General features: G+C 44.7%; 4 protein-coding genes across 5 annotated transcripts in view; 2 read left to right on the top strand and 2 right to left on the bottom strand.

Moving 5' to 3' along the window:
- Positions 1–2,551: 2,551 nt before the first annotated feature.
- SCARB2 (scavenger receptor class B member 2) lies at positions 2,552–37,438 on the bottom strand. Of its 2 annotated transcripts, XM_077814911.1 has the most exons (13): positions 37,227–37,438; positions 31,459–31,616; positions 27,050–27,197; positions 19,629–19,817; positions 19,023–19,114; positions 14,705–14,824; positions 13,323–13,501; positions 10,784–10,902; positions 8,399–8,472; positions 7,161–7,212; positions 6,036–6,194; positions 5,831–5,904; positions 2,552–3,283 (listed from the first exon to the last, which is right to left on the bottom strand). In XM_077814911.1, the coding sequence occupies exons 1-12, from the start codon at positions 37,341–37,343 to the stop codon at positions 5,875–5,877; spliced, it is 1,437 nt and encodes a 478-aa protein (XP_077671037.1). In that variant the 5' UTR covers positions 37,344–37,438; the 3' UTR covers positions 2,552–3,283; positions 5,831–5,874. The 2 variants fall into 2 exon arrangements, with proteins under 2 accessions (XP_077671037.1, XP_077671036.1); XM_077814910.1 differs by lacking the exon at positions 5,831–5,904.
- Positions 37,342–65,833, top strand: FAM47E (family with sequence similarity 47 member E). Its single transcript, XM_077814750.1, has 9 exons — positions 37,342–37,631; positions 47,326–47,695; positions 48,830–48,987; positions 50,355–50,417; positions 50,566–50,719; positions 55,692–55,871; positions 61,264–61,416; positions 62,694–62,771; positions 65,720–65,833. Exons 1-9 carry the CDS (start codon positions 37,342–37,344, stop codon positions 65,831–65,833), a joined length of 1,560 nt encoding a protein of 519 aa, XP_077670876.1.
- A 6,371-nt stretch (positions 65,834–72,204) lies between these two features.
- Positions 72,205–75,131, top strand: STBD1 (starch binding domain 1). Its single transcript, XM_077814350.1, has 2 exons — positions 72,205–72,472; positions 73,866–75,131. The coding sequence occupies exons 1-2, from the start codon at positions 72,205–72,207 to the stop codon at positions 74,726–74,728; spliced, it is 1,131 nt and encodes a 376-aa protein (XP_077670476.1). The 3' UTR covers positions 74,729–75,131.
- An 11,511-nt stretch (positions 75,132–86,642) lies between these two features.
- Positions 86,643–143,616, bottom strand: part of CCDC158 (coiled-coil domain containing 158) — a 58,709-nt gene continuing 1,735 nt past the window's right edge. Inside the window, exons 2-25 of the mRNA XM_077814351.1 lie at positions 142,816–142,946; positions 140,847–141,091; positions 140,397–140,506; positions 139,737–140,064; positions 138,035–138,111; positions 136,952–137,062; positions 135,209–135,323; positions 128,112–128,231; positions 124,843–125,040; positions 121,704–122,186; positions 119,093–119,282; positions 117,329–117,481; positions 116,746–116,858; positions 115,118–115,276; positions 112,623–112,715; positions 110,836–110,961; positions 102,988–103,151; positions 101,189–101,248; positions 96,980–97,039; positions 93,871–93,938; positions 92,735–92,941; positions 91,650–91,673; positions 88,055–88,156; positions 86,643–86,719 (exon numbers count right to left, since the gene is read on the bottom strand). Coding sequence (XP_077670477.1) covers positions 86,643–86,719; positions 88,055–88,156; positions 91,650–91,673; positions 92,735–92,941; positions 93,871–93,938; positions 96,980–97,039; positions 101,189–101,248; positions 102,988–103,151; positions 110,836–110,961; positions 112,623–112,715; positions 115,118–115,276; positions 116,746–116,858; positions 117,329–117,481; positions 119,093–119,282; positions 121,704–122,186; positions 124,843–125,040; positions 128,112–128,231; positions 135,209–135,323; positions 136,952–137,062; positions 138,035–138,111; positions 139,737–140,064; positions 140,397–140,506; positions 140,847–141,091; positions 142,816–142,946 — 3,514 coding nt within the window. The remainder of the gene's footprint in view (positions 86,720–88,054; positions 88,157–91,649; positions 91,674–92,734; positions 92,942–93,870; positions 93,939–96,979; positions 97,040–101,188; positions 101,249–102,987; positions 103,152–110,835; positions 110,962–112,622; positions 112,716–115,117; positions 115,277–116,745; positions 116,859–117,328; positions 117,482–119,092; positions 119,283–121,703; positions 122,187–124,842; positions 125,041–128,111; positions 128,232–135,208; positions 135,324–136,951; positions 137,063–138,034; positions 138,112–139,736; positions 140,065–140,396; positions 140,507–140,846; positions 141,092–142,815; positions 142,947–143,616) is intronic.

Consider the following 143,616-nt stretch of genomic DNA (forward strand, 5'->3'; position numbering starts at 1 on the left):
TGCTTGAATGGGGTTTTCGCTTTTAACTCTGTAGACATTTTTGCTCTTGCCTTACATAGAAATGCACACACCCTTCTCCAAACTGCTTAATATCTATGCGTCTATTTGTATCTAACATATGGGATTTTAAAATGTGTTTGGTGTTGACCTAAGCCTGCTCCCATTGACTTCAGTGGGAGCAGTGTTAGGCCATGGCTGAACGCTTTGGAACATTCTGCTCATAATACAGAACATACTATATTTTGTACATGTGAGTTAGAAGCTGAGAAGTTCCAGGAAGAATTAGATGTTCTGTAGACTAAAAGCCTGTGTCTATAAGGTACAACTGAATGATTTTGTTGGCATTTTGCCCACAATGCTCACCGCTAACTGACATGCATGTGTTTTAAAACCTGATGAAAGTCACTTTGCACGATATTTAACAGATTTCCAGCTGCACATTGGAAATTAGAAGGTGCTGCTAAACAGGTCAGCTGTACAGGAATGAATGTAACAGCAGGAGCATGCAAAAAAATAAAGTGGAAACGTTTATTAAAATAACCACCTTTCCTGTATATTAAACAGATAAGACCTTTTCCCTATGGTCTAGTGGAGATTTAAGAAATAAATGTTCCTTGGGGGGAAAATTCTTCAGGGCAAGGCAGAGAATGGAAACGTTGGAGCAATGAAGTAACAGAACCAAGCAGCAGCTTAATCTGCGGTACCATATATGCATAAACATCTAGACAGAGTAATTCAGACATTTGAAGAGTTCAGCTAAATAAATAAATGGAAAGGAATAATGAGCCAGATCCTGAATAGGTGTAAATTGACATAGCATCACTGACTGATGGCACTCCACTGATTTACATCAGCGAGGATCTGACCCAATAAGCAGAATGTAAACATTTTAAAAATTGATATGTTGGGATTAAATTCTCCCCAGTGCAGAGGATCCTGCATATCAGTTGAGACCTTGGGACAAAACCTGTTCCTGACTTCTCGGCTGAATCCACGAATACTTGGTCTGGACAGTGGCATGAGGATTGGTATTTTGCAGCAGGGCTTAAGCAGTGTGTAGTCCCTCTGCTGGTCCTCTGCGCTAGCATGAGTTTCACCCTGTGAGGCCTTGTCAAAATGACTTCCTCAGAAAATACCTGAGGCTTTGTAGATGATTTGTAGGTTACTACTGTTGTGCACAGATAACTTTTACACAAGGTGCTATATTTCAATGTGGATCATACAATGATCTGAACTGTACAACATAAAGACCGAGACAGAAAGGTGATGTGGAGTTCCTGATTTAGCATAATGTACTGCAATAAGCAAATGGTCCACAAACAGAACACAGGCTTTGCAGCTACTGACTCAGTTTCCCCAGCTAAGGAAGGCTGGCACTTAATCTGAGGGGGATGTAGCCTTTCACCAACAGCACTGGGCATTCTGTAGCTGCCCCCTTCCAAATACAAGAAAGAATTTAAAAGGGACCCTGGGCCAAAGCTATTGGGGTTTCCCTTAGCTGGCAGGTTTATTCCAGAGGTCAGCCAAGGAAAGAAATAAAGGGGTCCTGGGACTCAAAGAGTGGGGTGATGGGGAGGAGGTATCTACAACTGGAATCTACATATGTGGTAAAGGAAGATTATCCCCTCCCAAAGAACAACATTTGGGGTAAAGGTAAGGTGGAGTTCCAAACCCCCTTACCCACAAGGGTTTTCACATGGCATTACTTTCATCCTGGCAAATCAGAGGCTGGACAGTTTCCTCTCATGAGGTTAAATGGAGACATTACTGCAGAGCAAATCCCTTGAGATGAATGGCTGTAGTTGGCTAGTCTGAGTCTCTCACTCACTGGGAACATACTTGCAGATCACAACGGGTTGGGAGCTCCATTACGTACAAGAGCCCTTATCCTTATCCGCATGTGGTAGATGCCTGAATTTGGATGCTTATTTGGTTGGTTCTGGCTTGCATAAGAGGAGCCTGTCGGCTAAAGAAATCAGCCTGGTGCAATGCCAGTATCTCTAGCCTTCTGTAATTGGTACCAATCTATAGACCATAGCACAATGGGGCTCTGGTCCAGGACTAGGGCTCCTAGGTGCTACAGTAATACAGATAATAAATAATAATAGTGATAATAATGAACTTTTCTGACTGGGATACCCCAAAATGTTCTGGATTGCTGAACAATTGATAGGCTAACACCCTATGCATGAGTGTTCAGCCAGTCAAAAAAGTAGGTCTCAATTTTTCACTGACTATTCAATGGAAATGTTTGTGAGAATGCTCTTCCTCACTGAGGGAAAAAAGGTACCCTTATATTTTAAACTACCAGTATTTAAAAAAAAAAGTTTATGCTGCTTTCCTTAATGTTCCAAACATGCCTCAACACAGAAGGTCTGTAGATTTCCTAAACATTGAATGCAATTACAAATGCACTTGCAACGTCTGCCTTTACAGTGCTCCACACACTAGATATTTTGAGACACTGACACAGGAAAAAGGAGAATGCTCTATTGTACCTTCAGCTAACCAACCCTGTGTTTTCCAGTGTAAAAAATAATTAAAAGTTAAAAACTTGCCAGGCATTTTATTAATACCACACAATGGGATTTCAAACAATACTGGGCAGATCAAGGTGCTGTACGAAAATGTGCTATGAAGCACTTGGCTTCTTAACTGAAAACTAGATATGACTAAATAGGCCTCACTTACAATTTGGCTTAGATTCACAAAACAATTTGAGATAAAAGGCATGATGGGTAACTACTAAAACAATCCAGTCATACTCTGTTAATAAGAAGCCAAGTGTACTCTACACAAAAGACAAAATTAGACCCAGAGCAATATTTTCAAACATGCCTAAGTTCCATTTTCAAAAGGGACTTAGGAGCCCACATTATTATGGTCCTTTTACAAAGTTTACCCCACGTAATTCTAATACATGAATCAGGGTATTATACTCTCACTGATATAGTGGTTCTGAGCTTTTATGGCTTTCAACAGCACTGGGAATATTAAACACTAGTTAATAAAGCAGGATCTCAAGTCATTTTAATATCTGGCTTTAAAACTTACTTAGCAGCTGAGAAGAACAGTTTCCTCATTCATTAGCATTTTAGCTTTTTTTTATCCCTGTACTACAAATAATCATAATTAGCATGGTGGGTTTTCAGGCAGCGCTGAGTGCCAGGTAATATTCGGTATTAGATCAACTTGCATAGTTTATTCACCAAGCTCACATGGGAAGGGGGAAAAAAGAATATTAGGATGTCCTGATGAGCGGAGCCCTTTCCTCTTCAGTACTCTGAAATACAAAATGGCAAAGCAGAAAAGTTAACTGCAGTGTGTTAGACAATGTGGAGCTGGAGGACAGCAAATGTAAGACTGAGTTTCAAAGCACCAAAGAAGAGTGATCCTGGTTTTTATCACCCCCTAAGTCCAAATTCCATCCCTTGTGCCATATAGGAACAACTATTAAGGTAAAAAAGCACCACAGGGCAGATTGTGCGTGGTCTTTACATAGATATTCAAGCGGGATGATGCAAGAAGCCACCCCAATTTTGCTCACCCTATGTCAGGACCAGCACAACCGCAGCATAGGCTCTACTGTGAGCACATGGATTGTTCCTCATAGGGCTCCCATTGGGAAAGCTGCCCCAAAGGGGCTGGAGAGGAGAAAAGGGCATGCCCCCCTCTTCTCTGCATGGGCAAGTGTTGCTGACCAGCCAGGAAGAGGGGAGCGTGCTGCATCATCCTAGGGAATGTGCAGCAGGCACATGCTGTCTGCATTCCTTAGAGATGTTTAGGGGGTGACACAGGGATCAGTGTTAGGGCAGGGCTTATTTAACATCCTCCATGATGATGCTGGAAGGCGACGTGAACAGCATATTGACGAGATTACACTGGGAGGAGTTATCTGCGCCAGTGGGGACAGAGATAATTAAAAGGGACCTATGGAGGGGCAGGGTCAAAGGCAGGAAATCTTGGAAAAAATGCAAGATAATGCATCTTGGGAAAAATAATCACACTCAAAGGGATGGAGAATCCTGGGAAGCAGTAATGCTGGAGATTTATGGGCGACAGAGGGCAGGGTAATACGACTGCAAAATTAAAGGCCAATCTTGGGCTGTGTCTGCAAAAATATTGGGTCACAGAGCAGGGAGGTGAGAGCTCCTCTGCATGTTGCTGGAACCACCTCTGGAAGGTATGTGCTCACTTCTGGAATGTTAATGACAGACTGGAGGGAGTTCAGAGAGGAACAACAAAAATGATACGGGGCGGGAGAGACAGATTTAGAGGAAAGATTTAAAGAGTTAAATATATTGAGCTTTGCTAAATGACAATTGAGGAGTGAGGTCAGCAGTATGATAATAGTCTACAAATAGTTTAAGGCCATAAACACGAGGGAGGGAAAAGAACTGGTGCAATACAAGAGGGTATAACTTGGGCTGTATGATTTTCATGGCCATCACCGATTTCACTGTTTGCAGGAAAGAGCACAGTCTGTGAGAAACATGAAATTCAAACTTTCCACTGTTTTTTGTTCCTTCTCTGGTGCCAAGGAAAGTCTGAGAAACGTGGCTGTGACTGATCTTGTTGGGGTTGGGATGAGGCCTTGGCTGGAGCCCATAGGCCTGCTGCTAGCCTCTCAGGTGGAGCCTGCCAACCAGACAGGGAAGGGAAAAAGAAACTCAGGTGCTCAGGAGAAACAGGATCCGCCTCTCCCATAAAGGAACCAGGACCAGAGTCGTTAAAACATCCATTGCCAAAAGGCTGAGCAGGGTGCAAGAATGAAGCAAAAGTTTCCAAGTGGGAGCAGTCAACATTTGAGGAAAGTCTGTCAGGCTGTAGAAAGATGACACAGGTCTCTCTCTTGAGGTCTTGCCACGAAACAAACCATCACAAGGCTAACTAATAAGCATGCCCAGGTCCTCACAAACTGAGAAACAGCACACGCACAGTTTGGGTCTGAATTCAGGATGCAGGTTGCGTGTGCTTTTTCGTGCAGTTGCAAGAACCTGTTTAGAAAGCAAAATACACAAAAAGCAAGACTGTCCTAGAGCAACAGCAGCTAGAAGTGGAAAAAGCCTACTAGGGTACCCTGTCTCGGATCACAAAGATGTCCATAGTTTAGCATCCATACGGGACTGCTGAAGTAGGGTGAAGTTTTGGCTCACAATCTTTGACAGCATTGACAACCTTAATGCCAATTTTTTAATTTAACAGATCAGAATACCCATATGGAACACTATTATCTGTGTATGGTACTGTGGTTTTTTTTTTTTTAAAGTCATAATGTGCATTTATAGCATAAGTTTGTGCATTTGAGAAGGAATTTGGAGGAGTTGATCCACTTTGTATCGTCTTTGTATGAAGTATACTGACATGTGGAGATGCTCAGGTTGTAAGATTATAATTGCCATTGAAGGATTAAATATGGTAAGGTCAAAGTTAAGGTTGTGCATTATGGAGTGATTTTCAGTTCTCTGAGGGGGACAGTATTGTTGAATGGCTCAAGTGGCAAAGCTGGGATAAGAATCTGAATTCGTTTGTAGTTTCTGGGTGTCCAGAATTGGGCTGTTAGTTTAGATGTCGATTTGGCCTTCAGTTAGTTTGGGAAGAACACTGGGCCTTTGGGAAGAACCAGCCCAAAGTATTACAAGATAACCTGAAAATCAATTTAATACTTTTTCCTCAAAAGGCAACTGTCAAATTGAACAGGGCTCAAAATGTCAAATATGTGGGTTTTTTGGATCTTACCCTTCAGAGTTCACTAGACAGGCTTATTTTTACAACTAGTGTTTGTAGCTAGCAAAGGAATTAAGAACAAAAAATATTTATATTCACCCACCTTACCACGTATCAAACTGGCTGCATAGCTTTGCTTGGGTGCACTTACTCTGGGTCTATTAACACTTCTCTAACCTGGAAAGAGCATTTGCAACAAAAACAAGAAGCAAAAATGTTGTGGGAACCCAAAAGGTAAAAATCAATGAGAGGCAAATAAAACACAGATAAACACTGAGAAAGAAAGGTCAACTTCAGATGCTACTAACCTCTTCCTTTGTTCCAGGGGGCCTGCATACGAGCACAATGAAACAAATCCCCAAAATAATTCCTAATGCCATGATTATGAAGGGGATGCTGGTTACAACTGTGGCTTCAAACAGAACGCTCTTCAGTTTTTTGGCAGATGCTTCGTCAATCAGAACACTCTGGAGGAGCAGGGAGCATTGAGAAAGAGTAAAATGATACATTTCAATACCTCTCTCTTATTTAGAATAAGCATAAGAGGAAACAGCAGCATCCCCTCTGCCATGACGACTGTTTGATATGCCTTGCCATGGACTAGAACTGCTAGCTCTAGTTTAGAAGCTATAGGGATACACTGGTCTGCATTTTCAAAAGTGACTGATGATTTTGTGTGCACAACTGTGGGACACCTTAAAAAGGGCTGGATTTTCAGAGGGAAGGTGCTTTCTCTCGAGCACCCCCCAGAGGGAATGGTTCATGAATCACCAGCACACTCCCTGCGATAGCTAAGATGTTCCTTGGAGGTCTCCCATTCAAGTACTGACCTCACTTGACCTTACTCACAGTCTGATCCTGCAAACTGTTGTTGCCAGGTGGCATGCTTGCTGCCAGGAGTTGTCTCACTGAAGTCAATGGGACTCAAGACAGTAAGCACTACTCCCAGCTTTAACTATATGCAGGATTGGGCATTAATTTGTGAGACCTCAGGTTCAGAGCATGAAGGGACATGGCTGCAGGCCACAATGAAGATCCTCTGTGAGATAAAGCTCCTTCCTAGAGATAAAGGGGACTTTACAAAGACTATCACAAATCCAAGGAATTCAGGGACCCATCTTCAGTGAAGAAACCTCCCTGGAAGTCTGACAAACTAAAGGCCTGATCCATCAAACTTCTTCCCCCTCAGTCGCTCTTACGCCCATGAAAGATATCATTGAAGTCAATAGGAGTACCCACATGAAGGGGAGTTTGCAGGACTGGGACCTAGGACAAAGATCAACCAGAAATTTTATACAAAGAACTATTTCCTACCCCCCCTGCTAGTGTAAAATTAGGAGAAACATGACACATTCCCCACTTTTTTGCAGGCCCAGTGGTATCATCTTTCTAGACAGGCACACACTGCAATGGAGACCATTTACAATATTTACCTCATTTACATGCACCACAGGGAAAACCAATGTTCTGACACTGCCTGTTTCACTGTGTAAAAAAGACAGCAAAGCATTCAGATTCTGCAATGGTTTCAGCTTTCTCCAGACAGATTAGAACACAGCAATCAAGGGGGAAAACTTTCCCATGTGAAAACTCCAGACCCTTTTTATCTTTATTTAAACTTTTAACCTTCCCCTCCCCTATATTAGGATAAGAATAAAGATCTAGAAACTGGAATGTAGTCTTTGTTTTTAAAGCAATAAAATATACTGGGGTTTCCTGGGGAGTGACGGGGGGGGGGGCAATCCAGGAGAGGCTTATTAATAGCTGACCTCATGGAAAGTTTGTGCCAGGGAATGGCAACACCAACCGGAGTGGTTGTTGAAGGCTATATGTATTTGTGAAATATACATATGCTGTTATAAGAGACGCACACCAGCTAAAGTGATGCCTGGTATTAGAGTGGAGTTATGTTAATAGTGCCAGCAATACTGGGATAGAAGGTATTTCAATGAGAGATCTCAACCACTAGAAAGTACAGTACAGTAGAGATAAGGAAATGATATGTTAGGATCCAGTCCCCCAAAAGGGATCTGGGCAGATAAGATGCCACCTTTATATATTTTTCAAGTGCCTTGTACATACAGACTTGTGTGGGAACTTTGACGTGTCAAGTTGAAAGTGAATGGGAGTTCCTGTAAAGCTTTTAACTAGCTCCTGCCACCACTCGGACACCAATCTGGCCTCACCAGCTGGGACTGTGTTTGGCATTTGCTGTGGCAGAAATCACGGCTGTGTGTGGGTACACGTGCATTCCTGTGACAGTGTCTCTCTTATAACTAACATAAGGACAGTCAGCCAGATCCTCAGTCAGTGTGAATCTATTTTATTGACTTCACAGAAATCATGCCACCAATAAGTTTCGGTTCTGTCACATAGTGTGTTTTACATTTAGGCTTTCACAGTTTGAAAGGTATGTTCAGAAAACATAGCAGGGCCGTAGCTTGTGACAGCTCACACCTGAGTTTTCAGGTTGTTGAAATAACTACAAATTGCCACTGTGAATGTGAAACAAGAAGAAGGAACTACCCTGCCATTTTCTAGGTAAGCTTCTATTGGATTGAACTCTCTCTACAAATAATATTTCCTCCAAGGACTCTGCAGACAAAGTCACCTCAAATACAAAGTCAGGCAAGCAACCCTAAAATCCGCACTGCTAGAGGAGAATACTTACATAAATTCATCTAGTTTTCTGACAAGAACATTGATCTGCATTCTCTTGGCTGCTTGTACAACTATCCCAGTCAGCTGTGAAAGAAAGGGAAACTTTGAGTAAAAAAATTTGATTTTTTTAAAAAAAGTATGATTTCAGCCCAATTTTTACAGTGGGAAGGAGTAGTTAAGATGACAAAACACCACATCTACTAGTTAAGATGGAACTGGATGGGTTTCCTATCTCTTTACAGGAGAATTAGGTAGATGCATGCAAGGGGACTATTTTTATTTGTATCCATCCATCCAGATACTTAGATGACCCTCATTACTATAGAGCCTGAGAGTCTGTACTAATGGGGTCCCTAGAAGCTCCAACTGAGCTTGGGGCACCATTCTGTAAGGCACAGTACAAACACAGAGTTAAGAGACAGTCTCTGTCCCAATGTAAACAGATAAGAAAGGCAAAGGGTGGAAGGAAGGAAGTACTATTAGCCCCATTTTACAGATTGAGAACTGAACCACTGAAAGGTTAAATTGATAGGGCCAAAGTCACACAGGAAGTCTGTGGAGGAGCTGGGAATTGAACCCAGAGCCCTTGTGCCTTAACCATAAAACAAATTGCTACTAAAGCCCAAGATAGAGTGATGAATCTGGCTGCACTGCCACTGAGAAGATCCGTGCAAAATAGTCTTCTGCGAGTTGCAATAATAATAATCAACCAACAGCATCATAAATGCTGCAATGTCTGGCGTGTTGGAGGAAGGAGATTTTTTAAGTTTAGAAGTGGTAAAATTTAGCTTTAATTTATTTGGCGGGGCAGCGGTTAGTTCATATGACTGTCAATCCCACATTGAGAAAGAATTGTGTAAGAAGGGATTGGGCAATCAGGAACCCGCTTGCACCAAGAGTTTGGATTCCAAACAGCATGTGCACTAGTGCTCAGAAAGGAGCTGCCCTTGCTGAAGCAGAAGGAAATTGTACCTCCCTGCATCCTGAGTCAGATTACTGTTTCCCCCTATCATTATGTTGGTCATTCCATTATTCTTTCCCCTCGTTCTGTTTTTTTACTGTTCTGTTCTCCACTGTATGCCTTCACATTTTCACTTCCAGGCCACTGCGCTGTTGTGTGGATTTACAGAAGAGTAGATTTTTAAAGCCACGGATCAATAGGTACAGTAATAATACAAATGCTGTGCCAGATTTGGCGGTCAACTCCCAGCTACCTTGTGACTCCCCTGAGATGCAAAATAGCTGTAAACCCAGCTAACGGCTCTTTGTCCAAGGCCAGCAACTACTTGGGCTTATTGACATCCAGGGATGAATGCAGAGCCTCCATCTTGAACTTTTGGGGCAGTCTGAATGGATTTAGCCTCTTGAGGCTCAAGATTGGTCTCCAGTTTCCTGATTTTTTGGCCCTGAAGTAGACAGAAGATTTCACTTTCTCAGGGGAAACTGGGCGATGGCTTTGGTGAACGTGAGACAAAAGCTGGAGCCCGCGGACTGCTCGTCGCTCTATGAGCCAGGAAGTGAGAGGGAGGGGGTTTTCTTGGAATGCTATCAAGTGGCTATGATGGAAAACACCAGCTGCATGGAAACAATCTCCACCCTTCTTGAGAAAAAAGAAATCCCGTCCCACACAAAGGGAAAACTTCCTGTCAAAACCTGTCCTTGAGGAGGCTGCTTAGTGTGGGTGGGTTGATGGGAAAGCTTGAGATATCGCTAGCAGCAAACTGATCCTTTCTGGTACTGAGAGCTTGGAATTTGGAACAGACTGGTCCTGGGGCTTGGAGTGGGAAGTGCCTTTCTGAAGAGGTCTTGCTGGGGGGTGTCTCCCTGCCTTCCTTCTCTGGAGGAAGGTCAGTCTTGGGGTTCATCATATGAACCAGGCTACTGCTGAAGAGGTGGAGAGGGTTAGTGAACAGGGCTTAGAGAGGAGATTGCCGACCAGGGAAGAAGCCAGAATAAACACTGTGAAACCCTCTGGCCTGCCATTATCTAAGCCATCACATTCATGACATCACATATAAACTGGATGCCTAAGGGAATAAGGTTTAAGGACTCAAGATTTAAGGACTCAATTCTGAGTCAATGGGAGCTGGATCAGGCCTTAGCATCTTCCTTCCTTCCCTGCCTAGGGAGTGTATTCTACAAGCCCATATCTTTGGTGAAGTCTTGGCTTTACAAAAGCAACACTCTAAGTGCACAGATCAATACTGAGGCTCTTGTATTGTTTTTCTGCATAGAGCTTGGTTGTCTCTCTCCAGGGTCTGGTATCGTGTAATGCCCCCATTTCACTGTGGGGCAGATTGCTACCCGGAGGTGGCTGCCTTCATTTATTCACTTTATCTAGTGGAGGGAGAATCAGATTCCCTGCAAGTCATTTCAAAGGGAAGCACATACTTACAGGATTGATGTCCAGAAATGTTTCATGATCCTCCTTCCTGGGATGCATGCCCTGTATGTCCTTAATATACTGCTCATCTGCTTGGTAAAAATGTGGGGCTGATAAAAGGATGGGGACCCCTGGAATTTTAAAACAGCGAAGTCACTATTTTCTAAAGAGAACAATGCATCAGATCCCCACCCAGCCAGCCAATCAGTGTGGCCAGGAACAGAAATAAGATACTGCGCACACACCATGAAACAACTTTCAATACAACATCACCGCTAACAAAAATTCCCAGAATCCAGTAATAACTGAAGAAAACTGGTTTCTTCTGGGGCCCATTCACTTCACTGGAAGCACTTTACAGAAGGCAACATGGCCTGGTAGATAAGGCACTGAACTAGGACTCAGGAGACCTTGGTTCTATTTCTGGCCCTGCCAGCTGAGCTTGGGCAAATCACTTCATCTCTCCCTGCCCCAGTTCCCCATATATAAAATGGGGTTAATGTACAAGCTCCTTGTGAAGTGCTAAGAGATCCACTGATGCAAAGTGCTATGTAAGAACTGCGTATTGTTATTTATTAGTCTTATGGTCCAAACAAACGAACAGATTCCAACCTAGTTCTGGTGTATACTATCTAGGTTCTTACACTCTCATCACTTCAGCCATTAAGTGCCTTCCAGCAGGGCATTAAGCAATGTGACTAACATCTATCACATGTAGTTTGATTCTCTCCCAAGGGTTAGGCCCTCATCCAGCAAAGCACTTGGGCACACAGGTAGTCCCACTGAAGCCAAAAGAGTTACGCTGATTGACACTAGCTGAGGATTTAGCCCAGGGGTGGCCAACTTGTGGCTCTGGAGCTGCATGAGGCTCTTCAGAGGTTAATATGCGGCTCCTTGCATAGGCGCTGACTCTGGGGCTGGAGCTACAGGTGCTAACTTTCCAATGTGCTGTGGGGTGCTCACTGCTCAACCCCCTGCTCTGCCCCAGGTCCTGCCACCACTCCACCCCTTCCCCCGAGCCTGCCATGCCCTTGCTCCTCCCCCATTCCCACCAGAGCCTCCAGCGCACTGCAAAACAGCTGACCGTGGCAGGCGGGAGGTGCTGATTGGCGAGGCTGCCAATGGGCAGGAGGCGTGGGGGGGGAGGGGGTTAGTGGATGGGCGGCTGCTGGGGAACGTATTACGGTGGCTCCTTGGCAATGTACATTGGTAAATTCTGGCTCCTTCTCAGGCTCAGGTTGGCCACCCCGATCTAGCCCTTCGTGTCATCCATGCTGTGAGCACACTACACTTCTGAGGTGTTGCTCATGTTACAGTCTGGCCACTTAGGCACTTGTGTAACTTTATGTGAGCACTTTCATTGCACTGATTAAAAGCGATTCTACTAGGACTATTGTATTCCCAACACCGACAGGGTCTAAGGACTTTCTAAAGAGGTGTGATTACAAATGTCATGCCAACGAAGCACTGAGACAGCACAGAACACGACTTTCACACGCTGACTGGGGAAGTGACATTTACCAAAGTAGAACTTGCCCTAGGCCAGCCCACCCTGATTAGCAAGGAGGCATACCTGAGCAGGAAACACCTGGCCCTGCAGCAGGTGTTCTCAAGGAGAACAGAAGTGGCTGGGAGCAACTCGGCTCTAGCAGAGAAACTGAAGCTGGATGAGTGAGGCAACAAGCAAGGAACGGCCTGGGAGAATGAAGGGACTTGAAAACTATATTTTGAATGTGTTGTGAAGTTAATAATGCAGGAGCCCCTAACTGGGAGAAAGGTTGGGGCCTGGAAGCCAGAGCCTGAAAGGCTCAGCTCCAGCTAGGAAGGGCTGGGAGTAGCTTGCCAAAGCAGGGAAGACCCTGAACACCAGACGAGTTTGGGGCTGTGCCCAGTTTAATGGTGGAGGCAAGGCTCTTGTGTTCAGTTTTTGAAATGTAAGTTAATAAACCAGACCCTGAGGAAAGCTGTTGTTGGATTTGTAAAAGCCTCTTTTTGAGTTTACTGAGGAACTCAAAGGGGAGCCGGAGGTGAGGAGCTGCTGGCAGGGCTGCCTTGAGGCCATAAGGGGTCATCTGGGCAGAGGTGCTCCATCTTCATGGAGGGGAAATTCACCCAGTACAGCCAGCCAGCATGAGGCCTATGCACCAGGGTCAAGTGGTGTATAGGCCCCAGTAGTGAATTTTGCCTACTAAGAAGTGACTGTGTTGCGTAGAGCATGGCTGGCTGTGACTGCTTTTAACTTTACAGTCCCACTCCTAGGATGTGCTTCTGACTCCAGTCTTCATATGATGTAAAACTAGAGCTTGAGCAGATGACATCTTTCAGGAATGCTATTTAAGATCTGTTTTCTTCACTCCTGTAGCCTTTTAATAATAACGGGTGATACTGGGCTTGATTTGGCAAGATGCTGGACTCTCAGCTCCCCATGACTTCATGTAGAATTGAGAGTGCTCAGTACCCCACAGGATTGAGCCAATTGCCCCAACGTGGTTCAGTTAAACGTGAAAATGTGCTGCCCCAGAAGTATTTCCCACATTCCCTGGATACATACCTTGCTTGCAGATGCTGACGTTCAGGACCCCTGAGCCGTGGCAGTTTCCTGCTGGCACACAGAATCCCGCATTGTCCGGGTTCACTGACGTATTGGCAAAGACCTTTTCAGGGGGCACAAACCGATAGGCAGGGATTCCAGACACACTCACAAAGCTATCAAAAGTTATATACAGAGATCTGTGGGGAAGAAAAGCAAGAATCTGAATTTATAGACACAAGGACTTACTAGCCTATGCTATACAGCCTTCAAAGTGGCATCTGCATGTCCATTTGGATTTACAGTAAGCTATAGGCCTGCTCCAAAGCCCACTGAAATCAACAGAAGCCTTTCCACCAATGTCAATGAGCTCTGGATCAGGTCCTATATGCCTTCTTGTGGTGTTGCACGAAAAGGGTGAGCCTTTTAAAAAAAAAAAAAAATGGAGGTCTGGGGCACAGATGCCTGGCCTCAGAAGGGTTTCTCAAGTCCTCAGGATTATCTTTTCAGCCATAAGATTTTAGTGGTGCTGCTGCTGTTTAAGCCACAGATCTCACAACCACAAAAGTGACAATGAAAAGAATGGATGGGGGAGACAGTACCAGCAGGCCCCAAAGAGGGCAATTCTTGAACCCCCCAAAACATTGCCTGGATTCATCTAATGGGGGTTATTTTCCTGATTTAAAAAGAAAATGGCATGTCAATTTTGTTTTCAAATGGCAGAGAAACCTAGGAGGAAGGAGGATACTAGGTAGAATGACAAGAGAAAAAATCCCAGGCTCTTCCATATCCCATTACTTGTGTATATGTGCATGTGTCTCATGGTGGAAGTGATGTCATGGAATGATGCATTCTGGAATGTCTTTACTAAACTAGGAAGTGCGAGAGGATTTCACAGAGGGAAAGAAGTTTCAAATAAGGTCTGTTTAGCATGCTTGTGCTGTCTCCTCTCATCCTGCTGAGGGAGGGAATTCAGCAAATATTTCAGGATTTAACTCAAATTTTCATTTTACTTTTGTCACAAATAGTTCATTTTTAACCAGATGTGACTTGGTTTTTAGGGGTTAACTCACTCCTACTTGTTAGAGTGAATTAATAAAGGACAAAAAGAAAAGGAGTACTTGTGGCACCTTAGAGACTAACCAATTTATTTGAGCATAAGCTTTTGTGAGCTACAGCTCACTTCAGCTCACATAAATTGGTTAGTCTCTAAGGTGCCACAAGTACTCCTTTTCTTTTTGCGAATACAGACTAACGCAGCTGCTACTCTGAAACCTAATAAAGGACAAATGTACTTAAGGAATAGAGCTTGTAAAACATAACATTAGGGAAAAAGATTTGAAATCTCAGAAGGATCCAGTGTGAACAGTTTGATATGTTACGTTTGGAATTATTCTCCTTACCTGCAGAAATCAGAAGAAAAGACATAAATTGTTTCATCTGTACTTATCAATGGGTGGAAAGCACTTCCATCTGTCCCATTGATCATATTACATGACTCTGTAGTCCACCAGTTAAGTGACCTGCAGTAAAAGAAGCAGAGAGAGGGAACAAAAGAGCCAAAGAATTATTGAGCAATGGGGAGTTAATACCGCTTGGTTGGTGTGGGAAGGACCGTGACGGCCTGACTCTCATTCACACCGAAAGCATGTCTACACTGCAGTCAGAGGTTGACTGTAGCTGGGTAACGGTGCATGGCTATAGCACTGAAGACACGGTGGCACAGGCTTCAGCGCAGACTAGGAAAGTGAATACACACCCAGGTTTCTGGGTGGACTTGTACAACCCAGACTGGGGTCTACGCCATTGTGACTTCACTGCTATTTTTAGCTGTGCTAGCTAGATTAAAGCTAGTGCAACCTGTCTACCTAGTGTCTACCTGCGCTTTAATCAGACCTCTGATTGCAGTGCAGACCTACCCATAGCGCAATGGAAATAGCTCTGGCAGTGTACAGGGGGCTGAAAATGCACATAAATTACACTTACATCCCCTTTACATTGGGGCCGTAGTGTAACTGAGAATCTGGCTCCCAAGCAAGAAGTTGCTGGCAAACATTTTAATTAGCAGCACAGCGTTTTCGGTTATTCACTTTGGGCTTGTTTACGAGCCAGACCACATGTCAAGCAAGTGTGTTCGAACCCCCTTCTGCCTCTAGACAGGTGTTGGGATGGTGCCCAATTGGTATGGCCGTACTGAATGAATGGTGTGAGAACATGGCTTGACATGAGTGAACTTCAAAAGAGGATTCTGGGAGCAGAATCCTTCTCTTCGCATCAGGCAGATGCCAGAGGTGAAACTGACTGGCTCCATGCTGCGTGTAGGATCAATACTGATCTTTGGGTCAGCAAATATGTCCACTTGAAAGCAAACAACATGTGTGGAATGTCCTGAGTGAAGCACGGGCTGACCGGGGCATCTCGACCCTGTTGGAGGACATCACGCAGGGGGCTGAAGTGAATGGATTGATAAGGGAGTGAATGTGGGGTAATGTTCAGTTGGCACCACTCTGCAGTCTCCTCTGAAAGTAATAACCAGGTAGAAATTAGTAACCACACGCCCACTGGGCACGCTTTTAAGACATGTGACCCCTTTGAGGAAAGACTATAAAAATCAAGCAAATTAAATTACTGTTGGGGAATTCCTTAACTGACGCTTGAAGAAGCTGCTAGACCGAGTAGCCGAAACTCTGCTCCGTGGGCTCAAGTAGGACTGTGACCAGAGGGGTTTCCATGCAGCCGAGGCCTGGCCTTGAGGGAATCTGAGACAGACTAGAGGGCTGAGGAGACCAGACCTGGAGGGAAGAAGTCATCCATAGAATTGGTAACCACCCCCTCTGTTTGCCAAGCAGGAACTGTGTGAGACTAGCACAGGGTATGTTTGTGAAAGAGAGGCTCGCTAAGAGGAATGTATAGCTCTTATTGTATAGTTCTTTAATGTCTAACATAGGAGTTATGTACTTAAATGTAACCCTTTACCGCTTGTGTATGCAAGATAATTACTGTGGACCTTTTTAATTGGTATGACGGTAATCTGCTCCACTGGGAGCCATTAAAAATCCATTCAGGAGTTGTAGCCCCCTGGTGCCAACAACAGGCTCCCCAAACCTTGGGTCTGGATGCAGAGGAGTAGGCAAGGCTACTTGCTGGGAACAGTGGGGAATGGTCCAAGCCTTGCCTTAGAGGCTCCACCCCACTACTTGATACCCAGAGTAGCTGACCAACTGCAGGGTGTGGGGAGCTATCCCCAGGAGCAAGGAAGCAGGGGATGACTGTGACTCAGCGGAGACACAATGTCTCCTGGGTGGGGCAGTTTTATGCACCACCCCTTGCTAACTACTGTATCCAAAGTCACAATCTGGGTGACTGAGCAACAAAATAGCAGATGAAATTTAATGTTGATAAATGCAAAGTAACACATTGCAAAACATAATCTTAACTATACACATACAATGATGGGGTCTAAATTAGCTGCTACCACTCAAGAAAGATCTTGGAGTCACTGAGTGGATGATTTCAGAGAACTATCCACAATGTGCAGTGACAGTCAAAAAAGCGAACAGAATGTTGGGAATCTATCCCTTTCTTAATGATGAGCAAAAATATCATATTGCCTCTATATAAATCCATGGTACGCCCACACCTTGAATACCGTGTGCAGATGTGGTTGCTCCATCTCAAAAAAGGTATCTTGGAATTGGAAAAGGTTCAGAAAAGGGCAACAAAAAGGATTAGGGGTATAGAATGGCTTCTGTATGAGGAGAGATTAGTTAGACTGGGACTTTTCAACTTGGAAAAGAGGTGACTAAAGGGGGATATGATAGAGGTCTATAAAATCATGAGTGGTATAGAGAAAGTAAATAAGGAAGTGTTATTTACTTCTTCTCATAATACAAGAACAAGGGGCCATCAAATGAAATTAATAGGTAGCAGGTTTAAAAACAAACAAGAAAGTGTTTTTTCATGCAACACACTGTCAACCTCTGGAACTCTTTCCCAGAGGGTGTTGTGAAGGCCAGTACTATAATGGGTTCAAAAGGGAGCTAGATAGATTCATGGAGGATAGGTCCATCGATGGCTATTAGCCAGGATGATCAGGAATGGTGGCCCTAGCCTCTGTTTGCCAGAAGCTGGGATTGGGTGACAGGGCATGGATCACTTGATGATAACCTGTCTGTTCATCCCCTTTGGGGCACCTGCCATTGGCCGCTGTCAGAGGACAGGATACTGGGTTTGATGGACCTTTGGTCTGACTCAGTATGGCTGTCCTTAAATTCTTAATCTACCCCTTTGCGTGAAAGCCACCAGAAAACAGCAACTAACAAGAAAATTTAATAGAGGGAAACAGCAAATGGAAGCAGGATCCAAGTATGTTCACTCCAAATAAAGATAAATGTCATTTGTATTATAGAAATCTGCAAGAGTACACGGATGGATGTTGACTAGCAGGAAACACATGGAGCGAATCTTCAGCTTGAATGCATTAACGCAAGCTCCACCACCCTTAATATTTATTGTATACGTAATAAAATCAAAGGGAAAACTAAGTAGTAGCCTACAATACTGCTAAATGCTCAGTGAATATGATGTAGCAGTTAATTGGCAATAGTTTTAAAGTTCAGGCTGATTCTGTAAAATCAGTATGCAGAGAAATACGTCCGTTCCTATATGGAGTTTGTAGTTATAGTCTCCAGTTTTTCAGTAGGAGTTTTGACATCAAGCCAAAAGACCAAAAGGATCACAAACTAAACCCATGCATGCTAACCAAGTAAGAAAGCCCTTGGGGGGACCCCACCTGCAGTTGACCTGGCCTAGCTACATCACAGTCAAAACTATAGAGCCTTGTCTCCACTAGGATTTTACAACAACTGCACCAATGGACAAATTTTGCGCAGTGAAGACATAACCTAAGATGATTTGTTTAACTAACCCCTGCTACAATTCTAGTGACGATGAGGCAATTGCAGTTTTAACCTATGTACCTTGGCCAAATAACACTGGTTAAAACTACAACTTCTCCCTCTTTACTAGGACTGTAACATGAGCTAGCTGAACACAGGACAGCTTAACACATGTTTAAAAACTCACCTTTCTCCCAGGGAAGACAAATGCCCAGACAGAATGGACTTGGTCCAATTGTTAAACTCTCCTTTTGTGATAGAAACAGTCCTGTTTGCTGAGAAGTTACACTCACTAAAACTGAATCAGCTCCAACATCCACCCCTCCCACTTCTGGCTGCCCAGGGTGCGGGTTTGCTCATGCAGGCAGCTATTAAAATCCTGGGGATTCTCCTGAGCAACTGCAAGTTGTGGGAGTGTTTCTCTCTCTCCCTATCTATCCACCTAGATACTTATACTGCTTCCATCCCTGTAGCATCTGAAATGCCAGCAGTAATGACATGCCTCAAAGAGGGTGCAATATGTCTGTGTGGGGGGCATGGCCACAACCCAGCCTCATTTTGGCACTAGCTGGTGGCCTGTGGGCAATGGTGGAGGGAGTGGATGCGGCACCCATGTAAAGGTGTTTTGCTCCCTCAGCACATTCTGCCTGCCTCTGTCCTCTGCAGGCAAAGGTGAACTTGCTGTGGGATTTGTGGTGTGTAGAGAGCCTGCCACTAAACTGGCTTCTTTGTAAAAATGTCAGAAATGAAAGGCGCTGTCTCTGCTGACTGAAAGGTCTCAAAGGAAGGGAGACGTTTCACACCGTCCGGTTCGACAACTTACTCTTTTCCTCTCCACTCCACGATCTTCGAGAAGTTACGATAGTTCATTTTCCCACTGAGAACAACATATTCACCGTCATCCGTTCCATTCATCTAGAAACACAGAAGAGTTCAGCTGCACAGTGCGGGGTCAGTCACTCCCTAGGGCAGCTGGCTGATGCACTAGAACAGGGTAGAAGGTGTCTACTGTTGTGTCGCCCTGTTACCATGCGTTGGACTCTGCTGGGGGCTGCAAGCTAATTGTTGACAGAGAGGGACCATCAACCTAAGTATTCCAGATGATTTCAAGGAGAGAGAGAAGGGGTATCCAAGATATCTATGACCCAAGCCATAAAGAACTTTAGAGACTGAATCAACACCCTGAATTGCAACCAGAAACAAACTGGCAGCCAATTCAGTCTCTCTAGGGCCCAGATATTTATATTATGATATTTCCTGCAATGAAATGCTATTAAGTAAGTGGGCAGCCACATTCAGTCTCAGCTGAATTTTCCCAGTGGTTTTCAAGGCTAGTCCCACAAACAGTGCGTTATGGGGGAGTAAGGCACGAGCAACAGTGATACGGTCCACATCTGACTAAGGAAACTCTGCAATCTCGACAAGTTACCTTATTAAATAAGCCAAACTCTGAATCAATCTTAGGATGAAGCATATGAAGGGTTGACAAAAGTTTGTCTTTGTAGCCCCATAGTAATTCGTGGACAGTGTGTGTCATAAACAAGTTTTCTTGGAATAATATTAGGAGAATCTCTGTGGGTAGCCGTAGAGAAGTTGATTTGGTCCATTCCATTGCAGTCTGATTTGAGAGAGGAATCAAGAACAAGTTGATACAGTATTAAAATAAAATGTACTTATACACACATAAGCATCAGAACAGGGTACAGGCATGAAGCATATTTTCAACCTTATGACTTAATGATATCAGGTAATTTACTGGTCACTGGGATTCTTCTGATATGTTCGTATCAATATATGCTTTCATAGGCCCCAATTCAGCTAAACATTTAAACACTTGCTTAAATCCATTCCTATTCAGTAAAGCACTTAAGTTTCATTCCATTAAGTTAAGCATCTCCTTAAGAATGTACATCAAGTTAAACATGTGTCTAAGTGATTTGCTGAATCGAGATGGTCCTTAAGCCCAGTAATTTATTGGCCTGAGTGACTGAATTTTACGTTCCAAGATGTTGTGGCTCTGAGGCATTAAACCAAAGTACATGCAAAAATGTTTTGCTAAACAGAGGGGGTTTGCTGAAGCACAGAAGCCTATTACCCAGAGAAGAGTTTGAAATTTAGTTTAAAAAAAGATTTGGCTCAGAGTTGTGAAACCTAGTGCTGATTAAATTCTATAAAAGGTGGCCACTTCTCCAAAATGCATGGACTGGCTGCATCACCTACTCCGTGAAGACAGCATATGCTGAACGGAATGGAATTTATTTTTCCTGTAACCTGTGGTACATTGCACTTTCTACAGCTCAATAGAAGAAATTAAGTTAAACAGATAGGTGAAAAAAAGAGCAAAACTGACATAACAGATTGGTACAAATCAAATACTCACAGAACTGGAAGGGACCTCGAGAAGTCATCTAGTCCAGTCCCCTGCACTCGTGGCAGGGCTAATGATTACTTATGGCATCAAAATCATGCTATCAGCAACAGAATGGAAACCTGGTTGTTCCCAGTGAGTTTCTAGCCTGATTTCCCAGATAGGTGTGGGCAGGGATTCTTTTCAGGGAACAGTGTTAGTCAAACAGCGCAAGAAACTACTTCCCTAGGTAGTCCACAATAGGGTTTTTGTACTATTGTCCTCAGAAAAAGAAACCTTAGTTCATCCAGGTCAGAGAAACCATGCTTGCAAGAGCTGCATTTAAATGCACTAACAGGAACGACCCCTGTGTGGACCGGGCTAGAGTTCGGCTTGGCAGAATTTGATTTTTATTTTAATCATTTTGACAGGTAATGTCAGTGGTTATTTTCAAGCATTTTCTTCAATTTTTATCAATTTAAATTTTCACAGTTGTGGGAACTTGTGAGCATGATCAGACCATAACTACTGAACGACAGCAGGCACTGAGATTCTAAAAGTTAAAGCTTTACATCGCATGTCAAAATGTACATCATAAAGATCCTCAAATCAAACTCCAATACATTCTCACGCAGCGTTTCCCTTACTTTGCCTAGCTGTACATTTTGGTTATTATCGATGGAAATAGTTTTCGTTGGGGTAAGAGGGTGGCTTGCCCCACAATCTGGAGAGCATAGGGCTAAGCCAACCCTGATTATGGAATGAGTCCTACTGAGGGGAATAGGGGAATTCCCTATAAAGTAAAAGGGGAAGCCCGAAGAGCTGTCGCAATGTCAGTAGACACTGCAGGGGAAAAAAGGCTCCTGCAGGATCACGACACCAGGGAACTTGGAGAGTAAAGCCCAGTGTGCAGGAGGCTGGGGTGTGGCAGGGCTGTTGGGCGAGGGAGCCGGAAACCCAGACCCAAACAGAGTCAGGAAGTCAGAGCCCCAGTGAGGGAGAGCTAGGAGATCAGACTCGGACAGAAGAGCCCTGAGGGGTGAGAGAAAATACCAGAGCTAAGTATGGACTTTTTCTTAGTGTTGTTGGTATGCGCTTTAGTTTGGGACTCTGGGGTGTTGTAAACTAGTTCTGGTATTAAGCTACCACAGGCAGGGGTACTGTTAACCACAGAAACCCTTTAAGAACTCACAGAGGCTATGTCTAGATCAGGGGTGGGCAAACTACGGCCCGGGGGCTGCATCCAGTCCTCCAGACATTTTAATCCGGCCCTGGAGCTCCAGCCGGGGAGCGGAGTCGGGGTCTTGCTCCACTCCACACAGCTCCTGGAAGCAGCAGCATGTCCCCCCTCCGGCTCCTACCTGTAGGGGCACGCTGCCCCCGCCCCAAGCTCTGCCCCCACAGCTCCCATTGGCCGGGAACTGCAGCCAATGGGAGTTGTAGGGGAGACGCCTGCGGATAGGACAGCACGCAGAGCCACCTGGCTGAGCCTCTGCTGCTTGAGGTAAGCGCTGCCTGGATCCTGCACCCCTGACCCTCTCCCATGCCCCAACCCCCTGCCCCAGCCCTGATCCCCCTCTGAACCCTTCGGTCCCAGCCCGGAGCACCCTGAACTCCTCATTTCTGGCCCCACCCCAAAGCCCCCACCCCCAGCTGGAGCCCTCACCCCCTCCCACACACCAACTCCCAATTTTGTGAGCATTCATGGCCTGCCATACAATTTCCATACCCAGATGTGGCCCTCAGGGCCAAAAAGTTTGCCCACCCCTGGTCTAGACAGCCTGTGGAAGCGAGCCTCCCAGTGCTGTAACACAGCTAATTTTAGAGCATTAGGACATGCCCTTCTAATGCAAGTCCCTCGACCCAGGCGAAGAAGCTCTTTTCCACATACACAGAGAACCTGGAAGAGAAAAAAAAGCCAGAGGCGGGGAGCCTCCAGACACCCCTGGTCGGGAGGGGATGCTCAATAAGCAGCAGTCCTTTTAAGCTGGATTCTGTGAGTATGGTAAATTGACACTTTGCCAATAAAATACCTATCCTTCCTCCAAGCTTAGCTATAGTCTTTGCAGTATTACTTCTGGCAATCTATCATAGCTGATAGCATTAAGAAGAGGTAATGTTTAAAAGCACTCGTGGTAGCAAGGAGACACAGGGGAAACAACTGCATTGGTTGCAACCACAAATTAAATTAACTTTTTACAGAGCCTTCATTAGACCACAGTTATGTAGCCAGGCATACAAGAACCTACTTCTACCATGCTTGATACAGCTGCAAAACGAAATGAGTGCCCCACATGATCCAAGTCAATGAGATTACTGCAGTGGGTTTGCAGATCAGACTCAGACTGCAATGCTGAGTGTTAGAAATAGTAATAAACCTGTCGTTTTATTTCTCTTTGCAACTATTATTCAAAGTTATTAGAAGGTGGGTGAGGTAATATTTTTCTATTGGACCAACTTCTGTTGGTGAGAGAGGCAAGCTTTTGACCTTACACAGAGCACTTCTGGTTTGGCGCTGTGGACCGTAGGAAGCTTGCCTTTTTCACCAACAGAAATTGGTCCAATAAAAAAATATTACTTCACCCATCTTGTCTCTCTAATATCCTAGGACCAACACAGCTACAACACTGCACATTCAGTGTTATGAGAGACTATGTTTTTATGGCTAAAAATACTCCACAACAATGCAATTTCTACCTTTCCAAATCCAATTCTCATTCTTAGAGAGAAACTCCTCCCAAGCCCGAATTTTAAGATGTTTCACCACATGAGGAGCTGCACTCTTACTTGTGCAGTTGACAAATAACGTTGTGCCACTCACTAGCCAGTAGCTCAGATATTCAGTGCTGGCCATCAGATAGCCAGCTTCTAAACGAAAGGCTCTGGGCTGGTCAACGCTGAAAAGTTATGTCAAAAGTTATGAAAAAATCCACACCCCCAAGTGATGTAGTTAAGCCAGCCTAACCCACCGGGTAGACATCTCTAGGTTGATAGAAGAATTCTTCCGCCGACCTAGCTCCTGTCTCTCAGGGAGGTGGGTTAACTACAGCAATGGGAGAACCCTGCCTGTTGCTGTGATGAGTGTCTACACTGAAGCTCTGCAGCAGTATGTTTTACACTGATGTATCAGTGTCTTCAGATGATCATTGATAGGGCCCTACCAATTTCATGGCACTGAAAAATGCATCACGGACTGTGAAATAAGCCCTTCCCCATGAAATCCGATGTCCCCTTGTTCCGAGAAGCATCTCAGCAAAGGGGGCTCCTAGCTCTGGCTAGGCTGGGGAGGGACAGGACTATCCATCCCCTGTACAGATACTTGGTGGGGGTGGGGGAAAAAAAGAGACCAGATCCACCTCTGTCTGCTGCAGGATGCTCTGGGACTGGGCAGCAGCCTCAGAGGTTCCTGCAGCTGGAGGAGACTTGTGGAGCTGGGTCTGATCTTCCCTGCGTTGCTGGGAGTGCCCCAGCTGAGGAAGCACAGGACTTGTCCATCCCCTGCACAGCTGCTCGTGGGGAAGGGGGAAAAGGGAGATCAGACCTCTCCTCCAGCTCCGGGAACCTCCTGAGGCTGCAGGAAGTTCTGCGGTTGCTGCCTTCCGAATCCAGCTCGGAAGGCAGCACTGAAGTGAGGGTGGCAATCCCATGACCTCCCTACAAGTTTGCGACCCGCCCACAATCCCCTTTTGGGTCAGACCCCCATGGTTACAACACTGTGAAATTTCAGATTTAAACATCTGAAAACATGAAATTTACCAATTTTCAAATCCTATGGCTGTGAAATTGACCATAATGGACTGTGAATTTGGTAGGGCCCTAATCATTGAGCATCCAACTCCACCACAACAATACTGCTGCCTGAGCTTCTGCTGCTAGCAGTCACCCAAGTTCCCTGTATTGTGAATTAGTGTCCAATCTAATGAAGTTACATTCTGGCACATGAGCTGAAAGTCCAGCTGGAAGTGCAAATGAACTCACTTGAGGGTTGTTTGGTTTAAGCTTTTTGGAGAAATGATCAGCTTCCACATAAAATAATGTATTATTACATAAAAAAGGAGGAAACTTCAAAACCCTCAAATCTTATTTTTAACAATAAAAACTTATGTCAACCCGTCACCCATGTAATTTGCTTTTACCCAGCTTCTTAACCGCAAACTGAACAAAAAATAAAGTGATTGAGTTACCAGGGATTATTAGTAGTATGGTTTAGTCTAAAAGTGCTATTTTTAGATCACATGTCACTCTGTTCAATCTATCCCAGGTGGGTCAGGGAGAGGGCACCCTTTGTCTTAAGTAGCTGACATTGAAAAAAATGCTTGACTTTGCAAAACTACTATTGAGGTCAATAGGACTTTTTGCCCGAGTATGCACACTAGGACCGCACAAAATAGGGATTGGATAGCACACTCACACAGTATAAATTGTTTTAGAGAGAACCCCAAAGATCTGTGATGGCTGGTTTCAGCTAAGAGAAGCTAGCCATGACACTGTTTCATTAACAAATTTGTCATGCATTACATGTTCAGGTACCTATGCTGCAAGTGAGCACCCCCTTATGTGCACACTGAACAGTTCTAGGTGTGCAACACAGCCTCGTCTTCAGAACGTAGCCCACCAGGTTAAAGATTGAAACAAACCTTTGAATATGGCTCTGCAGAAAGCCAAAAGATGGAGCTGGTGCCTAATCAAGCTGGGAGCCACAACTTATTTGTTGTTTGCAGTGTTGTTGTACCCATGTTGGTCCCAGGATATTAGAGACAAGGTGGGTGAGGTAATATCTCTTATTGGACTGACTTTGGCTGATGAGAGACCACGCCTAAGCTAAAAAGCATGTCTACACTAGGAAATTAGGTCAGTATAATTACATAGCTCAGGGATGTGAAAAATCCACACCCCTGAGCAATGCACTTACACCGACCTAATCCTTGGTGTAGACAGCACTAGGTGTACAGAAGTTAATCCAGTAAAAAAGATATTACTTCACCCACCTTGTCTCTCTAATGTCCTGGGACTGACATGGTTACAACACTGCAAACAAATTATAAATTCAGGCTCTCTGCATATTCTGTCTCTAGAGGTTTGTTTCCATCTTTAACCTGGTGGGGTTTTCCAGGCTGCATAGCTCCCTACCTTACACTGTGATACCCCAGCAAGCCAGACTGTCTAAACAGGCCAGCACCTGCACTTAGCTTTCTCTCCAAGGGCTATGACCAGAGTATTGTAAGTTACCACACTGCTCCTTCTAAGCAAGCACATTTATTCTTAAGGTAAAAGTATTACAGACAAAACATTAAAACCATAAAAGAACCTACATGCATGCTAAAAAGCTTAGCAGAGGTCCTGATCCAACCTAGAGCTCTGGTCAAAACCTACACCTGGGTTTTCCCTGTGATTACAAGTTCATTTGTTTTAAATCCAGAACTACAACTGAGACTGGGCTGATCAGCCGCTTCTTTATACAGCTTGGGCCTTTGATCTTAGCCTTCCATAACAGGCAATCAGCAGACAATGACCCTCTGCTCAGGGCATAGCTTAAAAGGCTGTGGTTTTGCCTAACTGGAGCAGGGGATCTGCATTAACCTCTTCCTATGGATTCCCCAGGAAATCCACTTAACACTTATTGTCCCTAAAGTCCATACTTGTCTGGCACATTTTCAGTAATCTCTGGTATTCCCAGGTCTTGCATCTGCCACACCTCTTCCTCAGAGAGGCAACTTATACACAATCCCAGCCCACATTTATACATACACGTAATAAAATAAGGTCTTTCAAAGATATTACAGGAAATTGCCCTATCTGTCACAAAGACAAGAGACAATATTTTTGTAACACAACCTTTAGTCAAAAAACCATTAAAATATTAACCACTGTATCTGGCTTTTGCCTATTTCTTTAGTATAAGTCCTGCCTTTACGGGCATAGCCAAGAGCTGAAGAACAGAATCAGACAGTGGACCCGATTCTGCTACCCAGCACCTTGTGCAGTCAATTATGTCAGTGCAAAGGGGGTGTAAAACGCTACTACTGTGATCTGGGATCATTTTACACGTATTTGAACTGGTGGACATGACTACACAAAGTGTAGGGTGACGGAGAATCAGGCTCAGTTCATTTAAAAGTATCTGAGGAGTTCAAAGATCAAGTTTTCTTTTTTTTAAAATGGGGTAATGCATCCTTTAAAATGAGACAGAGCCTATGAAAGGACTGAGAGTGGTATGGTCCAGTGGTCTGACCACAGGGTTGGGATCCAGAAATGCCTGATTTCCAATCTCTGTTCTGACACGGTCTGCCTTGATGGCCTTTTAACCTCTCGGTTGCCAAGTCCCTGTCCGTTAATGGGGATAATTCTTACCTATCCCAAGAAGTTGTCATAAGAAGAAATGAGTTGGCAATTAACACGCTTTGAAGATGAGAAATACCATGCATATAAGTACAAGTTGTAGCCATATGTCAGTAGTAGCCACTTGTTAGTAGTATTCCAGCCACATATACAACAGAACTCACCACTGCAGGAATATTTACTGTCCTGATCAGATCAACTTCAGGGTCTCCAACAGACTTCTCTCGTTCAAATACATAGGTCTTTGGGTTCACAGAAGAGACTCTGGTGCCATTGTCCAAAATATGAACATTCACTCTTGGCCTGTACTCTCTGGGAGACAGAAAATTTGGGTCTTAAGGAAATTTGCAGTGGTAAAAAATAATATTTATTATGGCTACAGAACTCCTGCTTTAAGTGCATAAAGAGAAAGGGTGGGATTTTCATAAGCACTCAGCACCGGTCTCACTCTGCTCTCACTGAAGTTTGGATCCCTTTGGATCCAAAAGGGGCAGAGTTAGGTCAATGCTAAGCACTTTTTAAAATCCTGTTCACCCACCAATGTTCTTAATGCAGTCTAGTGAAGTTTACTTTGCTTTATAAATGACAATGGAAAAAGAAAGATTATAGCCCAAGACAACACAAAAGGATTTAAAGGCCCAATCTAAGGTTCTGCACATGAAATACGGATTGAAAACTATAGTTTTGCCTCTTCACTGTGGGAAGAATTCACTCCTCCTGTGCAGAAGGCCAGTGCAAGGTGTATGCCCCACTTAAGCCTCATCGCCCGGATCCAAAGCCAATTGACACCAACAGGGGAGTCTTTCCATTGATGTCAGTGCACTTTAGATCAGGTGCAATGGGTTTCTGTGAGACAAGACTGGAACAGGCCTTATGCTGCTCTCTGCACAGGGATGAATTTCACTCTAGGTTCTTGAATACGCCAGGTGAAACACCGGCCCCACTGAAGGCCACTGGATTTTTTCCAATGACTTCAGTGGGGCCAGGATTTCACCTCTATAATACTGTTTACCATCCCAAGCAGCAGATGTCCCAGGATTGCTCATAAACAAGCCTAACGCATAAGGGGTGGAATTCTGCCAGCTGATCTGATCAGAATTCCAGTTTTCAATGACTTTGACGTGTATGCCCCACCCTCGTACAAACTTTAACAGCCACCATTTCACAAATAATATATACTAAGTTCTGCAGAGCTGGCTCGCACAATTTCCAAATTAACTGTGCCTAGAACTGTTCCAAAACAAAAGCAAAAGAGACAGATATAAATGTCAGGTTATATGCTTTGCCAGCATTTCTTTATAGCTGTGTAAGAATATGGTTACATCTCACTAACTCCACACCAGCTCCTGAGTTACAAGGATCATATGCTGCCTTTTTCAAGGGTTGCTTCCTGAGCAAACATAATCAATGCTGTATTTCATACATTTCAACTCCCATGTTCTATGCCAACTGCACAAGAATCTTCAGAAAGATAAGGTGGGTGACGTCATTTTTTATTGGACCAACATCTGTTGCAGAGAGACCAGCTTTCAAGCTTAGAGCTCTTGTTCAGGTCAAGAAGAGCTCTGTATAAGCTTGTCTCTCTCACCAACAGAAGTTGGTCCAATAGAAGATATTACCTCACCCTTTGTCTCTCCAGTATCCTGGGAGCAATACAGGTACAAGAACAGTGCATACAAGAATCTTCAGAGCATTCTAATCCACACATATGAACAGACAGCTATATTTGAATTCAATTTTTTTTTTCCCCCCCAAGAAACTGGTTCAACCTCTAAGCTGTTCAGAGAGATGCTTATGTTCCATGGAAAATATTCCAGTTAGAAGCCAGCCATTCCCTCTGCCCCAAATGTTTATAAATGACAGATCCACCACATTTCAGCATCCTCACTACTGGGGAACATTTTGGGATGGCAACACTTCCCATTTGACTTCGTAACAGACTATCACGGAATAATCACCCCTGGAAGCCAGGAATTGAATTGGAGGGGAGAGGGCAAAAGCACTTGGAGAGGGCTCCCAATTTCTATGCCATAATCAGTCTGAGAAATCTCCCACTCCTAAAAGGCTTGGAGGAGAAAATAAAACTCACCCCTTAGGGTTCCAAGGGTTGAGTCTCAAAGATGAAAGAGGAAAATCTTCAATATGGCACAACCAGACAAAATTAAAGAGCGTTTCCGAGCTCAGCAAGTTTGGACAGAAGAGCAGGCTGTGCTTTACAATAAATTACTCTTTTGATCTCCATCCTGTAAAACCAGTAAATACGGCTTCAGGTGACTAGAGAGACATGCACTAATACGACTTTTGGCTCTAGCTATAGATCTGAATTTTGCAGCTTATGCCCATCTCTGCAATTACAACAGTCCTATTGACTGTCCCGGTGTTTACTGAGTTTACAGTCTGTGGATCAAAAACATGATTTGTTTAAAGCTACGTCATCTGTCCAGCATGCCGAGTTTATAAATAGCCCTTTAGTATTGTCCAATCTTGTTTACGTCAGTCACAACACTGTTCTCCCCCCCCCCCCCCCCCCAATTTCAGAGCATGTCCACTACCAAGCCAGCCTGCACTACCCCCCTCCCCCCAAAACACAAGCGCACGCTTCATTTTAAGCATGGTTTAAGCACTCATGTGTTTAAAGATAAGCATGCACTTCTGTGCTTTGCTGGCTTGTGGCCTGAGCAAGGAGCTTGATATTTCTCCTCCGTCCCAGTGGGCAGCAGTCTACAATGTCCCCTATGTAACACAGCTGGTGCTGTCAGCAACCCACAGCCCTGGAAATGTCAATCAATCTGTTGGAAAAACAGAACTTCTGCTTCCAGTGTTTCTGTATCAGACAGACTCTATCCTGCACAGACAAATCAAAATAGGGCAAACCAAACAAAAGAGAGAGAAAGTGAATATCAGACCTTTGAAACATGCAGCCCAGGCTTACTCACGTCACACACAAGTAACTGAGACCGAGCCTGCACCACCAAGCCTGCCTCCTGCACGCTGACTGCAAAATTACATGTCATGGGACAGCTCTTGCCAAGGGATCTACACACCAGCCATTCATGCTATGTTTCTCCACATTCATACACGTGATCCACCAGCCACAGCCCCATCCCTGATTCTCTGTCTTCCATTCCAACTGACTCTGGGGCAAGTGGGCCTTGGCAAAGACTGAATTCTCGCAGTACGCTTTCCCCACTCGGAAGGTTTCCACTCAGTTCTATCTGCTGGCTTTCTAACTTGTGCAGCCTCACAAATGTGTGTTGGGGAAGGGTATAGGGGGGAGGGGAAGAATCACTGCCTGAGAAGGATGACAGGAAGGAGGCACCCAGGGATGTGTCATGAGTACCATGAGGTGGGGGACTCTGCTTGTGTCAATTCACATAGGGGCCTACAAAAACTAGGAGCCCTGTTTATCTGTCTGACACACAGGAGAGCACCTCTGATTAGTTGTAAGTGCCACGCTCTGCCAGAACACTTCACACAGAGATGCTGCAGCAGTGGTTCCAAGCGGCATGGGTGTTGTAGGAGCAAAGCTTCCAATGCCATGGGATGGAGGCCAGAAAGAGTGGAGGGAGAATATGTGGAAGGAACCAGATTGGCCACTGTGACGAAATAAGGAGGGAGGAGAAGCAGAGACTACAGGAGGGGAAAGGAAGATGAGAGAATAGCAGGAGTGGCAGTGAGAGAACGAGGATGCTGAGGTGGGAAACGAGAAAGGCAGAGGGAGAGAAATAACATGGGTAGGAAAGGCGTGTGCATAGACCAATATGGCTGTGAAACATGAACAAACCAGGCTCTCCCTTCAATTCTCTAGCATCCCTTCAAACACTAGGGGCCTGATTCCCTTTCACCCAGTAGTCCCCAAACTGTGGGGCAGACGAACGTTAAGGGGAGTGCAGAGGGGCCTGGAACAGGGCAGGAACCCCACAGGGGGCAGGGAGGGAGCACCACGCAGCCCCACTCTGCTTCCAGCTCTGCGCTGGCCCTGACCCCGGCCTTGGCCTCAGCTCTTGACTTCTGGCCCCAGCGCGGTCCTGCTCCTGGCCCTGGCTCACAACCATGGTCCAGACCCGTTCCTGGCTGCGGCTCCCGACTGCGGATCCAGGGGGGCAGGGCGGGTTCCATTACGGGTAAGGGGGGTGCAATGGAAAAAGTTTGGGGACCACTGCTCTAGCCAGCGTGAAGACACATTCTATCTATCATAGGTACTTATATGACCCTCATCACCATAATACCTGAAAATCTCACTGCCTTGCACAGATTTTTTCCTCACAACACCCTGCTGAGAGGTAGGACAGTACTACCTCCATTTTACAAATGGAAACTGATGCACAAGGTAGATTATGTGACTTGTCCAGAATCACACACAGGAAATCTGGAACTGAGCGACGAACTGAACCCAGGTTTCCCAAGTCCCAGTCCAGTGCCTTAGACACTAAAAGATCCTTCCTCCCTTGAGTAAACTCTCCAGCACATAACATATCAACAGGGTTTTTTTGGCTAAAAAACCTGTCATGGTTGCCCCAACCAACCCTCCCAAGTTTTATTTTTGCAAATACAGTGAGTGATATAGACTTACCTGTAAGTGTATGGCCCTATTTCTTCCACAGAAGGGGTATCTCCATTGACCACTTCTAGAGGATTGGTCACGTTAAAAAAGTAGAACTGCATGTAGACTGGTGGAGGAGGGTCTTCCCAGAGGTCAAAGGCTTCTGTGCCATTCTTTAATACTGTTCCCTACACAACAAAAAAAAAGAAATCACATGGTTGCTGGGCATTCTGTGAAGATTCACTGTACGAAGAGAAGAAACGGACCCGTGAGTTGCCCTTGGACTGAGGCTGATGAGGCCCTGCAAATACTTCTCTATGGGCTTAACTTTAAGCACAAGTAGCCCCACTGAAATTAAATGTGTGCATTAGCCTTTGCAAGACGGGGCCTAGAGCTCCAGAAATTCTCATTCTATTTCCCTCAAATGTTTGTGTCTTAAATTCCCTGGCATGTAGACCTACCAGCCAGAGCACAATGAACTATGTCCATACCAGCCAATACTGGCTACTGAGGTACAGCAATGCCCTTACTCACAATGAATCATCATTTAGGCCTGGATCTTCAAAGGTATTCAAGCACCTATATAACTTTGAAGATCTGGGCCTTACTTCACAAGTGGTTTCTTCCAGTGTAGGATGCTACTAAACCAGAGTTAGGGTATCAGAATCTGTCCCTATAATTCTGGGTGAAATGCACCCCTCCACACTTCTAAACCCCTTAGGCATTTCTCAGCCCCTCTGAAAATCAAGGGCTTAGACTGTAAATTCCTTGTTGCATTAACTTCAGTAAGATCAGGATTGGGACCACTATGCTTAAGTAGGGCATAGAGTGTTGCACGGAGGTGAATGTAACTGTCTGTATACATATAAATACAACTTAGAATCTATATAAACTGCGGGAGGTTTATCTTTGACGGTCATCTTATAATAAGTCAGATGTAGTTATACGGTAGTGACGTGCTTTAAGCTTTATCCTGTTATAAATGACCAGATTTAACCTGACAGGATCCCACCAGTATGCACCCTGGGGTCCTGGGTTCTCTAATTCATACAAACCGGGAGCAGGAGGCGGGGGAGCAGGAACAGAAACAGCTAGCTGCATTGGGATTTTTCAAACCCTTTGTCTTTAGTTTTCTAACTTGGAACAATTTCTGAAGACTGCATTGCACTTGTAAAAATAGGGAAAAAGGATGAAGGGCCTGTAACAGGCTGGCAGTGTTTACATGGAACACCCCCCTCAAGAGATGTTGATCCTGCCAGGGAATGCTAAATTAAATGAGTTCTGCTGATTCACCCAGGCAAGTGGATTTCTAGCCTCTGAATATAGGGGAGGTGGGAGTGGACATGTAGAGATGGAGGATGTAGAGTCTGTGGCAAACAGCCCTGAGGCAGGCACCCGAGGAGTGCTCAAATTAGGAGAGAAGCTGAGCTTTGTGTTATTGTTAATTTCTTTGCTAATAAACCCAATTCCAGCAAAGGGGTGACATTTTGACTCTGCAGCATGTGAAATTTATTTTAGGTCAGACTGGCAAGAGCACTTAGTCTCAGGCTCCAATCCTGCAAGTTACTGGAGGTCCTCACATTTACGTGGACCAGGACTTAACAGCTGTTTTACCAAAATCCCTGGCTGGGCCTGGGTTCCTTTTCCACCCCCATTAAAGATTTTCCTAACTAAAAAGGAGAACACAAAATGCACACAAATCCATCTGCTATCAGCTCATCTTGCATTCTATAGAAGTTTATATAAGAATGTCCATAAATCCCTGTTATTGCAGAATCACTTAACTATTGTATCGGCAATTCATCTATAATTGCAGGCTCAAGGTCAGAATGCCACCTTTTTACATGTCCTCTAGTAACATGATATACAAGACTCATTCCCAAAGTGCTCATTTTGTTTTGAAAATGACATTACAACAATGATGCAGCCCTGCTATAAAAAGAGAAAATAAATCGATATTGGGGAAAATGGTTTCAGCTCCACTACAGTCAATTCAGGGATAAATCTGACCCACTAAGTTAAACTGTTTAAGAAAAAGCACAAAGAAAACCGTATCGTCAATGCTACATCACCAGGAGGCAGAAGAGGGGGAAATAATTTGCAACTAAATCGATCACATCTCCATTCGCTCCTTTTATTTTTCTGGAAAACATATCAAATATTGTAAACACACAAGCTCAAAAGCAGAAAGGCCTGGAGAACTGCCAATTCTTGGTTGGTGCTTATAGGGTCTTAATTTCATCAATACCATTTGTTTCTTGGACACATTCTGGATCTCCAGCCTCAGATTCTGTTTTCTTTCCACTTACATTTTGATTTTTGAGTGGTTAGATTGAGCTTAGGATGACCACAATATTTCTGAGTGGGAAAGTAAGCTGGCCCAGATCCTCCAAAGTATTTGGGCACCTAACTCCCACTGGTACCAATGGGAGTTAGGCAAACCCACTGGTACCAATGGGAGTTAGGCAAACCCACTGGTACCAATGGGAGTTAGGCAAACCCACTGGTACCAATGGGAGTTAGGCAAACCCACTGGTACCAATGGGAGTTAGGCAAACCCACTGGTATCTGGGACAAAGGGTTAAGGGCCTGTAACAGGCTGACGGTGTTTGCATGGAACACCCCTGTGCCCCTGCCCCCCACTGAGAGATTCCACTGCAGAGGAATGCTAAATTAAATGGGTTCTGCTGATTCACCAAAGCAAGTGGATTTCTATCATCTCTGGATATAGAGGAGGTGGGAGTGGACATCTAGAGATGAAGGATGTAGAGTCTGTGGCATACAGCCCTGAGACAGGATATCTGGCCCATTGGGTCAAATGAGTGACAATCATAACCATAGTAATACCCAGGAGTTACAGAGTCCTTTTCATAAAAGGATTTCAAGTCATCTATTCTGAATATGCCACATGTATTACGGAAACATTATTTTAGAAATGTTTTGGGAAGTTATTTTTTTAATTCCATGGGGACTCCCAGTATTTCTGACCTCTTGTTTCCTGTAGGTCCTGATGTCTTAGGCCCTGATCCTGCAACTCATTCCATGCAGGTGGACTCCCGTACCCATGCGAAGCCCCACTGATCCTTCCTTAGAATTCATGCTAGTGGATTAAATATTCATTGTTTCCCCATAGGCGCGCCAAAGATCCAAAGAACTTGTAACACCTGGGAATAGTTATGTTCCCCTCCTGCAAGGTTTCATTGTGATTTTTCAAGATGCCCACACTCCTGGATGGAGTACAACTGAACAGCAGAGTAAACTTCTTCAGCCACCCTGAGTAGGACTCCTTGACTCAAGTCTAGTTATATTTTTCCCCATCCTCTTGGGAATACTCACTTCTAAAGTAACATTTAAACTGGTCATTCAGTCTTCTACACCTGCATGTTATTATCTGCATTGACCATAGTGACCCACAGCTTCATCACCCCCAGTGATCCACAGCTTCGTCACCTACAGCAATTGTGACTATTCTAGGTCTGGACATTCCTCCTACTGCACAATTCAGACTGATGAGAGCTCATCATAGCATATCATCATACCTGGCTGCAATTCCAGTTTTGCTGTAAGGTCCTCAATGGATTAGGGTCTATCTGTCACAAAGACAGCTTCTCCCTCTGCAACCTACTTCAATGGCTGTGAGCAGATGGGGTTGTTGCAGCTGCCGGAGACCAGAATAAAACTCTTGAGAACTTGGAGCTAAGGGATTTTGGCACAGACTCTGAATAGTGCAACTTCCCCATCAGGGACGGGGGAAAGCCCAAATCTTGCCACATTTCAAATGCAATGCAAGATTAATCTGTTTGCACATGATGTCCTAAAATATCACTGACTACATCATATAGCCAGAAGCTTTTTCCCTAGTATGCAAAAAAGTATGAACAACCCCACTAAGTAAATAGCAGAGTCAATGGAGTGATAGCGAGGAAAATCTTTTGGGGCGTTTTTTCGGTTTGTGCATGTGGCACCTGGATCTGACCATGAGGGGTGCATTAGATAAGCATAGAGAGAGTACCTGACTCTGCATAGTAAGTACAAAGTAAAAAGCGATGAGCAGGAGAAGCACAGGGGAACCCAATCCATTAGTGAGAGCACCATTGAGCCAGTACCAATTTATTCTTACCTAATACAGGAGTAAGGCCAAAGAAGAGAGTGTAGCTAAGGGCTTCACCAGCATGTGGACAATCACAACTAAGCCCATGTCTGCCGCAGACACTCCCATTCTCCATCCCAAGCTCTGTTGTACCTCACACCCTTTGAGGTAAGAGGGAGAATACATGCAGTGGTGGTGCAACCAACTTCTACTTAGTACAAAGGAATACAGTCATAATTTTCAAAAGTTCCTACGTGACTTATATCCCTAATTCTCACTGAAAGTCAACGGGACTTAGGTGCACCCCCAGTCACTTAGGTGCTTTTGAAAATTTGAAACATTACCTGTGCCGAAGCTTACCCTCCACTCACAGTTTCACATCTCTTTGCGCTCCTTGCTGTGTGCTGCACAAGGACTAGCAGGATCAAGGCCAGATTTTCTCCTTCTTCCTCCCCACCATTAACCCTTTATGCTAGGAGACTATGGCCTGGTCTACACACAAAGTACCAACGCAGTGCTTGGCAGCCTGGTCTGAGCTTCAGAAGACCTGGTTTCTATTCCCTGCTCTGCCACTGCTGTATGGACATGGCCAAACCATTTCATCTTTCTGCACCTCAGTTTCCCCATCTGAAAAGTGGGGATGATGATACCCACCCTGCTTTGTGATCTAGAATTGAATAGCACTGTATTATAACCAAATATTATTAATGATTAGCATGAAGAGTTTGCACTTACTATTAGGGATGATGTCAGTAAATAATGATTCCTACTATAAACATTTTTTAAAAAGTAACCATTAATGCTAATCGAATTGACCCATCTTGACTCCAGGCTAGAAACTCTGGATAACAACCATTCAGAAACAAAGGGCTTAAAAAAGAAAAAAAAAAACTATGATAAATAACACCCAGGAATTAATTTTAAATGCTTTTTTAAAAAATTGATAGCCATGTGTTGTTATGAGGTTTAAAAAAATACTGAATATTTTTTAATGATTTACCAATATCCTAGCCTGACAACAAATAAAGCACTGATCCATACAGAAGTCAGGAAAAGCAGAGAGAAATTTATCAGCAAGCAAAAAGGCAGAATTATTCAAGATAAATGTCACCAGGACTATATAACATGAACTGTATAAGACAGCAGGTACTTAAAGCTTTATATGCTTTTCACCACTTACTTACTGCTGCTTTGGAGTGTGTCCCTTAATTACAGTTATGAAAGCTACTTGCAGCTGATGACATTTTACACGGTTTTAAAAATCACACAGCTCACATTTTTAGGCTTCCCCGGGGAGGGGGCTTATTAATACAGGATGTTTTCTGTTTTTGTTTCAAAGGCAGCCCTTGCAGTCTCAAAGGATTTATTGCTGCCTCTCAACAGGACATTTACAACCAGCCTGTGTTTTCAACGCATTTATTTCGAGCTTTCTCACGGCCGCTCAGGGGCAGCCTCTCGAGATCTCCTCCAGAGCCTGATTTCACGGCCCCCACCCCCGCTCCCCACCCTACCTGGCATCCAGCGACGCTTCGCCGAAGGTTACCCAGGCCCCCAGGGTAGCCATCAAGCTCCATTCCCGGCCTCTCCCCGCTATATTTAGAGCTAGGGGAAAAGGCCGCCGGCGTCTCGCCCAGCACGGTCTGTCACGGCAGCGCTTGCCACCAGGTCTCCCCCCTGCCCCGGCGGGCTCCGGGCGGGGGACTCTCACCTCTTTCACCCGCAGGTCCACCACCCTCTGGAGGACGTGGGCCACCAGCAAGGAGACGCTGGCGATGAGCAGGGTCATGGACAGGACCCCCACCGTGGAGAGGCAGCAGGTCCTCATGGCGGAGAGCGGAGGCCGGGCCGGGCTGGCGCACGCACACCGCCCGCTCGGCTGCCGGGGAGGAGACCGGGAGACGGTTGCGGCCGGGCCGCCCCGCTCCGCCTACGCGAGCGCGCGGGGGCGGGAGGGGGCGGTTGGTCGGCCGGGCAACCAGGCGCCGCCCCCCGCGGCGGCGGCTGCCCGGGGCGGGAGGGCGCTGCGCGGTTCGGCTTCCGTGGGCGAGGCCCGGCAGGTGGCGCGCCGGCTGCGAAGCGGGCCTGGGGCCGCGCTAACGCCGCCGGGCCCTGGGTCCAGCCCGCCCCGCCGCTGGGCCTCCCGCGCTGCCCGCCGCCGCGACCGCAGAGCCTGGCCGCGAGCAGCGATCCCCGGGGCGGGAAGCACGGGGGATGGGCGGGGGGGGGGGGGAGTGTCTGTCCTTTTATCCGGGCTCGCACTTCAGCGCGGGCGCCCGCATCGGACCCTGCCCTGGGGGGCGGAATGTGCAAAACCCCCTTCAGGGGCTTTTTAACGTTTCGTGCCCGGTTGGCGGGGGCGGGGGGCGGGGTCTTGCCTCTCCCGCGGGCCGCGGATGAAGTGGGTTGCTGATCCGGACCAGGCTGGCCATCCCTCTTTGTTTTTCTGCCGGTTGCGTTTACACAGCAATCCGCTCATTTCATCTGTGGCGGATTCATTTGTGGAGACTGGTTTTTCTAGTGCTGGGAGAGCCAGTTTGGCAGGGTGAGAGTCACAGCAACAGAACATGAGATACAGTCGAATGGAGAGAGATGAAAATGCCCTGGGATGACTCGGGGCCGGGGATTTCTCTGAAGATTCCTTTTCATTTGACTTACTTGGGACTGAGTGCTTATGACAATGTCAGTACAGTACCCACGCAGAGCACAGGTGGGGCGTGAAGAGAACTGTAAACTGCTTCCTCAGAGCTGGTCCATGCTACCAAGTTAGGTGGGCTTAACTACCTCACTAAGGGCTGTGAAAAATGTCACCCCCTACGTGATGGAATTAAGCTGATCTAAGCTCTGGTCTAGGCACCTCTTGACAGAAGAATTCTTTCCTCAACCTAGCTACTGCCTCTTGGAGAGGTGGATTTACTACAACAGAAGAACCCCTTCTGATGCTGTAGGAGGTGTCTACATTACAGCTTTGCCACTAGCATTTCTAGTGTAGACATATCCTCCGACTTGACTTGGTTGTTTGTTTGATTGTAGGCCATCTGCACAAGTGTGCCCTTGGGTCATGGAGATTCTGGTTCAGATGAGCATTGTTTGAAGCTCTTTGCTTCAGAGAAATGCTAGGCAGCAAGGTAGTCATTGTGACTTTGGAGCTAAAATTTGAGAAGATTGGCGAAGGCAGCCAATTGATCTAAACCTTTTATCATACAGTATTGCAGAGACCTCTTCATCAGAAGTTCTGAATTAAGTTGCTGGTGAATAAACCACTGTGATGTAACCCTGCACTGATACTGCGCTGCATAAGAAGACCAAGGTGCCTACACTGCTAAAAGTCACTTTATCCAGTACCCTTTCCTGAGCACACAGGCCATGGGAAAATCCTTGGTTATTTGTTATACCAGAAAGGCAAAACCAACAGTCTGTGTCCTGGACTAAGCAGGCCTAGGCAGGGCAATGAGCTGCCCATACATCTTTCAAGGGTAACAAAACCTGCACCCATTATTTGTCTGATCTATCAGGGGGGTAAAATCTAGCAAAAGGGACATGGAATTTATGGTTAGTGCTTGCAGTAAAAGCTTCCATTGGCAGGGATCCTATTGCACATGGAATTTTGCTAGAGCATAAATTAGCTGTACAATATATACAGACATTTAAAAGTTTCACCAGTGAACAAGAGGAACAACAACTATACCCCAGATGGAAGAGCAGAAGGGGAAAAAAGCCCATTGTCATAGGATCAACACACACACAAATTGCCTCGGTCTTGAATTAGCCTTCATATGCCATTATTTTGTAGAGAGCAGATTCTGCCATAATTCAGTGAAAATCAGCTTGCACTAATATAGTTGAACTGTTCATGAAAAATAAACCGATCAATGCACTATTGAGAGATTTCTCCTTTTAAGGCCCTCAGCTGGGGAGTGTTGCTCTAGCATCCCTCAGTAATCGCCTCCAGGGCACTGCTTGCAGAGGGCAAGGAGCTCTGTGAAAGCAAAGGCTCCCTGCCCTCAGCAGTGCCTGCTGATCTAGCTGCTTCCTATTATGGCCCTGTGATTTCCAAGGGGAAGCTGAGCCCTGTAAATGAAGAAGACTCCTGTCCTGTAGCAGGAAACAATGGTGCTAGCCGCTCTAGTTTTCCAACCACAAGATGCAAAAATCACAAGTCAAGCCTCCAAAATAAATCATGAGATTTAAAAAATAAGTTTTGTTTTGTTTTGTTTGCCTTCTGGGTTTTGAGCCTTTGGGGTTCACATTTCAAGCTTTTCTCTACACCCATGAGGGTTTTTCTTTTAAATTACTAACGTTGCACCCTCCTTCATTGCAGCAGATGTTGGAATATTTTTGTGGCATGCATTTTTCTGCTTGTTAAAAGATTCTAAACCCCATTCAACATGTATGGGGAAATTGGAACAACCAAGTTATAATTAATGTGGTTTACCCCCTGAAGTAAAAAAGTGTAAGACTTTGCAGGCAACCTTGTTTAATTTGGTGAAAGGTTATTAGGTTTCAGTTTTGAGGGGGTAATTTAATTCTGTTTTCTTATAAAGGCTCCAAAACGAAACCAACAGAATAAATCACTGGAAGATCTTTTTGAAGGCCAGCTCAGGTATAACAAGGAAAGGAAACTCTCCTGAGTTCAACAACTGGAATTACAAATTCTCCCGTATACCATATATTGTATTATCTCTTGGGGAATCTTCAAGAACAGATGCCTCTTTAGAGATTGCATTAAATGCAGTTTTAATGGCCTTTGAAGCAATACAGCAGAAGTTTGTTTCCAAACTAGAAACCTTTGTTTTTCGAAGGGCTGTTTTTCCTCACACTTAAACTGGTTTCACATCAGAATAATTCCATTGTTTTAGGGGGAGTTACTCTGGATTCACAGAAGTGTATGGGCTTGTCTACATGGCCTGTTAGTGCAGAGCAAGCCAGGATGTGAATCTACAGTGCACTGGTTTGCAGCATGCTAACTGGCTTCCCTAAAAGTTCTATAGTGCACTTTGACATACTCCCGTTTCAAACAGCAGGGAACTTTTAGTGAGTGGAAGTAGGGTCTACATGGCCAGTTAGTGTGTGGCAAGCTAGTGTAATGTGGATTCATATTCTGGCTTCCTGCACACTAACTCATTGTATAGACAAGCCTTGGGTGAGAAGAGAATCAGTCCCTAGTCTCTAAATCAAAGACAAAATTGGAAAAAAAAAATCTGAACCTTGTAGCTATATGCAGTGTTCTTCTGTGAAATCTGATGGTCATAGTGGTGACGCTTTTTGTATTAATACAATTAAAGATAATGCTATTTTATCTGAACATTAGAAACAATGAGAATCAATAGAAAGGCAGGAACACTGAGGCAGTCAGAGTTCAGGAGGGTAACAGCACATTTGAAATGGAAAATGAGATTTGACTGAATCACTTAAGACTAAATTTAATTTATTATTGCAAAGAAATAAAACTCCCTTGAAGCTAATGAAACTATTCAGATGTATAAAGTTGGACACATGCTTGAGTATTTGTGGGATCAAGCCTTGAAAGGCTTTTTTGTGGAATCTTGTTTGTGCTAGTATATTTCTCATTCATAAAGATCTACTCGTAGATGAAAGCTTATGCTCAAATAAATTTGTAAGTCTCTAAGGTGCCACAAGTACTCCTTTTCTTTTTGCGAATACAGACTAACACGGCTGCTACTCTGAAACCTGCCATAGAGAGTATACCTGTACAATTTGGCCATACAGATTTTCTAGATTCTTTATATGAAGTCTTTGTCTGGTGAAAGTTATTTCACCTTTAAAAATAAATATGAAGCGGCTCACTGTTGATTATATTTTTAAAGTACATACTTGACAAAATTTCTACACTTGAAGTACAGTGTGGGAAGACAGTGGGTGCAATGCTAGATTGATGTGTCATAATATGTTGTAATCACAGAACAAGCAGAGACTGATCTTTCAGCATGACACTGCCAGTGGGAAAAGGCACGATGGCCCTGATTCAGCAAAGCATTTAAATACATGCGTAACCTTAACAATCCTCAAAGCTTTCTTCTCCCTCCTCTCCCACTTCTCCCCTTCCCTGCCCCACCCTTCCCCCCCCAATCCTGGCCTTCTCGCCCACTTCCTTCAATATCCTCTCTCCCTTCCTTTGTCTTTCTGTTTAGCTAAGTTTAGCTAACACCTCCCAGCAAAATACCACCCCAAAAATAAAAAAAAAATCTGGCGCTAACATGATGTTTGCAAACCATTCCTCTATTCTCTCTGCTTGTATTGTACATCCCTTGTCAGTTTGGTCTATTTAGATGGTAAGATCTATGGAGGCAGGGACTGTCTATTACTCTGTGTTTGTACGGTGCCAAGCACAATGGGGATTGGTGCCTAGGTGCTACCAAAATAAACGTAATAAATAATAACAATCTCATCCCTCCTCAGCAAAACACTTTGCTGCACTGGGGCCTCACTGAGTAACTAATGGTGGTGACCACGTCACTCTCTCAGGCAAAATGGGCCAATATCCAAGAGCAGACGGGACCTTCTATGCATGAATCTCACTCCCTATGCAAAAAAAGGTGCTTTGCCACCTCTATGGCAGTGTCCTCTGCATTGTAGCCTGTGGTGGGCTCTCTGCAGGGTTGGGATCGGAATGAGAGAGGGGACTGGGGAGACTTAAGGTGCGGAGAAGGACAGGTGTGGACGCACATCGTCCTCCACTTCAGTCCCATTGAGATTTCCCAGAAAAGGCCAGATAGCAAGCCAGCGGGAGTCCATGGTACTGTGGCTCTGATGTCTCCATGCTGCTAGGGAGGAGGGACACAGAACCAGTGGGTAGGCATGGAGCCTCCACACAGAGGCCTATCCTCCTGCGCAACCTCTGTGATCCACACAGGTTTCTGAGGCTCCTCCAAGTTTGGAGGAGCTTGTGGCTTATCATCTGAAAGGCAATCCTCAGGCCCACAAGTGGAAGCATTTGGGCGGGGGTGTCCATTAGCTCAAAGTGTTTTCCACATTCTGAAGCAGTCCAAGAACCCCTGTGTATGCTAAGCTAAACCAGGGATGGAATACTCCCCTCAGATGCACAGGGAAGATCTTTGAGAAGCAAGCAACAGAAATTATAACTTACCTAAGCTAGAGATGCGGCTCCTCTGAATTAGCCCCAGCAAATCATCAAAAGGGCGTGTGTCAAGCAGGGAATCTAGTAAAGTAGTAAATCACCCAGCAAGTCAGTGGCAGAGCCAGAAGAGAAGCCAGGAATCCTGACTCCCAGGACTCTGCTCTAATCGTAAAACAATCCCTTTCCATTGTAAATGTTTGATGTATGTTTTAACAAATGAAGGATAGATTTGGAAAATTGGTCCCGTTGGTGGTCTGTGTCACAGTTCAGGACCAGCTGTACCTCTAGCCTCCTCGGCTTGTTGTTCAAGGGCAACCCCTCTGGGATTTAGGCCTCTATATTCTCATCTGTGGGCCTTCATATCCCGGGAGTGGAATTTAGCAGTATCCCACTCTCAGAGCTGGGAACCAGGATACAGATCCCTGTGATTCCCCAGCAGGCTCGACTTGGTCGGAGCCCTGCAATTCTTCCCTTCGGAAGCTGTGGCCAGTATGTGAATACAGTGACATAAAACGGCCTTTGCAAAACCAAGTATTGTTTACTCTCAGTGGTGGGCATCAAAGCACAACAAAAAAATTTTTTTTAACACAACAAATAGTCTGCATGCGTCTGTCTTATCTAAAGTATAGGTAGGACTAGCTTCTCCAGACACCCCGCCTCTGGGGACTGGGGTTCAGTGTGTTTCCCAGTAGTCCCTGTGTCTCTCTCCCTTGTATCCCAGGGGCTCAGTGACCATTTTTATCCATTCCCAAGCTCTTTGTTTTAGTTTTCTACCTGGATTCCTCCCTCCTATGTACCAAACAAGAGCTGTTGAACTCAAAGGGATTGACACCTGTATTATTCTTTTCAGTATTGGTGAATGATGCTGTCTGAGCTTATGGTCTCCCTTCCTCTATACGTGCAAGACAACTCCTGTTAAAATGAACCCCTTTGTAATCATCTAGCAAACTGCACAACTACAATCAAAACCTCAGACGGAACATGTAATAGTCATAAAATATTACAGCATCTTCCGAGTCCTTCACAGGCCAGTCTCCCAATGACTTAACAAATCCACCATCGCAAAGTGCTCTAACTGGCTTCCTTGCTGGAAGTCTCAAGTCCCGTGGCCAAGGTCTGAATGGGCCACAGAGAATACAAACATACAGACCTATGAACTATCCTCCCAGTCCAAGAGGTGGCATCTCCAGATAAAGGTCAAGGCATATTGGTGCAACTCTGTGGGGATGTTTTCAGGAGTGTTATTCCGGCACCTTTCATGAGTATGAAATGTATTCCAAATCATTAGTAAACTTGAATATATAAAATGAGTATAAGTTAAAAAAAAGTCAACATTTGTCTGATCCTGCAAACACTGATATTTTATACCATCTTTGTACAAGTATTTGCACTGGTATTTTATACCTTCTTTGCACAAGTATCAATGACTACACAAGTCTGGAAGGTTAAACAGCTTCTAGGAAGCAAGTTTCACTTTAATATTTTTATTCTCATTTATTATCCACATACACTACAAATTAGCAGCTGGCATATAGGAAAGGAACTCACTGTAATACTACAGAATAGTAGATAAACCAACTATTCTTGAAAGAATTAAAGTTAACATGCATGTGAATAGATGCTAAGCTGTATTCTACATATGGAATAACAGTTCCCCTCTTGGCTGAGCTACAAGTTATGGAGGCATCAGTAGTAGCGAGGCCGTAGTTAAGGCTGAGTTATGGTTTGCATTTAGAACAGGGCTAAAATTGCTCTGTTTCATATCCTAATGACTGAATTTAACCTCCACGTTTCACACAATAACTTTTCAAGGGACAATGGAATTTTCTATGTATCTTTTTGGTGAAATCTTTACTAACTTATGCAGGGGAAACATTTAACAATTCTCTCTTGTGAAATTTGCTACACACACACACATTCTAACAACTGGGACATAGGTCACATTAGAAACTTTAAAATTAAACACAGAGCATTTCCATTGCTCATCACATCTAACTGAGTGATGCCAAGATTAGCCAACACAGCCACGTACATCCACCAGCTACTTCCGTTTTCATTTGCTGCCTCCCTGACTCACCAACTGCCTCTGTACATAGTTCAGTGAGCCTGGGCAGTGGGTTGGGCAGCGTGGGATATGAGGGTTCAGCAGGAATGCAGAAAAAGCAGATGGATTTAGCAGGGATGGATGGAGACTGGGGGAAAGCGATGTTGTGTGTGCATGTGTGTGCAAGCGACTTGGGGGAGAGCGTGGAAGGTGGAGTGGTAGGGGGAAGATCTCATTGTCTCCGAACCAACTCATCAGCCCTTGAATCATTCCCTTGGTGCTGCCGCTTCAGCTCCCCAGTGTACCCGGCAGTGCTGTAGGAAGCTGACTGTCTCTGTACCAAGACATCGGTGCATCAAAGACTCTTCAGAGCAGTGCCACCCCAAATGCAGGCGCACCAAGATATGAAAAGCTTCACCAACTTAAACCAGTTTAATGTTGCTCGACTGCACATCCCCCCCACTGGAGACAACAAGCAAGGAAATAAACAGTGAAGCCGCTCAATACCCTAGCTACACTCCATTCATCAGGTCCCATTCTCAACTTGATTTCCCTGTGGGGGTAGTTTCTACTCTTGAGAGGGCACCTGTGTAAGAACCCAGGCAGACAGAACCACCTCAGCCCATGGCTCTTCACCCTCAACCTGAACAACCACAGCGTGGGCTTAACTCTCCCCGTGTTTCCTGGTTACGTGGCTGAGCTACTTCTGTGGTTACGTCAGGGCGGGTGTGGCATTCGGCAGTGACACTGTGTGTAGTGGGTGCCCAAGGGGGAGTGAGGATGCTGGCCCTGTGGGTGCAGTGTGTGAGGGGGAGTGAACAGGCCTGACTGAGCACCACCCATTGGAGGTGCTGTGCCCAGGTGGGAGGCAGGCCGTGAAGACACAAGAAGTGGCAGGCCCTGTGGCCACACTGCTCTTGGGGGAGGGCCAGGCCTGGCAGCCACGGTGTGGAGAGGAAGCCTGGCCAACAGTTGTGGTGCACTGGATAGACGTGATGGGGGTGGGTAAGAGAGAGAGAGTGTGGGGGGCAGATACACTAGGAGAGGGGTCAATCAAAGCCTATGTGACCGTTACTCTGCTCAACAGCCTCTCCCGCTCTTGCATGAACACCATGGCCACCATCTCCTAGCAACCAGTGTTCTCAGCCTGGGTGGTTGGAGCCGGTGCTTGGAACAAAGACAGCCCTAATGTTCTGCCTTGTGGCGGGGAGCAGGAGAGGAGCACCTTGTCCCTCCAACGGTCCGCAGCAGCAGCAGCTGCCTCCTACCTGCAGGGATGGGCTCAGCCCGGTGGTGAGTGGGGTTGGTGGGGAGGCTGTACGTCATTGGCTATTTGTGCCCATCCTTCTGGCAAATTCACATTGGGTGTGTAGCGTGCAGCCCACCTTCCAGAAGCTCACCCTCATGGCCCCAGGCAGACAGCAGAGTGCACCATCCTGATTTGAGTGCATAACAAACAACGGGGCTGACATGTCAAACCCTGGGCCGCGTGCTGTTAGCAACACTCATCCCATTCCCTCTTGCTTGGTAAAGGGTCTTGTCCATGTGGCATGCCGTGTTTTCAGCACAGGACTGAAATAATCCTCTGCCTACTCTTACGTCATTACAGAGGGGCCATGGTAGGATCATGCATGGAATATGCAAGACTGTCCTCAACTAGGCATGAGCCTTGCATGAGTCTTGCACTTTTGTTGGAATGGGCTTATTCAATACGTAAATCTGCTTTTAAATTTATACATAGGGAAGAGTTTTTCTCTTTTCTTTAAAATATTTTGTGACCACTTAAGAAGGCAGGGGTTGAGCACATCTAACCAGCTATTAACATATATGAAGTGCATGAGTTTCAGTCACTATGTATGTAATGAGTGACTTTTGTGGTAGGAAACGTACCAGACTGAGAGACCTATAGGATTGACATGCTCTTTGGATCCATATATCAGCCATAATAACCTAGGCAGTGGCAATGGAAGTCTCCTTGGTTGTTCAGTGTTTGGCCTCTCTGATGAAAATGCCCATACGGATGCCAAATTAATGTCCATTGAGATGTGGACACTTGGGTCGAAACCAGTAACTCAAATCCCACAGGCCACTCAAAATATGGGGAGGACATGAGATCACTGCATTCTTTGGCCTGTTTTTTTTTTTATCAATGCTAAAACAATTACACATGTGCTTGTTGTTTAATGATACAACATGAACCAAATTCACAGCTGGCCTAAGTGGCTGTGGCTCCAGGGACTTTAGTGGAATCACACCCATTCATACCCACGGTGACTTTGGTTCAAAGTCTTCATTTTTTTGAAATCAGAGGTTTTAATGAATGAATATTTGGGCTTGATTTTCGGAGCTGTTGAACAGCTGCAGCTCTCCTGGTCTTCAGCTGGAGTCCTGGCTGCCCATCGTCTCTGAAAATCAGGCCAACTTTATTGACAATGCCAGGTCTGCATTTTAGGACAGACCATTTGAACACAAGCACCTGGCTCTGATCTGGGATTATAAAGAGACTGCACCACCCCGTGTATTTTGCAGAGTTTCAGTCTGGCAAGGGAATGGAATGGAAGGGTGAGTTCATATTTGAGCTGGACAGGTGGTGGCAGAGATATTACTGTGCTTTGTTAAAACTCATCCCCCTGACTTTAAGCACTGACCAGCAGCATTTGGTCTCAGGTACAAGGAGAAATTGCCTTCTAAGAGCTTTCGAGAGCACAGCAACAAAGCGAGGTTCTCAGATTCTCTTAACAGCCAGCGCTGGAGATTCTTGAAAAGTGGCCTGGATGATTTCAGAAGTGGTGTCCCTGCTCCATCTGACAACATCATCATTCGTGGCACAAAGGGGCTTTTACCTATTGTTCTACCTAATAATGCATCTGATGCTTCCCGCCGGGCCCAGCAGAAGGTGGGGAAAACGTTTACAAGACAGTCCAGGCTCAGTCCTTTGCAGAAAGCCAGGCAGGATCACATTGCACAGACAGAACACTGCCTAAACCAACACCCCCTTGCACTCTACCCTCATCTGGAAGAAAGCATCCCTCCAGAGGTAAAGACCCCAGGGTTGCTGCTGTTCTTCCTCAAGACTGCGCATCCTTTTAGCATGTTTTAAATATAAAAGTAATCCAAAACCCAGCTTTTCTCACTGCGTGTTTTAAAACCATACTATTTCCTACAGATTGAACGTCTACTAAAGCTGACTTGTCATGGGAAGGTGACTCTAAAGACAGGCAGAGATTTGAACTGATAGCAGTCACTGGCAGGCTTCTGAGACACCCTGCTAATATTCTGAGATTTGTCACACTATTTGTGTTCAGTCAGTGAGCCTGCTCCCACTCACCCATCAACATGGGCCACTATACAAAAATGGGCTCATTTAATAATCATTTAATTCCATATCTGGTAGATTATACAGCGATCAGTTGGTTTACATCGCTGTATCACGGAGCACACCTCCAGATATAACTGGCTGTTCCAGGGCAATGAATGGATTATCTCTCTATTGTATTAAAATTGAAAGATACCCTGGAGTCTTGGCCAAAGTGTGGGTCCTGACCTGATCTGGACCCTGGCCTGACTCTAGAATAATTATTTCTCCCCCAGAATACTTCCTCTGCTGTGGGGTCCCTCCCAACCTCTCTTCTGTTGGGAAACAACAGGGCCTAGTCAGTGCACACCTGCGCTTATGATTTGGGGCAGGTGGGTTGACACTGAAGGACTCCGTGCAAGCAAGCTGGGGGCAGGGAGTAAAAGTGGGTGGGAAGCATTAGGCTTTCCACTCTCAGGTGGAATAGGGGAAGGTTATGATGGTCTTTTGGAGAGAGAGGGGCCAGCAGCAGGGAGATGGCAGGCCTTGTACTGGGGGCCACAGCGAACTCAGGGTGAATATATTATTCCTCAGTGGTACAGTGCAGAATGCTGAGGAGGATCACACTGCTCAAAGGTTAAGAAGCAGTAAGACAATGAAGGTGATTGTATTCATTGTGCCATGAGAGCCCTTTGAATTTGGGGATAGATAAGGAGTCTTGGCTCCGTTGGTGGTGAGATCAGGTCACAGAATGGTTCATCACATGCTGATGGGGGAGCTAAGGTAGGGTGCATGATCTGTAATGGGGTCTCCTATGCAGTCTCCATGGGTGTGAGGTGTTTTTGGACATGTGCTCTGTTCTTGTTTGGCTCTCAGCTTTTCGAAGAGGTTGTGGCCATCCTGGACCCGGAGTTGTGCTTGCATAGTAAAGCTGGATACAAGGATCGTGACCAGGCAAGCCATACCCCTCAGCAAGAGCTGTTTCAGCTGGAGGATGGGAAAAGTAAAGAAATAAGCCCCAGGCCATCAGCACTGTGAGTACTGGACAGGACAGAGCAAGCAGCACCCAGGGTTGCCTGAATCCACCTTCTGCTGCTGGGCCTGGGTTCAGTTCAGTCTCTCTCCTCTGAAATGAAATGTATTGAAAGAGAGGAGCTGAATGTTTCTGCGGGTGGATGTTTTCCATATCCCACCCCAGTTCAGCTTTTAGTACCGTTATACAAGGCACTGGTGAGACCTCACCTGGAATACTGTGTGCAGTTCTGGTCTCCCATGTTTAAGAAGGATGAATTCAAACTGGAACAGGTACAGAGAAGGGCTACTAGGATGATCCGAGGAATGGAAAACTTGTCTTATGAAAGGAGACTCAAGGAGCTTGGCTTGTTTAGCCTAACTAAAAGAAGGTTGAGGGGAGATATGATTGCTCTCTATAAATATATCAGAGGTATAAATACCGGAGAGGGAGAGGAATTATTTAAGCTCAGTACCAATGTGGACACAAGAACAAATGGATATAAACTGGCCACCAGGAAATTTAGACTAGAAATTAGACGAAGGTTTCTAACCATCAGAGGAGTGAAGTTCTGGAACAGCCTTCCAAGGGAAGCAGGGGGGCAAAAGATCTATCTGGCTTTAAGATTAAACTCGATAAGTTTATGGAGGAGATGGTATGATGGGATAACATGGTTTTGGTAATTAAATATTCATGGTAAATAGGCCCAATGGCCTGTGATGGGATATTAGATGGGGTGGGATCTGAGTTACCCAGGAAAGAATTTTCTGTAGTATCTGGCTGATGAATCTTGCCCATATGCTCAGGGTTTAGCTGATCGCCATATTTGGGGTCGGGAAGGAATTTTCCTCCAGGGCAGATTGGAAGAGGCCTGGAGGTTTTTCACCTTCCTCTGTTGCATGGGGCATGGGTCACTTGCTGGAGGATTCTCTGCTCCTTGGAGTCTTTAAACCACGATTTGAGGACTTCAATAGCACAGGCATTAAGTGAGAGGTTTTTTGCAGGAGTGGTGGGTGAAATTCTGTGGCCTGCGTTGTGCAGGAGGTCAGACTAGATGATCATAATGGTCCCTTCTGACCTAAATATCTATGAATCTAGAAGGCCTTGGGGACACCCTTTCTAGTAACTGGGCTCTGGCTAAACGGGAGAGCCAGCTCAGTCGATATTGAAGTCTTCTGTCTGGTTCCTCTGATTAGACACACCCAGGAGGCTTCCCAGGGCTGGCTGGCTTAGATGGGCTTCAGCACATAAGCCTTTATGGGCCTGATCCAAAGCCATTGACGCTCATGGAAAGATTCCCGTAGACTCCAGTGGGCTTTGTCTCAGAACCTAGCCGCTGGTCTCCCTGCAGACCGTAAAGATCTGCACATAAATCTTTGTGTGCTGTAGGCCTGGTGAGGACAGCCAGCTCTATTATAAGGGGACTCTGCAGAAGAAGCAGCAGCAAGGAAAGTATGAAGGAAGTATGAATTGCAAGCTGGAAGCAGCAGGCACAGAGATAATTATTCAAACCCTACTGATCTGAAACCGCAGGAATGCATTTGTGCTGATGAGAGGCACTTACAGACTGCTCATGACTGTATCATATCCATCTCTTCAGCCTCAAGCAGTCTAAAAGCAAGAGTCCATACTCATTGTTTTCCAAGAAAGAGGTAGCAGCAAGGGAAAAGGCAGCCAGACGGAGCTACATTCCTCCCCTGGATGAGAATGTAAAGCGAGTGACTAAGGAGTTTTGTGACTGGGTTGCTTCTTGGGTAAGTTGAAAACCAAAACCCTCCTATCTCAGCAGTCCAGTAATGACTTGGGCCAACGTTTTCCGACTTGGGTACCCGAAGGGCATCTACATCCTAAGTGCGTCCCTCAGCTAACATGCCCTGAGCACTACCGCTTCCACAGACGGCAATGGGAGATAGGGATGCTCAGCACCTCTTGAAAGATATAGGCCACTTATGCCCAATGTCTATTGGCATTCACTGGGAGTTTGGAGCCTCCCTCCCTTCGTCACTTTTGAAAATCCCAGCCTAAATATGGCTGTAGGTGCCTAACCTGAGGCACCCAAGTCTGACAATGTTAACCCTTACAATTCTGCTTGTACAGAAGTTTAATTACAGTAGCCCAAATGCAAAGCAAACCGCAAATCAGTTCATTCTGTAAACTTGCCAAGTCCATCGGCTTACTCAAGCATTTGCCTGAGAGAGGTGTGGAGGGGGAGTTATTGGTTAGATTTAACTGCTTCATTTTGGAGTCAGAGCCAATTTTTTTGATTGACAGTGACTCAGCAATTCAGGCATTGATTTTAGTGAACACAGAATGATGGACGCAGTTTAAAAATGTGCAAATAAGTAGTGGCACATTCCCTTTCTCTAGGAGCCAAATTCTAACTTGAGTGATACTGCAGCACCACAAATGTCAGTGGGATTAGGTGGGCTAAAGACAGGGCAGAGTTTGGGGAGTGCATCGGACATGTATTGTACATGCCATGCCTGGGATTTTAAATAGCACTCTGCATTGGCCTAACTCGGCTTCCACTGAAGTCAATGGTAAAGATTCCATTGACTGCCACGGGAACAGAGTTAGGACAATGGTGAGTGCTTTTGAAAATCCCATCCCAAGTGCTTTCAGTCCTGGGGGTACTTGGTTATGCTTTCACTGAAGTCAGAGGACAAAGTCCCATGGACTTCAATGGGAGCAAGAGCAGGCCCCTGGATCCTGAATATTTACATAGCAGTGCTCAGACATACTCTTATAGTGTGCCACTTAGTACAGAGAGGTCTTGGATAACCAGGGATTTCACAGCATCTTCTCACTGTGGCTATCTATATCTGTGGATCTAAGTCAGACTATAGTCTCCAGACCAGACCAGTGCCTGCTTTATCTCAAGAGTCCATCTTCTGTCAAAGACCAAACTCTCTCCTTTGAGTCTGACATATGTCATGGGAATTGAAGGCTTTAAGTAGAGTCATTTGCTAGCCTAGTTTATGTTATCGTTTGCTCAGTCATTCAAATAGCTCAATAGAAATACATTTGTTTTGCAGAAAACAATGTCAGTGGTGTTTCTCTGGATTCACGCTCGTAGCTTTAATATGTACAAATAGTAAAATACCAGCTTCAATCCCTGACTGCACTGAGCGAGACAAAGGTGGCTCAAAGCTCTCCTGATCCTGGGGCTGGCGGCCTCTGGCTCAAAAATAGAGCAGGCTAAGAGTTGTTCGAATATGGGCCAGTTTGAAATGGCTCCTGAGAAGCCATTTGCTGGGGAGGATTGGCGGGAGCACAGCATGTTACAGTCCTGCCCCTCCTACCCTTGACACAACCCTCTACACCAGGCAGGAGGCTGGGAATTCCCAGGTGCCAGGTAAAGGTATCTGTCTGTTTTATGATGGCCGAGGGACCGAAGATCTGACCCACTGTGTCAACAAATCCTTAGAAAATCATGTATGTCAATAGCCTTGTGAAGGGTCTCAGCACAGAGACCGCAAAGGGAAATACAGTTACCTTATGAGGCCCACTGGACCTACTGTAAGATAACAAACTATCTGGTGGGGTGTGTCTTCCCTTCAATTCCAAATGCTGATTATGTTTAAAGGCCCTCATGGTGAGTCTGAAAAAGGAATTCCCTAGAAATGAGACTGTAAGGACTGAATTCCCACTGCATTGCAGCAGCCATTAGCTAAAAATACCTTTGCTTTTCTGCAATGGAGCTCATGTCTACCTGCTTATATAATGAGGCTCTGTTTGCAAAATAACCCTTGACTCCTATCACCGGAGGTTAGCAAAGCTTGAGAAGGGGACAAAAGGCCACCGTGTTGGCACCTGCTGCACTGGAAACACAGCAAAATCTCGATGTGAGCAGTGCTGGAGGAAGACACGGCCACTGGAGACAGATGGACCCTTTGTTTTCGGGCTGCTAAGTGGTGGATTATAAACAAGGGAGGGTAAAATACAAGGTTGCAAGGAGTGGGCCCTGTTCCCCAGTCCTGCCTCATGGAAAGCACTGAGCTACTGAGTGCCCACAGATCCTGTTATTATTATTTACTTGTATTATTGTAGCGCTAAGGAGCTCCAGTCATGGACTAGGCCAAACACAGATTTCACTGGGAGCTGTGAGTGCTCAATGCCTCTGAAAATCAGGTCATGGGTGTTTTGTCATTGACTTCAAAGGGAGCAGGAGCAGGCCCAAAGCCTGGAGCAGAACATGCCCCTGAAATGTGTGCATGAAGGGCTGTCCGTACCCAGATTCATCCTGCTCTGCTTGAAAGGGGGGCAGAGGAGTGGGATAAGCCATCTCTTCAGCACTGTTCCCACCCTCCTTATGGGATCCTCAAAGGGCTCCCCATGGGGTTATGAGTGGGTCCTCATGGGGACACATTTGGGAGTTTGAGCTGGGAGTGGGGCTAGGGAAGCTGGTTTGTGATTACAGCAGTGCAGATTACTAGGAAGAGGTAATGCAGCTCCATCTTGTATTACTGTTAACAGAGAGCCCCTCTTTGCTGGAGGACCCCTTTAAGGAGGATCGTTGGGGCAGCTGTGTCCAGGGGAGGTCTTGGGAGTATAGACCCATTTGGGGCTCCAGGAACCCCTGAGATCTCGAGTCAGCCCTGGCCTCCTGTGGATCTTGGGATCTGCTGAGTGCTGGGTGCAGATCCATCCCTGTGTCCTGTGGAGCCCAGCCCAGTCATGGAATCATCAGTCTTACTAGGTGCCCCATTAGTGCCACATCTGAACAGGAATTAGGATTTCCTCATGATGCCCCTGTGATTTTGGGAGCCTCCCCAAGGGGATCATAGCCAAGTTTTCCCTCCCTGAGGCCTATGTGCGCAGGTCTTTCCATGGAATGGGAAGCTCTGGCCCCCCCACGCACCTGCATTTCCCAGTGATTTCAACTCAGCACTTCCAAGGATTTAGCCCAGTATGGAAACCAGATGTTCCAGTAGCTGTTCAGAAGGACAGATGTCCAGGATCCCTGTAACCGTGCGGCTGCTTATCCCAGCAACGGTATCTTCAGTTATCCGTATTGGCTCTTTGCTCCAGCTCCTCTAAGAAGCAGCGTAAGAGTGTGATAAAGCGATGCAGTCACTTTCCTAGAACACTGAGCTATTGTTTCTTGTGACAGAGACTCTCACATGATCTGATGTTTTCTGTGTTCATTGTGGCCAAGTGCTATTGCTTTAAAATTGGGACTGAAATGGACAGGATAGTATTAGGGAGCAGGATTGGGAAATGCTATATGAGAAATGTGGGCTGCATTGCCATTCTACCTCTGTCCTCACCCCTGACATTGGAGTGTGCCAAGGAGTGCTCAGAGGCTAGCCATTCTCTGCCTTCCCCACTGTGCCCGGTCCCCGGACTTTAAGAGAACGCCACGGTAGGTGCTAGACCTGTCAATCTCAGGGGACTGTATGCCTAGCACCGCCCTCGTATCCCCCTCAGAGCACAAATGGCCTTCAGTGACCTGTTTAAAAATAAAAACCAGACCGGGAGTTACAGAATCTCTGACCCCTGTGCTGCACTGTGTCATGCGCTCATGTCTTGTTTTACTTTATAGCTAATCTGACTGGGCGGGAAAAGACTTTATGCTTTTTCTGATCAGAGCAGCACATGGTAAAGGGACCTTTGAAATGGTTCTTCTTAGTTCCTCTTTGCTTCCCTGGTGTAGGAATTCAAGAAGTATGTCAAAGAGGGGCATGGTGACTTAGCATCAGCAAGAAGTTGTGTACCAAGGTGTGTGGTGCAAGACTTGGTTTCAGTCTCTGTAAGCCCCTGCTCTTCTAGTCTAATGTGGATCTGTCTCCAGGAAACAGCATTAGTTCTTGGGGGGAAAAAATCACTTTCTGCCTCTTTGCTGGCTGTTTAGGAATCTAGGCTGTGATTTTCACAAGCACGTAAGGGAGTTTGGCACCCAGATCACACGGAATGGCAGTGGGAGTTGGGCACCTCTAAGGAGACCTGGTTCTTAGTCACCTGCTCCCTCATCAAATGACCCGCCTGCTCTGAAATAAACCAGTCATAGGTGAGGCTGACCCCAGACTCCCTTTAAGTCAGTGGTTTTCAGCACGTAGATGTACCCCTGGGGGTACTTGGAGGTCTTCCAGGGGGTACATCAGCTCATCTAGCTATTTGCCTAGCTTTACAACAGGCTCCATAAAAAGCACTAGCGATGTCAGTACAAACTAAAATTTCATACAGACAATGACTTGCTTATACTGCTCTGTATACCATACACTGAAATGTAAGTACAAGATTCATATTCGAATTGATTTACTTTATAATTGTATGAAATGAGAAAGTCAGCCATTTTTCAGTGACAGTGTGCTGTGACACTTTTGCATTTTGATGTCTGATTTTGTAAGCAAGTCGTTTTTAAGTAAAGTGAAGCTTGGGGGTACCCAAGACACATCAGCCTCCTGAAAGGGGCACAGAGGTCTGGAAAGGTTGAGGGCCACTGCCTTAAAGGGCCAGCTCACAACATGTAACAGGATTCAACCCTACTGAGCAGGGCAGATTTGTAATGATCTGCATAAATAAATAACAGCGGTTGGTAACCACTGTCCTGGGCTAGGCTGGAACTGGTGCTGGGAAATGGTGCCTATCCCCAATCTGGTGAACATCTAGCTCTCTACCAGTATGTTGTAAATATTCCCCCCACCCCGCAAGTGTGGTGTGTTTGACAATGTCAGAAACTGCCTCCTGCTACCTCCTAACGGTGCACTTGGCTTATTATTGCAGGGAGGAGAAAATTATAACATCAGTGAAGATACCATCATGAGGCTGTTTGATACCGGTTATGAAACCAAGCCCACACCGGCTATGCCTGTCGAAGTTGTGGAGATAAACAATGTGCCACCAGAGCTGAGAAAGCGTCTGGGGGTTTCATCCTCCCTGAAAGCTGTAAAGAGTCTTCCTAAGGTAAGCAGGCCAGGGAAAACTAAACAGGCTGCACCTGCAGCTCCTATTAACTTCCATGGGAGTTCAAGATGCTCAGCACCTCTCAGGATCTGGCCCTATATTTTGTACTGTGTTACGTTATCTTAGTCTTAGCGGTTTATACTGCCACCCATTACCATAGTATCTGAGCGCCTTCCACATAAAATCAATGGCAAAGTCCATAATTCTATACTCTGTCTATTATCAGCAATAAAATCTGTGTAACAATATATTACTTCTAGTATGTATTAGCTAGTATTTCATTCCACTTCTCTGCTATATGCTATCACAGTTGGGACTGCATTCTACTGCATGCAAAACTACCATTGTCCTCAGTGGAACAAAACTGGGTTTGGGACCACTCTCATTATGTCTCTAAAACAAGTGGCAAGAGATGACCCATAAAATGATATTTGCTGTTGTGCCTAGGAAGAGAAATATCTGAGTCAGCAGAAACTGCAGGGCACATAGATTAGATTTGATCGCTCTTATTTTGAGCTGTTTCTACTGGGCTTCAACAGGGAATTATCACTGTCATAATAAATTACTTTTATCTTGCAAAAAGAAAAGGAGTACTTGTGGCACCTTAGAGACTAACCAATTTATTTGAGCATGAGCTTTCGTGAGCTACAGCTCACTTCATCAGCTCACGAAAGCTCATGCTCAAATAAATTGGTTAGTCTCTAAGGTGCCACAAGTACTCCTTTTCTTTTTGCGAATACAGACTAACACGGCTGTTACTCTGAATTTTATCTTGCAGTGTCTCATATTCCTCCTTTCAAGCCTCCTAGGTCCCCAGTCATTGAAAGGAAGCCCACTAGCCCTGTGGAAGGGCATGGCTTGAGCTTTACTTACCCCTTCATCAGAGTCACCTTGAGAAACAACTCAGCTCTCCAGCGGTTGCCTCCCAGCTTTTAAGGGCAGAAAACGTAAAGAATATATAGCCCCCAGGAGATAATTCCAAGAGCTTGTGCTGATCACAGCGCTCTGACACTAGTGCCAGATTTGCAAGTTTTGTTTCCATGTGTTCCTCTCCTTTTCCTTGGGTCATCATTAGAAATTCTCTCCTTGGACCAGAATTGGGGTCAGAGGGAAGGGAGACTACTGATCCTCAAAAGCCCATTTTGCAAAAACCAAAGGAAATATTCTCTCCACTATATACCGGGTGGGGAGCTTTTTATTCAGAATAATGCTCTTGAAATGCCACCTGCTGGCCATTCTGTAATATTGCATACAACGAAGGATGACATCTGTACTCACATTCATAATCCTTGAAAACAGTTTGATTTTTAAAGTAGTACAATAAGGAAATATGTTAATTCTGCAAGGTGATGCTTTGTCAGCCTACTATAGTGTGTATAAGGGTGTCCCCATCCTGCCCTTGCTATGTCATTAAATGGGCAGCAGGTCCTGGTATGAAAAGGTTGCAAACCACAGCTTTAATCAGGTTTCAGAGTAACAGCCATGTTAGTCTGTATTCGCAAAAAGAAAAGGAGTACTTGTGGCACCTTAGAGACTAACCAATTTATTTGAGCATGAGCTTTCGTGAGCTACAGCTCACTTCATCGGATGCATACCGTGGAAACTGCAGCAGACTTTATATATACACAGAGAATATGAAACAATACCTCCTCCCACCCCACTGTCCTGCTGGTAATAGCTTATCTAAAGTGATCATCAGGTTAGGCCATTTCCAGCACAAATCCAGGTTTTCTCACCCTCCACCCCCCCACACAAATTCACTCTCCTGCTGGTGATAGCCCATCCAAAGTGACAACTCTTTACACAATGTGCATGATAATCAAGTTGGGCCATTTCCTGCACAAATCCAGGTTCTCTCACTCCCTCACCCCCCTCCAAAAACCCACCCCCATACACACACAAACTCACTCTCCTGCTGGTAATAGCTCATCCAAACTGACCACTCTCCAAGTTTAAATCCAAGTTAAACCAGAACATCCGGGGGGGGGGGTAGGAAAAAACAAGAGGAAATAGGCTACCTTGCATAATGACTTAGCCACTCCCAGTCTCTATTTAAGCCTAAATTAATAGTATCCAATTTGCAAATGAATTCCAATTCAGCGGTTTCTCGCTGGAGTCTGGATTTGAAGTTTTTTTGTTTTAAGATAGCGACCTTCATGTCTGTGATTGCGTGACCAGAGAGATTGAAGTGTTCTCCGACTGGTTTATGAATGTTATAATTCTTGACATCTGATTTGTGTCCATTTATTCTTTTACGTAGAGACTGTCCAGTTTGACCAATGTACATGGCAGAGGGGCATTGCTGGCACATGATGGCATATATCACATTGGTAGATGTGCAGGTGAATGAGCCTCTGATAGTGTGGCTGATGTTATTAGGCCCTGTGATGGTGTCCCCTGAATAGATATGTGGGCACAATTGGCAACGGGCTTTGTTGCAAGGATAAGTTCCTGGGTTAGTGGTTCTGTTGTGTGGTATGTGGTTGTTGGTGAGTATTTGCTTCAGGTTGCGGGGCTGTCTGTAGGCAAGGACTGGCCTGTCTCCCAAGATTTGTGAGAGTGTTGGGTCATCCTTTAGGATAGGTTGTAGATCCTTAATAATGCGTTGGAGGGGTTTTAGTTGGGGGCTGAAGGTGACGGCTAGTGGCGTTCTGTTATTTTCTTTGTTAGGCCTGTCCTGTAGTAGGTAACTTCTGGGAACTCTTCTGGCTCTATCAATCTGTTTCTTTACTTCTGCAGGTGGGTATTGTAGTTGTAAGAAAGCTTGACAGAGATCTTGTAGGTGTTTGTCTCTGTCTGAGGGGTTGGAGCAAATGCGGTTGTATCGCAGAGCTTGGCTGTAGACGATGGATCGTGTGGTGTGGTCAGGGTGAAAGCTGGAGGCATGCAGGTAGGAATAGCGGTCAGTAGGTTTCCGGTATAGGGTGGTGTTTATGTGACCATTGTTTATTAGCACTGTAGTGTCCAGGAAGTGGATCTCTTGTGTGGACTGGACCAGGCTGAGGTTGGTGGTGGGATGGAAATTGTTGAAATCATGGTGGAATTCCTCAAGGGCTTCTTTTCCATGGGTCCAGATGATGAAGATGTCATCAATATAGCGCAAGTAGAGTAGGGGCTTTAGGGGACGAGAGCTGAGGAAGCGTTGTTCTAAATCAGCCATAAAAATGTTGGCATACTGTGGGGCCATGCGGGTACCCATAGCAGTGCCGCTGATTTGAAGGTATACATTGTCCCCAAATGTGAAATAGTTATGGGTAAGGACAAAGTCACAAAGTTCAGCCACCAGGTTAGCCGTGACATTATCGGGGATAGTGTTCCTGACGGCTTGTAGTCCATCTTTGTGTGGAATGTTGGTGTAGAGGGCTTCTACATCCATAGTGGCCAGGATGGTATTATCAGGAAGATCACTGATGGATTGTAGTTTCCTCAGGAAGTCAGTGTTGTCTCGAAGGTAGCTGGGAGTGCTGGTAGCGTAGGGCCTGAGGAGGGAGTCTACATAGCCAGACAATCCTGCTGTCAGGGTGCCAATGCCTGAGATGATGGGGCGCCCAGGATTTCCAGGTTTATGGATCTTGGGTAGTAGATAGAATATCCCAGGTCGGGGTTCCAGGGGTGTGTCTGTGCGGATTTGATCTTGTGCTTTTTCAGGAAGTTTCTTGAGCAAATGCTGTAGTTGCTTTTGGTAACTCTCAGTGGGATCATAGGGTAATGGCTTGTAGAAACTCGTGTTGGAGAGCTGCCGAGCAGCCTCTTGTTCATATTCCGACCTATTCATGATGACAACAGCACCTCCTTTGTCAGCCTTTTTGATTATGATGTCAGAGTTGTTTCTGAGGCTGTGGATGGCATTGTGTTCTGCATGGCTGAGGTTATGGGGCAAGTGATGCTGCTTTTCCACAATTTCAGCCCGTGCACGTCGGCGGAAGCACTCTATGTAGAAGTCCAGTCTGCTGTTTCGACCTTCAGGAGGAGTCCACCTAGAATCCTTCTTTCTGTAGTGTTGGTAGGGAGACCTCTGTGGATTAGTATGTTGTTCAAAGGTATTTTGGAAATATTCCTTGAGTCGGAGACGTCGAAAATAGGATTCTAGGTCACCACAGAACTGTATCATGTTCGTGGGGGTGGAGGGGCAGAAGGAGAGGCCCCGAGATAGAACAGCTGCTTCTGCTGGGAGAGTGAGTTTGTGTGTGTATGGGGGTGGGTTTTTGGAGGGGGGTGAGGGAGTGAGAGAACCTGGATTTGTGCAGGAAATGGCCCAACTTGATTATCATGCACATTGTGTAAAGAGTTGTCACTTTGGATGGGCTATCACCAGCAGGAGAGTGAATTTGTGTGGGGGGGTGGAGGGTGAGAAAACCTGGATTTGTGCTGGAAATGGCCTAACCTGATGCTCACTTTAGATAAGCTATTACCAGCAGGACAGTGGGGTGGGAGGAGGTATTGTTTCATATTCTCTGTGTATATATAAAGTCTGCTGCAGTTTCCACGGTATGCATCCGATGAAGTGAGCTGTAGCTCACGAAAGCTCATGCTCAAATAAATTGGTTAGTCTCTAAGGTGCCACAAGTACTCCTTTTCTCTTAGCTTTAATCAGTGGTCAGACAACCACAGGGCGCAGACAATGTTAATTCCCAATGGCTCTATCAGGATCTGAGTGCAAGTTTTTTGCACAGGCTGACTAGTGTTTGAGATAAAGAGTTTTGCTGTTAGGCTTTGGGGTATTTCGTGTTACTCCATTTTTGGCTGCACCTTTGGGCAGCCCTTCTGCTCAGTGTAGATGAGTACAGGAGAGTGAATGGAAGAGGATAACTTTTTTCCTTGCTAATTCATTTCAGCTGAAGCCTCTCCCACAGCTCTGTGCTCTTCTTCCTTTCCACTCTATTCCCCCACCTAGATTTTGCCCCTCTGTTTCACTTTCTATTTTATTAGTGAGGAGTATTTCCAAGGGAAACTAACAGCTTCTAGTTAAACCCAAATTCCTGTCTATTTCCTTGTCTATGAGAAAGAACAACTCACTAGTATAGAGATGTAAGTAGGAGAATGTGGAGACAATGATTTCTACTATCTGAAGTCTAATGAATAGTAGAAGAATCAATGGTGATGAAAATTAGTCCTTTTTATTATACTGCTATTGCTAGGGGTAGCTAGTGAAACACCTCACACTTATGTAGCATTAATAGGACTTACACCTGCTATAGGCACCAGAAAGAGACACAATTGACTCCATCTTGCACTCACCACTATGGTATCTAAGCATCTGATCATATCCATTGACCAGGGCGGACATTCCCTCTAGTAGAGGGCAGTAGTTCGCATACACATTGTGGGAGGTGAGTCAGACCTACCAACATGATTAGAGGATGTTCCTAATTATTATGAATTTATTGTGCAGGGTCTCTACCAGCCCAAATGGGAGAAGATCAGGTATGGAGCCTGGTACCTGGACCCAAAAATGTGGATAAAACAAAAAGTAAATGAGCCTTTAGAGGATCCAAAAGAAGCAGCTGATACCATTCAGAATTTAAGGAAGCGGTTTAGTGAAAAGGTACTGTAAGCATCTCTGGGATCTTTGTGGTGAAATTCTCATTGTAGTTTAAGGCCACGGAGCATACGTTGTTGCTGGAACATGCCTGCACACCATCTGCTATCTGACTCAGTTACAGTGGGAGGGGAATGGTTCATATTACCCACCCTACTGACTTTAATTATTGTTACTGATTATTTGTATTCTGTGACAGTTGGAGACCCCAGTCGTGGATCACGGCCTCACGGCTCGGCACCTTAGAAGCGCAACAAAAAGACAGTTGTACGAACGTCCTAACTCCCATGACCTTTTACAGCTCATCCCAGGTGGTGGCACAAAAGCGCCTTGTCTAGGGGCTGAGTTCAAAAGAAGACCTAAAAGCCAGTCACAATATTTACTTCAAAGGGTTTGAGTTTCGTGTCCATTTAACGCTGATGAAAAATAGTTTTCTCTCTGCTTCCATGCATCTCAAGACCAGATTAACCGCCTTTCAAATTTGGCAGTAAAAATTCACTCCCAGTCTGAGACTAAGCATGCACAATTCCAGCTCAGAAGGAATTATTGTTGGTCATGGTCTCGACCCCTGTAAACAAAGGATCAGGTTCATCACTGTTGTAAGAAGGCCCAAGTCTGTGGCCTTGTTGACACTAGAGAATCGTATAGTTGCAGGATCTGGCTGTAAGACTTATCCACCTGTAGTCTTAACTATCCCAGGAAGACCATACATGTTAACCTACTGTCTGGTCAAATTCCATCTACCAGCTCTAACCCAGCAGTCTGAAAAGGTTTAAGTATCTGGCAGGGGCAGGAGAGCTTGTGGGGGGAAAGCCCAAGGAACAACAGAGTTCAGAAGAAAGCTTTGTCTTTTTGTTATTATTTCAGTTAACAATAAATGTAGGAGTAATTTTGGGCCGTGTCTCATGTGTGTATGTTGTGATAAGAGCTGGGTGGGAATTCCAGCTGGTTACAACAGCTTTACAAAATAATCCCTAGTAATTAGTGACTTGCTACAACACTCACTGAAAAATGACATACTGTCTCATCGCAATTCAGTGCTTATGAAACACCTGGATTGCCATAAAAATAGCAAATCAGAAATTATCTCTTGAATGAACTACAATGCATGAGATTAATTAGATATGGAATTTACCATATTTGTGAGACTTTCACAGAAATAACTTTCCTTGTCCCTTTCTTGCTTTGTTCACTATTGTATGAATGAGGGCATGAAAAAAACAAATAAATCTGTGAGATTTATTCTTGAGCGTTCCCTTAATTTGGATTGGAAATTCTCCTAGGAGACAGAGGTCATGCAGCTCCATGGAACACACGCTTTTAAGGAATTCCTCGAAAGGAAAGGCTACAGGAAGCCTGAGGTAAGTCAGTGAGAGTGTAACAAGTCCGTTGATGTGATCAGTAGCAACGACAGACCAGGATGCCTCTGGCCCTATGCACTCTGGGAAAAGAGATGTGCTTAAGGCAGCTTGGTTTAAGCATCATTGTTTCTGGCACAGTGTAACTGACCAGGGTCGACAAGGATGGGCAGTCTTAGAACCCTGTGAGAACCATGTTATAAAACCATGCTGTACACAACCTAGCGAGGAGCCCATGGGCCAATCTGCACTACAGTCCTTGCCATGTCAGGTTACCATGCTACAGCTGTTACTGAACTGTGCTCTTAGCCCTGGGGCCAAATTCAGACCTGATTATGGCAAGGGATGGAAGTTCACCAAAGCCAAACACCAGCCCTGCTGGGCCTGAATTTGGCCTCAAAGCTGTAAAATAGCTTCGGGTAGGCCAGTTCTTGTTCAAAGCAACTCACACTGGTCAGGGAAACGAGGCTTGAACCCTGCTGGCAACGACGGCATTGAAACATGGTAGCAGCTAGCACAGTTTGGACAGGGCTGGTGAAGGTTGCACAAGCCACCTCAGCAGGACGTGCAGCAAGATATTGTTTCGTCATGGCCACGAAACTCAACCCAACAAGGAGCCCTCCTCTTAGGCCATTCATTCAGAGCTCAACACGGAAGGCCAGTCTTTAGAATGCCCCTTGGCTCATTGCATCTAATGCTGCACCCATCGCTTGCCAGGGTGATCACATGTCATGCAGCCTATTCTAGGTCTTTTGACCTATTAAGAAGGAACCATTCTCTTTTCCACTTAACCCTTTGGCTGCAGCATCCTCCACAGTTTCCACACTGTGGCTGAAAACAGAATCATTCCTAAATGCTGGATTTCCACTGGAGGACATCGGTTCACAGGGATGGGCCTGGTACATGGGTGAGGCAGTACTGGAAGTGTTTTGCTCAGTAGAAACTGGTGACGTCAGGCAGTCAGTAGGCAAAGATGGCACATCCCCTTTACAGGTGTCTGGGACTCTCCAGGACACGTTGGGATTTTGGATGTCATCTGGTGCCAGGGACTCATTTTGACCATATTGTACACATTTATATATGTTAGGTTAGGTCTGGCCCCTGGGCCAAACAGTGTGACAGGCTGGGACTGAATATCTCCAAATCAGTCACCTTCAAAGAAAAATGGAGAGATGGAGACAAAAAGAAGTGCGTGACAGACCAGACAGGAAGAAGCAAAGCTAGAAAAGTTGCAGGTGGAGATGGAAAGAAGGCTGCAGAACAGAGATGGTCCCTCCCCTATATCTGTCAATAAAAACCCTTCTTATCACCTACACAAATAAATGATATTCACAGCGTCCTGGATTCAGATGGTTTGGCTTGCACATTTTTGCCCCCACCGCAATTCTGGGCAGTGTTCCTCTGGTCTCCCCTCTCTGTGTTGTGCTCCTCTTCTTGGCCTTACCATCTGTTCACTCATCCTCTTTCTGCTCACCTTCCCATTCTGAGTCAGCTCCTTTCTTCCCGGGTCTCGTCTCCCCTAGCCTAGGCTCCCTGCTTCCAGATGAGTTTCTCTTCACCCTCAGTCTGAAGTCAGTCTCCCTATTCCCCCTTCATCCTCTAAACCCAAGGCAGAGTTTCCCTTTCACCCCTTCCTGCACCACAGTAGGTTCCATTAGCTACCTCATGCAGAAAATCCACGTCTTCATGCCCCCTCATCCCAATCAGCCCCAGAGTCCCTCCCTACACCCAATCAGCTAGAACTGGGTGTTGTGCTTCTTGTTCCCGGTGGACTGGGGAAGTGAAGTCTGCTGTGATGCCCCAGGAGGCTTTGTGGTGCTGGCAGCCAGCAGTGAGAAGGGGGAGATGGGAAGAGGGAGATGCGAGCAGCTAGGTGTGGGGATGGGAAGACAGCACAAAGTGACAGGAGAAGGTGGGCTGAAGTTAGGGCAGTAAGGTGGCAGGTGGGGTTCTCATTAGACTCAGCAGATCAGGCATGGCTGCACTGCCACACTGCTTTGTGGGTTCAGCAGGAGGAGAGCCAGATTATGTTGACTAAGTCACCAAGAGCAAGGCCGGAGAAAGGGAAAAGCAAGAGGAGAAAGGGGACCACAAACACCAGAGAAAACAGCATGATTCCTGAGAAATCAGACTGTGACCTGGTGGTGGGTCCTTTTCTCCTTAATTCTTGTGCTCTTTCACCTCTCCCTTTGCTCTCAGTGGTTGTGTCTCATTGAACCAAAACAGGGCAAACAACATGGTGTCCTTTGCCTGCCCTGGACCAGCAGCCATTGGCTTTGTTCAATCTGCCAGGTAAGTAAGGCAGCATTTCAGCAGTTAAGCCATGCTGTCTCCTCCTCCCACAGCTCCTACCCCTCCCCAAAGATGCAATGACCTCTGAGGAAACTCTGTGTGTGTGTGTGTGTGTGTTTTGCTAGGACACTGTCATGGACAGAGAGATCTGAGGCACTGACTCCCTGTAAAAAGCAGCAGGAAGTAAGGCTGGATCTGGGCCAAAGGCTATTGGACCTGCATATTCTCAGCCCAGTGCCCAATGGTCCACATCACAGAAGCCACCCCCACAGCTGCACTAATTGGCTTCCCCATTCAGGGGATCTCAGTGGAGAGAGCAAAGAGTGGATGAGCTATGGGAACTGAGCTGCGCTCTCACCTATCAAGATGCTCTGGCTCGGTCAGGATGGGGTTGGTGCATGACTGCATAGGAAGCTTCCATCACCATTGCCCATGTGTTACCTATGGAGACAAAGAAGTTTGCTAGCCCCAGAGACTGCATTCATGCACCTTCCAACAGTTCTGTGTCTCATGCCATTAAAAAAAAAGTTCTGTATTAAAGCACTAAGCACACTGGTATCTTGATCCTCTGTGACTTGTTCTTTTATATCTTATAGTCAGTAGCTGGCCATTTAAATGCGTTCCTAATAACTGTGCTTTATGGCTATGTTTTCTTTTAGTTTCTTCTGCAGATGCTGGCTGCGAAGGATGGCAAAGGAGCAAAAGAGGAGACGTGGAAGGGCCTTAAAGAGACACAAGAAGCCCAGGGCAGGTTTTCCCTCCACACTCGTTAATTAATGCAGAGCTCTGACTTTGTTAACTCATATTTCTTTCCACTAAATAAACTGTTCTGAAGGCTCCCGTGATGGTCATTTCTAAGCCGTGTTGATCTGGTTTCTTTTCCCCTTCCTTCCTCAGAAATTGCTCATCAAATAGATTTGAAACAGGAAACACTTGGGGTAGTGGGTCCGAGGCGCAGGGTAGCTGGCCCAGCTGCACTGTCCCTACGAGTTGGCTCGGAGGCACTGTTACGTTCTAAAGATTTCAGCTCCTCTCTGCTGCGTAGCAATGACTAGGAGTGTTAACCAGCATGCCGCGGTTATGTATAATGTGTATGACAGGAGTGCCGCAAGGCTCCAGTCAAGACTGAGGGGTCCGATTGTGCTAGGGTAGGTGCTATACAAATGTGGAATAAGAGACATTCTCTGCCCCCAAGGAGCTCACTGTCACCTCGACAAGGGAAGTATTATCCCTCTCTCACTGATGGGGGAACCCGACTCTGTGTATGGGCTGCTGACTTCATCATCCAACTGCGCTAGGTTTGCTCTGACCTAGCCCCACTGAATACCCCAGGAGGGACACTAAGGCACCTTGGCTGGGACTCTGGGCTGTGTTTTCCAGGAGGTGCAGCACAGAGGCTGCAGCCAAGGGGAGAAGGGGCAAAGGTGTCTCTAAGATGGATTTTCTGTGTGCTCCGCAGTGTAAATTAGAGCAACCAAGAGCTGCTCTGTTTTAAGCTTCCACCCCAAGGGTGCCTACATGCAGCTCCACAGCAACTTGTAGCATGTAGACTGTGGGGACTCCCTCCCCACCCTGGGGTCAGGTTTTCAAGGAAGCCTGCGTAGGCGACTGCCTGTGGGAGCGCTGTGCAGTAAGAACTCTGCTGGCTGGCTGCAGGGCTTTTACAGAGCAGTGTGCGGAGGCTGTAGCAGGAGTCAGGCTCCCACCAGTGAAATCAGTGGAGTTTCACTGGCTTAAAATGTAATGCAGGGGTGAACCAGTCCCTTGGCTTCAGGCCCAGCACTAGCATGGGTCAGAGGTTGCAGGAATAAATATGTTGAAGAGTGCTTCCCAGAACACAGAGACCTAATCCTGGAGCAGTTCCTGAAGTCATCCCCAGCTGTGAAGGAGACTTTATCTGCAGGATCTCACTCAGGGGCAGGCTGTGATTTCAGGAGAGAGCAGGAGACTCAACCTTACAGTAATGAATAGGTGGTTGTGTCATTTAAAGTCTTGTTTAAAAGAAAAACGAATGGCGATGGAGTACATTCTCATGCAGACACAGGGCACTTACGAATCTGAAGCACTTATTAGTAACGGTACCTGCAAGCTAAAGAGCTGCTTTAAACCAAAGGTTTCTGTTAAAGTATCAACAAACTATTCTCCCTCAATAACACTAGTGTTGCTTCCACCATTTCAGCTGCACTGATGTTAGCAAGGGGGAGAAATTATTGAGAACTGTCCCTAGTGTAGACCAAGACTACAAGACAAACCTGAAAGAATCAGCTTTCCCATTGGAGTCAGGGAGTTTGAAAGATGTTATATGATAAGCTCAATTATTTAAACACAAATAAACAAGCAAAAAAACCAATGCGTAGTGTGTAGTTTAACAACTGCTTTAATAAACTATATATATTTATGTTAGCATTGACCTTATAATAACTCGGACACACGATTTCTAATGTTTTGTTCATTTCTAATGTTTTTTTTCCCCCAGTCTTACTTTTCCCCAGCAAAATGTCTAGATGGCTGCTTTCTGTGCAGAGCTATTCAGAAAAGTGATTCTGTAAACCCAGCATTATGGGTTTCCATGTTTATTGCTTCTCAGTGACACCAGAGCAGATTTGCTCAGTGTACAAAGAAAGTATTTTTTTCCTTCCAGTTGCTCACCCACCAAACTAAGCCTGAGTCAGCCTAGTTCTTTTCAACTTATCCTCAATAGCAGCCTTGCCACTTTGACAATTGCACATAAAGTATACCAGTAATACAGCTCCATTACTGATTAATTTGACCCATTCGTTTTTCCTTTTTCCCTCATATTCTTTTTCCCCCACAAGGTATTAAATATACATTATTCAGCAGTGAAAGGCCCCTGACTATGCGATGTTTCCATAACTATCAGGGATAGACGATGGCAGAACAATGCTCTCTTTTAATTCACTTACTTTATTTTAACAAAAGGACTTGCACCCTCCAGATTCGGTTCCAGAAAAACTACAAGGATAATGGAAATATTAAAAGAAGTCTAAAAGGGAAGTGGCAACCAACTACAGGAAGGGATTAATTGCGCATACTTTATATACGGGGCCATGGCAAGTTAACAGAGCTCCTCATATTGCAATTTGGAGGAACGTTTTAAATAGCAAGGCAAAGCTGCATATACACATCTCTCCTCTGAGCACACATAGTGATAACAAAGACAATGTACAAAAAGAAAATCTTGGAGAGGATGTCCAGTTGGCCCCAGGCTCCGCTGCTCTTCTCATCCAGGGCCTAATTCAGCATGTGTTTAACTTTAAGCATGTGCTTAAGTTCACCCCATTCAGCAAAGCACTTACGTACATGCTTAAAATTAGGCATGTGCATACGTGCTTTGCTGGACTAGATTCTCAGTGAAGTTGTCCAAGGTAGTAAGCACAGATCATATGTATAGAAGGGAAACTTGTTTTAGATTATGAACTCACTGTACTTATGCAACCATCCAGGGAACTTCAGCCATTGTGAAGACTGTATACTTGTGCGTCTATAAATTTAAATGACATTTTATGTCCTCTTAAGCTGACACAGCATTGCTCTCAATGACGCTAAAAGATTAAGAATGCCACATACTGGAAATAGATTCTCTCCGACATCCAATTAGCCATTCTCTTTTCTAACAAGATAGCTGATAATAAGATCTCATTAATGGATTTTAGAATTCAAATCACAGCAATTAGGTAAGGATAAAAAGAATGGATTCCCAAGTGAATGGAGATATCTTTCCAAATTCTTTGTCTGGTTCTAATCCAAGGGTGGGTGAACTTTTTGGCCCGAGGGCCACATCTGGGTACAGAAATTGTATGGCTGGCCATGAATGCTCATGAAATTGGGGTTGAGGTGTGGGAAGGGGTGAGGGCTCTGGCTGGGGGTGCGGGCTCCGGGGTGGGAACAGAAATGAAGAGTTTAGGGTGGGGGAGTGGGCTCTGGGCTGGGGCGGGAGGTTGGAGTGAGGGGGGTAAGGGCTCTGGCTGGGGGTGCATGCTCTGGGGTGGGGCTGAGGATGAGGAGTTTGGGGTGCAGGAAGGTGCTCCCAGATGGGACTGAGGGATTCGGAGGGCGGGAGGGGGATCTGGGCTGGGGCAGGGGGTTGAGGTGTGGGGGGATGCCTTGGGGTGCAGGCTTTGGGTGGCGCTTACCTCAAGCAGCTCCTGGAAGCAGCGGCATGGCCGCGGTTTCCAGCCAATGGGAGCTACTGGGGTGGTGCTTGGGGCGGGGGCAGTGTGCAAAGAGGACCCCCTGGCTGCCCCTACGCATAGGAGCCGGAGGAGGGACACGTTGCTGCTTCTGGGAGCTGCACGGTGTGGCCCCCGACTGTGTTCCCCAGCTGGAGTGCCGGAGCGGGGCAAGCCCCGGACCCCACGCCCTAGCGGGAGCTCGAGGGCCAAATTAAAACGGCTGGCAGGCCAGATGCGGCCCATGGGCCATAGTTTGCCCACCCCTGCGCTAATCAATAGGCTAAGCCATATAGTGTTATTACCAGTTTTTAATGACTGCCGAACTAGGATCAAGGATCTACAATATAAAGCCACAACTCTTAGACTGAGTTACCTGAGTTGCTAGTTTAATCTTTACCAGTATAATCCTTTAATCCAGCATTAAAATCTATCCTCGCCACTTTAAGAGGCCCTAAACTGGGTAATAAAATTAAATTAAATCAAAATAATTGTCAAATCTAATCTGTGCTAATGGGATCTGAAATCCCTACCAAGCCAAAAAAAGCCTCCAAAGCAGAACTCAAAAGAAGGAAGGGCAGTACAATGTTAAGAAATCCAATTGTAAGCATTAGCATACAATGCGGAAGTTCCAAAAGGAGTAATAAATTTATCTGACTTCTAAAAGAAGAAACAAGAAAACAAAACTAACCAGTATTCAACAGTACTAGCAAGTAGAAAAACAAACTCATCTGCCTTAACTCTGCCCTGCTAAGAAGTATCTATATAAATCATACTGCTCCAGGAGTTACTGCAAATAACCTTCATGAAATATGGTGCTGACCATCAATCGTAAGAGTGTATGATCCTTCACTGCAGAAACAATTCAAGTCCTCAGCATATAGTTCTGACATGGCATAGCTCTCCATGTTAGAATTATCCCCTGTATTAAAAACCACCTTGTAACCTGCCACTGGTGACGTCTCTAGCTACTGCTTTATTGCGCAGAACGGAACATTTGGTACCAGCCTTCACCTGACCGTGACAAGAAAACAAACGGTGAGAAGAAAAAACAGGAAAGGAAAAAATGATAGGAAGAGGAAAAGGAAGGGAGCGAGAAAGTCTTAAACTGAGCTAGACTTTCGCATTCTTATTTTAAACCTTTTTTGTTTACATTCCAAGGGCCCACTTCAGCCCTGGTGTAAGTAGGTGGAGGCTGCACTTACTGACTCCAGGGCCGAAGGCACAAACCCTATAGCACTATTCAGATAACTGAAGTGTGGGGGATTTAGAGAAGCAAGGGAGCAGCACGGTATTCGGGAAACTCCTAGAGACAATTCTGAGTGCCACATAAAGATCCGGAAGCTGCAAACGGAAGGCTGACGGAGTGCCACAACACCTATTCAGGAATATGAGAATGCAGGATCAGAACTAAGTACAGAGGAGCTGATGTAAAATGCGTTCCCAAGCTGGATAGTTATCGTGTGTTTAGAACCAGGGAAAAGGTAATCGAATGTGGTAGGGCTGAAAATAGAGGTGGGGTCCATTCCCTGGCTTTCCATACTAATACATCTTGGAGTGGGGCAGGAGAAAGCAACATCAATAGACAGTGCAGAGATGGGCTCATGTTGCAAAGGCTGGATCTACATCTGGATCCAAATTTCCTCCGAGACTGAGGAGGGTAGCATCTGGTGCTCCAGTTCAAATTCCTCCTGCAGAGGAATGCCCAAACAGGGAAATGCTAAACCGGATCTGAGCTTCCCAAGGATTTGAGGGTTTCTGATTCAGGGTGCAACCTGGACCCACCTCTAGTTTACCAATATAAAACACTTCCCTCGTTTCTCATTTTTCTACATCCCTGCTCTAACCCTTCTGGATGATAAAACAATCCCTGACACGGGAATCAGAGTTGGGGCCCAAGCTGCAAAATTCTGGATCCAAATCCAGCTCTGATCTTTCCCAAAGTTCAAGAGGGGAGGTGATTTGAGATGCTGGGGTTCTGGTTCACCCAGTGCAGAGGCAGTAGCTAGTCATCAAACATGGATCCAGAGTGGACTCGGGCAGTGCAGCCAAACCAGCAGCCAGAAGGAGACGATCGGTCTTGGGAGCTTCACCAGTGCTAACAGGACGTTAACTGGTCATGCCTGAGGGTAGCCTGCAGCAGAAGCTGCTTTGTGCTGAGTGACTGAATCTGTGGTGAAAATCAGGATGTCTCCATTTCACCACACAGACCTGGCTGTGGAACATCACGGTTCACCCCACTCCATCACTGTTTAACAGGAAAGCTCCATCATCATTCCCCCAAGTCCTTACCCCCTCTAGTTCTAGACACATCAGCCCTGACTGGACAAATCTTAGACTCCTAGATTCACATTTGGGCATCTAATCAAGCAGTCTGATTGTCAAACTGTGGAGACCCAGCAGCTCCTATGGAAGACAGCCACTTCCAAGAGCTTGGCCTTGACCTCTTTCCCCCCAGGGGCTGTCCCCCTCCAGCTGGCATGGCCTGGGAAGGGGGTCATCCTCTGAGCCGCCCTCACAGCGGCCCCAGCCCTGGGATCCGACCTCCCCGGCAGGACTCCGGAGTGTTTTAGGGGCAGCCTTTCGGTGGGGAGCCGGCTGCAAAGGGAATAATGTGCTTGGCCCAAACTTGGCTCAAGAAGAAGTCAAAACTAAAAGCAAGGGCCCGATCCCGCCCATCCCAGCCCAGGGGCTTTCCTGGGACCAGCTGAACAGGTATAAAAGCCAGCCACGCTGGCTGGGGCTCAGGGGAGGGCAGGAGCTGCCCGGCCATCGAGCTCCGGCCGGCCGGGGGTGCTCTGCCCCCGCTGGCGGGCGGCTCCGAGCGATCGGGGAGGGGCGGCTCCGCCCCGCGGCCCGGGCGGGGCAGGCGAGCCCCAGGCGGGATCCGAGCGAGCCCCGGGAGCAGATATAAGGCGGCTCGAGGGGCAGCTGGGCTTCCGCATCCCCCAGCCATGGCGCAAAGCGACTCCCCGCTGCCCCAGCAGCCTTCCCCGCGGCTGGAGGCGGCCTCCCCGGCGCAGCCGGCGGGCGAGCCGCTGGTGGGGCTGTGGCCGGCGCTGCTGGTGGGGCTGGTGGCCGCGCTCCTCGCCTGGCTCTGGTACGGCCGGGGCGGGGAGGAGCCGCCCGCGGCCCCCGAGCGGCGGGGCAGCAGCAGCGCGGCCGCCTGCCCGGAGCCGCCCGCGGGCGCCGAGCGCTGCGGAGCTGCGCCACAAGCAACAGGTACCGGCCCGGGGCCAGCCGGGGCTCCCCCTCCCCGGGGGGCGCTGCAGCACGCGGGGTGGAGGCCGGGGGCGCGGGCGCCGCCCCATGGGCTGGGCAGGCAAAGCGGCGGTGCTGGCTCCCCGGGCCAGGGTCCCTGTCCCCCGTGCCCGGCGCCGCGGGCACCTTCCCCCGCGGCGGCGGCTGCTGCAGTGCGGCGCGGGGAGCCGTGGTGCAGAGCGCGGCCCGGCCCCGCCCCGCCGGGAGCTCCGGGGATCTTCACCGCTTCCCCCTGCCCTTCCCCGCTCTGGTCCGGGGGAGTAACGGGGGCGGCAGAGCCCCGCCGGCTGCCCCGGCGCCCGGCCGGAGAGCTCCGAGAGACCGCGGGGGGTGAGGTCCTGTCTCGCTGCCAGCGTTGGACTGCTGGCCCCCTGGCTGCGCGCAGCCTCCCGCGGAAAGGCCGGGCCGCCGCGAACTTTGCCGTCTCCCCCCCACCCCGCAGAGCTGGTGCGGGAGGCAGGCACGTGGGCTGGGAATTGTTTTCGTCTCCTGGTTACAATTGCGCCCCCCCCCCCTTCCCAAAGCAGCAGTAGAGCTGCTGTAACCCAGAGGATCACTGGGCCCCCTAGTGTTGGGGTGAATAAAATAGTAGCTTGCCTCAGGCCTCAGCCAAATAGAGCCGAAACGTAGCTAACCAACTTAACTGTGGGCCTGAAAATCCTCTAGAAGGCTTGTAGCTTGCACCTCAGAGCAGCTAAGCAGCCCCAAAACCCATCTGAAGCTACTGGAAACTGGAGGTGCCTGGCATTAATAGCTAGAGACTATTTCAGGGACAATCTATGTGGCTAGAAAACTAAAAAGCATAGCGGGGTGGGAAGAGAACAAACTATGCTACTTCTAACTCCCGCATGTGGAAGGAGAATGTTCTAGGGTTTTGTAAAGTGAATATAAATATCCAGCACTTCTGGAGTTGCATGTCAAACAAGAGTTGAGTTGTCTAACTAGTTGTGAATACATGATCCTTGAAAGTCAAAAAAAGGAGGGGGGACTCCCACAGGTATAGTGGACGCTTTGAATGTTCTGAAGTTAGGACTGTCTAGTAAATACACAGATTTGTAGAGATAGGGTTTATGAGGTCTTGGCATGGAGTACTGATCAGTAATCAAGCCTTAAAGAGCAAGGACAAACTTTGAGCATGTCTTGTAAGAATCTTTGCCTAATGTAACTGTAGTACAGGGGTATATAATTTGCTTCCATTTAAAAAAACAAAAAACTTGCCTAGTAAATTGTAACTGCAATGTCTAGAAAGTAACTTTAGTTTGGTGAGTTATGAACACTTTCAGTTGTCTAATGCTGAAACCAAGAGGCTGTCAGTTTCTGGTTAACTAAGTATTTTAATATTGTGTTTAATTAGAGCCTCTCCTGGAAAACCGTGAGTGTACCCTGTTGGAAACCACTGCCAGTGTCCTGTCCAGCCCTCCAGAGCCTGGCAACTACCTAGCAACAGAGAGTCTGGCAACTACCCCAAGAGAAGATGTCCCAGCTCTAAGTGATGATGGTGTTCCTGGAGAATCTCCTGAAATGGAGTCACTGGTCGAAGAACCTGCCACCCCGCTAATGAATTACCATGAATACTTAAGCAATGAAACTCTTGGTTCCCCTACAGCAGAATCAGAACTATTAAAGGGACAGGAGAGTGAGGCACAGTGTGGGGACACTTTGGCAGAAGCATCTCCTTCTAGTGATGTGCATGAGAACAAAACTGAAGAACAGTCAGGTCAGACGCTTGAGTATCAGGACTTGGTTGATCATGAGGAATGGGAAGTTGTTCCTGAACACTCAGCCTGGGGAGATGCTAGTAAAAACAGTAGTGCAGATGACTCCGACGCCAATTTGGGCCAAGGCAACAAGGAATTGGAACAGGTAGACTTCCTTGAGGCTGATTCAAAAGCAAAGAGGGTTGCAGCTGTGCCCCCAATGCCTCAGAATATCCATGTGAACTTCCGTGTGCACTACATCACTCACACTGATGCTCAGCTGATTGCTGTCACTGGTGACCATGAGTGTCTTGGTCAGTGGCACAACTATGTACCACTCAAGTGTGACAAGGATGGTTTCTGGTCTGATGCTGTTCTCTTACCAGCAGATTCCAAAATAGAGTGGAAGTTCATATTGGTGGAGAATGGAAAGGTCACACGCTGGGAAGAATGTAACAACAGAATCTTAATGACGGAACATGAAGATAGAATGGCCCATCAGTGGTGGGGATATCATTGAATAGGATCTCAGTGGAAGCTACTGACGCAGCAAAGAAAATGGTTAGACTAAGCATGGGGGCCTCTAATTTTATTCCGGTTTCCGGCAGAACCTTCTCTGGATAGTAGACCTTAATGTATATCCTATACCAATCCCTGCTAGAACTGTCTGATCCACCAATTTCTCCTCTGCTAGAGTTAGCTATGGCTCTAGGAAGGGATCCTCCATGTGAGGAGACTCATCAGTTGAAGTCAAACCAAAATCTGCCTAATGATATCAAGACAGATAGGAAAGCAAGAGCAGCACTTGAGACAGCCCCTCGTGGGAAGTTAAAACTTGATGCTAAATTTGACTTTGTATGAGTGGGGCAGTGGATGAATTTTTTGTACGACTGGCTTAAGGTTTAATAGCGGACTGAATGCAAGAGGAGGTGTAGCTAACTACACAGCACTTGTGGCTTGCTATACAATGTTTTTAATTTATTGTACTGTACAATTAAGCAATAAACGTAATATATTTTCAGATTGATAGTCCTTCATGTTTGACCCTTAGACATAACCTAAATTGTCTTAAAAGGTTAATTCAGAGTAACTGGACCTGCTTCCTTTGAGGTGCCAGGTGTTCCCTGACAGTTGCTCTGCACCTTTATGGAGGAAAGAGGGCCTGATCCCCGAAGTCTCCCCCTTCTTCCTCAGTCCCACTCTGCTACCTGAAAAGGGAATAGTTGGCCAGCCTGAAAGCTCAGATTAGCAGGGTGGCCTCCAGAAGGCTGAAGTTCAGGAGTGACCACCTGACGTGTTTAATATGTGACTTTCCTCTCACTGGGAACAGGTTGGGGTTTCCAAATGAACTTTGTAATTGTTATCTTGGGTAGTGGGAGGGGAAAATCAATCTGCAGTGTTTGCACTTAAAACAAGAGAAGTTTTAGCTCTAGAAGCTAACCAGTGCAGGGATTTCACTCTTTAACCCAAGTATAACTAAATGACACTAGTGTTTAGAAGATTTTTCTTATCTTGTAAATGAGCTTTCTGCACGGAAGGGACCATCTGGGCTTCTCATGAGAAGCCCAGCTGCCGCTAATGTTTTGGCACTTCAACTCCTCTGCTGCAATTGGCACGTGTTCTCCAGTCAGCTGATTCACTCGCATAAAAAGTGATTCTAGGTTGGTTGTTAATCCAGTTAGAACAAAGCCAGGGTGGGCTTCCAGTTTGGGAGATGGGAGCTGCTACCTTGCCAATTGACTTTTTTCTGTGTAAAAGTAAAATGTTTCTATCTAGTGCCTAGAATTACCTGTACTATGCAGAGGACTGTGGCTTGCAGAGTATACTCTTCTACAGCTGAAGTAAGACCCCCCCAGACCCCCCACTTCAGAATAACATGCAAAGGTGTTGTAAGTTCCAGGTTACTACCTGGGAAGATCTCTACCAAAGCAGACTTTCTTGATTCATGCCCTACCAAATTCACAGCCATGGAAAAAGTGTCAAGGACTGTGAAATCTGCTTTTTTTTGTGTGCTTTTACCCATACTATATAGATTTCATAGGGGGAGACCAGCATTTCTCAAATTGAGGGTCCTGACCCAAAAGGGAGTTCCAGAGGGGTCGCAGCACCCTTCCCTGTTGCCTTCAGAACTGGGTGGCTGGATAGCAGTGGCTGTTGGCCGGGCACGCAGTTCTGAAGGCAGCGACCCGCCAAGAGCAGTGCAGAAGTAAGGGTGGCAGTACCATACCATGCCATGCCATCCTTACTTCTGGGCTGCTGCCTTCAGATCTGGGATCCCGGCCAGCAGCTGCCACTCTCCAGCTGCCCAGCTCTGAAGGCAGTACCGCCTGCAGAAGTAAGGGTAGAAGTACCACAATCCCACCCTACAATAACCGTGCGACCTCCCACCCACAACTCCTTTTTGGGTCAGGACGCCTACAATTACAACACCATGAAATTTCAGATTTAAATAGCAGAAATTATGATTTTTAAAATCCTATGTCTGTGAAATTGACTAAAATGGACTGTGAATTTGGTAGGGCCCTACTCATGAGCTTTATGAGAGGAGAAAGGAGACACTCTAGCTAGCTAATCAAGTCAAAGGTATTTTTTTCACCCGATCCAGCTCCTTTGAAGAGCACTACTTCAAAATATCTCTGGTCCTAGGCAAATAGAACAACACTGTCATACCCTGGATATAGTTAGGGCAAAGGACCTCCCTGGGAGAAATAAGGTTGCAGTGGAAAGGGGGGGGGGGAATTTTCTGGTTCTCATGGAAGTTGGGCTGAACCATGCATTTTTTGTTTGTGAACTCAGAAAGGCTTGAAGGTATGTTGTCTTAACCTAGGTGGAATATATGGGCCCAAAGAGTCAGAGGTGTTGACATGATCCTGTCATTGTCCAACACTGAAAAAGGTTTGGTTTGTTACCATGATAACACACGGTTAATTTTTTTTACTGTTTCTTTTCCCTTTAGCTGTAGAGGTGGTTTGTTTGTTTTTACACTGAGAAATGGCTTGTTTTGACTCTTTTAGAGAGTGGTAAAGAGTAATAACTGCCCTTTTTGGGGGGGGGGGGGAGAGAAATTAGTTGAAATGGGCTGTTAAAGTTCAACCCTGTTTCCTACAAGACCAAACAAGATAAACACCCACGAGCAGGGAAAGAGAACAGCAAAGATAGAAAATGCAGTTTCTGCCCCTGGTGTGGACTCACTTGCAACCTCACTGCTGGAAAAACCCAGGTATGGTGTGTGATATCAGCCACTCCGAGACCTGGCACACTTGTACCAGCATCAGGTTGTTTAGGGCATTGCTTTTAGCTGCCTTTCTGATCACAGGCTTGCTTACAGTAGTGTTGCAAAACAGCCTTGGCTGGCTAAGCCAGACTCGTGTTAGAGAGATAGGAAAGAGAAGAAATAAGGTGGGGAAGGAAAAGATACAAAAATGAGGCAGGGGGTGAGAGTTATGCCCCAGGTGGTAGTTGGAATTGCACTGCAGCCAGTAGAGACGGCTGTGATCTGGGTCCCTCTCTTGGCTCGGTGTGGTCAGGATGTCTCAGGATTGGGATGACGGCCCAATTGTTACAGTAGATTCCATGGTCGCAGGAGATGGTCGTGGGAGTTGCAGCAGTAATGGTAAAGCTCACTGCAGCACTTGTTGGCTGGCAGCTGCTTCTGCTAAAATTCTTCTCCCACCTCCAAAAATAGTCTTCCCTTTTTAAGAACCCTTAAAAGGAAGTGATGGGTGGAATAGCTCAACCTTATTATTTTGTTCACCCATTAGATCTAATTTCCAGTACCAATTTTGGTTCCCTGATTTCCAGTCCCATGCTTCTCGTTTACTAGGCATGGTCTTAACCCACTTCTTGAGTTTGGACTAATTCAGTCTGTCTCCTTTAGTGCCTTTTCCTATCAACATTTATTGTTCTATGGGATTGGAACCTTTTCTAGGCTCTCTCCACTTTCCCACAGTGAGCTCACAATGGGGTAAATTTGTAGGCTCAATTATTAAAACAGGTACCATTGCCATGTAGTCTGACCCAAATAGTGAGGTACTTCAAGTGGCTCCATTCCACCCCGACTAAGCTTTCTGGCTGAAGTAATAGCTGCCAACTGACACTTCTGCAAGGGGGAGCCAGAAGGAGGAGACTTCTGCCATAAGGTCGAACTCTCACACGGGGGTGACTGGCTGAGGCATGGCAACCAGCTTCTTTACTACCCTTGTGAGTCTTGAGACATGAAGAATTGGATTCGAAGAGGGACTTTTAATAACTGTAGGCATTTGATCCTTTAGCATCCAAAAGACTGTCCTGGGAAAAGCTCTAAGATATAAAATGAGGCAGTGCTTGGCTTGCCATTGGTAACTCTATCTTCTCTTAGGTATGCTCTGAAAATGTTGTTCTGGTCTTCGATGGAGTGCTAATTACTTTCACAGGCAAAACCTGTTGTCTGGGCTGAAGGAGGAGAATCTTTGTAGTGTTTCTCTGGTATTTTTAAGAGAGGGATAGGGCTGCTTTTAGGGCTAGCTGAGGATGGACTGACAAGTATAGGCTGGAGCACAAGTAGGATATCTACTATTTGCCTTCACCTCTTGGAGGACCTGTGGGGAGGACAGCTGGTTACTTCACCTGCTGGGAAGGCCTGAGGCTGCCTGTTCCAGCTGAAGAATGTTGGAGATCTGTCACTTTGTTGCCAATGCCTATCACGGGATGCCCAAGGGGATGTAGTTGGAAGATTGCTGAATATGGGGACCATTTGCCAGGTGGGAGCCTCTGGTGAGTCAGCCAGTCACCTCAGCATGTGCAGGATCCTGCCCAGTGGGTGACTGAAAATGACACTTTGCCTAATGCTGTAAAATAGCTGCTTCCTGTAGCTGTTTCAGGTACCTCCTTGCTAGTTGATGTAGGAGATCATTGCTGGGGTGTTGGTCCAGATCATCACTGCTTTTCCCAGCAAGGCTAGTACCCCCATATATTTTTTCACCACTGATGTAACTGCCTGGAGCCACAATGGGATTGCATGTGTGGGAACCTCTTCATGAGGGCCAGGACCCCTGTGCCAAATGGTATTGTGGGGTTACTGTCTGACTTTTTAGGTTGGAATCTGTTCTCAGTCCAGAGAAGGCCTTGAGGTGGGAGGTGGTCTCCCCTCCAGAAGTACATGGTGTCTTCTCTGCACTTGGAGCCTTGTCTGGCCGTCAGGGGAAGCTGGAGCCTCGCCTATGGCTTCCATTTTCTTTCTTTCTACAAAGAAGATCTGACCCCCAGCATCTGAGACCTCTTATTGGTCCAGAGGACATGTGACACCAAGCTATGCCATCAACATCAGTGCTGTCTGCCCCTCTGCTGAGATGGTTGTCCTCAGCTGACCCAGAAGTTGGGCAGTGGGCAGCTCTCCCTTCCTGTCGCTGGCTGCAAAGCCCAACCCTGCAAAGAGGCATGCCAGTTTGTAGGTGGAATCCTTGACTCTGGGTGGATGTGGGGCTTTCATTAGTTTTCTGGACGTAGAGTCCTCTAACATCATCTTTGCCAAAGAGCTCCTGCTACTACCCATGTCCTTTGTGAAGGCCCTGGGAAGTGATGGTGGGTAGAAAGGAAGTGTACCAAACTGAAAGTGGTCTGGAGTCAGGGTGAAGTACAGGAACTTGTGATGCTGCTCAGCAACGGGGACATGTGAGTATGTGCCCTTCATGGGAGATAAGGAAGTCCATGAGCTGTATGGAGCAGTGCTGGGCTGAACTGTTGACTACTGATCTGCAAGCACTGAGAGCAAATACCCCGTGGGTGGATGAGCAGCGATGGGTTGACCCTTTTCAGAAAGGGAGCTGAAGTCCATAAAACCACCTGAAGAAATCAAAGCACATAACAGTCCTCTTGCACCACCTTTTTTTGTTGCAAATGCCTTCAGGGACCCCTTCTGTGGGAGATCAGACTTCTTAACTGAAGATGGGAGAGCAGAGCTGATTGGGGTAGCGACCCCTGCCACCCTCCAGTCACTCTTGTCATATCTTAGGAAGCTGGTCAAATTGTCCTGGTGTCTTAGAAAATTTCTGCTAGGGCCTGGGATGGGCAGAGAGATATGGGTCCCGGACCTGATGTCCCAGGGCGGGAGAAGGGAACCTAATTTTTGCTAAGAGAGGTGTGGGAGGAGGAGGAGGAGCACCTGCTACCTCTTTCCTTCTCTCCTCCCTCAACCCCTTGCACCTAGGCCACAGGTTGAGAACCACTGTTCTATGTGCCATTTGGGGCCCAATCAGTACACCGCTGCAGCCCATGTGACATCCTCAGAGCCATACAGGTAGAATATATATATTGTGTGGATGCAGCCCACACAGCTGCATATGCAGTCCATAATGGTAAATATATTGAGAACCACTGACATAGAGACTTTGGATGGGAGGGTAAAGAACAGATGGTGGAAGAAAGTGGGTGTGGAAGGGGAAGTGGTACTGGGGAATAGGGCCCATCCCTTAAATCTGTGGCTGCAATGCATATATATTTTTTTCCTATGACCACATTGAGGAACAGTTCTCCGCCTCTATCATTTTTTGTGTGAGTGTTGCAGGATTTGGGTCGCTGGATGACATTTGGTTATTTTGCAAGTTGTGGATCCAAAAAGTGTGGGGACTGCAGAGGAGGTGGGGTTTCAAAAAGGCAACCAAAGGGGATATTTTTAATACCATAGCATTCTCTTTCTGACCCCAAACTTCCCAGAGATCATCTACATGGGGATGAGGTGTGGCATATCCAGTTTCAAGGGATTGGCTTCTTTTTGGATAAGCTGTGGGTAGGAGGCTTGAGAATCAGGCTAATCATGGGAAGCTCACTTTTCAACTATTGAGCAGCTCTGGTGCATCATAATAATGTCCCTGTTTATTGATGACCTTGCTTTCTCTAGTGTATAAATAGAAGTCTCTAAAGCCTGCTAATCTGGCACCTTTCACCAGTTCTAAATGTGTTTAAATAGTCTGGGTTTCTTTCTTGGGGTTAAAGCAATAATTGATGTACCTAACTGATTCAAGGCAGAAGAAACTTTTGCAATGATGTAACAAGTTAATGGAGTCTGCATTAGTTGTTGTTTTCATAATGAAAGTGACCAACACTCCCAAAAGAGACCGTTGAAGGGGAAAAGTAATCCTTAACCCATCATTTGCAGGTCAGTGCATATTGTGTCAAGTTGCCTTGCAATTTTTAACACATCATCACTAACTGGTAAAAAGGTGACATACTGTGAATTTTAAAAAGCATATATAGAGTACAGCCTTCAGTTTGTGAATGGATTTATAGATACATTAGTTTAATCCTCTCAGACAGGCTTCCAATCTAAAACTGCAGTATTAGATTAAGATGTTCACCATAAAGCCACTTAACCTCCACTAGAATAGACCGCTTAATGCAATGATGAACATCTTTCAAGTAGACTCTAACCCTGGCAAGGAGTAAGGTCTCCTCAAATGACAAGAGCGTTCAGAAGACAACATGCATTTTTAATGATAAAGCAAGAATTCTGCAGTGATGTGATGTAAGCGTGAGGGCTGTATCCTACAGCTGTGAGACCAAAGACCTGCAATGTAGCAGGAAGAGAAATTCTCAATGGATATTACTCTTTAACTAACAGCCCAGCACTAGGTAAACAAAGTAACATCAGGTGGTATGATGAAGTGAATTACATTAGATTTCATTATCCTAAAGTCTGGTAGATGCCCAATTTGTGTCCCTGTATTGGTTGGGGATGTGATTCTTATAGTGACATGGTTATACTAGTTTAAACCCTACTGCAGTTACACCAGTATACTAGTTCCTTCTACTGGTTAGCTTATTCCTCATCCTTTATGGAATTCATACTGAGGTAAGTGCATCCATGCTGTGGAACTTGTGCCATATTGGTATAGTTAATGTGCTGAAACTTTGGTATGAAAGCACAAGGCCCAACACTCAGCTGCTCAGAACTTTCTTAAAAGCAATCATGCTTGATGGCTCTGCAAATTTGGGCTAGAAGGCTTTTGACCTCTAGGTTCCTGGTTCAAATCCTGCCCAGGTTAATAATGTCTGGAAGCTGTTACTATCTGACTGTTTTGGGGGGGGCCCCTATATGAAATTAATTTAGCCTTGTTCATGAATCAGGTTACTGGCTCACCAACACTGTAATAGGCACCCCTTTTTGGCAATCTCCCAGCCCAGACCTGGCTTCTCTCTCTGCCAGCTGAGGGGTGGATTGGTAGAGTAGTCCATAGAGGCTTGTACTGCCACTTCTTGCGCTGTATCTGTTCTGCAGTTAACCCATTCAAAGGGAAATCCATTTATGAAAATTTACTTCCTCCCTTGCATAAAGGCTTGGTTTAGGTCATTCTAGCTCTTTGGAAGGGGAGTGTTAAAATCTTAAGTTGTATAGGTTTTTCTAAAACTTTTTTGTGTTTTAAAATTCTTGAGAATTAAATGAAATATAAAAGAACAGACTAAAGTTACACCCAACTCCTTATTATCACTTAAGCTTTGACCTTAAGGTTACCACAATGTCAGGGTGGCTTAATGGGGTGGGTTGCATCTAGATTATGAACAAAGCCTGTGCAACTGATACAAGATATTACCAAGTCACAAGCCTCAACTAGTGAGGAACTGAAACTAGGCGAGACTTAGTGTGTGACATTACTGTGGACGATGATGAAAGACCAAGTCTTTGAAAAGCATAAAGGAACAGTAATCTCATCACCCGCAAACCCCATCCAGTGAAATTGGGACTGGGCTGAGCAAGTTTGGATGATTGGTCTGTCCTGAGTGTTGTATCATGGTAGTTTAAAACCAACAGAAGTTTTAAAGTAAGTTAGATGTTTTGTGGTAACCAAGTGACCTTTGCAGAGCCTCTCCTCCAAATGATACAGCTTTTAAAAAAGTGATGGGTTCATCATGCTTGAGTGGGTAACTAGGTTTATTCCTCTTCTACTTCCTCCCCCTATGTAACCTTCTGGGCTGACCCCCGGTAAAATCTGCAGAAGAATCCAAGGGTATATCTAGGCTATGGACACTCTACTGGTGTAGGCCGCAACTACAGTGACCAAAGGGGTTTTTTTGTAGGTGCAGAAACACCAGCTCCCTGAATGACATTCACTATGTCAATGGAAGCGCTCTTCTGTCCACATAGCTGTGTCTCTGCTGGGGGTTAGGTTGGGGGGGGGGGGGAGGCGGAGTGTTTTTCACATCCCTGACTGATGTAACTTAAGTGTAGACCAAGCCTCTGTCCCACTTTCCACAGGAACTTGAGAGCCTGTTTTATTGAAAATCAATGAAACTTAGGCCTGGTCTACACTTAACTTATACTGGCATAGCTATGGTGGTCAGGGGTGTAAAAAAACCAACCCCCACCCCACCAAACACTCCCCAGTGCCGTAGCTAGGCCAACAGAACCTCCACTCTAGACACAGCTGTGCTGACAGAAGAGGGCGGGGAGGTGGTGGCAGAACAGTGGCAGGAAAAACTCCTCCTGTGGGCGTATACTCCATCTACGCCGGGGGGCTCTGCCTTAGCCTTCGCCTCTACTAAGTCACTGGAGAGGAGATGTAGGCTCCTAAATCATAGGCACTTTTGAAAACGTTACCTCCAGGCTTCTTTGTACAGAGGTTGCCTTAAAGTTTCAAGTGCCTCTTTCTTCCTCTTTTATGATCGCCCTGCCCGTGTGGTCTTGTCACCTTCTACGGGGTCTACACACATTAGCCTGGCTAGGGCTGTCACTGCTGTTTTCACTAACTCCTCTGCAGCACTCTGTTTATTCTTTTATGATTAAATTAGCAGGCATTTACCTGCTCTGTCATCTGCCCACTCACTCATGCAAAAATCCTCAACTGTCAAAAGTTAGATTAAGAATAAGTTGCTGAGTGTGACAGACGTGCCTCACATTCATCTGTGCTTCTTGCTCAGTCAGGTCAGTAGTAGTTTTCACGCACACTTCGCTAGATACTGATAATAATGCAATATTGTGTTTCAGTGAATTAATTAAGCAACATGCTGGGGGTGGGAGTTGGGAACAATATTTAAAGATTATCGTTCATCCTTTAAAAGAAAAGGGAGTAGTCCTATGTTTATGCATCTGAATTGATAGCCTGATACGCAGAAGGGAAGGCAATGGTAGTTTCAAATCAAGTTTTTGCCATTTCATTTTCTCCTTTTATAACTCTTAAGGGAGGACCAACATGCATAAGCAGAAACCAAAGTCAGTGTAAGACAAAATATGGGTATTATGATATCAGAACTAAGCTATGGGGAAGACTACCCAGTCCCTGTTGGTACTCTACACACCAAACCCAGAACATCCTCAAATTAATCTGTGCAAAAAATGTCAAGTCTGTAAGCATCATTCCACCTGTAGGGAAAACCCCACGCATGAAATCACAGGGGCAGTCATTGCTATGTAAAATAGTTAAAGCACACTACAACTTTCTGAGATGCCACTTGCAAACGGGCACTCATATTTTTAGGTATTTCTATTTCTTTCACAGGTGTACAAAAGCGGGGGCCCTGCCTTTTATACTCTCTACTCTGAATCTAAAACTCAGTTTCCCTCTCCCTGTCCCCAGGTCATTCCTTTCTGTGGTCTTGTCTGCAGGCATATGAACATTCTCCCTCTCCCCCCTCCCTCAGCTACAGTCTCAAAATGTTGCTTATCAAAGTTATTTGCGGGTTATAATAATCTTGATTTTTAATTTCTACCTCTATAAGATTCTTTTCTTGTGATTGGGTGTGTCAGCAGTTGTATTACACTGGTGCTGGGTCACACATCTGCTGTAAGGCAGTTTATTGCCATTGGAATCCAGTACAGTACACTTTGGGCCTGGCTAGAGGTAATGGATATGCTACCGTGTGAGAGATCAAAGTCCACATCCTATCTTGCCTTTTGATCTCTGGGGCAGGTGCAAGTACCGCTGATGTGCTGTTTTGGAAGGAGGGGGATAATGTTCCATGCAACTACTATAGTGTGTAGTATTGGAAGATGTGGGATAGGCAATGCTCTAGAGGGCTGTTAATTATTTCCCTAGGCTGGAAGGTGCTGCATGGTACAGGTCATGACCGAAAGAGGAACAGGACTGTTCTAGGGCGGAGTGCTGTACCTTACTCTGAAGTGTTTCATGACCATCTATTCCAACCCTCTGCTTATGATTAAAGAAACACTGTCAGTGTCTCTAGACCCAAAAATATAACTAATGAGAATAAATCTCACGTTGCCTGCCTACCTACTTTATATATCAGATACAGCCAATCCAGTGACCTGCTTCAATGTGGAAGCAGTTCTCCACGATGATCAGGAAGGCTATTTCCCCCTTCTATGCAGCACTATGCAATTGGTTATGTGAATTATGGTTTTTCCCCCTTCATCTTTCTCTGAAGTGTGAGATATTGGCTTACAATGTTGGATCTAAACATCTCACGTTCATATGCAGCGTGGTAGGAAGACCCCATTTCTTCCACTTCAAACACTGAATGAACTCTGAATGAGAGCTCCCCTTGGAGGAAGTGAGAGGAGGAAAGGAGTCTGGGAGAAGAGCAACCGGTGATCCTTTTTGCTTTGTGCACCATTCAGCCAATTCGCTGCATTGTAGATACACTCCCTAGTCTGAGAAATGTGTATAGAGGGTGGTGGTATCCATATGCTAAATTACATTTATCATGCATCTCTGGCTACTTTACCTGCACGCTGCTCCTTAATCCGTCTCCACTGGGACTACTGCTAATATCCCAGTGCATGGCAACTTCAAATACCTACTGTATTAAAAACAAATCCTACCAGCTATCAAACTTTTTTTCTACTGAGATAGGACCCCTTCCCTGCTCCATGCCACTCCCCGCCCCAAAGTCACACTGGAATGAGGTGCAGGATGAGATGCATTTAGTCCTGCCCCAGTGCCAGGTATAGGGTCCAAGAGTGGGTGAGGGACTAAAAGGGCTAGTTTATACAAGTGGAAAGGGGAAGTTCCCAGTTTGCCTATGGGGTGGGCAGCACTATTTGTCTCTAGCTCTGAAATATGGAATATCATGACCTAGCAGAACTTCTCAAAATAACATTATGTATAGAAAAATTTACTTTAGGTTGTTTTCCCCGAGATGGACGGTTAACAAAAGGAGTCTCTCTACAGTATTTAAAACTAACAATAGGTGTGTGGGCTCTGTTGGGCCTTATTTGGGATGACCAGCATGACTCTCTCTTGGCTGTCTCCCTTGTCGTATGTGGCTATTCCCACTGTATGCCAATAAAAGATACAATACCTCTCTCTCTATGTCTTGTGTTTACTTCTCTACATCCTGCTCTTTTACAACTCCAGATTGCGGCTAGTATTCTAGTCCAAGACACAGATTACAAAACTATGAGAACCTTTATTATGAATCTTTAACAGTATCATATATTTTAAGCATCACATTTAATGGGGCCAAATCTACATATATTAGAATGATCACAACCATACAGAGTTTCTTTATTTTGTTAGCTTTTTCTCCTTGTCCTTCACTTTCTCAATCTTCTTTTCCTGACAGCGGATCATTGAAGACATTGCTGAAAATAGCATTGAGAATAGATCACTTGAATGCTGTGTATTGCTAGATCACATTGAGCAGAAAACAACTCAAGCATCAGGTTTTGACACCTGCAGCTTATACAGCCAGCCAGCATATTACACAGGCAATGCTCTGTGTTTGCTGTGCCCTAAAGAAAACAAATGTGGCTTCCACTTTAGTAGGGTGATGTTTTAGTACACAAAATAGGCCTAATAATAAATGGATATTCCCTCAGCTTGGCTATACAGCTGTTTCATTTGGACCCAATGGCCCGAATTCATTACTGTAAGAAAGTAAATGGGGAAAACTCTATTGATTTCAAAGTTACTTTTTATGGATGTATTGAAATTGATTGAATTTTAAGTGACTCTGTGCCAATGTTTGTAAGGTGGCGTTTGTTCTAATGCACATATGAGGGGTTATTTTAGTTCTGTATCTTTTATACAGCTGAGGTATAATACGTTACTGTTACAGAAAACTTGCTGGTGTATCAAGTGGAAATTAAATTAGAGCAAATACTGAAGGGAGATATGACCATTTACACGAGCTGGCCCAAACTTTTCCCTGCTCGGTTTTTGTTTTATATAAATAATTTCATTAGAGTTTTATCAAACAAATTCCCATCATTCATGACTTTCACATAATTATATGATGAGTGGAAGCATTCATTTTCCAGGTCCATAAGCACAGAAGTGAAGGGGAAAGGGAAGATAATCAGAATATGGAGTAAGGAAAAAATGCTGATGACAAAAGGAATTTCAGCACCCAGTGGTCTGCAGTCACTGAAGTTGATAGGAGTTTAGCTGGTTTCAGTGCGAGTGGGAGCAGGATCAGGGCCTAATATGTCAGCTGTGATCAGTGGGCTGGCTGAGACTGCAGGATTTCCCTGTTTTAGAAAAAGGAATAACTGTGGAGGATCAGCTATGGTTGTGTGGTCACTGTTGGTAAACGGTGATTTTGTTTTTAAATGAAGACTTCTATAAACAGAATAGCTTTCAATTTCCCTGAAGGGTCAACAGCTCCATAAAAATCCCATTTAATTGGTTACAGCAGCACATTACTGCACCCCTCAACAGCTGCCATGTTTGAAAGATTTAGGATCTCAGAGCTCATTAGAGTTAAAGGGCTGAGTACAGTACATTGTGGAGTTAATCTGTTTATTCTCCTAGGAGCTGGATAATGTGGAAGTGGCTATTAGTAAATCAGACACATCTAAACTGACAGGAATGGACAACTGTGGCCAGAGCTATGGCATGTACCACAGAGAGACAGTGAAGACTCCAGTACATTTCAAAATAAATACCAGTGATTTCAATAGAATAAATTCCAGTACCTTGGTTTTTCATCTGTAACGTTTCCACCAGGTTTTGTAGGTTTTCCATCTTGTTCTGTAGCTTCCTGCATGTGCTCCCACTGGTTTCCACAGGCTGAGAAGCTATTGAGAAAATGATTAGTCACTATACTATTAGAGGTACAAAAATACATTATCAAACTAGTTGCTTTATATAGGAACCTTAAATTACACTTAGTTCTAAAATAAAGATTTCAAACAAATAGGATTACTTTGAATATCAAAGAGAAAATAAATGAGATGACAATGATTAACATCAGTTTTTGTAATGAATCATATTTCTATTTCAAGCAAGTCAAATTTTTTTAAATGCTATGTGGTTGTGTGAAGGGGGAAGGAGGAAAAAGTACTTTGTTAATAATACTTGTGCATAGAACTTTTCGTTAGTAGATCTCAGAGCTCTTTTCACAAGAGGTCAGTATTATCCCCATTTTATAGATGGGGAAACTGAGGCACAGAACTGAAGTGACCTGCCCAAAGTCATCTAAGAGGCCAATAGCAGATATGGGGACAGAAGCCAGGTCTTCTCAGTTCCTGTACAGTGTTCCATCCACTGGGCCACACTGCCTCTCTTTGACTGACTGAACACTGATGTTCAGAAATAGACTTGAAATGTAAGGATGTAACAGCAGTAAACAAATTAGTAGTTGGCTACTGTGGGATTCAGGTTGATCAGGAGGTGGACTATGGACTAGCCCAATTTAGCAGGTATAACAACACATGCAAATCAATGCTTTACAACTACACAATCATAGTCTGTTTCACTCTGCGGCTGTGGCACCGGGGTAAACCACTTCTGGTCAGGAGCTGCACCATTCAGACCTGCTGCTCATTCTAAAATGAGGAGGGAAAGGGACAGGTAGATGGGGGCGGGGCAGGCACACAGCTACATAGAAAAAGCATGGAATGTGGAACTTTTCATCTCTAGGTTACAGGTTTGAACTGAGCCAGGGCTGGCAGTGACTGAAAGTCATCCATGTCAGCTGGCTGGCTCACGGTCTGTGTGAAATAAATTGGTGGGTTATGTGCAATTGCAACTGCAGAGATGTCCACCCCACAAAATTCATCATTACACATGCAACTAATTACTTCCTGAGCAGAGAAGCTCCTTCAGGGTCAAGGCACATTGGTGGCGGAAGCTGGTGCGGTTCTGTGGATAAATGGACTTGCATTTGTCCGACTGGCCCCTGGCAATGAGTGTGGAAGTGTCGTGCTTATGTGCACCCGCCTCCTAGTTTTTAAATAAACATGCAAAGTCTTGCAGGGTTAGCCTACTAGTGTGTTTCGTTGCTGCAGAGCCAGTCAGCCCCCCAGCAGGAGCACAGCAATGTGAGCATTCAGCGCAAGGAGCATTCAGCATGGCTATTTTTGCTAGGGCTCCTTTGAAAACACAGAGGAAAAAGCCGGAGGATTGCCACATGTACAAGAGAAAAACAACTGAGTGGGAAGTGTATTGTCAGGCTCCTAGGGGGAACTACAAATAGAGTAAGAAGAAAATGTAATAACTAACATATAGCTGGGGATCACTCCAAAGAGTAGTTTCGATCTGTTTTTTCACTGATGGCCCATTTATTTAGAGACTTTTTGATACGAGATTAATAAAGCACTCCAGGCAACCTGAGCCATTGGCAGGTGGCTGGTACACTAGTGTTAAAATACACACCCTTCTACCAGTGTAGTGGTGGGATGAAAAGTTTGTTACTTTTACTGAAGATTTTACACATATATAAAAATGAGAGAGCGAGAGAGAGAGATGTGGTTACATCAGTATTTCCACTAGGCCTTGGTATTTCTCAATACTTACCATAGGAAATCCCCTGACTATTGTAAATACCGAGACTAGTTAACTGCACATTTTATTTAATCAGATAAGGCAACTGACAAGTTTCTGGTTTAACTAGTAGGAGGCTCCATGGTTGAACTACCTATGCTTTTCCAAACTAGTTAGGGTCATTTCTGGGCAGGTGGATTTAGCTCTGTTCTACAAGGCATTCGTTTGGCTAAATCCTGAAAGCCTTTTTCCTAAGTCCTTAGGTAGGCAAAATTCCCACTGACTTCAATGGGATTGTGAAGGGATGAATGTATCCTTATTGCCAGACGGTAGAGGGATTAAATCCCTTCATCACATAGGATAAAAGAACCTGCTTTGTCTCATAGCTTCCAGGCCTAGAGAAAAGAATCCTCCAGTTCTGGCCATTAAGATGTAGCCATAAAGGACCTAGCTAGACATCAGTTTTGGTGGTGGTTGATCTGTAAGGAGGCTATGTCCCTTTGGGATTTGCCTTGATGACAACTGATGATAAAGATGTGGAGATGTTTTGGGCTGGTTGGAAGATGCTGCGCTTTCTCCATGGACTAGGAAGAATAGAAAGGACTTGCAGTGAAGAGGAAGGTGAGGGTGGCTGGGTGGTGTTGGTGGCTTGAGGTCAGATGAGATGAACTGGTGGTCTCTTCTTGCCTTAAACTCTATGACTTTGACTTGGAACTGGTTGTCCTGCAACCAAGGAGTCAACATTTTTGTGTGTTTGCTCCTGATGAAAGAAGAATCATTTGCTTTTATCTCATTGCCAAAAGGGAGAACCAGGACTGCTTTCAAAAACAACCCCCCCACCCCCAAATAGCCCAACAACAACACACTTACCAAAGGAGACCCCTTCTTTTCCCCCCATCCCTGCAAGGAAGAGCTGTTTGCTTATCTCCTACTGAGGAAGGAATAGGACCGTCTACCTGCCACAACAGGAATTTGCCAAAACTGTTCACTGGCCGATGGAGAGAAGGAACGTGTTCATTTGAATTACCTTTTTGGTCATTTTTTTTCCCTCTTCAAGTGATCAGTGACTCCTTTCTTCCCAGGAATGTGGCAGCAAATTTCTTGTATGGAGTTTTTGGATTGGGTAATGACTTCACACTCTAGCCCTTCGTAAATTGTATATTGTTCTGACTTAATAAGGGAAGGTCGAGCCTTCCAGAATTTTTAATGCTGTACTTCATTTTCAAATACATTTATCTCCCTTTTTCTATGTTCTGCATTGTCAAGTACTAGTTTAGTTTTAGAAGCACTTTACAGTTTAATGTATATACAGCCAGAGTGGCATTTTTACAAGCACTCAATGTTGGTCTAACTCTGCTGCCATTGAAGTCAATGAGAGTTGACTTGAATGGTTAGGCCAACACTGAACACTTTTGAAAATCTCACCCTAATTGTTTTCTTTCAGTTTTGTTAATGTTCTGGTAACTTCTCATGCAGCTTTAATGGGATATAGTATTTTTCTTCACTTTCCATCCTAAACTGGTACATAGTGTTAAGCATAGTCACTGTTAAACAGCAGCTGTGATACATGTCAGAGTTTATACAATACAGGAGGAGAAATATGTCTTAATATGGATTGTCACAAGGTGGCCCTCCCTAAATGTGAAAGCATTTTGTCTTTTAAATGCATGCAATGTGAAGTGAGAAAATCAGTAATAACTGAGATGGATTTCAGTAAGGTGAGCAGGGTTGCAAACTCTAGAACACAGCTTTAAAATGGAACATCAAATACATTGGAACAAATGTGCATAATGGAATTATACTTACAAGAACTGGGAATGAAGGAGACATCTGTGTAAAAAGAAAAGGTCAACAATGTAATTTTGAGAATCACCCCTACTTTTATTGAGCGAAAGGGGAGGATTTAAATTGGGAGCGGATGTGGAGGGGGAAACTACGGCCCATGGGCCAGATCCGACCTGCCAGCCATTTTGAGCTGGCCCTTGAGTTCCTGCTGGGGAGATGGCTCTGGGGCTTGCCCTGCTGGGGCTGGCCCGCCCTCTGGCGGTCCAGCCGGGGAGCAGGGTCGGGGGCTGCTCCATGCGGCTCCCAGAAGCTGCGGAATGGTCGCCCTCTGGCTTCTACACGCTCCAATGGCCCCCTCAGGCGCTCCAATGGGAGCTGCAGGGGCGGTGCTTGCAGAGGGAGCAGTGTGCAGAACTGCCTGGCCATGCCTCCACGTAGGAGATGGAGAAGGGACATGCCGCTGCTTCTGGAAGCTGCTTGAGGTAAGCGCTGCTTGGCGCCTACACCCCTGAGCCTCTCCCCATGCCCCATCCCTCTGCCCCAGCCCTGATCCCCCTCCCACCCTTTGAACTCCTTGGTCCCAGCCCAGAGCACCTTCCTGCACCCCCAAACTCCTCATCCCCAGCCCCACACCAGAGCCCGCACCCCCAGCCGGAGCCCGCACCCCACTCCCCTGCCCTAGCTCGGAGCCCCCTTCCGCACCCTGAACTCCTAATTTCTGGCCCCACCCCGGAGCCCGCACCCCCAACCAGAGCCCTCACCCTCCACCCATACCCCAACTCCAATTTTCTGACATTCATGGCCCGCCATACAATTTTTATTCCCAGATGTGGCCCTTGGGCCAAAAAGTTTGACTACCCCTGATTTAAATAGTTAAATATTAAAAAGGCAAGTATGAAAATAAATGTATTTCTGAACATTTAAAAACGTTACCCTCATGGACTATATAACATAACATCTGTGTATGGTGGTGTAACTTCACTGGTCTCTGTAGAAATACAGTTGGGATGAATTTAGCCTATTGTTTGTAATTCACTACCGTAGTGATTAGGGGAGAGAAAAAACCCAGCAGAGTCCTCTTGATTGGAAGAAGGGGCCATACTTACTTTTCCGGGCAGTTGTAGCTTCTGGTGAGCTACTCTTCCTCAAAGATGGTCTATGGTCTGCTGAGGTACTAGGGACAGCCTTCAGGTCATCTAGCGGAGCAGTTAACAGTGAGTGCACTGGAGACCTATCTTTATATCTCTCCTCCTGGGAGAACTTCTTTGGGGAAGAGGCATAACGAGGAGCAGCAGTGAAGATGGATGGACTGGCTAGAAAATCGACAAAGTGCCATTTGAATAAGCGCTCATCTTCTACGCTTAATGTGAGTTCTGCTATGCAATCATTTCATAATTCTGTTCTCTTCATTGCATTTTTTAATTCTTCCCATTTTCCATCAGCAGTCAACATAGCAGCACCTACCCTCTATCTAAGAGAACAGAGGGTATAACTTCTTTGCAAGTCACATGCAGTATTGATGCATGGATTGTCAACTGGAAGATGGCTTGTACCTTTTCACTAGAAGAGTATGGCCACGTGTATTTCTGCTGACTACTTGTGTCTGGCACCCTTGGAGAACACCTGATTTTCAACAATTCAGACAGGAGTTTCAAGGTTGCTCACCAACCCAGTTCTTGCTTTACCTTCTACCTAGCTACTTAGGAGAAGGCTTAGAACAATATTTTCAACATTGGGTGCCCAAAATTTATATGGAGGCATCTAAATAAAAATGACCTGATTGTAAGAGGTGCCGAGTAACCCTTACTCCAAATGAAGTCAATGGGAGGTGCCATTACTCAGCACCTCTGAAAATCCGGTCCCTTATTTAGTTGCCTAAATATGGAATTAGAAGCCTAAATGTAGGCACCCAAGATTGAAAATGTTGCTTTGTAACTATGTAAGACCACTACTGTTAACAAATACCTTTTATGGAAATTTATTTTGTCAAGTGGAAGATATTCATGGAGAAAACCATAATAAACACAGTAATTTGCTGAAATCACTCTAAACTGGGAAAACAGCTAACTGGAAAGCCCTCCTCATCTTTTCAATTCTTAGTACATGTGCTGATGTCACTCTCAATAGAACTGACCTATTAACATGAAAATACACTTATTTCCTGCCTCTATACAATTCTGCTCTGTCCCAAGCCATGCCTACTTGAAACATGCATTCTTTAGTGCAGCCCGGGAAAACTCACCAGGGGGTGTGAAAGACAGGGTAACAGTTTGGTCCTCAAGATCCGAAACATGTAAAGTTAAAGGCTCCCTGCAAGCAAAACAAGGGCAAGACTAGCATTCTATTCTGAAAGTGCCAGGCTGAGATTTCGCTAGAGTAGCTAATGTCCACAATGAGAAAGTGAAGAGTTAGCAAGCATTCTAGAAGTTACATACACATACATGAAGGTAAATGGTGTATATAGGGTTCAAATGGGTTTACTTGGAAGAATGAAAGAACCATTATGGCCTTCTCATGCATTTAATTCTCATGCAATTTTTAGCATAATGTTAAAGCTAATGGTTCAGCCTCACACCTGGGTGTAGGTCAGTCCGTCACTGGGGAAAACTGTACAGGTGCAATGTGACCACAACCTCTCTCCCCACAGAGGAATGCTGGGGGGTGAGAAAGTGTAACCCAGCAGAGGGTGATGTTGGCTGGAGAGGAGGAGATGCTTACATTGCTGAGAGATGTCAAAATGTACCACATTTAGTGAGCTGCCCCATATAGATATTTACGTGCCCTCCATAAACATAATATCCGAGAGTCTCTACTGATGACTTGACTGCAACTTAAAGCTGCATGCCCCCAGCTATGTTAGTACCACAATTTGATTGCTTCAGGCTTGATTCAGTGTCAGCTGAGGTCAATTTAAGTTTTTTCCCACTGACTTCAGTGGGCTCTGAATCAGGCTCTTGTACAATATGGAGATTTCTGACTTTCGTATAGGTCCATATATTTAGAATACTGGGTGTAGTATGTTATATAAAAGGGTTAACATATATAATTGCAGTCAGTCCACAGAGCGGAAACAAAACAAATAGAATAGTAAGGAAAACACACCACACAAGCTCTACCAGGAGAGTAACCAGTGGCCCAAACCCTGAAGTCCTTGCTGAGGTTTTACTCCAGTCTTAATTCCCAGGGAGAGTTTTGCCTGCATAAGGATGGAGTAAAGACTAAGGTGCTGATCTTGCAGCGGGTTCCATGTGGACTGACTTCTGTGCCCAGGCGGGCCCTGCCGAAGTCAGTGTAGCACCAGGCAAAGATAGGGGTCAGTCTACAATGGAGCTTCATTAGATTGGATGGAGCTTTGCCTGGATACAGGGAGTCTGTCCACACAAAACAAATTGCAGCAGCAGGGTCTTACTGCGGACTTTAGGGTTAAACCCAGTCAGAAATACAATTGCCAGAGCTGTGCAGTAATCTTGCTGTAGAATTCACACTGTAAGTGGGGAGGATTGCACAGAGGCTAAATGAGTATAACTCCAGCATAGTGACATAAACAGGTGATGATGCTAACACAACAAAACATTGACATGAAAAGCTTATTTCAACGTTTATGCACCAGCTACTTCAGTGCTTTGGATATTGGCAGCATTTGAGTGGTAATCCTTTTCCATTTAACAGTGCTACTGTATAAATAGTACATGCAATAGTTGTTTTAATTAGGGCATACATTTTATGAAATGACAACGTAACAACACTGGTAGTTGTTCCATACATATGTCATAATGTTCTATGTAAGCAGTAATGACAAGCATTCTGTTTAAGATAAATTTACTATACACAGTGGGCTACATGCATTCCTGGTGTAACAGTCATAGATTTACTCCTGGCTGTCTGTGGCACAGTGTATTTGATATAGAACTGTTCAGGTTCACATCTAGGTATGCTTTCCTGCTTTTGAGTTTTCCTTGTTTGAGGACTCTTATCTTACTAATAATAAGGCAGGTAGCATGCTATGAGACAGTGAGATCAACATGCATGCTCTGATGTTGTGGTTACATGAAGTATAGATATGTAGCAATTCAGCTGCAATACACCCATTAAAAACAACAAAGTGGCTGTTTTTTTTGTACTCGTGCATATTTATATTCATCTATCATTTTATCAAATAATAACCTACTGCTAATTATTTTCTCTTGACCTTTTGACAAAGACTGGTTATTTTATGGCAGCAAAAAAGGAAAAATTGAGGAAAAACTACCGCTTTGTCACAGAAAATAGATTGATGAATCTGGCTGGAAGGCTTTAAAAGATAAAAACATAGCCTATAAACCAGCACTGAGATTTTTAATTCAGTAGCAATGCATGGTGAATACTAGAACAGAGAAAGCAGATGATTGCATCAGTCATTTCATAGGATGATTCAGTGTATAGATTGAGAACTGATTTACTGTATTACTATTGTCAACTGAAAAATAAGGGGTTTGTTTTGCAAATGGTGTGGCAAGAAGGACTGGTACATGCCTTCCAACCAGTGTCTGGAAAACTAGATAAGATAACCTTGCTTTCTGATATTATTATCCTAGTGTTTTATTTGAAAGGAAAGTTCCTTTATTGTTTTTTCTCTCGACTATGATTTAGGGCTAGATTCCAGTGTCCTAAGTCATGCTGAATAGTACCTTACTCTGCAAACAGTCCCATTTTAAATCAACAGGACCACTTGTTGAGTAAGGTGTCACCTAACATGAGGAGGGGTATCAGAATCTGGCTCTAAATGGATTTCTGGAAATATGAAATTGGTTCATGATTTCTGGATTCCCCTGGTTTTCTGGCTTTCTGTGTCTTGGTGCTAACATACTAATACTCTGATCTTCAGAGATGCAGAGCTCCTGCTGATTTAAATGGGATTTGTAGCATATCTGAAATTCAGGTCATTAGTACCTGGCATTTTAAGTCTACAACAAGCACTTTTGGGGCCTATTTCTGAAGCAGAATCACCATGAGGAGCCACTAGTCCACACTAACAACAATCATTTAAATATCATTGCAGCAACTTCATAATGCCACACAGGTTTTAATGGAACTAATTTATTCCTGGTGTGGTGGCACTGATTTCAGTGGGGTTGAACCAGGTGTAAATCAGCACTCATTTGGCCTGATCATATTTGTTACGCTCTTTCTAAGAAGCATCCTGACAGTGCTTCACATATAATACAGCATTGAAAAGCACAGGAATAACTCAATTTAACAAATCCTTCCCATCCTAGAAAATAAATAACAAAGATATAGTGATATCAACATGCATGCTCTAATTGTGTTGGGGTGACACACAGGGAACTCAGTTAGGTGACATCACTTCTCACCTGCTGAAAGTATCCTGCCCCAAGCCGCCTTCAGGAGCGGAGTCCCTCACGGCAGTATCTCTGTATGAAAAGACATAGGCCAGTTAGAATCCCTTGAAGCATTACCATCAGGACTGCTAGATTTCCCAGGATTCCCAAGATGCAGCAGTACACATCCTGATATGAAGAAAAAATTGCTAATGTTATATGCATTCATCAAGACGTTTACACATTATAACGGAAGTTGGGGGACTGTCACAGGTTGGCTGCCCTTTGTGGCTCAGTCTACACTGCCGCTGGGATGAGCTTCCCAATGGGGATAGACAGACAAGCTAGCTCCGCTCGAGCTAGCATGCTAAAAACAGCAGTGTGGCCACTGCAGCATGGACAGCAGCTCAAGGTAGGCACCCAAGTCCAAACCTACCGGACCTTCTGGACCCATACTTGGGTAGATAGCCCAAACCATCACCTGTGTCACCCTGGCCACGCTGCCATTTTTAGTATGCTAGTTTGAGCTGCACTTCCACATCTACCCATCCGTAGCATGCTCCTTACTGCAGTGTAGACATACCCTTAAGTGGGGGTTGGGCTCAACTATGCCAGTGACCTAGCAGCTGTCTGTGAGCTGGTCCTGATTTGGCAACTTAATTATACTAGTGGCCCCAGCTGTGAAAGAGTCAGGAAGAGACTAGATAGGGAGGAAGGAGAACTCAGTTAGGGAGGACCTAGGACAGAGGTGGTAGGAAGTACCCACTGCCTGGGAGGAGTCAGGGGAAGCAGACTGAAGAAGGCAGCAGGGACAGAATTAATCCCTGTGGTGGGGCCTAGAAAAGGGACAAGGTACAGAGAGGCAGTCCTGGAGGCGATTGGCGTTCTGGCAGAGCAAACAGGCACTGGGAGGACCTAGGGAGAAGCCAGAGGCCTGGGAACCAGCAGAGAGGCTGTGTTAAGCACAGGCCACAGGGAAGCAGCACCAGGGGCTTTGAGGTTGGAAGTGCCCCAGGGAAACTGGCGGGTAGGGTTAGCTCAGTGGTTTGAGGATTACCCTACTAAACCCAAGATTGTGAGTTCAATCCTTGAGGGAGCCATTTAGGGATCTGGGGCAAAAATTGGGGATTGGCCCTGCTTTGAGCAGGAGGTGGGACTAGATGACCTCCTGAGGTCCCTTCCAATCCTGATATTCTATGAAACAGCTGCCCATCGGAAGAAGCAGACCTAGCTGTTTAATACAGGGTCCCTGGGCTGGAGCCCACCTTCAAGACCTGAGGAAGAGGTGTGCAACTCCAACATAAAGACTACTGAGCCCAGGCTGAGGACTGAGCCTAAAGCGTGGGATGAGGAATAGCCCAAGTGAGGGCAGAAATATCTCTGATGTTGGGACATTTTTGGACTTTAGTTGTACTTCTGTCATCCTGGAAGGGGTCTGGACTAGAAAGGACTCAGAGAGCTGACTCACTGACAGAATCAGGGCACTGCAGGGCCAAAGCGGTGACCAACGGGGGCACAAGAGGTGAAGACCCCGCAGGGCCTTGACCTGATGCCAGAGGTGCTATGGTGGTGAGTTCAACTGCTCACAGGCCCCCTTAACATTTCCTCTTTTTACCTCTCAGGGCTTGGTGGGTGTATTGTGACAGAGTATGGAACCCACTGTCCTTCCCACCTTCAGCAAGCTTACAGCACAGGCTTGTTTTTCACCATAGCTGCTTTGGAAACTATTAATAGGTTCCATCCAGGAACTTGGTATTTCCCAGCGCTTCCTTCCCTGGCTACAGCCTCACAAATCTGCCTGCAGCCCAGGCTTTCCACGGGGAATGGGGGCATGCGGCGTCTGGGCCCTCTGTGCCAGGGCAGGGCACAGCCCAGAGAGCATGCATGGAAAGATACTATGCAGTGGAATCTACTGTATTAAACTCCTATTTCATCCAATGATATCCAATAACTCCCATGGATCACAACTCCCATAGTATGAATTCCTGCCTTTTCCCAATCTGGTCTCACTTATCAGCCACTGTAAAGTTCTTATTGCACAGAAGTGTTAGGTTAGATTGTGGACCACGCATCTGGGTCAATTTCCAGAACCTACCAAGGACACGGATTGATTTAAAGTGTCAGGTTTGGGAGGTTTCTTGGCTGTGACCTAGAGAAGCAAAATGTTGATTAAATTTTGGAGCTTCACAGAAACACTCCCTTTCCATCACCAGCCTGGCTACCATGATTGCATCCAGGCCGAAAGCCCATTCTATCAGGTATTTTACTCATAAAGCACCACCTCTTCTCCATCAAGGCACTGGAGGAGAAAACTATCCACATAAATAAACGCTTTACTGCAATCCAAATCTTCAAAAAGTCAGTTCTATCCCAGCTGGAGAGAAGCATATTGTTCCATCTGTCCATATGCCCTTTTTCTTTCTTTTAGCAAAAGATCTGTATTCAATTAATGTAACTTCCCTAAAAAAAGGAGCCATGTTCACTCCCAGGGATTTCTGTAACGTCCTGAGGATGACACCTTCAGATTCTTTATTGGGGTTTGAAACAAGCAAAAAAGAGATTGCCCTTGGCTAATCCTTACCAGGCTTTGCACTGAGCCTGGAGCGTATTGGAAAAGAGTTTTGGGGTTTAATCAGGATTGTATGAATACCTATGAGGTGCAGACCTGATCAACAGAGCTCACAGATATGTGCCACACTAATGTATCTCAGTGCTTTGATATTAAAAGAACTTCCAGTCACCTGGAACACAATACCAGGGATTTTCTTCACTATCTTTAAACCTATCTTGCTAATCAACTCTACTGCCCATTGTTTCCCAAAAGCTAGTCCCTCTGGTTTTACTGCATTCAGGGATTCCCAGGCCAGAAGAGACCTCTGTGAACCTCTAGGTAAAATACAGGCCACAGTCTTTGCCAAAATAATTTCTAGAACATATCTTTTAAAAAACATCCAATCTTGAGTTTAAAATTGTCAGTAATAGAGAATTCACCATGACCCTTGGTAAATTGTTCCAATGGTTAATTACTCTCATAATTAAACATTTACACCTTATTTCTAGTCTGAATTTGTCTAGCTTCAGCTTCCAGCCATTGGATCCTATTGTACCTTTCTCTGCTAGATTGAAAAGCCCATTATTAAATATTTATTCCCCATGTAGGTACTAAATTAAGTCACCCCTTAACCTTCTCTTTGTTAAGCTAAATAGATTGAGTTCCTTGAGTCTATCACTATAAGGCATGTCTAAGCCTTTAATGATTCTTTTGGCTCTTTTCTGAACCCTCTCCAATTTATCAACATCCTTCTTGAACTGTGGGCACCAGAACTTGACACAGCATTCCAGCAGTGGTTGGACCTGTGCCATACACAGAAGTATACTTTAGCTGTATTAAAACACACATTGTTTGTGCTGTTTTCCAAGCGATCCAGATCACTGTGAATCAGTGCCCTGTATTCTTCATTATTTATCACTCCTCCAATTTTTGTTTCATTGCAAAATTTATCAGTGATGATTTTTATGTTTTCTTCCAGGTCATTGATAAAAACGTTAAATACCATAGGGCCAAGAATTGATCCCTCTGAGACCCCACAGGAAACACACCTGCTTGATGACAATTCCCCATTTACAGTTACATTCTGAGACCTATCAGTTATCCAGTTTAATACATTTAATGTATGCCATGTTAATCTTATATGGTTCTGTTTTTTTACTAAAACTATAATGTGGTACCAAGTCAAACATCTTAGAGAAGTCTATGAGGTTAACACTATTACCTTTATCAACCAATTTATATTCTCATAAATAAATCAAGCTAGTCTGACAGGTTCTATTTTCTATAAAACCATATTCATTGGCATAAATTACATTACGCTCTCATTTTTTTGAGTCCCATGTCAGCCATTCCATTATCTTGCCCAGGATTGATGTCAGGCTAACAAGCCTATAATTACCTGGGTCATCCCATTTACCCTTTTTAAAAATTGGCACAACATTAGCTTTCCTCTAGTCTTCTGGAACTTCCTCATTGTTCCAAGACTTATTGAAAATCAATATGTATGGTTCAGTGAGCTTAACAGCCAGCTCTTTTAAACTTCTTGGAAGCAAGTTATCTGGACCTGCTGATGTAAAAATGTTTAGTGTTAGTAGCTTCTATTTAACATCCTCCAGAGAAACAAGTAGACTAATTCCCGGATTATTGGTCAAAGTCTGGGACATTCTCGGTCAAATGACAATGTTTCTTACTTGCTGTATATATCCTGTCGCAAGCTGCATGTAACAGCAGGTTCTCTACTTGCAGCATCCCTGTATGGGGGAAAATGTACCACAGTTAACAATATCAAGAAAAGCACTACTTTGAGGATTGGCAGATATAGTCATTTTCTGAGGGATAATCAGTTCTGGAAAAGATTCTCCAGTCCTCATGTCAACTCACATGGGGAACACAGTATCACAAAGGAGAGAGAAAATGGTGAACAAATCTTTCCAAAGAAACTGTTCCTTACAAAATGTCAAAGATTCACTGGTCCTTTTGCTAGACATTGAAAACCATTTCTTGAACTCATGGCTGAATTAGCAACAAAGAAAACAATGGCTTATCTCACTTCCACTATAAAAATATAACACAGACACTCATTATAAGCCAGACATTGGCAATTCAGCACTGTTGATTGCCCTGTGTTCTGAAACATTCTTCTCTTATGATTAAGGCCCTGTCAAATTCACGGCCATGAAAAACACATCATGGACCGTGAAATCTGGTCGTCCCCCCCGGTGAAATCTCGTCTTCTAATGATTCTACCCTATACTATACAGATTTCAGGGGGGAGACCAACGTTTCTCAAACTGGGGGTTCTGACCCAAAAGGGAGTTGCTGGGGGGGTCGCTGTATTGTCACCCTTTCTTCTACACTGACTTCAGAGTTGGGCGGGCAGAGAGCAGCAGCTGTTGGCCAGGTGCCCAGCTACCAAGGCAGCGCCCCGCCAGCAGCAGCACAAAAGTAAGGGTGGCAACACCATAGCATGCCATCATTACTTCTGCGCTGGTGCTGGTGCTGGTAGTGACTCTGCCTTTAGAGCTGGGCCCCCGGCCAGCAGCCGCCGCTGCCCCGCTCTGAAAGCGGCACCGCTGTCAGCAGCAGCACAGAAGTAAGGGTAGCAGTACTGCCCCCCGCATAATAACCTTGCAACTCCCCCACCCCCACCCAACTCCTTTTTGGCTCAAGACCCCTACAATTACAACACTGTGAAATTTCAGATTTAATGCTTGATGCTGACGACGCTGATTTCTGGTTCAATAAAAAACAGCTGCTCTACCCAAACAGTAAAAAAGCGTGAGAATGGGATGTTTGGCATATGAGACTGATCTGACAAAGCCCCAGTTTTACATACAATGGGAGAAAAATAATTCTTGAAATAAGGAATATATTCTAATGCAAAATCATGAATGATGATCATCTTTACAAACTCTCTCTATTTCTGGATCCAGAGCATCAGGCTTTTACAAGTGATGCTGGTTTTGATTTTTTGTTTAACGTGATCTATGAAGTCATGGTAGTATGTTAAGAGAAACCACTCGCCTGTCTCCCACATGACAGGATACTTCCATAATACAGAAGAAGGGAGTTCACAAATGATCATAAAATCTGAAATGCTTACATGAAAAGTAAATAAACAAGACATCACTGGGCTGCAAATGATGCAGTCATTTTCTAGTTCCACTACCATCATAGCCATATATCATCCTTAGCCTGTGATGTGGATTCATTAGACCATGGCGCAGATACCTTGCCTATCTTTTTAATTTGGGTCACCATTCTCCTTCTGCACTCTTATAAGCAACCACTTATAAGCAACCACTCCAGCAGCTTTTGAATAAGGGCTGTTGCATGAGCAATATGGCTAATTTCTCTGGATACCTTGAGTTCACTTCTAAACCCAGGTTTCCTGTACAACAGCATCCTGCACTGCCCCCAAAGCACTTGAGTGGCCAGATTTTCGTTTCAGAAGGCTATATATATCCAGAGTAATTTACACTTTTCTTACATTGTGTTTCTCAAGGTGGCTAAAGATAACTCTCTCCTGCCATCGCTGTCATTCTTACTGAGAACCATGGAGGGGATCTCATCAATCGTATTTCTTAATTCCTGGAGAAGCCGCTTTAAATCTCGCAGTGGGTCCTCCTTCACAATGGCTGGCTTGGGTGACATCTGAATTAAATATTCATTTATAAAATAAATGTTTAAAATGGCATTTTGCTGTCCAGAACCTATATATATCCAGCTAAAGACAGACATTTCTTTTTTGTTCTCAATTATTAGACTTTTAAACTCTATTTTAGAGGAAGCTATCTAGAGGTTTGATCATGAAAATTTGATAATTATCAAAATACTTTATAAGAGGTGACTATACTATGTAAGTTAATAAGCTGTCTCTCAGAATATTGTAAAGAAAATCATAACATGTTTATATACACAGTACTGGATGTAGATGTAAATTTTTATATACATACACAAATACTATGTTCAAAAAACATTATTAAGGTTGCAAAGTTAAGCACTCAAAAGTTAGGAAATGCAACCTTAATTCAGCCCCCTGATGCATATGCATTGTAAAGCAGACTTTAATGACATGATCACAAACTATATTTTCCACAGAACCTCCATCTCATTCAGTGTACATGATGCACAGTCCTCACTTAATGAAAATTAAGTTACATTCAATATTTATTAATTTTTATTAAATTCAATATTTTGTTTTCTCCTGATTGTTCAATGGGTGGCCCTAGGCCTTATTTAGTAAACCCTATTCAAACCCGGCTCTGAACAGAGAATTATTAATTTCCTCATCAGCTTTTTTCTGGTGCTCCTCACTACAGTATCTGATTATTCACAAACACAAATGAATTCATTATCACAACACCTCCTGTGAGATGAGGGGCTGGTATTACTCCCATTTTACAGATGGGGAACAGAGGCACAGGGATATTAAGGTTAAAAGTTTCCACTAATTTTGAGTGCCCAATGTGAGACCCCTACGACCTGATTTTTCAGATTACTTAGCATTATGTAACATTTTATATGTTTGAAGCACAACTCAGATTGACTTCAGTTGCAGCTGTGAATGCTCAGCAATTTTGCAAATCAAGACCCCTGGGCTCAAGTCAGGTACCCAGAAAATGAGGAACACACTATTAGAGTACTTGAGCTGCTCAAAGGAAAGGTTGCCAGAATTCTTTTTAACATGGGCAAAACAATGCATTTTTCTCTAACCTCATTCTTGGAAATAAATTAAACCGTTCTGGCTAAAATGTTTTGTTTTTTTTTTTCTTAAAGTCATCTTGAAACAGACACCTGATATAAAAAAATTTCAGCCCAAATGGTTAAAGTTCGGCAAAGTTATAAGCATCTAATAATAGGATATTATAATGGGAAGTGTCTGGCACTCTTAATAAGTGGTGCTTACAATGGGTATGTCTACACTACTATTAGACATTCACGGCTGGGCTGTGCCAGCTGGCTTGGGCTCATGGGGTTTAGGCTTGCAGGGCTTGGGCCTGTGGGGCTGTTTAATTGCAGTGTAGACATTTGGGCTTGGGCTGGAGCCCGAGCTCTGGGACCCCATGAGGGGGGGAAGGTACCAGAGCTTGGGCTCCAGCTTGAGCCTGGACATCTACACTGCAATTAAACAGCCCCTTAGCCAGAGTCAGCTGGCACTGTCCCACAGTGGGTTTTAAATTGCAGTGTAGACATACCCAGAAAGGCCAACTGCATCCTTGCTGTGACTCCACTGATTTCATTGGAGTCACACAATTGATACATTTTGCTCATATGCTGTATATACAGAGAAAGGGACACATTAGAAAGTGAAGTTTGTTGGTAACTGAAACTTTTTTAGTGAACGTCTACAAGTGATATAAGGCAAAACTTTGATCAAAGCTTTTTTATAATTTCCTAGCTGCTTTGCCTGTTCTCAGAAAACTCGGAGATAGGTAACAGTTTATGCAAACATTCAATGGACAGAGCAAATAGACAATACATAGGCTAAAGTACACAAACATGCCTTAGGTGCAAAATTATGGCCATCATTTAGTGACGTTTTCTCAGCTGTGTGAAAGAGAAACTAGCAATGATGTAGAGTGATCAAACCATTTCTTTTCTGAGCCCCGGTCTACACTAGGACTTTAGGTCGAATTTAGCAGCGTTAAATCGATGTAAACCTGCACCCGTCCACACGATGAATCCCTTTATTTCGACTTAAAGGGCTCTTAAAATCGATTTCAGTATTCCACCACTGACAAGTGGATTAGCGCTTAAATCGGCCTTGCCGGGTGGAATTTGGGGTACTGTGGACACAATTCGACGGTATTGGCCTCCGGGAGCTATCCCAGAGTGCTCCATTGTGACCGCTCTGGACAGCACTCTCAACTCAGATGCACTGGCCAGGTAGACAGGAAAAGAACTGCGAACTTTTGAATCTCATTTCCTGTTTGGCCAGCATGGCAAGCTGCAGGTGACCATGCAGAGCTCATCAGCAGAGGTGACCATGATGGAGTCCCAGAATCGCAAAAGAGCTCCAGCTCTCTGAACGGGAGGTACAGGATCTGATCGCTGTATGGGGAGAGGAATCCGTGCTACCAGAACTCCGTTCCAGTTTTCAAAATGCCAAAACCTTTGTCAAAATGTCCCAGGGCATGAAGGACAGAGGCCATAACAGGGACCCGAAGCAATGCCGCGTGAAATTTAAGGAGCTGAGGCAAGCCTACCAGAAAACCAGAGGGGCGAACGGCCGCTCCGGGTCAGAGCCCCAAACATGCTGCTTCTATGATGAGCTGCATGCCATTTTAGGGGGTTCAGCCACCACTACCCCAGCCATGTTGTTTGATTCCTTCAATGGAGATGGAGGCAACACGGAAGCAGGTTTTGGGGACGAAGAAGAAGATGATGATGATGATGAGGTTGTAGATAGCTCACAGCAAGCAAGCGGAGAAATCGGTTTTCCCAACAGCCAGGAACTGTTTCTCACCCTGGACCTGGAGCCAGTACCCCCTGAACCCACCCAAGGCTGCCTCCTGGACCTGGCAGGCAGAGAAGGGACCTCCGGTGAGTGTACCTTTTAAAATACTATACATGGTTTAAAAGCAAGCATGTGAAAGAATTAATTTGCCCTGGCATTCACGGCTCTCCTGGATGTACTCTCAAAGCCTTTGCAAAAGGTTTCTGGGGAGGGCAGCCTTATTGCGTCCTTCATGGTAGGACACTTTACCACTCCAAGCCAGTAACACGTACTCGGGAATCATTGTACAACAAAGCATTGCAGTGTATGTTTGCTGGCGTTCAAACAACATCCGTTCTTTATCTCTCTCTGTTATCCTCAGGAGAGTGACATATCATTCATGGTCTCCTGGTTGAAATAGGATGCTTTTCTTCAGGGGACATTCAGAGGAGCCTGTTCCTGCTGAGCTGTTTGCCTGCGGCTGAACAGAAATGTTCCCCGCTGTTAGCCACGGGGAGGGTTGAGGGGGTAGCCACGCGGTGCGGGGAGGCAAAATGCGACCTTGTAACGAAAGCACATGTGCTATGTATGTAATGTTAACAGCAAGGTTTACCCTGACAGAGCGTAGCCACTGTTTTATAAAATGTGTCTTTTTAAATACCGCTGTCCCTTTTTTTTTCTCCACCAGCTGCATGTGTTTCAATGATCACAGGATCTTCTCCTTCCCAGAGGCTAGTGAAGATTAGAAAGAAAAAAAAACGCACTCGTGATGAAATGTTCTCTGAGCTCATGCTGTCCTCCCAAACTGACAGAGCACAGACGAATGCGTGGAGGCAAATAATGTCAGGGTGCAGGAAAGCACAAAATGACCGGGAGGAGAGTTGGCGGGCTGACGAGAGTAAGTGGCGGGCTGAAGAGAGTAAGTGGCGGGCTGAAGAGAGGGCTGAAGTTCAAATGTGGCGGCAGCATGATGAGCGGAGGCAGGATTCAATGCTGAAGCTGCTGGAGGACCAAACCAGTATGCTCCAGTGTATGGTTGAGCTGCAGCAAAGGCAGCTGGAGCACAGACTGCCACTACAGCCCCTGTGTAACCAACCGCCCTCCTCCCCAAAGTTCCATAACCTCTACACCCAGACGCCCAAGAACGTGGTGGGGGGGGCCACCAGCCAACCAGCCACTCCACCACAGAGGATTGCCCCAAAAAAAGAAGGCTGGCATTCAATAAATTTTAAAGTTGTAAACTTTTAAAGTGCTGTGTGGCATTTTCCTTCCCTCCTCCACCACCCCTCCTGGGCTACCTTGGTAGTCATCCCCCTATTTGTGTGATGAATGAATAAAGAATGCATGAATGTGAAGCAACAATGACTTTATTGCCTCTGCAAGCAATGATTAAAGGGAGGAGGGGAGGGTGGTTAGCTTGCAGGGAAGTAGAGTGAACCAAGGGGCAGGGGGTTTCATCAAGGAGAAACAAAGAGAACTTTCACACTGTAGCCTGGCCAGTCATGAAACTGGTTTTCAAAGCTTCTCTGATGCGTACTGCACCCTCCTGTGCTCTTCTAACTGCCCTGGTGTCTGGCTGCGCGTAACCAGCAGCCAGGTGATTTGCCTCAACCTTCCACCCCGCCATAAACGTCTCGCCCTTACTCTCGCAGATATTGTGGAGCACACAGCAAGCAGTAATAACAGTGGGAATATTGGTTTCGCTGAGATCTAAGCGAGTCAGCAAACTGCGCCAGCACGCCTTTAAATGTCCAAATGCACATTCTACCACCATTCTGCACTTGCTCAGCCTGTAATTGAACAGCTCCTGACTACTGTTCAGGCTGCCTGTGTACGGCTTCATGAGCCATGGCATTAAGGGGTAGGCTGGGTCGCCAAGGATACATATAGGCATTTCAACGTCCCCAACAGTTATTTTCTTGTCTGGGAATAAAGTCCCTTCCTGCAGCTTTTGAAACAGACCAGAGTTCCTGAAGATGCGAGCGTCATGTACCTTTCCCGGTCATCCCACGTTGATGTTGGTGAAACGTCCCTTGTGATCCACCAGTGCTTGCAGCACTATTGAAAAGTACCCCTTGCGGTTTATGTACTTGCCGGCTTGGTGCTCCGGTGCCAAGATAGGGATATGGGTTCCGTCTATGGCCCCACCACAGTTAGGGAATCCCATTGCAGCAAAGCCATCCGCTATGACCTGCACATTTCCCAGGGTCACTACGCTTGATATCAGCAGATCTTTGATTGCGTGGGCTACTTGCATCACAGCAGCCCCCACAGTAGATTTGCCCACTCCAAATTGATTCCCAACTGACCGGTAGCTGTCAGGCGTTGCAAGCTTCCACAGAGCTATCGCCACTTGCTTCTCAACTGTGAGGGCTGCTCTCATCTTGGTATTCATGCACTTCAGGGCAGGGGAAAGCAAGTCACAAAGTTCCATAAAGTGCCCTTACGCATGCGAAAGTTTCGCAGCCACTGGGAATCGTCCCAGACCTGCAACACTATGCGGTCCCACCAGTCTGTGCTTGTTTCCTGAGCCCAGAATGGGCGTTCCACAGCATGAACCTGCCCCATTAGCACCATGATGCATGCACTGGCAGGGCCCATGCTTTCAGAGAAATCTGTGTCCATGTCCTGATCACTCACGTGACCGCGCTGATGTCGCCTCCTCGCCCGGTATCGCTTTGCCAGGTTCTGGTGCTGCATATACTGCTGGATAATGCATGTGGTGTTTAATGTGCTCCTAATTGCCAAAGTGAGCTGAGCGGCCTCCATGCTTGCCTTGGTATGGCGTCCGCACAGAAAAAAGGCGCGGAACGATTGTCTGGCGTTGCTCTGACGGAGGGAGAGAACCTGCCTGCTCACCATAAGACAGTTCAATAGGACTGACTGCAGGACTAAAGAGAATGACCTGGTCAAGTCACTCCAAGTTTAGTCCCTGCGCCCATGTCTGCCCAGGCACTCCTGGCCGACGTGGCCAGGGGCACCTCGGACATGATGATGATGGCTACCAGTCATATTGCACCGTCTGCTGCCAGAAGGCAATGGGTTGCTGCTACTGCGTAGCAATGCAGTACCGCGTCTGCCAGCACCCAGGAGACATAGGGTGACGGTTACCTGAGCGGGCTCCATGCTTGCCGTGGTATGGCGTCTGCACAGGTAACTCAGGAAAAAAGGCGCAAAACGATTGTCTGCCCTTGCTTTCACGGAGGGAGGGAGGGAAAGGGGGCCTGACGATATGTACCCAGAACCACCCGTGACAATGTTTTAGCCCCATCAGGCATTGGGATCTCAACCCAGAATTCCAATGGGCAGCGGAGACTGCGGGAACTGTGGGATAGCTACCCACAGTGCAACACTCCGGAAGTCGACGCTTGCCTTGGTACTGTGGAAGCACTCCGCCGAGTTAATGCACTTAATGCACTTAGAGCATTTTCTGTGGGGGGACACACACTCGAATATATAAAACCGATTTAAAAAAAACCGACTTCTATAAATTCGACCTTATTCCGTAGTGTAGACATGCCCTGAGAAAGCAATAAAAACCTTTTGCACTGGAGTTACTAAAGTTCTCTCAATGGTGCATTAGTATTCTCAAGTTAAATGTCAGCATTTGTTTTACACTGGAGCCAGCGAAGATAAAGCTAAACATACTGTAAATATACAAGGTCCAGTTCTGTCTTCACCTGGCCACACTCTCTAGGCAGGTTATTCTCACACAAGGGAAGGGAAAGGCTGTGCACATGGCCCTTTCCACAGCACTGCTGCCTGCTACCCACTCCCATAAATCCGTGGACACTCGTGTAGCTCCTGCAGGAGCTGTGCTATTTGGGACTCCCCCGAGCCACAGCTGTCTCCATAGGAAATGTGAATTTCCAAAACACAAAGAGTAAAGAAGAAAAAATTACTATAGATTTTATCTGCAGTATCTTATATTTCCCCATGGGATTGGTGGGGACAGTCTGCAACTTTTGGCCCTGTACCCCTCCCTACATGTGGAGCCTGTAGGGGCATGGAGGGGGCATGCCATGAGCACATGCAGAGGGCTGATGGGGCCTTAATTAGGTGCAATTCCTACTGAGATCAGTGGATCTGTGTGAGGACAGAATTGGTCCCACAGTACATATTTACTGATAAAAAATAAGGTGTGTGCATAGTGACTGACGCACCCACACTCTGTTGTGTGTTAATGATCATGGGCTTGATCCAATTGCTACCAAAGGTAATGGAGACTCCCATTTACTTTGGTGGGAGCTGGGTCATGTCCTATATGGAGAATAATATAAAAACTATAGAGAAAATAATGAAGAATTATTTTCTGAATAAGACTTCAGTTAAATCTATAATTTAGGTGTATTTAAAAAGAAGGGAGGAAGATTACATAATCTAATATTAATACAAAAGCTGTCATAAACTAAAAGGGAAAAAAATCAGAGAAGGCAGTATGGGAAGGAACTTTTAAAACATTCTCCTGCAGAATCTGTAACCCAAACATTGCAGGATTGTACTAGTACATGAGAACCAGAAAAGGAAATTGGCTGGAAACTGGAAATCTGACTAGTCTTTTCTCACTGTCTATGCTGAGTGAGTTTCAGAAAATGCACATCATAAATGGTGAAAAGTAAAATGTATTTCAGTGTAGTCTTTGTTTCAATATTTTAAAGTGTTATTAGCGACACAGGTAAGGAAATTTGTTTTGAAAAGCTAATTTTCATTCTCCAGCTGCTAAGATAGTTTTAGCTAAATAAAAAGAAAAGAAGTAAGTCCATAATATGAGAAGTTATAGGAAATGAATTAATCCTGGTAGGTAAGAATCCTTTTGAAAAACCCCAACTGGACATCTGTTTTTGAACTTCGGAACTGCTCTGCGTCATGCTGACTTCACAGTCTAGAGCAGATACTCACGTGAGGAATGAAGCCTTGAGAGGCTTGGGAAGATGGTACATTAGAGTGGGGATGAGTAAGTGGCAATGATATGTGGCGTGGCTTTCCAGAAGTAGAACCTGATGTATATCCTGGGCCCTGCAGTTCCTGCCGAAGAACAGTAGTCAGGTGTAAGCAGACAAAATGGTGTACAGACTAAAGACTTTTGGACAGGGACCATCTTTGTTATGTGTTTTTTACAGTGTGTAGCACAATGGGGCCTTGATCCAAGATTCTCAAAAGTGAATAATGACTTTGAGTGCCTCAACTGAGACCCCTTTAGGGTTGTCTCAGGTTGGGAACACAAAAATGGAGGCACCCAAAATCTATAGTCACTTCTGAAAATCTTGGCTGGTCCATGACTGGGGTTCCTATGCAGAATAAAAAACAATAGGATCATACTGACTGCAAGGAATCCTGAATGGCAGCAGGCAGTTTGATGCTATAAAATATGGTCCCCAGTGTAGTCCTATAATCTACTTTACAAGGTACACACAAGTTAACCCTTTTAAACCATTAGTCACACACACTTCCAGCAGTTTGCTTTGTGCTCAGAATACCATGTATTGCTGTGGTGGTTACAACTGTTTTCTATCTGGGAACCACTCAGGGATAATGATTCTTGGGAGCTGCCACAGGGTGGCTCACCCCTTAAAGGTTGGGGTGAGCAAGGCCTGATTATAGAAAGAGTCACACATGAAAGAGAACAGGGTGATTGTCCTATAAAGAGCACCAGGAGGCTGCAGTGGTGGGAGCATAGCATAGTGAAGAGAAACTGCAGAGTGTGCAAAGACCTCATGTGGGGAAGGCCCTGAGACCAAGGGAGCTGTGACAGACAGCAGCCCAGGGACCAGGCAGTTTCTGTGGAGAAACATGGATGGAGTCTGGGCCTAAAGGCAAGAGCTGGAAGGCTTAGCCCCAGCTAGGAAGAGCTGGGAGGATGGGCTGTGAGAACAAGCTAGGACAGAATAAGAGCTCTGGCTATGAGAGAAGACACCAGAGCTTAGTATGGACTCTGATGTGATGATGGGCTTTATTTTGGGACCCAGCAATGGTTCAGAACTATTTCTGTTATTGAAGTGGCTCTAGGCAGGGGTGATAATACAGAAAGGAATTGTTTCTGCTATTAAATCAGCCCCAGGCAGGGGTGATGTTATCCTAGAAAAGAATTATCCTATTATTAAGCCAGCCACAGGCAAAGGGTGGTGACATCCATGTGAAAGTTGTGTGCGGTTCTTACAGGTCCTACAAATGGGGCTAAAGGGATCAGTGTGCCTGTAAAGTGACCCATGACCAAGACGGGCTGCTTAGTAGATGGCCATCCTGCTATAGGAGCCACTACAAAACAAAAGTGTCCCAAATTTTAATGTCAAATTAAATAACTTATTACTGTTCTTGGTGCATTATTCATTTTCATATATAATTCAATAAAACTCTCAAATTCTAGTTCACCTGAAACTGCCAGAAAATTTCAGGAGTATCACCGAAGTCTTAGTACTTGTCACAGAAGCATGGTGCCAACGCATTCTCATTATAACTTTAATTCATTTTAAATCATACCCTGATACCCTTACTCACATGGAATAGTATTTTATAAGTAAGTGATATCAGAGGCACCACTTGTGAAGGGGTGATACTGAACCTGAGTTAAGGGTAACAGATGAGAACCCTTGGGCATATGCTGAAGTAAAAGGAGGGTAGTATTAAAACTAGAACCAAGAGTAAATGCCTACACTTTTCAGTCCACATATTAGCTATAAAGAACTTACTTTTACATCCAAAGTGTGTTGTAGTTTGAAGCGCATAGCTTCTTGCTCCTGACACTGGATTATGCACTGACATTCTGCAAATTGCATAGATGCCTGCAAGAGAGAATGAGATTTAATTAACCTTTTCTTTCTTTTCTATTAAATGTTTTTAATCCTTTCTCTCTAATAAGAACAAGGGGCCCTACAAAGAGACATTTTATTTGTATAGTGCCAGCAGTGTGGTAAGTGCTTTCTAGAAATATAAGACCAGATGCCAGCCCTGCAGAACTTCCAAAGGGCAGCTGAATTGCCATATGACCCTAGTAGCAATGATACCCACATAACAACCTTCAGGAAAGGAGATATTCCTATTGGAAAGAATCCTGAACACCTATGGGATTTGTTAATCCAAGCGTATTAACTGGGCAAAGCCCTCTTCAAGGCTTTAAAATGGATGAGGGGGTGAAGTTGGTGACTCGTCTGGAATCTAAACTCTGTTAAATAATACAACTTGTTATATAGTGGAAAAATGTGATATATGCAGATATGATAATACGTATTCTTGTTCTTTATTTCTGTAGCAGGAAACTAAGCAACAGGAGCTGGGGAAGTTTCTGAGCCCAAGCTCTACAGTGAGGCAGAGAGAGACAGGGACATTTTAAGGAGGGTGTTTTCATAATTCTAATAAAGTTCCTTGTTCCGTGTTAGAAGAAACTGAGTTTCTGTCATTCTTTACCATTGTCACATGACAAAAAGGCAGTTGACTCTCTATGCTCACTGAAGCATGGTCAATACAGTGTTCATACACATAATTATCTGTCTCTTGTTTGCACAGTAGTTTCCATTTCAACATTCAACTCAGAAATAATTTATGAGCAGCAGGTTGATCAATTACATTTAATGATGTCTACACAGCGGAGGCTCTCCAGGGCAGGTAAGATAGGCACTATCTGTCCTGTCTGACCATCTGTTATGATCTTTACCCACGGCTTTAAATGGGCTCTGACTGTATTTTTACAGTTAGTTTTCACCCACTCACTTTCAGACAGCACCAGCCTTCATTTTGCCTATGCCTTTGTTAGTTGGCTATATTATTCCTGTATGTCCTGTTACACACAACAAAGCTGTGCTAACAACATGATTAAGGTTGCAGAGTCAAGCACTCAACCTTAGGAAAAGGCCAGAATTAAGGATGCCTGTGGTGCCGGCTCCGCATCTGATCTGTCTTCCCCCCTCTCGCAGGCTGAGTGTCCCTCCCTCGGCTTCTCATCCCAGTCACCCCAACAGCTACCTTGTCTCAGTCTCCTTGCCCAACCAGTCTCTGTCCACCCCACAGGCTCCTAGCTCTAATCTACTCCTTCTCCGTACCCCACCAGGACTAGCTCTCTTCCCCTCTGTATATGAGTCAAGCACATTCCTCTTGTATGCTGCCTGTATGCCTGGGGGGAGGCGGACGTTGTGGCACACGAGGGAGAGTCCCCCTTCTCTGAGTTCCTGTGCCCAGTGTCCCCTGGTGGCCCATGCAGTCCCAAGATGGAGTTTGCTCTGTGGGGATGGCACATAGGAGCTGTGAGGGGTTAAGCATGGCCAGTGCAGATGGAATTTAGCTGCCAAACTCTAACAAGTCTAGACTGAAGATATGCAAATGGAGATTTTTTTCAAAAGTTTATAGCTTGGTGAAGTTTGGGTGTTTTTCACAGGGATAGGAAAAGGCACATCTGGGGCCCCAAGGCAACCCCCTTGCTCTACAGAATGGAGGCACTTGAGCTCCTCCGTGAAATGGTTGTAAAAAAAGAAAAGCACATTATTTTTCCACAATATCTTTTTCAGAAAGGGATGAACGGTTCTAGCTGAAACTCTCCTGAAAACTTCAGCCTGAGGCAAAACCCAGCATGGAAACTTTCAGCCTGAATGGTTAAAGTATGGCAAAGTTGTAAGCAACAGAAAACCATGTTATCATGGGAAGTGTCAGGCAATTTTAAGTTTGGTGTCACTACCAGCTCCACCTCTAACAACAGTTAGTTTTACATGGCTGTTTGGGTCCTCACCTGGAGTGCTGTCTAGACCCGGGGGGCAGGATCTGCCATCATAAGCTCAACCAGACAACAATTGCAACAGCACAAGGTGCTCACAATCCTCCCTGCACTGGGAGGCCTGCAGCCTCCATAAATGGGCAATACTGGCCAGGGTGACCACCAGGCAGATACAGATTCAGTGTCTCTCTGGCAGGGCTCCTACAGAGTCCCGACCACAGAACACCCAGTGGCAGGTAGCAGTGCAAGCAACACCTGCCCTTCCCTAGGGGTGAATTCTTCCCTTCTGGCTCAAGGAGGTGCAACTTGTATCTCCCAAGCACTGGGGCTAAATTAAGGCTTCTGTTAAAGAAACCAGAAATGTATTAATGTGAGGTCCAGGTCAAGGTTTTAACAGATATCCTCTCTTAAGGTCCCTTCTCTTCACAGGAAATAGTACAGAAAAGTTTGGGGAATGAAAAATGTGACTGAACTAAGAGCTACCTTATCAAGAGCTGCCTCCATGTTAGCAATTTTTTCTTTCAGACGTCGATCTTGTGACCTTAGGATCTCCAGCTCTCCAGTCATCTTGTTGTTTTCTGTTGCAATACAACTCAGTTCTTGGCTTAGTTTATTTCTCTCTTCTTTCAGATAATGCTTCTCCTGCATTTGTAGCGATAAAGACCAAAGTGAATATGAGATAACAGTTTAGGATTGCTAACATCATACACAGCTGTTGTCTATGAGCTTTATGACTTGAAGTAGTTTATATTCTTTTAAATTTTTCAGTGAACCTTTCCAGAAGCTCAGCTATCATACTAAGCAGAAACAGGAATTTTCACAATTGGAAGTGTAGAGTTATAGAGTTAGGCTGTCACCTCACAGAGCCTTGAACCATTTCAAATCTGAAATTTGAAGCTTTGAGAGTATATGAGCATACTCATGCTCCACACTTTTATAAGCTCTTCCATTGCCCAATATCAAAGAAACAACTGTCATACTCCATGCAAGTGACTAGATCCAAAGCTAGCAGAGGAGGATGAATTGCTGTGAACACATATAGGTGACAATCCAGTCAACTCTACTGGTAACTAAACCATTTATCTGTCTTGGAATCCACTAGACAGACCTTCATTGTTAAGAAACTGACAAGCAGTATCCACCAAAACTTGAACTGCTGAGAATCTGAATTAAGATTTCTGCTAAACTCTCCTCCAAAGCAAGCACCCACTGTGGCATGATCGTATGAACAATAATGTTTACAGAAAATATGAAAATAAGTTATTTTTGACAATTTTTGTCAATCAGGATATGTTAGCTAATAAATATAATCGTTTCCTGCTATTGAGCAGAATGAACCAAAATCACCTCTGGATGGATTTTTCAGTTAGGAAATAGTATCTCAAATCCAGCAGCAAACAAAACTGAGAGGTAAAACTGTGGGTAAGCACTGAGGGCCAGATTCAGAAGGATGTGCAAGAAAGGGGAGTTGGTTGGTAAGAGGGCGTGAGTCTAAATGAGTTTGTAAGTAATTAAGGGCCTGATTCTCATTTACACTAAAGTCACTTTCATCTGATCTGGCAGTAAATTATATTTACATCCAGTTTAGGGCTCCTTTACATCACTAGAGCAGTGTAAAGTGACTTAGGGCTTGGCTACACTTACATTTTGTAGCGCTCTAACTTGCTGGCTCAGGGGTGTGAAAAATCACCTCCCTGAGCGCAGCAAGTCAGAGCGCTTTAAAGCGTTAGTGTAAACAGGCTCCCAGCGCTGGGAGCTAATCCCCTCGTGGAGGTGGATGACCAGGAGCACTGGGAGAACTCTCTCCCAGCACTCGCGGGCGACCACACTCGCACTTCAAAGCGCTGCCGCAGAAGCGCTCCCGCAACAGCGCTTTGAAGTTACCAGTGTAGCCATGCCCTAAGTGTATATGAAAATTAGGCCCTAAGTCTGAGGGAATTTAAGTCAGGAGAGAGACTAATTGATGTAACATTCAACTGGAGGAAGCCAGATGAAGGTGTAAGTTATGCTAGCTAATACTTCCTTTGGTCTCTCTTGGACGAACCCTCAATCTCTACTTGGAACTATTTATCTAAATATAGTTAAATACTTTTACTTGGAGCTCTTGTAACCTTAGTTGCATTTGTCATTGCCTCCTCCAAGAATTTAATCTTGCTCTGCAATGCATCTATCTGTCCTCTCTTGGCTGTGATTTGCTTCTGCATTCCCATTGCAACTTTCATAGCTGTAAAAGACAAGGTTCCCAACTGATTAGTCCTTTATGAACAAAATGGATCAGGCATGATGCTTTCTGTGTTCTTATTTGGAAATCAATTGTCAATAATACACTAAAAACAGACTGAGGGTTGGGATCCTGCAGTCCTTATGTGAGCAAACTTCCCATTAGAGCCAATGGGAGTTTTGCCTAGATGGTGACTGTGATATCAGTATAAACAGAAGAACCTAACCTGGAAAATTTAATATAAACCACCTCATACTCTGAGGAAATTCAATTCCAAATTTCCTGGCTTAATCTGATTCCTAGTAAACCATAAAGCAACAAGGTGTCTGCATATGTCACTGTTTTTTTATTCCTTTTTTAAAATATTTGAATTACCACTAATAACAACTATTGAAGGAATAAATATATTTACAAATTCCACTTGTTAAAAAGACAAACAAATATGACATAAAAAAATCAACTTCCAAAGTTACCATGGCCGTCGGAACCTTCCATAGTCTTTAAAGTGGCTCTGGTTTGTTCCAGTTCAGCTTGGACAGATTTCAATTGCATTCTGAGTTTGCTTGTGATACCTTCCATCTCTTCACTTTTGTCTCGATAATTCCTCTTTAATTTTTCATATTCCTCTGTCCAGTGTAAGCACATTGAATTGAATGAAAGTGTAAAGTGATTCATAAAATCATCCACCTGTTACTAAAAGGTTATACAGATGTACTGTTTAATCCCTTAAAAGGAATATTATATTTATGTAACTAACATAGAAAAAAACAAATTAAATTTGCTAACAAATTAAAACACGTCATATTCCATTGCATTGCTACAATGTCATCAAAAGGCAGTGTTTCCCTGGAACAAAATGAGATGCATTTCCTAACTGTTCTCTAAAGCTACCATTCTACAACGTGACAGTAAAGCTATACTTCTTAATCGTGCGCTGCTCAGGGATCAGACTGCCCATTGCTACCTGGTGTGGCATAGCTACTAGTGAGATAAAATATTTGACCTGTGCCCATTCTCTCAGGCTCTTTTTCAGAACTCCAACCTGCTCTATGTCCTGACAAAGCTATAAGCACCCCCTCGCCACACAATCCCACCTTGAAATCTCTTTGGCACAGCTCCAACTCAAATGCCTCCCTCAGACAGCTTTGACCACCTCAAATTCCCCCAATCGTCCTGCACAATGCTATGATCCCCACACAACTCCCTCTCCCTACCAGCACAGCTCTGGCTCCCAAACAGTGTGCCCCCTCCAGCTCTGGACCCTCCATTTCAGACACCACCACCCCATGCCGTCACACACTTTAACTGTTATTACCTTTCACAAAATCTGAGGACAGACTTTCCAAGTAAAAGTATGTATATGGTTATCATCTACTAATCTTGCTGAGGTCAGAGTTAAGGTTGTGCATTGGAGCATGACTGTGGGGAGCTGGGCATCTGTATTGTGGGTGTGTCTATGCTGAAAATGAATGGGGGAATCTGTGAATGTGTGTGGCTGGTATAATGTCTGCATAGTACAGCATGTGAATTGTGGTTGGTCTGGTTGCCTTAATGGGTGACTTCCTTGAGTTCTGGAGACTGTGATGAAAGGAAATATACTTGTACAACCTCACCTTGTAGTTATGAGTTTCTGAGCAGGCTATTATTGGCAGTGATAGGGCTCAGACGCTTTCTGCCAATATCACATACTGTATGTCCCTGGCATCTTGATCTCCTTTCATGCACAGTATTTAAGGAATGCATTTGCTAATGTCCTCTTTCTGATAGGTTAAGATACAAGATTTTACAGAATGCCCATAACAAAACAAATTAAAACATATTTCACTACGGTTTGATAATAAACAGTTAATAGGATTTGCCAGATCAGTTTATTTAAATTATGGAACATTGCACTATCTAGCTTCCCTGTATAATACCTGGGGAAGAAGGAAGGCTCTTGGTGAAGTTTATATTCTGTGACCTACTAGGGTTTTTATTCTGGGCCCCACCGAAGGTCAGGCTGTGCTAAGTATTTTTGCACAAGGCCCTGGGAGTTATGCCTCTAGATTACACCGTCTTCACTGTATACTAGAAATCCAAATCATGAATTATCGCCCTGAGGCAGTCTGACCATCAGTGTACTCTATCTGGGAATCTCTTACTTGACTTTACTAGTAGCCATATTTGGATTGAGCAGGCAGCTCTTCTATTTTTAACATCAGCCTGATTTAGCAGATATCTGATCTGAGGCTCCCTACCTGCGAGGCCGGCGAGCTCAGTGCGACTGGCTTTCAGCTCATTCATTAGTTGGTCTCTTTCCAGTTTCATATCCTTTACTGCACAGAGTCTCTCAGTGCAGGTATTTATCAGTTTAACTTTTTCCAGCTCCAGCTCACTCAATCTGGCCTCCATTTCACGGATTCTGTCTTCTTTCTTGTCCATCACAATCTATTTATGTAAATAAATAAATTATAATAAATCTATTAATTAACAATTAAGACATATACACAACAGGATTATTTGAAATCTGATTTTTGTCATGAAATAACTTGATGCAAAGATGAAAACTAGAATGGAAAAGACACATTCTTAAAAATGGGGGGATAAATGCATAAACAGATTATTTCAGCATATATATCTATCTCTCCTAACCCAAGTGATTACTGTTTTTAACAAAAGGTGCTTTGGTCTTAAGCACTATCAGAGTTCAGCTAGTGGCTAAATCAGTTTATAAGATCTCTAACTCACAGATGTTTTGTGTTTTGATTCCTATAGTTACTCACAAGATTTTTAAAAAGACTGATTTGCACCTGTTCACCTGTGAATGAACTGGGATTTGAAATGATTTCTTACCAAGTTGATGGAAACTAGGTTGAGCCTTTGGGAAGGTGCTCAGTATACCATCTACATGAGGTGACCATGAGAAGATCCAGGGTAAAATGGTACTTGAAACCAGAAAAGTCACATGCTCCAAAGGTTGTAGGGGCCATAGCTCAGCTGTGGCACCCCATACACATCACACAACAGCAAAAGTACAAGGAGGCAAGGATGGCTTCATACTAAACCAGCACTGAGAGAAGACGGAGCTGATGAAGAGGTAGATCAGAATATTTTAGTAATAAGGTCCTTCGGCTTTGAAGGCTGCTGTACATGAGGTTGGAGACTTCCGTATATGAGTCTCTGAAGTGAGAGCCCTGCTAAGTTTAGGGTCAGATACAGCACTTACAAAGTCTCTAGTGGATTCAGCCCAAGAAACTTAGAACCATGCTTGTAATAGAACCAGGGAGTCAGCTCTGGATCTGATGATGCACTGCAAATCTCCTTAGCCTGCACACAAAACTCTGGGTGCTGAACTGACATCAGACCAGAACCAATGGAGATCAATGGAGAGGGCTCAAATGTTCCTCCAGTGCTGAACTGATCAAATTATTTCTATATGAACCAACAAATCTGAACCCCTTGGAATTGAGTAAGCTCTAAGAACCAACCTTTCCTTTTCTAAGGAGTCTTGTCAGCACGTGGATATGGCTAGCTTAGAATGCTTCTTCTTTAAAGAAGATGTCTGGTCTAAAGGGTATGCTCTAGATGAGGAACGTTTAATCAGTCTCAATGAAGAGTGCCACAAAGGTTGAGAGTGCTTCTCCTTCTGTAACTGAACACTCATAATTACCACTACTCAGTAACAATACGATTCTTTCTGTTTTGTTGAAGGTGTGGTCTGACACCTTCAGATCTGACATCTCCAAGGCCTTCAAGATTGAGTGCTGAGTGGACAAAATTTCTTCCTAAACGTTTGTCTACTTCTCCCACTCGCCTCTTGCCTGAGGTGGTGGGGGTGGTAAAGCCTGTATGGTAAGGGGTGCCTCACAGGTTGGTCTGTCATGCACTTCTCGTTGTCATCAACCTTTGAAGCCTAAACACTTCTCTGAATCTGCCTATGAAAGAACAAACTAGTTCTGGATCTAACACTACTGTTGTTATAGTAACAATTAACATCAGTTATAATGGCTAATTCTTATACTAACATCCACTGTTATTCTAAAACTAATTCACTGTGTAATCGAGAGCAATGAAGCAATGGTTCTATGACTTCTATCACCATTAGAAAAGAAGCTGAAAATGGTAGGCTGGCTTTTTATAACCACAATTCAAAATGTTTAGATCTGCAGATCAATGCATTCACACCACCACCTGCTGCTCAACTGCCTTAGAGTGGGACACACAATGGCTGGAGCACTATTCTGACAGTGGGGATCCACAGTGGTAATTTTGTGATGAAGAACACTCTTTTGCCACCTCCTTCTAGTCCTTGTTTGTTCTTTGGTAAAATGATGGAGCAGATGAATTGGCCTATAGATTATAAAAATAAGAGGCTAAGCTATTCACACAGACACACATTTGGTTGTGCATAATTGGGTAATTGCACACATTGTTAAATTTGCATTTGTTCAGGCAATTATCCCTTTGGTATATGCAAAAGTATGCTTTTACGTGTGCAACTCAGGTGCACGTTTTTGAATAATTAGTCCAGTTTAGTTACTACTCTGATTCATGGCCACAGAGTGAAATTCTGGCCCCGCTGAACTCAATGGCAAAACTCCCATTGACTTCAGTGGGGCCAGGATTTCACCCATAATGTGTTAACTTCAGACCTAGAAATATTTATTTTTTCATACAAACTGATCAAAATAATAATGATAACATAATGATAATCTTCCCAGCCATGATAGGTCTTCTAAATGTTTATAGATTCCTAGGCCCGTTTTCTGACCTGCTTGAAAACACACAGTGAACATATCGACATATGGATTTTAAAATAGAACGAACATACTGTCTTGCAGAGACGTAAACACGGTGAAATGTACAGACCTTAAGTTCTTGTACTTCCAGTTTCCTGTCACTGATTTCTTTCACAAGCTGAGATTTCTCCACCTCCATTGCACCAGCAGTTCGGCCATGCTGGCCCACAATCTGGGTCATGGTATCAATTTGCTTTTGAAAGATCTCAATAACTCTTTCCTTTTCCATCACCTGCAGTTTCAGTGTCTCACGCTCCGACTGCACATTTTGTAAGTAGTCCCCTTCATTCTTTAAGTGCTGGAGTTCCTGCAACTTACTATCTACCCGTGACCGGAGCTTCTTGATTTCCTCATTGGTAATTTCAATGGCTCTCTCCTTCTCTTGCAGGCAGGCTGTCAAGTCAGACACAGTTCTCTCAGAAGCCTCCAGATTTATCTTCTTGGCTGTCAGATCTTCAACTACTTTACGGAGCATCTCTTTGGTTGATTCTAGCTGGGCAGTCAAGGAGGAGACTCTTTCAATGCTTTCATTCTTTTCCTTAATTGCAGCCATCTGAATGGTAACAATAAAATGGTCAGTTTTGACAACCGTATTTTCTATCTACCTATCTATGGATTTTCTATAGCATCCATCATAATAGTATCTAAGAGCTTCATTGGTAAATTAGGTTTGCATGACAAGGACCCTAGTGGATTTCATGATTCTTCTGCTTTTCTTCCTTCCTTGATAAAGGAAACACAGGGTGAAATATAGAAAAAAAATAAGTAGGACTGATGTGAAAAATAGAATAAACATATTAACTGTCTCTAAACTATTTAGAGGAGACAGGTTTAAATCACTCAATATATTAAAGCCTGGCCAATTGAACTTTACAGCAAACATATCCTGGAAAAAGTATGTGTGCGTCAATAGTACATAGATTTATTGCTGTAGTCAGCAAAGTGCATAGACTGTAATGGGACAACCTCCAACAGGAAGCATCGTCACCCAAGTGCCGATAATAGTGCAGTACAGATGCAGAAGACAAGAATGGACCCAGAAATATCAGGAATTGAAGGTAGAATTTCATGGAGTGGGTGGTTGCAGGAAGTAGTTGTCGTGAAAGCCTGGCTGGTTGGTGGCAAATAAAGGAATCAAGTTATAGACAAATTAATTTGACGTAAAGTGGAGAGCAGCAGCTGACAGGATTAGCACTGGATTACATATTTGGAGTTTGAAGATTTTTTAAGAGGATGCAGCAGCTTGAAGGAAGGAGTTGACTCTAGAGCTTGATGTCCAGGAGCCTACTCCATTGAAAGCAACAGAACAGTCCTTTTGGACGCAGGGCTCAACTCAGCCCAGTAATTAGGCTGTGGACATAAACACCACTATGTCCCAATGAAATACTGTATAGAGTGGATCAATTATGAGGGCCTTTAGTTCACTAGTCCTTCTTGCAGAAGTGATTGCCACCAGAAAGTTCATCTTGAAAGAGAAGTGAAATAGAGAACAGTCCACAAGATCTTCATAGGGTGCTGCTATTGGTCCTGTGCACATTACATTTACTGTACATGCACAAAATGCGATTTCTGGAGGCTTATAACTGATATTTCTAAATGAGAATGTGCTAATAAAATTTGCAGATGACACAAAGCTGGGAGGTACTGCCAATACAGAGAAGGATCAGGATATCATACGGGAAGATCTGGATGACCTTGTAAACTGGAGTAATAGTAATAGGATGAAATTTAATAGTGAAAAGTGCAAGGTTATGTATTTAGGGATTAATAACAAGAATTTCTGTTATAAACTGGGGAAACATCACTTGGAAGTAACAGAGGAGGAGAAGGACCTCGGAGTATTGGTTGATCACAGGTGACTGGAGTTATGAGCCGCCAATGCGATATGGCCGTGAAAAAAGCTAATGTGATCTTGGGATACATCAGGCAAGGTATTTCCAGTAGAGATAAGGAGGTGTTAGTACCGTTATACAAGGCACTGGTGAGACCTCACCTGGAATACTGTGTGCAGTTCTGGTCTCCCATGTTTAAGGATGAATTCAAACTGGAACAGGTACAGAGAAGGGCTACTAGGATGATCCAAGGAGTAGAAAACCTGTCTTATGAAAGGACACTCAAAGAGCTTGGCTTGTTTAGCCTAACCAAAAGAAGGCTGAGGGGAGATATGATTGCTATCTATAAATATATCAGAGGGATAAATACCACGGAGGAGAAGAATTATTTAAGATCAGTACCAATGTAGACACAAGAACAAATGAATCTAAACTGGCCATCAGGAAGTTTAGACTTGAAATTAGATGAAGGTTTCTAACCATCAGAGGAGTGAAGTTCTGGAACAGCCTTCCAAGGGAAGCAGTAGGGGCAAAAGACATATCTAGCTTCAAGACTAAGCTTGATAAGTTTATGGAAGGGATGATATGATGGGATAGCCTAATTTTGGCAATTAATTGATCTTCGACCATTAGTGGTAGATATGCCCAATGGCCTGGGATGGGATGTTAGATGGGGTGGGATCTGAGTTACTACAGAGAATTCTTTCCTGGGTGTCTGGCTGGTGAGTCTTTCCCACATGGTCAGGGTTTAGCTGATCACCATATTTGGGGTTGGGAAGGAATTTTCCTCCGGGGCAGATTGGCAGAGGCCCTGGGGGTTTTTCGCCTTCCTCTGCAGCGTGGGGCATGGGTCACTTGCTGGAGGATTCTCTGCACCTTGAAGTCTTTAAACCACGATTTGAGGACATCAGTAGCTCAGACATAAGTTAGGGGTTTGTTACAGTAGTTGGTGGGTGAGATTCTGTGGCCTGCGTTGTGCAGGAGGTCAGACTAGATGATCATAATGGTCCCTTCTGACCTTAAAGTCTATGATTCTATAACTTGGCCAAAACCAAACCAAGTTTCACCAGACACTCAAAGTCACTTCTCCATCAAGTGTGTTAATGTGCCAAATTTCAAATTCTGGCTGTTTTGGTATAAAGTCACCTTAGGCCAGAGACTACGACTGAAAATTTCTGACTGACAGATGAAAGTTCCAAAAGTTATGAGTGATCAAAACCGGGGCATTAGAATGAAAACCTCTGGCACCTTATGTATAGATGCTGCTCATGTTCCAACTAAGATAACAAAAACAGTGCTATTTTTAGTATATACCTAGTGTATGGGCATGGGAAACCTCTCAGTGGTAATAACACCACTCAGCAGTTCCTTCCTGACCTGACGTTCCATTTGTCCCTGACACTCGGTCTTCATTGTCTTCACTATGTTCTCCATGCGCTGCAATTCCATGTTTTTGTTGTCCAGTTCTCTCCGTAGGTGGTCAATGGTGATGCTGTTGCCAGTGTCCCGATCCCAAAGCCGCTTGTTCTGCTCCTTTTCCAGACTCAGTTCCATCTCTTTTTTATGTAGATCAGCCTACAAGAAATTACAGCAGCCATTTCCCTCTTTAAATCATAAAGCCATCCTGTCTTTTGTTTTCCTTAATTTTAGCAACAATCAGTTATAAAGTTAAATCATTCTTACTATATCTTTACCACTAATAAAAGCCAGAATTTCTGGTGAACAGCTAGTTTGATGCTTCTGAGGCACCATCCTTCAACACAGCAATAGCTTTAAACTAACCCTCTTCTAAGTACTACTGCTATCACTATCTTATTTAACATTTCAAGACTTGAAGCCTTTGATGCCATTTCTTTGCCAACATACCCTAGCCAAAAAAATCAGCAAAATGAAAAACGCAGCATTGTATCAAAATTAAAAGTGAACCAAATACAAATACTACAGTGCATGCCAAGGAAGGAAATCATCCGCCTTTAACAATAATGAAACCTGTAATTTCATGGCTTGATTTACTCTGTTTGCAGACAGCAATTTGTTGTACATTGTTTCAATCATTTTTAGCTCAGAAACAAATGCAAAGTTTCAAAAACTGATGCCACAATCCAGAATGGTTAGGCAATTTGGAACATGTTAGTTTAAAAAAAGGGGGTAGCAGAATTCTCAGTAGAACACGAAGAGGCTGAAATTTGGGAAGTGGAGGCAGCATGTAGAATATTGAGTAAAGCCAAAGAAAAGGGGAACGAAACGAGAGGCTCCGAGAATGAAAGAATGAACATACACAGTAAAGGCATTGAAACAAATTTAACTTTTCCCCCAATGCCTTGGAGAATATTAGAAACTGAGACTACCTTATTCATCTATTACAGTTTCATTTAATCAGTGACCATAAAAGTAAGATGCTTTACGCTTAATTGTATAGTGACTGTCCTGACTCTAGCCTTTGCTACAGCTATAAAGAAGAACAGCCATAGTGGGTCAGACCAAAGGTCCATCCAGCCCAGTATCCTGTCTTCTGACAGTGGCCAATGCCAGGTGCCCCAGAGGGAATGAACAGAACAGGTAATCATCAAGGGATCCATCCCCCATCACCCATTCCCAGCTTCTGGGAAACAGAGACTAGGGACACCATCCTTGCCAGTCCTGGCTAATAGCCATTGATGGACCTACACTCCATGAACTTATCTAGTTCTTTTTTGAATGCTGTCATAGTCTTGGCCTTCACAATATCCTCTGGCAAACAGTTCCACAGACTGACTGTGCATTGTGTGAAAAAACACCTTCTGTTTGTTTTAAACAGTATACCAGAATGCAATCATGCAAAACTCTTCTTCAGATTTCATGTGTCACCTATTGTACAAGTGACACTAGACAGAGAGTTGGTATACTAATCTCCCAAAACCCAATCATGAAATTACAGAACTCATACACAGAGCAAAAGATGAGTATGATGATGAACTATTACACTTAGCATTGGAAATAGGGTGTATGTATGAAACCAATGATCTGTGATGCACAATTTTGCTACTATCTGTGCAAGCTGTACAGGTACAGTTTTGCTTTTATTTTGTTTTTTTAATTTAAGATGTTTTCAGTCTATTGCTAGGGACTATTTAAAGCAGTTAGAAAAGTCCTGGACCAAAAAAAAAATCTTACAAAGTAGATATGAAAGGAAAAAAGAAGGGAAGATGGGATACTAACCTAACTTAGCTATGAAGTCAGAGTTAAGGATGGGAACGGGCCATAGAGGATGGATCACTCAATGATTACCTGTTCTGTTCATTCCTTCTGAAGCACCTGGCATTGGCCACTGTCAGAAGACAGGATACTGGACTAGCTGGACCTTTGGTCTGACCCAGTATGCCAGCTCTTCTTATGTTAGGGAGCCTTAACTGTGATTTTCAGTTTCAGACGTTTGCATTTCTTTTCATGTTAACCTTAGCTCTGAATTTCCTGGGTTTCTAACGGAAATGAACCTGTGATGAGGTATGTGCCCCACAAGTAATGAAAGAATTAACTGGAGTGGAGAGCTCAATTAAGGCACCTGGTTGCACCTGAAGGGTGGGCCAGGCCCAATTAAAGATGAATCCCAGCTGGGATGAGGTTAGTATGAAGAGAGGAAGCCCAGTCTAGAGGATGGTTGTGGGGAGAAAGTTTGGCAATGCCTCTCTTAGTAGTAGTAAGGGGAGAGACTGGCAGTGTCAAGGAGAAAGCTCCCTGGGATCCTCTCCTGAATAGAGGAGGCTAGTAAGAGTCTAGGAGAGACATGGAGCAAGTACTGAGGTGGAGTAAGCTGATTAAAAAGGCAGAATTGGAACTTCCAGAAAGAGCAAGCATCCTGGTAGATGGTCAATTGAGGAACAGAGCAGGGAAAACCTGAGAGATTAAATGAGAACCTGAGGAGGGCAGAAGTTTGTACTTCTAGTTTGGGATTTTGTTGGGGGACCGAGGGAGGAGCCCTGGCCACTAAAAGAAGGGTGAAACTAGAGAATTTGTGGAAAGAAGGCCTGGAAAAAGGCCATGGAAGGAGGATGTCCAGAGAGACAGCAGCAAGGAGTCTAATGGAGCAGAGCTGCTGGCTATAGGGGCCCAGTGTAAAGGAGGGGTCTGGGTTCCCCTGTCCTTCACTGTGGAAGATTGTGTGAAACCTCTAGGAAGGGGTTATGGCTGAATGAAGGCTGTAGGGACCAGAGTTGAGGGCCAAAGTAAGGACTAGAACTATTATTTGTAAGATTTCTTGCTACCCTAGAAGGGGTGGGACTAAATATGACCTGACCAGGGGGCTAAGGTCATAAGAACAGGCAGACCTCTTCCAGGCAGCAGTTGGTGTTAGCAGGCTCTCCTTCATGCCTAGCTACAAGGGGTATACCTGCATTGAGTGTGCTCTTTGCGGACCTTTTTGAGGATTTCTGGGGCAGCAAGATTAAATTTATAATAAGTCTCAATCTTAATTATAAAGAGGCTGCCAGCTTTTCATAATAGGCAAGGTGCCAACACAACAGGAACAATAAAAACAAAAGCTCTTAGAAGGTAAGATTAAATTAATGTATTCAATTGATTATGAGACAAACTGATTACTAAAATGGAACTCCCCTATAAATTGTTCTTTAATAGGTTTAAATTATCCTATTAAAATCTCAAATTCCTACCAGCAGCTGCTGAAGCTGATCATCCAGATTTCCAGATTCTTGACTGTATTGATCCCGTTCAGTTTGAGCCTCTGCCATCTCAGAATGAGCCAGGTGCAATTGCTTTTCCAGATCTTCTATCTAAAGTATGCATGCAAATAAAAAGACTGCAACAGCTGGGGATAATTATCTTATGGGGCAGTTCCACTCTGAAAAGTACCTATGTACAAAAGGTGCTGCTGTACTCTGAAGATCTGCTCCCTATGTGTATTCAGAAAGATCTACTTGCTTTAGTGATTTAAAATGAGTTTTTACTATAACTTTTCTTGTTAGCCCTGGAGAGACAACACACCTAGGGGAGAATGAGCTGGCTTCTATTCCCATTCAGACCTCATCAAGAGAATTGTTAACTACAGTCTAAATGCAGAATCTTTATGTTGGTGATGTCTGAGCTAGGAAAAAACCCAGTTTGATTTGCAGATTCCAAGTCGAGATTGCAGGGTTGGCAATTTGATAAATCAACATTTTACTTGAAAATTGAGCACATAAACATAGTACCACCCACAATGCTATTACAACACTTTTCAAAGAACTACACTTAAATTTTAAAATCTTTCTTGGCCCTACTAAGATCTTGAAATTACCTTTTTGCAGTCTTTAAAAAACAGCCAACCAACCTTTACTGGTTCTGTCCTATGCCAATGAAACTGATCTCTCTATAATGCAATTATAATTACAGGGGAATAGCACATGTTCTGATTATTAATACCAGTTTATTCAGGAGTGACCCTAAAACTCCTGCCTTTTAGACTAGGGGAGAGTGGGAACATCACGCCAATGATGCTGTTATCCAACAGGAGAGTACAGGACAGATCCATAAGGATATCCTCGACAAGTCTTATCCCAAAGCCTGGTAGAGGCAAGATTTGCCCTCCCTGTCATTGAGCTGCAATTCTGATTCTAAGGCCTACAGTGCTCTTGGCATAGAGAGAAGGTGAGGGTTGGCTGTGGGGCCCCTGGTAACTGCTGTGCTTGCTAGAAGTACAACACTAAAGGACCATTCCCAGGGCCTTATCTGTCTGCAGTTGCCCACAGGGCCATTCCTAAAGCCCCCTGTGGTGGGGCTCCATGGGAAAGGACATATTACTTATTGCACATAATATCTGTGGGGGGGAAGGAAATGATGGTCCACACACTCTCACCCACTCCCTACCTCCTGTGAGAACCCAATCCAGGGGAGAGCCCTCTGTAGGCTCCAGAGGTGTGGGAAGGTACTACCAATGGGGCTAGCCACCTTGCTTCCATGTGGAACAGATCTGTTAATGGAGAAAGCCCTTCGTGCATAGATCTCCCGAGGAAAATCTGAGCCAGGATTTGGCAGAGTATGGAGAGTCCCTTGCCAAACACAGCTTGGGAACGATGTCCAGATGGAGTAGTACAAAAATAATAGCTTACCCTATACTACCCACTTTCCTCTAAAAATGCTTGTGTCTGGTCATATTCACTTTGTTCTTAAAGATGAAGTGAAATCCTTCAGACAAGCCATGGCCTGAGTGTAAGGTTTTGCGTGTCTGTAGCAATAGCTGATGAAGTCAATAATACCTACAACACAGCAGGGAGCTTCATTCCTTCATCATAAATACATTATCAAATCTATGTGCAAACAAATGGGTTAGCTCCATCTGGAGGTGGTAAACTTTCTCTAATGCAGCAGTCTCCAAACTCTTGAGGGTCATGCCCCCACTAATTCCTGTCCACACATCCCTCCGGAATGAGGCTGTATCTCAGGGGAGAGGGACGCAGACAGGGGTAAAGGGGCCAAGGCTGGGGCTGCGGTTGGAGGTGGGCCTGGGGCTGGGAGCAGGGCTGATGCCAGGGGCCAAAGCTGGGGGCAGAGCCACAGCTGGGCTGCAGTGGGGGCCAGCAGCCAGGTGTGGCTCCGTTCCCAGCCTTGCCCCCAGCCTTGGCCCAGGGCTGGGAATGGAGCCAAGACCAGCAGCCAAGGCTAGGGGCTGGTACAGGGCCAGGACTTGATCCACGCCAGAACTGGTGACAGGGCCAGGTGCAGGGCTGGGAGTCGGAGACATGGCTGGCAGCGGGACCAGAGCAGAGCTGGGGGCAGGGAGGGACAGGGTGGTGCTCCCTCTCCACTCCCAAGGGGCTGGCCTAGTCCCCGCTTCTAGGGTTGCCAATTTTGATTGCATGTATTCCTGGAGATTTCATCACATGACATAAGCTTTAATTTCTGGAGACTCCAGGCCAATCCTGAAGGGTTGGCAACCCTACTTGTTGTGCCCTGCCAGACATTCCTCTGCATCCCCCTAGGGCGTGGCTCCACACTTTGGGTACCTCTCCTCTAATGTGACACACTTAGAGACAGTGTAGGAGACCTATAGAAAAGATTGTTAAACAAGGTTGGGGACTAGCTCACAATCAGATGATAAAAAGGCTAAAATTTTCAAATGTGGGTGGGTGCTTATCCTTAGATACTTAAATTAATATTCTGGAACTGAAATAAGTGGCCTGATTTTTCACAAGTCCTAAAAGTACTCCGTACTTGCATTTCATAGTAACTTAATTGGGGAATCAGCCACTTTTCAGAACTCAAGTTTGAAAATTTCAGCTACTTTTCAGTTTACTAAGGTATTTTCCTATCAGAGAGGCTCGAGAGCAGTGTTTGAATATATATAGTTGTAACAGCTTTATTTTGATACCATACGTAATACACCCCTTCTCATCCACAGGAATAATTCTACAGCCAAGCCTGAGATCAGATGCTCTCCAATTTTCAACTTGTCTCTCACTGAAAACTCTGTGTTACTTATACAGTATATGTGGAAGTCAACATGGATACATATGGACTAAAGAGCAGTCCATTTTGTAGGTATCTGAAAGTGATATTTGCTGCAGCTAGTAACATTCGGAGAAGTATTGCACATAAAATTCTGGGTTTCTATTTTTCTATTTTTGTTAATAATTCCAAAAGGGAAAAATGCCCAAAGATTGTGTTCTGCAATCATAGATACAGGTGTGGCATCTTCCAGACAAACATCTGTCAGGGATGGTCTAGAGCTGAGGTTGTGTTGGTCCCAGGCTATTAGAGAGACAAGGTGGATGAGGTAATATCTCTTATTGGACCAAATTCTATTGGTCTGGGAGACAAGCTTTGGAGCTTACACAGAGCTCTTTTTCAGGTCTGGAAAATGTACTCAGTGTCACAGCTAAATGCAAGGTGGAACAGATTGTTTAGCATAAGTCGGTAACACATATTTCAAGGGACCATTCAAGTGGAAATGGCCCATAAACACCTCCCCAGTCGTGGGTGGGTGGGAAATATGATTGCACACCCCTAGTTGTCGCCTACTACCCAACACTGGAACTCATATTGGGTATCATAAAACAATTACAACCTATATTTGATGGGGACCACATCCTGAAATAAATCTTTCCTAAACCCTTTTTTTCTGGCCTTCAAACAACTTCTCAACTTCTCTAAGCTCATCATCAGAAGCAAACTCCCCACAGACCAGGACTCGCTAACTCAAAGTGGCACCGGACCCTGCCAGAACAACAGAGGCAAAACTGTATACATACCTCCACAGCTACAATGATCAACACCCTCCCACCCCAACACACACACTTTTCAAGATCCATGGGTCCTACCTATGCCTGTCACAACATATGGTGTACCTCATCCAGTGTACTAAATGGCCTGATCACAGCTATGTGGGTGAAGCGAGACAATTACTGTGCTCTTGAATGAACTCATGCAGAAAAATTATAAAAGACAAAAACACCATCCATTTCACCTACGGGTGAACACTTTTCACAAAGCGATCACTCCATATCTGATCTCTCAGTTCTCATCCTCAAAGGAAACCTGTACAATATCTTCAAAAGATGAGTCTGGGAGCTTAAATTTGTATCTTTGCTGGATGCTAAAAACCAAGGACTGAATAGTGACACTGGATTTATGGCTTATATACAATCTATAACTCATTAAATCCCACCCCCAGCTTTTTTCCCCTCCTTTTCCCCCATATGACTGGAAAGGTGTTAACGGCCACTTCACCTTGAGTGGTCCTTGAAATCTGTTAACCACTTACACTAAACAATCTGTTCTACCTTGTATTTAGCTGTGACCCTCTGAGTACATTTCCCCGACCTCAAGAAGAGTTCTGGATAAGCTTGAAAGCTTGTCTCTCTCAACAGCAGAAATTGGTCCAATAAAAGATATTACCTCACCCACATTGTCTCTCTCAGATGGTGTAGGTTTACTTGGTCCTGCCTCAGTGCAGGGGGCTGGACTTGATGACCTCTCGAGGTCCCTTCCAGCCCGACATTACTATGATTCTAGTTTAGTGTGCTGCTCTGTTTATCCCAAACAGAATTTGTTAAAATCATCTACATTAAAAAGTACATGGCAAACTGCATTGCTGTTACAGCTGGAACATAACAGAGATTAATTTACAAGCCCAACAAAAAATGTGTTTGGTTTGAGATCTGCTGTCCTTGTTTGGAAACAGTAGAATGAATTTTGATGCACGTGAAACAGAGCAGTAAGTGGAGCCAGACAGAAGGCAGGTTGGCCTGCTTCCAAATGCCGAACATATCTGTTCCACGCTACCTCAAACTTGACCTACCACATCCCTGCTATTCCCTTTCTGGGCCTTTCTTGAACAGAAAATAACAACCATGTCAAATCATACAGCATCTCTACAATGGGAGCAACTTTCCACTAATAAGTAGGAAAAGGCTGCCAAAGTTAACATGATGTGTAGCATAAGCAGGATTTGACTCTAGAAGTCAAATGTTACTGCATAAGTTGTCAGCTCTAATTTTACAGAGAGTGGAGAGCAACAATTTTCAGGTCAGCCTCTGAGGAAAAGGGGGAATTATCCTCGGATAATAATTATGAGATGTCAGAATCACAGCAGAATTATCTATGAAACCAAAAGGCCTAGGTCCAGGGAAGGCAATAAGGAAATGGAAATTCTAAAGAAAGGGCACACAAAATATTGTGGTTAGTGACTCAGAGTTATCTACTGCTGTGCAGGGAAAATCTCTTTGTGGATTTCCTCTGAGTGTTCCCCTGGCCAGTGAGCCATAGTCCCATCACCAGAGACCAGTAGATGCTGGGGGATGCAGAAAAGACAAGGATCATCTCCACAGAGGCCCACTACTTACTCTGGGATTCTGGACTCCCATAGCTCCCTGACAATGGAGCTCCAATGGAGCGGTGTTATCAGGACTTCCCCGGGCCAATTAATACCTCTCCAGTCATGAGGGGGAGGGAAATGATTACACAGCTCTAATTGTCAGCTACCACCTCACACCTGAACCCATATGGGGTATCATCAAACAGTTACAACCCATATTTGATGGGGACCACATCCTGAAAGAAATCTGTCATTCTGTGGCCTTCACTTGTGCAACGCCTCAAGTATTTTTGATGAGAGAGCGCGAGATATTTATATTGAAATAGGCATTCTTTAGGGGAACAGTCTCAAACCAACCTTGTGAACTCAGAGAAAGAATTATACTGTAGAGGCTACTGTCATCACCACACAGAAACGGAACTTTGATGTACGTGTTCCGTTTTCGTAGCTCTCGTGTATTTGGGAATGAGGAAATAATGGTAATACAACCCCTCTCCCAATTACTGCTGAAGTAACTCTTCCATTCCCATTTGGGGAAGGGCACTGACTTCAGTCTTTGTATTTTCTTATAAGAGGGATCCCAGAAAGGGATGTGGAATTGGGGTGGGGAGGTGACATGAAATAAATTCTCTGAAAAGTGAATGGATGCAGTGAACTTCTGGAGTGGAACTGGCTGGAGTGAACTTCTCTCCATTTGTCTAAGGTAATTGATCACCAAAAGGTAGAGGTGTAGGAAAACGATTTGCTGCCCATATTCTGAGTCGGGGATTTTCAGTGTGCTATCAAACTTGCTGCTATGAAGAAGAAAAGCAGCTTAAACCTGCAGGTGCTGACAAATGCTGTCTTTCCATCTGGGTCACTTCAAAATACTTAAATACTAACACTATTTTCCTACACAAGCAATTGCTGTAGTAGCCACGGGGGTTTTATGTGATTCCAAATGGTTCATGATTGGGCAGGTGCCTGAAACCACACACTCTCAGTTGAGGTATGATCCGCCCTATGAAAACCTTTGAGAGAACCCCTGAGAGAAGGCATGTTCATGAAACAGCCAAATGAAATAGTATTGGGACTGTGGAAAGGTAGATGGGAGAGGAGATTGGTAAACAGAATAAAGGATTTGTGAGGAAGCTTGTTGATTGGGTCAAATGAAGCTGCTATAATTGGTGATTCAAGACCAAAGTGCCTCGGCCTGCACTTGTGGTTATGGCTATGGTTCTCTCTCTTTCTCTGGCCAAAGCATTTTGGTCTGAACTGCCAATTACAGCAGCTTTATTTGATCTAATCAAGTTTCCTTTAACTAATGGATAAAAAATTAACATTCCAAATGCCGATTAGGGCTCTTGATCTGTTTATAACAGATTAGTTTCCCCTTTGATTTCCCAAGATAGAAGGTTATTGGAGAACACTTCTGGGTGCTATGGCTCATGCAAGAAGCTCTTTTTATTTGCCTAATTGTGTCTTCTTGACACATTCTCTACCATTTTAGGAGACATAATGCCTTTGATCCACATATTCAACTGCTATTTAAAGTCTATGGTCCTCTGCATTGATATCCAGATGGAATCATTTGCCACTAATTTTGATCTGTGTGCTCCTCTAATTTGTTTGTTAGAGAACAATGTTATTTGTTCTTAAACACAGGGGTGCTGGAACAGTTTTTATAGTGGGGGTGCTGAGAGCCATTGAACCAAACTGCAAACCCTATATATAATGGAAACCACTTCAAGCCAGCTCCTATGCTTAAACGTGGTATATAATACAATAGTTTGGAAAGAACAACAGTGCCGTGGATAAAAGAATAGTGATCTATCTGATCAGCCATTGAATTTCTCTGAAACAACACCTTTTCAAATGAGAGTGTGATTGTCTTTTTCTGAACTATACAGTGCATTTCAGGAGAAAGCCCATGTACCAAGTTCAGCTGGAGCTATTACGAACACTACAGTCCACACACACCTTGTCTTCATACATCCTTTTAGCTTCCCGTAATTCAGAACGCAGCTGAGAAACAGTGGATTCCAGTTGACTGACCTGACGCATGTACATTGAATTCTGGTTTCGTGTTTGTTCCCTAGGAAAAATTTTGAAAGGAAGGGAAAAAAAGGTGTGAGCGCTGCCAAAGCATGATACGTACACAGCTATGCTAAAGATGTGATCCCTAGGCTTCACAGTATTAAGTGTACTTGCAGTCTGAAATGTGACAATATGAAAATGTCTTACCTTCTTACCTAACAGATCTGCTCCTTCTGTATTCAGCCACATTTAGTTAATTTAATGACAAAAATAAGGTGTTACTGCTTTTATTTCGGTTTACAATTCTGGCTCATGTATCATCAACACACGTTAATTAAGTTTTAATTGGGGAGCCAGAGTCTGCCTTTAGTTGCACCAGAGGACTGCACAAGTGGAACTCTGGGCAGAATTCAGCTCACAGAATCTTTATCACGGGTGATTATGTGCAAGTCACCCATGGCCCAATTTGACTTCCAAACCCCAGCTTGAGTTTGCAGGGTTGGCAGATAGAAAACTAATCTTTTAACACGTAAACTGAGCACATCTGACCTAAAGTCATCAAGAGACCATCAACAGGGAACCACCATGCCATCTTCCAGTCACTCAATCATCAGCAATGCCAACATTGGCCATATATGTGGCTTTTCCACAGGATCTTCTATAAGATTCATCACTATTTATTTCTGCCAGTAAACATCACAAGAATTCATCCATTTTTGTTTATGATACAGATGACAAGAAATATATTGTCGGGAATGAATTTTGGACCAGAATCCGACCAACTCTTGATGGTTAAGGCTTCCAGTCATTTCTGCACAGCCCCACTTCTGCTTAATTTATATAAGGCTGGTGCAGAATGCTCCCCGCAGCAATCTTTTCCGCTCTGTGGGTGGGTATAGAGATGGAGCAGGGCCATGGTCCCACTTTTTCCTAGTTCTGCTTCCCAAAGAGGGGAGGAAGAGAAGCAGTCCCTGTGATAGAGTGAGCATTCCCCATCCAGATGTGCAAGTGGGGAATGTTCTTGTTCACTACACTACTTTGCAGTGTTGCAGGAGCTGCTCATAACTCAGGACTCAGAGATTTGCTCAAAGGCACAAAAATAAATTTATGTCAGTCAGGAAAAGAGCCCAGGACTGATTCTCCTCTCACCTGCACCAGAGTAACTCCAATGACTCATTTGACTTACCTTGCTTCTGACTGAGACCTGGTCTACACTAGGGCAAGGGATCGATCTAAATTACGCCGTGTCTTCACTACGGTGAGTAGACTGCTGCCGCTCCCCCGCCAACTCTGCCTGCGCCTCTTGTGGCGGTGGAGTACAGGAGTCGACGGGAGAGCGCTCAGGGATCGATTTATTGCGTCTAGACTAGATGCGATAAATCGTCCCCCGCTGGATTGATCGCTGCCCGCTGATCCGGCAGGTCGTGTAGACATACCCTCAGAGTCGGTTCCCATGTCTCCTGATTCTCAGAGCTTTGCCTTACGCACAAGACTATGTTCCCCTCTATCTACTTTGTACCTTTTTTAGATTTTGCCTCCCATGATTTCTGCAGTGGTTGATTAACTCTGAAGCAAAGTTACTAAGAAATCTTATCATGCTAGCAGAGAGTGTATGCTAGCAGAAGGAGACCTCTCTAGAAGCAAGGTTACTTTTTATGTGTTCTACAGTATAACTGAGAAACATACTGAATGATCTCCATCTGGCTTTGGATACTATTTGCATGGCTGCGTGCGCTATTGGTTTTATCAGTCAGTGCTGCCACCTCCTGTTCATGTTCATTGATTAGTTGCTCAATCCTATTTGAAAAAAAAAGAAGAAGAAGAATGGTTACAATTGTAGACAAGGTATTACCCACTGCATAAACTGTAGAAAAGAATATTTCCCCAGTAGTCACAAGTTTAAAGATTTGGGGGATTTGTCATGAATGTAATCAATTGTATAAAAATTAATTCACAGTTTATTTTGATGACATAACTAGATAATTCAATTAGAAAGTTGGAGAAGTTGCAATTTATTGAACCAAGGAAGGCCAAAGTTCTGAACAAAAAAACCAAACACAAGAAAGAGATGAGGGGAAAAACCAGGAAAATAAAAGATGAAAAATAAAAGACATGTCATCCACACATTGTTATTTACATTAAAGCACTACCATGTACTAGACAAGGTGTACAACAATCTGCACTGGCTACATAAATCGCAAGCTCAGTTGCTTATTTTAATCAGAGAGAGGGGAAGAGCCATGATTTGAAAAAAGCAAAAAGCACTGTAAGGATTTTTTGCAGTGTTACTTAAAATACCTCTGGTCATTTCTTCTATTTTCCATCTTTCTTTAGAAAGCTATTGATTTTATCCTAACCAGCTTTAACGATAGTGCTACTCTCCACACAAGAATGATTTAAACGGTTTTAGTACTAGTCATTAACAAACATGCCTATATTAGGAAAATATTAACATGACATGGTAAAGAACATGAAAGTCAGAGAATCCTCCTACTACAACCCAATGGAAATGGTTTTGCTCAGACGCTTCCAAAATATTGACCTTTCAGCAGAGATCATGTCTGGAAATTGTTAAATGTGTCAGGAAGTTATAAGCATTTAAAAATACAAAGCTAGAATAGAAGCAGATAAACCCTCAATAACAGTGACTGCTACTGCACCCCACACTTATTACAGTACCAGCATCTGGTACAAAAAATAATTCATCCTGGAAAAGTGAGGAAGTGTTGGTACCTGAACTATACTAGTGATTAAATAGGGAAAAGGTACCTATCTTGATGTTGTTGAAGCAGAAGTTCTGTTTTGGCCTGTGATTCTTTTTTCAGTGATTCAAGTTGTTCCTCCAACTGTTGTAAGTAAATTACAGTGTTGTTTATAGTGAGTAATCACTCTCACCCACCAGTAAATGAAAACACAATCTAAATCAATAGTACAGTTTAAGAAACCAAGGTTCATTTCTTGAACAGTTTCCATAATTTACACAAGCAAGGTTAAATTCTGGCTGTAAGCTACAGAGCTGAGTTGGGGACAGTACAGAGACAAATCACCCTAGTGTGAGTTCAGCCAGTGTGCTCCTCCTTAAAGATGTTACAGCATTTGCTTCTCTGTGCCTGGCCTGCTGCCCATGGGGAATATGGTCACAGTTGGACTCCTGCCTGCCCCCTTTCCATGGGCTAGTGTAGAAAGCAGTGCTAGCCCTGCCATCTTTGCAATCCCTGAGCTCAAAGACTCCTGTGTAGCTGGCCACTGAATGGGATGTGTAAAGGGCGTGAGGCTCTTTGCGCCCTCTGTCTGTCTTCACTAGGAAAAAAAGGTGTTCTTACCTTGAGTTAACTGTCTTCACTAGGATTTGACCCGAAGTAAAGGCATTTGTAGTTTTTACACAAGTTAGCAGGTTGAGTTAAAAACTATAGGGGACCTTGGGGTTTACCTTGAGTTGCTAACTAATTATTATTTGTATTGTCGTAGTGTCCAGCAGTCCCAGTCATGGACCAGGGCTCCACTGCGCTAGTGCTGTACAGATAGAATAAAGGAAGTCCCTGCCCCAAAGAGCTTACTTGTGTGAAAGCTACACAATTCCTCGTTGTCTTCACTAGGATTTCACCGCGAGTTAGCAGACAAGTTAAGAACACACCTTTTTTGTCCTAATGAAGACAAGACCATCACTTGCTTGTCCACCAGCACAGTGGCCAAGGCGCAATCTGGCCCTAAGCCAATGACATTGCGTCAACAAAGGAATCTTCGATAGCCAGCACTGATTTCTGCAGGGCTTCATCTCACAAAAGGCTGAGTGCTCTTAATGTCTATCTAAATCAATAGAAGTTGAGGGCCCTTGACACATCACAAGATGTGCTCAGCACTGTACAGATTCAGGCCATTATTGATTAATATTGTTGCCCTTTGGCCAATATTTGGGGCATCGCTGCATTGTTTCCATTAGGAGGCGAAACTGATGATGGAGCCAGGCATTTCTTTGATACCATTAACAAAGAATGTGTACAAAAACCCGTTTCCCTGAACATAGTAGGAACACACAACAGCAGCCAGTTTCCTTGCTCACAAGCATGTTTAGAAGATAACCAAAAGAGACTCAGCTTAGGAGCCAGGGAACTGCTGAAATCACAAGCCCTTGCATCTTTATAGGAAGGCAAATTGATATATTGACCTAAAATATCTTCCCCAGGGCTCCCAAGAGTGCGGAGTGGACAGGGCCAGAGGATCCACCACTACACGAATTGTCCGGAGCTCTCTTGTGCAGGAGGTGGGAGTGGTGTGCCTGGGGATCATGCAGCACCCCGAAGCAGCCTTTGTGAATTGACTCCACAGCTGCTCCGAGGCCGGGAAAGGATTCAGCTACTTGAGCCAGGCACTGCATTGTGAATTTGGCTCTCAGAGTGTTTTTACATAACAAATAGTCATCTGGAAGCTTACACCACTAACTGTCAGGAAAAGTAGTGTTCTCCCCACTCACCGGGAAAATCCTCCCTTTGAAATACGACACATCTGAGTCTAAATCTCGCAGGACTTTACTAAAAGCTGTGCCCAGGTTGCGGATATGGAGACCGCTGATGTTCTCGTGCTCATATACCCTCTTGCCTGTGCTGTCTTCATAGTCCACTAGGACGCCCCGCAGTTCATGGAGCACTTCCTCATGGCCATGTACCATCTTTTTCAGATGCTCAGTTTGGCTATTGGCCTCCCTCAGCATCTCCTCCTGAAGGTGGTTGGCTGTTTCCATTTCATGAACTGTAGCCTGTAGCTGTATTTTGATGTCCTCCTGGCTCTGGGATTCTCTTCGTCTGTATTTCAGAAAGAAAGACATCCAAGAAATATTGAAAGTGATAACGGTGTACAATGTTTGTCTTTATCCTGTCTGATATGGGGAGAGGTTTATAATCACTGTTTCTGCAAATTATGGAATCTGGTATGTTTTCTGAAACTACGGGCCAGACCTTGCACACTGCCATGACTACTGCTGCCCAAGGCTCCTTCCAGGAGAACCCTCCTTGCACTTGGGGACCAGTTCAATCACCTGCTGCAGTCCTTCTCTTTCTCGCAAGCCCACATGGGAGCTGTGTAACATTTACCAGATACATGACAATGGGCTAGTCTCTGATGTAAGCATGCATACCTGATATCCACAAGAGCATCTCTCTCCATTTGCACCTCCTGAAGTTTGGTCTGCAAATCAACGATTGTCTGTCTTAAATTGAACTTCTGTTGTTCATGCAGTTCAGTGTTCTGGACAAACAAAACAGGCAAATTATTGAATATTTGACCAAAAATAAATGTAATTAAGGGTAATATGATAATTCATAATAAGATACATTTTTAAGTGTTCTCAGATACCCAGTTGTTGCTCTGTGCTGTGGTGCAGGTGTATTGGGAGCGCTATTGGAGGGGGCATGGCAAGAGTGCTGCTGTTCTGAGGCATACTGGGAGCTACGGCAGCTGAGAACAGGTAAGAGGCTGCTCTAAATGTGCTGTTGACCAAACTCTCCCCTGGCCAGTCCAGGAATCCAGTATGTAAGAAAGCCATGGCAGCCACACCCAGGAATCTGTCCCAAAGTCTTCAACTCACATCATTTAGCCTCTTCTGCAGATCTCTGACTTGCTGGGAGTACTCTTCCAAGATGCTCTCAATGTGCTCTTTTCCAGGATAACTAGTGTTTCTCTTCTGGGTATCAATGTCCACTTCATATTTAGAGTACAGGACAGTTTTGGGTGGACTACTGCCAGCACTAGCAGAGGTAGAGGTTTCCATCACTGTGCTGCGAATGGAAGATGCTAATACATTCTGATTGCCGAAAAGTGGGCTAGCAGCACCTGAAATTAGAGAATATTATATATTTAAAATAGAATCCTTATGTGAAAATAAAATAATTCTTTATACCTGTGCAAACTAAGAGCCATATAAGTGTTCTGCCCATTCTATTCAAGACAGTGGAGAATCAAGCCCATATACTTTAGAAGTCAGCTTTTTCTAAGGATTGTATAGGCCCCATCCATTCTTGCAATGCATCTTGTCATGTACACCAGGTGTGAGATACTGCAAGATCAGATTCGTAACATTTTAAATCCACTATGCTCTCACTTTGCACTGGTGAAAATGGTGCCACAAGGTGCAGGGCAATGGTAAGTCAGGCCCTTTGGCCTCAGTCCTTAGACTACAGGATGATCACTGCCAAGTAAGGGAATCCTCTGATGGTGTTCAGCTTGTGGTAGCTCCTATGCCACCCACCCTTGTAGCTGGTGAAAGTGGCATGGCCAGGGCATCCTTGCACCCCAGTGATCCCTGGCTGGCTTAACCGCACGTTGGGACCATTGGCAATCTGGGAGCCACCCTAATTTACACTGTGGGGGACCCAGTTTATAGCAATCTAGGAATCAGGAGAGTGCAAAAGCAGATTAAAGCCACCTTTGCACACATGTCCAACCCCTATCCACTATCATAACACATCTGCACCTCTTTGTTAATTCACTAAAATCAGATTAGGAAAGGGATAGATAATAAAAGAGAAAATATCATAATGCCACTATATAAATCCCTAGTATGCCCACACCTTGAATATCACATAGGGCTCTGGTCCCTCATCTCCAAAATGATATATTAGAACTGGAAAAAGTACAGAGAAGGGCAACAAAAATTATTAGGGGTATGGAACAGCTTCCATAGGAGGAGAGATGAAAAAGACTGGGACTGTTCATTTTAGAAAAGAGACAGCTAAGGTGGGGATATGACAGAGGTCTATAAAAATCATGACTGGTGTGGAGAAAGTGAAGAAGGAAGTGTTATTTACCCCTTCGTGTAACACAAGAACCAGAGGTCACCCAATGAAATTAATAGGCAGTAGGTTTAAAACAAATATAAGGAAGTACTTCGTCTTCATATAATGCACAGTCAACCTATAGAACTCATTGCCAAGGGACGTTGTGAAGACCTAAACTATAACTGGGTTCAAAAAAGAATTAGATACGTTCACAGAGGATAGGTCCATCAATGGCTATTAGCCAAGATGGGCAGGGATATAACCCCATGCTCTGGGCGTCCATAAACCGCTGACTGCCAGAAGCTACAATTGGATTACAGGGGATGGACCAGTCGATAATTGCCCTGTTCTGTTCTTTACCTGTTAAACATCTGGCACTGGTCACTGTTGAAAGACAGAATACTGGGCTAAATGGAGCATTGGTCTGACCCAATATATCCATTCTTTTGTTCTTATGTAGATATTTTTATATTATTCAGAATTCAAGACACCAATTTTAAAACAACAGTTTTGAAACACCAGTTTTGCTAAAAGGTGCTTCAACCTTAAGTGTAAAATTTCAACCCTTATGCACCCTTTTTTTCACAAAAAGAAAAGGAGTACTAGTGACACCTTAGAGACTGCCACAAGTACTCCTTTTCTTTTTGCGAATACAGACTAACACGGCTGCTACTCTGAAACCTTTTTTAACAATAACGCTTGAGTGGGACAGTTTGCACAACTGAGATAACCTGATGTTAAATGAATTCTCAATATTGTTAAACTGTATTTCCTACTTACCCCCACTGGGAATGTTGCCACTTGATAAAGTCTCTTCATGACTCAGAGAATGTGTGATTGATTCCATTGTAAATTTGGTTGCTTCTTCCTGGAGTTTCAGAGTCTCTTTTGTTTGTCTTTCCAGTGCTTCCCTGCAAAATTATATGTGTGAGTATAGGTTGAGAGTACAATGTATGAATAGAGGAAGGTATCCAATCGCACAGTGTCACCACAGATAGTATCTGAAATGAATAACTAATAATATCATTTTATAGTCTCCATTTAGTGGCATTCTCCACACACAAGGTCTGCGTTCACATTTAGCAAGAAAGTGCCAGATCTTCAACTCTTGTAAATTTGTGTAGCTCCACTGAAATCAATTGAGCTATGCTGATATACACCAGCCAAGATTTGTCCCAAAGGGGCTGAACACAAAATACAACAAAACAAAACACTCCATTAAACAAATAAAAACAACCTGTTCGGATCATATCAAAACAAGACTCCTTTTTTCCCCCGCCACTTACTTTTTCTCCTGATTGGCTGGTGAAATACTGACACAGAACCATAGACATTCTGTTTTACCATGTAAAGTTTGCATGGCTGATTGAGTTGTTAATGCTTTTGTCAACCAATCAGCCAATCAATCAAACGGTTAAGGAGAAATTTCATATGGAACTCTGACAAGTGCTATGGGACTGTATTTTTCAGACATTACATGGAGACACTTCAGGGTTGTAAAGAGAAGAAACCTTCTAAAATAACAGAAAACATTTGATCAATTAAACACACTGATCTCCAGCCCAGAAACAAGGATTCTCC

This window comes from Eretmochelys imbricata, chromosome 4 (assembly GCF_965152235.1).
Source record: "Eretmochelys imbricata isolate rEreImb1 chromosome 4, rEreImb1.hap1, whole genome shotgun sequence".
NCBI lineage: Eukaryota > Metazoa > Chordata > Testudines > Cheloniidae > Eretmochelys > Eretmochelys imbricata.

Coding starts and splice junctions, on each gene's coding strand:
- FAM47E (XM_077814750.1), top strand. CDS start 37,342: ATGGCGGAGAGCGGAGGCCGGGCCGGGCTGGCGCACGCACACCGCCCG. Junction 50,720..55,691: donor GTGACTGGGTTGCTTCTTGG/GTAAGTTGAAAA, acceptor TTATTATTGCAG/GGAGGAGAAAATTATAACAT. Junction 62,772..65,719: donor AAGGCTACAGGAAGCCTGAG/GTAAGTCAGTGA, acceptor GTTTTCTTTTAG/TTTCTTCTGCAGATGCTGGC.
- STBD1 (XM_077814350.1), top strand. CDS start 72,205: ATGGCGCAAAGCGACTCCCCGCTGCCCCAGCAGCCTTCCCCGCGGCTG. Junction 72,473..73,865: donor AGCTGCGCCACAAGCAACAG/GTACCGGCCCGG, acceptor GTGTTTAATTAG/AGCCTCTCCTGGAAAACCGT.
- SCARB2 (XM_077814910.1), bottom strand. CDS start 37,343: ATGAGGACCTGCTGCCTCTCCACGGTGGGGGTCCTGTCCATGACCCTG. Junction 27,198..31,458: donor ATAGGGCCATACACTTACAG/GTAAGTCTATAT, acceptor TCTGTCTCCCAG/AGAGTACAGGCCAAGAGTGA. Junction 3,284..6,035: donor CCCCTGGAACAAAGGAAGAG/GTTAGTAGCATC, acceptor TTTGTATTTCAG/AGTACTGAAGAGGAAAGGGC.